The 132,770-nt window shown below is 55.5% G+C and overlaps 15 protein-coding genes across 23 annotated transcripts in view; 6 read left to right on the top strand and 9 right to left on the bottom strand.

Moving 5' to 3' along the window:
- EDC3 (enhancer of mRNA decapping 3) overlaps positions 1-1,095 on the bottom strand; it is a 27,135-nt gene extending 26,040 nt beyond the window's left edge. The window contains exon 1 of the mRNA XM_042803824.1: positions 1,025-1,095. The gene's annotated coding sequence lies outside the window, so the exon portion shown is untranslated. The remainder of the gene's footprint in view (positions 1-1,024) is intronic.
- Positions 1,096-3,101: 2,006 nt separating this feature from the next.
- LOC104361553 (cytochrome P450 1A4) lies at positions 3,102-9,166 on the bottom strand. 2 transcript variants are annotated; one of them, XM_032990414.2, is made up of 7 exons: positions 9,118-9,166; positions 7,382-8,229; positions 7,027-7,153; positions 6,666-6,755; positions 6,454-6,577; positions 5,791-5,877; positions 3,102-4,533 (listed from the first exon to the last, which is right to left on the bottom strand). In XM_032990414.2, the coding sequence occupies exons 2-7, from the start codon at positions 8,225-8,227 to the stop codon at positions 4,227-4,229; spliced, it is 1,581 nt and encodes a 526-aa protein (XP_032846305.1). In that variant the 5' UTR covers positions 8,228-8,229; positions 9,118-9,166; the 3' UTR covers positions 3,102-4,226. The 2 variants fall into 2 exon arrangements, with proteins under 2 accessions (XP_032846305.1, XP_032846304.1); XM_032990413.2 differs by having other exon boundaries at positions 7,382-8,247; positions 9,118-9,142.
- A 4,307-nt stretch (positions 9,167-13,473) lies between these two features.
- On the top strand, positions 13,474-17,597 carry LOC104359438 (cytochrome P450 1A5). Of its 2 annotated transcripts, XM_042804108.1 has the most exons (8): positions 13,544-13,597; positions 14,220-15,086; positions 15,480-15,606; positions 16,171-16,260; positions 16,349-16,472; positions 16,864-16,950; positions 17,181-17,268; positions 17,359-17,525. In XM_042804108.1, exons 2-8 carry the CDS (start codon positions 14,241-14,243, stop codon positions 17,485-17,487), a joined length of 1,491 nt encoding a protein of 496 aa, XP_042660042.1. In that variant the 5' UTR covers positions 13,544-13,597; positions 14,220-14,240; the 3' UTR covers positions 17,488-17,525. The 2 variants fall into 2 exon arrangements, with proteins under 2 accessions (XP_042660041.1, XP_042660042.1); XM_042804107.1 differs by having other exon boundaries at positions 13,474-13,597; positions 17,181-17,597.
- An 8,343-nt stretch (positions 17,598-25,940) lies between these two features.
- LOC116961040 (tetra-peptide repeat homeobox protein 1-like) lies at positions 25,941-27,105 on the bottom strand (the record flags this gene model as incomplete). The annotated part of the gene is made up of 1 exon (XM_042804123.1): positions 25,941-27,105. A coding segment is annotated over one exon (954 nt), but the record flags the coding sequence as incomplete, so codon positions are not given.
- Positions 27,106-27,567: 462 nt separating this feature from the next.
- On the top strand, positions 27,568-38,626 carry CSK (C-terminal Src kinase). Its single transcript, XM_042804190.1, has 13 exons — positions 27,568-27,693; positions 33,646-33,723; positions 34,109-34,222; positions 34,876-34,988; positions 35,701-35,920; positions 36,376-36,469; positions 36,557-36,622; positions 36,763-36,862; positions 37,023-37,113; positions 37,369-37,442; positions 37,538-37,733; positions 37,973-38,059; positions 38,162-38,626. Exons 2-13 carry the CDS (start codon positions 33,709-33,711, stop codon positions 38,342-38,344), a joined length of 1,353 nt encoding a protein of 450 aa, XP_042660124.1. The 5' UTR covers positions 27,568-27,693; positions 33,646-33,708; the 3' UTR covers positions 38,345-38,626.
- A 2,633-nt stretch (positions 38,627-41,259) lies between these two features.
- LOC116961007 lies at positions 41,260-46,822 on the bottom strand. Of its 4 annotated transcripts, XM_032990152.2 has the most exons (3): positions 44,483-46,822; positions 43,546-43,622; positions 41,260-42,872 (listed from the first exon to the last, which is right to left on the bottom strand). In XM_032990152.2, exon 3 carries the CDS (start codon positions 42,571-42,573, stop codon positions 41,671-41,673), a length of 903 nt encoding a protein of 300 aa, XP_032846043.2. In that variant the 5' UTR covers positions 42,574-42,872; positions 43,546-43,622; positions 44,483-46,822; the 3' UTR covers positions 41,260-41,670. The 4 variants fall into 4 exon arrangements, with proteins under 4 accessions (XP_032846043.2, XP_032846044.2, XP_032846042.2 ...); XM_032990153.2 differs by having other exon boundaries at positions 41,260-43,622; positions 43,865-46,822; XM_032990151.2 differs by having other exon boundaries at positions 41,260-43,622.
- Positions 46,823-46,960: 138 nt separating this feature from the next.
- Positions 46,961-50,601, top strand: CPLX3 (complexin 3). Its single transcript, XM_032990495.2, has 3 exons — positions 46,961-47,594; positions 47,929-48,016; positions 49,390-50,601. Exons 1-3 carry the CDS (start codon positions 47,434-47,436, stop codon positions 49,612-49,614), a joined length of 474 nt encoding a protein of 157 aa, XP_032846386.1. The 5' UTR covers positions 46,961-47,433; the 3' UTR covers positions 49,615-50,601.
- Positions 50,602-54,424: 3,823 nt separating this feature from the next.
- ULK3 (unc-51 like kinase 3) lies at positions 54,425-58,935 on the bottom strand. Its single transcript, XM_042804157.1, has 16 exons — positions 58,785-58,935; positions 58,394-58,534; positions 58,088-58,208; positions 57,891-57,995; positions 57,636-57,779; positions 57,440-57,522; positions 57,192-57,347; positions 57,014-57,119; positions 56,826-56,866; positions 56,587-56,689; positions 56,439-56,503; positions 56,241-56,319; positions 56,112-56,152; positions 55,983-56,030; positions 55,842-55,896; positions 54,425-55,558 (listed from the first exon to the last, which is right to left on the bottom strand). The coding sequence occupies exons 1-16, from the start codon at positions 58,884-58,886 to the stop codon at positions 55,542-55,544; spliced, it is 1,407 nt and encodes a 468-aa protein (XP_042660091.1). The 5' UTR covers positions 58,887-58,935; the 3' UTR covers positions 54,425-55,541.
- A 1,245-nt stretch (positions 58,936-60,180) lies between these two features.
- Positions 60,181-73,006, bottom strand: SCAMP2 (secretory carrier membrane protein 2). The gene is made up of 9 exons (XM_042804164.1): positions 72,851-73,006; positions 67,611-67,691; positions 66,849-66,938; positions 65,727-65,844; positions 64,852-64,980; positions 64,166-64,325; positions 63,549-63,650; positions 61,682-61,799; positions 60,181-60,605 (listed from the first exon to the last, which is right to left on the bottom strand). Exons 1-9 carry the CDS (start codon positions 72,905-72,907, stop codon positions 60,459-60,461), a joined length of 1,002 nt encoding a protein of 333 aa, XP_042660098.1. The 5' UTR covers positions 72,908-73,006; the 3' UTR covers positions 60,181-60,458.
- Positions 73,007-73,128: 122 nt separating this feature from the next.
- On the top strand, positions 73,129-77,043 carry MPI (mannose phosphate isomerase). The gene is made up of 8 exons (XM_042804288.1): positions 73,129-73,534; positions 73,836-73,963; positions 74,279-74,479; positions 74,564-74,705; positions 74,916-75,098; positions 75,223-75,396; positions 75,567-75,775; positions 76,245-77,043. The coding sequence occupies exons 1-8, from the start codon at positions 73,519-73,521 to the stop codon at positions 76,461-76,463; spliced, it is 1,272 nt and encodes a 423-aa protein (XP_042660222.1). The 5' UTR covers positions 73,129-73,518; the 3' UTR covers positions 76,464-77,043.
- A 1,431-nt stretch (positions 77,044-78,474) lies between these two features.
- On the bottom strand, positions 78,475-82,536 carry FAM219B (family with sequence similarity 219 member B). Its single transcript, XM_042804289.1, has 6 exons — positions 82,435-82,536; positions 80,459-80,561; positions 80,044-80,134; positions 79,561-79,638; positions 79,234-79,282; positions 78,475-78,678 (listed from the first exon to the last, which is right to left on the bottom strand). Exons 1-6 carry the CDS (start codon positions 82,534-82,536, stop codon positions 78,520-78,522), a joined length of 582 nt encoding a protein of 193 aa, XP_042660223.1. The 3' UTR covers positions 78,475-78,519.
- A 619-nt stretch (positions 82,537-83,155) lies between these two features.
- On the bottom strand, positions 83,156-91,304 carry LOC104355835 (cytochrome c oxidase subunit 5A, mitochondrial). The gene is made up of 5 exons (XM_042804337.1): positions 91,165-91,304; positions 87,374-87,490; positions 86,160-86,281; positions 84,650-84,772; positions 83,156-83,318 (listed from the first exon to the last, which is right to left on the bottom strand). The coding sequence occupies exons 1-4, from the start codon at positions 91,247-91,249 to the stop codon at positions 84,659-84,661; spliced, it is 438 nt and encodes a 145-aa protein (XP_042660271.1). The 5' UTR covers positions 91,250-91,304; the 3' UTR covers positions 83,156-83,318; positions 84,650-84,658.
- A 1,925-nt stretch (positions 91,305-93,229) lies between these two features.
- On the bottom strand, positions 93,230-95,281 carry RPP25 (ribonuclease P and MRP subunit p25). The gene has a single exon (XM_032990332.2). It carries the CDS (start codon positions 94,883-94,885, stop codon positions 94,238-94,240), a length of 648 nt encoding a protein of 215 aa, XP_032846223.2. The 5' UTR covers positions 94,886-95,281; the 3' UTR covers positions 93,230-94,237.
- A 6,339-nt stretch (positions 95,282-101,620) lies between these two features.
- SCAMP5 (secretory carrier membrane protein 5) lies at positions 101,621-109,980 on the top strand. The gene is made up of 7 exons (XM_042804187.1): positions 101,621-101,725; positions 103,520-103,596; positions 103,893-104,021; positions 106,161-106,317; positions 107,088-107,189; positions 107,412-107,529; positions 107,650-109,980. The coding sequence occupies exons 2-7, from the start codon at positions 103,590-103,592 to the stop codon at positions 107,842-107,844; spliced, it is 708 nt and encodes a 235-aa protein (XP_042660121.1). The 5' UTR covers positions 101,621-101,725; positions 103,520-103,589; the 3' UTR covers positions 107,845-109,980.
- A 1,063-nt stretch (positions 109,981-111,043) lies between these two features.
- On the top strand, positions 111,044-132,416 carry PPCDC (phosphopantothenoylcysteine decarboxylase). 4 transcript variants are annotated; one of them, XM_032990231.2, is made up of 6 exons: positions 111,044-111,139; positions 112,737-112,903; positions 119,000-119,095; positions 121,470-121,598; positions 123,645-123,813; positions 128,605-132,416. In XM_032990231.2, the coding sequence occupies exons 2-6, from the start codon at positions 112,751-112,753 to the stop codon at positions 128,688-128,690; spliced, it is 633 nt and encodes a 210-aa protein (XP_032846122.1). In that variant the 5' UTR covers positions 111,044-111,139; positions 112,737-112,750; the 3' UTR covers positions 128,691-132,416. The 4 variants fall into 4 exon arrangements, with proteins under 4 accessions (XP_032846122.1, XP_032846121.1, XP_032846124.2 ...); XM_032990230.2 differs by having other exon boundaries at positions 111,044-111,170; XM_032990233.2 differs by lacking the exon at positions 111,044-111,139 and adding an exon at positions 111,187-111,807.
- Positions 132,417-132,770: the final 354 nt, after the last annotated feature.

Raw genomic sequence — 132,770 nt, 5'->3', positions numbered from 1 at the left:
AGTACCTGCAGTAAAACTAAAATTTCATTCCCTTTCCTGCTTTTTGTATCTCCTTTTGAAAACAAGGGAAAGAGTTCAGTACACATCACCACCTCACAAGGATCCTTTTCAAAAATAAGAGACTCCTTTCACCAAGATAAAAAAATAATCTGTGTTTGCATACAAACATAAACAAGGGAAATTCCTCTTCTCAAAGGATCTCATTCTATTACTTTGTATGCAAATCTTCTGGAAGAGAATGAACTACACATGCAGCAAATTATTTACTTTATCACATGTGAGGAACAGAAGCACATTTATTTGTTTACATACATCCGGAAAATCAAACCTCCTGTCTAATATTTTGTCCCACATCCCAGGTTTTTGTCATAAAACTCATCTACTTTACATTCCTTCACATCTCTTATTTCAAACGTGTGTTACGGACGTGCCTGACCCTCTTGCAAGTTTTAAAAGGAAGCCAAGTCGCAAAGCTTACTCAAACGCGCAGGCAACGCTTTCGTAAACGATTTGTAAGCAACAACTTGGCATGTGAGGAGTCAATAGCTCTGCACACTGGGCTCTGCTGTTGGAGAAGAAAGATGCCGCTGTGGACGTTCTCCCTGGCTGAAAAGCGAGTTGGCCCTGAGGTGGCTTCGCTCACTGAGGAGGAGAACAGCCGCGGAGCCCTCCCGCCCTGCAGCCGAGAGACGAGCCGGTGCGGGGTACCTGCCCGCCCGGGCCGGCCCGGGGCGGACTGCCTCCTGCCTGAGCCCCACGGGAAGGCAGAGGCCGGCCCGCAGCTCCACGCAGCCCCCAACCCGCGCTGCTGAGGCGGGGGGGGGGGGAGGCGCTGGGCCTAGCGCCACAGGCCCGAGCCTCCCCACGGCCGCCGCGGGCGGGCCTAGGGCCTCACGGGAGGGCCCAGTCTCCCCCCGGCCCGCTCCCCCCGCACCCCCCGGGGCGCGAGGAGACGGGAGGAGGGGTGGGGGTGCCGGCAGGAGGGGTTGGGAGACGCGGAACACCCCCCCCCCCCCCATCTCACCTGCGCCCGCCGCTCGCTCCCCGCCGCCTCCCCGCCGCTTCGCTCACTTCCTGCCCCGCGCCCCGCCTGGGAGCGGCGCTCAAGCCACCGGCGGGCGACCATAGAGAGGAGCGGGGGAGATGGCGCTCTATGGGGCGCATGCGCGGTAGCGCGGAGGGGGAGAGGGGTGTGGAGGGGGGGGTGAGCGGGAGGTGGAGCATGCGCGTTGGGAACCCGCCGCGGGCTGTGCAGCGCCGAGCGCCGCCGTGCGCATGCGCAGGGCAGGCGGCGTGGCGGGGCTGTCCCCGCAGCCGTCCCACCCCAAATCCCCGAGCCCTTCGCGGTGTAACGGGCGCGCCCCGCCATCACAAACCCGCCGTCTCTATCCAACCCCCGTGGCCACCGCGACGTGTCTGTCCCAACGCCACCATGTCCACCACCCCTCTGCCATGCGTCCTCCCTCACCTCCGCGGCCTCCGTCACGTCCCCACCGCACCTCCATCACCTCTGTCACCGCTCCACCGCCGCCGTCACGCGTCCTCGGTCACCAACCCATCACCTCCATGCCACCCTCGTCGCCTCCACCACATCTGTATGGCTGCTGCCACATGTTCTTCGTCACGTCTCCATCACCGCTGCCAAATGTTCTCCATCCCCTCTGTCACGCCTCCATCACACCTCCATCATCATCACCGTCACACCTCCATCATCACCGTCACACCTCCATCATCATCACCGTCACACCTCCATCATCATCACCGTCACACCTCCACATTCTCTGTCACACCTCCATCACACCTCAACCGCCTCCACCACACCTCTATCACGTCCCTCTGACTCGCCGGCAGACTCACGGACACATTCCTGCCCTAATTTCTCCTCGGCTCCATGAAAATCAGCTTTTCCCCACTCCAGAGCTGGAGGCTGTTTTGCTCATTACTTGGAGGAAGGAGCGGGTGGGGTGCTGGATCCGTGCGCTGGCTGACCTTCCCGAGCTAAGCGGCAGGCTGTGCCGGGGATGTTAATTAAAAACAAAAACATTATGATAGCAGTCGGTAACAATAACAACAATAACACGAAGGTGAGCGAGGTCACGGTGGGAGGAAGGCTCCTCTCCTTAAGAGCAGCCTTTCCACAGCACAGCCACAAAATTAGAAATAACTCCATGGTACAATGGGTGGCACTATTTAAAAAGCCGCTGAGTTATCCAGCTGTCTTTTATGTCCCGGTGATGGATGGAGTGAAATATTAACCTTTCTGCACTTATTTTGATTTTTATACCTATGTGGGGCGAGAGTAGCTCATGCCATAGAGCATCCCAGAGCAGGGATTTGGGGAGAAGCACACTTTTCAGCAAAAGAATGAATTTTGCCAAGATTCCTGATATTATATCCCCATTCGAGGGCTTGGCTAAACATTTGCGCCTCATGAAAATGTGCCTGTAGGACAAGAGTGGTTTCCTACCCCACCAAGCTGGAAGCCCTGGCACAGACCCCAAGTTTCCATATAATCCCTTATTATCTGCATGGCAATTTAATGTATACTGCCCTCTTCTTTTTTAAGGGAAGCTAGGCAAAGCCTCAGAAATAATTTCACTTTGAGGCGGGGAAGCATGGAGCAGGCAATGGCCTGAACCATCCCTCCATGGATTGCCTCCCTGAGAGTTGTGAAAAGCGATTTTCAAGCTATTGTTTCTTTTTTTTTTTTTTTTTTAGGGGTAGAAGGGCTAGTCCTGATTTTCAGTTAAATCCTGAACTGAGCCAGAGCTTGGCATCACCTCTCTGCAAATCCCACTTGAGGCTTTAGCTTCTTTATATACACAGGGAGAGCACCACTGCCAGCACTCAGGAGGACTAAAAACTCCCTCTAATGCCACTGGTGTCACAGCCCTGATAGTAAAGGGACAGCTAGCTCATGTCCCCATAGGAAAAATCCTGATCCAACATATCCAAGTCAGATTTTTAAAGATGATAGAGAGGTGTGGGGTATCATCTCCCCCCACCCCCAAAAAATAGAATCTTTTCCCAGTGTAATAAGACCAGCAAGAAACTTAAGAAACTTTCATATATGTATTTATTGGGTTAGAAATAGTGTGCAATTTATATCCCAGCATATGGATCTGTTCCACACAGGTACAAACAAGCAGGAATCGCTGCTCCATTTGCCATGAGAATTCACCTTCACGCTGGCTAAAGCAGACTGCAACATAAGGCAGTGCATTTCCTGCAGTCCTCAAACCCTTGCCCCTTTTACTAGTCTGAATATAGAAATCTATTGCTTGCTAAGGAAAACCCCCAAACTAGTTAAAAAGCAGCAAATACATAATCTGAAAGCCAGAAGTGTTCTACTGCGCCTCTTGCTGCTTCTTGTCCCTTATTCTCAGTCCTTTGATTTTTCAAGGAGACTTCTTGTTAGGAGTTTAGCCAATACCTTATTTTGTGAACAGCACTACTTGTGGACCTATTTTTTAAAATGTACTTTTTTTTTTTTTTTCCTAGTAGGCTGTCACCAAGGTTTGGTAGAAACACTCAGGGATTCATTTCATAAATTTACATTCAGGGAATTTGGCTGTGCGAGGGTGTACCCAGAACGGGTCCACTGGAGATGGCTGCTGGCACAGGGGTACGTCTGGCCCCTGCATCACCTCGAGAGCCCTTCAGAAGGCAGCTGGAGCAGTGGGGAGAGCCCGTTCCCATCGGCACAAGGAGCTGAAGGCTTTGCAAGCAGCTCTGCCAAACAAGCTGGAAAGAGTTCCACCCCATGGGAAAAGGCTGGCCAGGTTTCTCAGGGAGGAACCCGCAGGTTTATTCCTATTTGGTGAAGGGAGGGAGTTGCCCGGGGCAGCTCCGGCTCTGCCTGTGGCTCCGGGGAGGGCAAGGACACCCCTACCAACGTCCCACACCGCTTCTCCCAGCCCAAAGCATCCTCCTCCCCACCGCAGGGCTGCGGCTCCCCTGGACCTCCCCAAGAGGGATGAGCGGGCTGGACCTCTGGTGAGTTTTTCTACAGGCAAGGGCGATGGAGCTGGCTAGGGGGGCTGCGGGGAGCCCGACAAAGCTGGCTTTGTTCCTCCCCCCTCGCGTTTACATGAGATGAACAAGCCTCCAGTGAAACAACACAGCAAGGGGCTGTGCTAGCTTCTAGAAAGCATCAGCAAAAGCAGGCTGAGTGTCTGACTCCAAGGGCTGGCTTTCTTCTGCAAAGTGATGCTTCCTCCTGCAGCTTATGGAGAGCTCCTCATGGGGAAACGCTTCTTAATCTGGAAGCACTCGCATTTCTTGTATTTCATTGTCAGTCCGTACTGAGGAGTGATGTCCACCTCCTCCCCAGGGCAGAGGCTGAACTCCAGCTGCTGCAGCATGATGGCCAAGAAGAGGAAGACCTCCCACCGGCCAATGGACTCCCCGATGCATCGCCTCTTCCCCAAGCCAAAAGCCATCACTTTGTCGCTCTCTGTCCTGCTTATTTCGGTCCCCGTGGCATTGAGGAACCGCTCGGGGTTGAAGGCTGAGGGGTCCTTCCAAAGCTTCCTGGAGCAGAATAGAGACACACTTGAGGAAACCATTTTCACCCATTGTGATGGGGACAGCAATCAAAAAAAAAAAAAACAAAAAAACAAAAAAACAAACCTCCTTGCAGAGAAACATTGCAATGCTTTCTTATGTCACCATCCAAAAACTTTGGCAACCTCTATTGCTGATCTAAAATGCCAGCTACGTGTCAGACCCCATCAGCTCAGTCTATTGAAACCTCTGTTTCAAACTCAGATGGTGTTTGCCTGTGCAGATACAGGAGATGGATTTAATTCAGCATGAAACAGCTAGAGATCCTGCAGTTTCAGCCAAAAGGAGAGCACAGAAATGGGTCAGCAGCTCTTCAAAAAAGAAAAGATGGAGACCTGAGGATCTTCCCAACCTTGAATCCTCCCAGCAAAACTTCCCAACCTGTCCCAGTTCAGCTGCTGGGAGGTAGCAGGTGGGGTTTTCCCAGTGTCTTAGCTGAGAATTTCTGCTTGGGTATGGGGAATCCTCTCTGGCCCTGAAGACAGTGTTCCCATTGCAATGCTCACCAGATTGTGCAGGAGCAGAAGGAATATTTTAATATTTCTGTGCTGCTGGGCTATTTGGATACAATTGTTTTGAGCTTCTGATCCAAAATATCTGATCTGGGGACCACTTTCTGTATGAAGCCTTAGTCAGACTATTACCCCCCACACCCAGGAGGGTCTCTACTGGAGACCAGTGGAGGGATAAGATGGGGCTTTGGTTTCCAGATCCCCTTTCATTCACCAAAGCTGATTATCAACGATAACGCCACAAGCCTATTGAGTTTAGTGAGAATCATGTCAGGACATTTTTCTCCCCGAAAAAGGGAACCGGGCAGTTCACATGCAGAGGCGTCAACCCAGATCACAAGAGCTGCTTGGCAGGAGGATCCACCGATTCGTGGATATTCAGCAGCCCAAGCTGCCAACCCTCGTATCACATATGTGGAAAGGCCAGTGCATTGAGGACATCACCACGTTACTGCACATAAATTGGGTAAGCCCTGGTGTTGGGGAGCTGCTGAACTGGTGACCAAGTCAACACAGAACACCTCCAGGCCCAGGAGATATCAAGTCTGGGCTCAGCATCAAACCCACACAGTTTTTGGTCCAACCTGCCTTTTCCTGCCTTCACGACCCACTTGGCTTTTGGAATGTTGCTCTAAAGGCTCAGAGCCATCTTAATGCCAAGCAAAGCCACCCCATCCCAGCCAGATAAGCATGGGGGATTTGGTATACTCACTCATCATGATTCACTTGCCACTGGTTGATAAACACGCAGGTGTTCTTGGGAATGTAATACCCATTCAACGCTGTCGCTTTTGTTGTACTGAAAGAAATATGGGCGGAAGGGAAGAGCAGTTAAGAAGAGACCCTCAGCTTCATGGCAAAACAAAGCTTGGCAAGTCCTCGGGGTGTTTAATTTCCAATGCTTTATTTGTACTCTTAGGACTGGCTAGGAAATACCCCAGTTTGTATCTGGGAGACTAAATAGTCTTGTTTAACAGTTTTCCTCAAGCAGAAAGATTCCAGTTTCAGGAAGCTGGATGAGTTGTGACGTGGTTTCTTCCAAGGCAGGGGGAATATAAACCCAGGGGTGTTCACCATCCCTCCATTAGTAAAGGTTTTGGAGCAAAACTACCCTCAAAGCAAAGGAATCAGTCCCAGGAGAGCAGCAAGCTGGAAGCTGACGGCAGCGAGAGTGGCAGATGCAGCCACAGGCACCAGCACTATCGGTGAGCGTGAAAGCCATGGGCAACTTTAACACAAGTAACTCAGGCTGTGCACTGGAATATTTCCCCATAGCAGGGATCGATTCCCAGGCAATTATCTGCCTAAATGGCACCTCCCAGAAAACCATTCCAAAAAAAACCCCAAATAATGTGTCAGCCTCTCCAGCCCGTACCTGTGCGGGATGGTGAAGGGCAGGAAGGAGGAGTGCCTGAACATCTCCAGGATAAAGGCTTCTGTGTAGGGCAGCGTGCCCCGGTCCGACAGCCTCGGTCTCCTCTCCCGGCCGATGGTCTGGTCTGTGGGAGGTTGAGAGGAGGGAGCAGGTTGGGGTCAGCTCTGGCCAGAGAGGTTTTGGCCCCCGAGGAAGCAGGTTCTTAGACTCACCTAGTTCTTCCTGGATCTTCTTCTGGACGTTGGGGTACAAGGCGACATACATGAGGCTCCAGGATAAGGCAGTTGCCACAGTGTCAAAGCCTGGATGGACATACAAAAAGGCATTTACTTACCAAAAGAGGATACACGCGTGGGTATTTACATATCTCATCACTCCAGATGTTTGCCTTGGAGCAGTTCCCCCATCAGCTCTTGCTGAAAAGCCATCTTCTCTGGTCGCTGCTCAGGATGGCACCCAAGAGCCCAGAAGCAGCTCCAAACACCCAAGCGTAGCCAGAGTCTCACCCCAACTGCTCCAGCTCCCCCACCCAGCCTCCCAGCAGCAAGGCTTTACCCTCAGAAATGTTCTCACCTGCCCCAAAAAGGTCATTGACGATGCTGATGATCTTCTCATTGGAGAGAGAGACACGGGCATCCTCCCCCACACCATTCTCCTGGCAGTGCTCGATCAGCGAGTCTGTGACATCCCGGATGTGCTCCTGGGGAAGAGCGGGAGGGTCAGGGACTTCATGGACACCCAGGGCTATGGAAACCTCCCCCAGCCAGTGCCAGATCCTGGGGGGATTAAACACAGATCCAAGAGCTCCAAGGAGCTCTCCTGGGCAGAGGTGGGCTATAAAGGGAGTACCCTCTTCCCCCTGTTCTCTGACAGATAGCATCTCTGGCAGTTGTAGGCATCTCTTCTCTACCCACATCCAAGCTCTTACCTTATCAAAGCTAGTGTAATGCTCCTGGACAATTTTTTGCACAAAGAAGTTGAAGCGCCTGTTGATGTCCTTAAAGAGCTGCATGGTGCGGCTGGGGAGATACTGGAGCACGGGGATGAAGTCAGCGGGGTTGCCAGAAGCAGCCACGTCACCAAATTCATTGCTGAGGTTCACCAAGCTGAGCAGCTCTTGGTCGTTGTGGTCGTAACGCTTGCCAAAGCAGATGGCACAGATGACGTTGGCCACAGAGACCACCAGGTACCGGTAAGGGTCAAAGCTCTTCTCCCCCTCCATCAGCTGGAGGAACTTGGTGACCAGGTAGTCAGCCTCCTTGGAGACGTGCTCCTCCAGGAGGCAGGTGGAGGAGGAGGTGGGGCTGGGGGCGATGGAGAAGGTCTTCAGGGCGTTCTGGGCCAGCTTTCTGCGGGCTTTCCACACCTCCCCTGAGTCGGGGCTGAAGGCCAGGCTCTGCCCATTCGAAATGTATTGGAAGCTGTGGAGGTCGGGGCGCCCCATGAAGTCTTCTCCTTGCTTCACCAGGGCTTGCTTGATGGTGTCCAACCCGCTCAGCACCAGGACGGGCCGGGTGCCGATCCTGACCTCCATCACGTCCCCATACTTCTGGCTCAGCCTGGTCAGGGCCAGGTGCGTGTCCTTCCTCAGCTCCAGCACGTTGCCGAGGATGGGGTAGCCTCTGGGTCCTGGGGGGCTCTTCAGCCCCTGGGGCACGTGCTGCTGAAGGGACTGGATGAGCAGGAAAACCAGGCAGAAGACGACAGCCATGAGGAGGATCTCGGTGGCCGAGGCAACGCCTTGGCTTCCCACCAGCGACATCACAGCCTTCATCACTGCCAGAGTGCAGAAACCTTAGTAATAAACCAGAGGGGCTTTATGAAGGGGGGGAAGGTCCGTGGAGCACCTCTAGTTGAGGCACTCTTAGTAGCAACCTCACAGGATTGCGGGCAGGAAAGCTGGGCTTAACTTGGGATCCAGAGCTGCATTGTTTTTTTGCACTTTAGGAAACTGCTTGCACTTAAATCATTTTTTGCTAGCCAGCAGTGGAAGGAATAGGTCCTACAGTTTTTTCTTGGTATGCCAGGGAAGAGGTGCTCTCTTAACTACAGGACCTCTCTCTTCTATTGCAAAGAGTTTTCCAGAGTGCTTGACTACAGGAGAGCTGAATCCTCCTGATCTGAGTCATCTGGTTGCTCGTGCTAAGCCTCTGCTTGCCAGAAAACTGAATAGAGCATTGCCACAAATCTTCCTAAAGATCGATGGCCATGAAAGGTAACTGTAGCTGTAGCATGGGGCCAACAGGCTGTGGACACCCTGCTCCCAGCTCCGCCAGAAATCCCTCAGAAAACCCCAAGCCAGGGGTAGGAAGAGGCTGGGTTTGAAATCCCACCTCCCCTTGGGTTTGTCAGGGTGCTGCAAACACTCGGGTGTCCCATGGGGTGAGAAGGTTGGGGGGCGGATGAGAGCCTTGCACCCCAGTGGGCGCAGCCCAGCTGGGACTCCCTCTGAGGGTTACCTCCAGGACACCCCAGAAATCCCCTTCTCACAGCTCCGGGAAGGACGCTACAGGAGATTTGGGGAGCCAGTGAGGGGGAACACCCTGCGGCAGGGCACCCCCCGGTTTTCTATCCCTCTGGGGGGAGCTGGAAGTGCCCCCCGCACCTCTCCATCCTCGGGGCAGAGAGCCGTGCCCGGCAGCGGGCAGCCCCGCGGGTACTCACCTCCGGAGCCGAGCGGCTGGGGGCCCGATCCTCCCGGCAGGTACCCCGCTCGCCCTTCGCTTCTGCTTTATATGCATCGCCGCTCGCCCTGATTGGCCCGGCAACCTCCCGTCACGTGACCGAAGCCTAATCAAAGCTGACGTGCGTCCAAACTCCTCAATAACTAACCCGGACACCCCCCCCCCCCCACGCACCCCCCCCACACACACACACACACCGCCCACCCCCCCCACACACACACACCCCACCCCCCACACACACACCCCCCACACCCCCCCACACACACACACCCTTCCCCGCAGTGGCAGGAGAGGGGTCGCGCAGCCCCACCCCACGCGTGGGGTGTGGGTGCCCCGCTCCCCTGCGTGTCCCCGGTGGGGAAGCTGCAAGGCGGCGGGCGGGGTTGCGGGGGGGGGTGTGTGTGTCCCGACGGGTCGGGCGGGGGGTGCCAGTGCCACCCGTGGGTTCCAAACTGTGGGATGGGGGGGTGGAGGGGGGGGGGGGCATCGCGTGCGAAGCGGGCGGGATGTTTGGGCAACCCGCGCCGCCCCGGTCACTCCAGTCACGCTACCGGCAGGATCTTAAAGGCGCCGGTCCCGGGGCTCCGGTTCCCTCCCCGACCCCCCCCGGGGAGCGCCCCGGCCCCGCTGCTTCCCCCCCCCCCCCCCCCCGCAGCCCTCGCTGCGGGCAGCCGGCTCCATCCAGCCCCGCGGCCGCTGTTGCCCGTAGCCCCGGGATATTCCCGGTGTCCGGAGCCACGGGGCGAGCGGGAGCGTGGGAAAAACAGCCCCGGTGTGCGCGGTACCGGGTAAGAAGGCGGGGGGGGGGAATTCACTCCCCCCAACGCGGCTCCGCGAACACGCAGGGGTTGAGCGTAGACCACCCTCCCCACCGCGGTGCTTTAGCGATCCGACCCCTCGGCGGGGGGGTCGCCGGTCCCTCTGCCGGTGCTCCCCGGTAAAGCAGAGAGACAGGGGAGCCCGGGGGGTTCAGCGGCCCCGTGTCCCCCCCCGCCCCACGTTGCGGGGGCCGCTCGGTTGACCTGGATCGAGTTTCCGTGGGGAAGGGGGCGGCGGGGCAGCCCCGGGGGGTCACGGCCCTCGCTGCCCCGGCCCGGTTAAAGATTGTCCAGGTTTGCGTGAGAAGCGGCCGTGCCCTCTGTCACCTCCTGTCCCCCGGGGACAGAGCAGCCCGGGGGTCGAGATGGCGCGGGGATGGGGCAGACGGGGCAAACGGAGATGGGGGGCACGTCGCGGGGCGGAGGGGGGGGGATGCTCGGGCGTCCAGAGGGGGTCTCAGGCACAGTTCGCAGCTCCAGCCCCCGCCCACATCCCCGATCCCCGTGGGGTGACAAGCCAGGACCTGCCCTTCAAGGAGGACAAGGGCGATCAGCCCGCTCCCCGCCCCCCCCCCCATAAATCTCACCCCCTCCACCCGCATCCCGGTCCTCAGCCCGGCCACAGCGGGGATGGGAGAGGGGCCGGGGGGGTCCCGCCCCGCCGGGGGGGGTCCCAGAGGTGGCACTGGGGACATCGCGTGCGAAGGGGCTCCGGACAGACCCGGGAGGGTTGTCCCGGTCACTCGCAGTCACGCTATGGGTGGGTGGGGGGGGAAATGGCTTTTAAAGGACCAGGGCGGTGGCCCCACGTCCAGGAGCCTGGCCCGGGGTCAGGGCGGCGCCGGAGCAGCTCAGGATCGCGCCCCCCCACCCCCCCCCCACCCCGGGCTGGCTCGGGTCGGGGGGGCTCCCCAGCACCGGGTACAGCGTCGGGGGTAACAGGGCTGCAACTGCTGTGCCACGGGATGCTGCCATCACCTGCGAGGGGACAACAGCCCCCCTCCCGCTGCTTGTGTCCCTCTCAGTAGGACACAGAGGTCCCCGCACTGTCCAGTCCACGAGGAGTGGGGCTGAGGGGTGGTTTTCCACCCTGCAAAGAGGGAAGGGGGGGGTGGGGGTTGTGTGTGGGGGGGTGTCTCATTCGTGCCACCGTGAATGTCCTCTTTGGGGTCCAAGGGACGCTGACCCGTGCCTCCGGCTGTCCGTTCCCAGGGGACCCGTGCAGATGTCCCCCGTGCCGTCTTTCCCCACGGCTCAGGAAAGGGGCTGCTCGGGACACACGGACCACGCAGGACACGTTGATGTGTCCGTAAACCCCAGGCAGGGATGCCTCCACGGACTCTCGCACGCACCGTGGCACCTCGGTAAAACTCACAGGCACCCCCGCCCACGCCTCCCGGTAAACCCACGTCCCTCACGTTCGCCCCATCTATAGGTACACCCATACAGCCGTGCCGCTGCACGTACAGACCCCGCAGACACATCGCACAGACGGAGGCGACGCGCGCCCCGTGCTCTCCTGTGGGTGCACGCGCGCGTATTTTAACACGCTCTCGTGGGCGCAAAAACACGCTGGATGTTTCTTTGCGCGTGCACAAAGAGCTCGCTTGCCCGCCGCCGCGCAGCAGAGTCGTGTTCCTCGCGGGTGCTCGCCCCCACACGTGCTCCGCCACATGTTGCTCACGCATGTCCTCGCCACACGCATGCTGGCACGGCCGTACACACTAAAAAAAAACCCCCACGGGCACGCAGCCGGGAGGGAAGCAAGGTGCATCGGCGAGTGCTGGCGGGAGTGTGCGAGCCCTGCCAAGGGCAGGGGTCCTGTGGGGCTCGCTGGCCGCCCCCCCCAGCCAGCCCCGGGCAGCCGAGGGCTCAGCAAGGGGCGGTGGCCGGGGTGGGTGCCCGGCACTGGGTGTCAGTGTATTTGGGGCGTGAGGCTGCCTGGCACGCAAGGCGGCAGCTCTTAACGCTGTTCTCATCGGGAGGCACCCTGCCCTCACAAGGCTTGGCAGCGAGCACGGAGGAGGCTGGGGAAAAAGGTGGGGGGGGGGGGGGGTAGAAGAGGGGCAGGTGGGTCCTGGGGACCCCCTCTGGGGTTCCTGATGTGGCGCCAGGACCCAGATTCTCCAGCGCTCTGGGATATGATGGATCAGGAGAGGCTGGTGGGGGTTGCCCCGCAGTGCAAGGCCACCAAGGTCTGAAATGCTGCCTGGGGGGGGGGGGGTGAGTGCGATCAGTCTGCCCCTCCACCCCCCCAAACCCATGCAATAGAGATGGGTAGATCCGTGGGGATGGGAGACGCCGGCTGGATCCAGCCTGCAAGGCAGTGCCCTGCTCCTGTGAAACCCCAGCCTGCCTCCCCCAAGGTGCTCCCGAGAGTCTTCCTCGCTGGGAGGCATTGTCTGGTGAAGCCAGGGCTGGTAGGTCTGCGAGGTGTCTGGCAATTATCTGAATGAATATTAGCAGCCAGGGTTTTGTAACTGTTCTTGCCAAATGTTAATGAACGGCGTCATTGCTATTAATGAGCCTGATTAGACCAGATGTTGAAAGCCTTTATTAAATATTAGCTCAGCTCTTACCTGGGCCAAATTCCCACTGTAGTTTTCAAAGACTAAATGAAACTTAGGGCTAAGCCCCAAAGCTCTGGTTCATTCCTGCTCCTCCAGCTCATCCCAGCTGCATTTCCCAAAGCCCTGAATTTTGCCCCAGCTCAAGCAGCAGCCCCAGTTGTTCCCGCATCTCCTGCTGGGTGGCACGTTATGTTTTCAGAGGGATGAATGGCCCCAGCCTTGCCCCGCACTGCCCCTTTCACCTCTCCTAATCTCTCTGGCTCACCTCCTCCCCTCTGCCCCGCCACTCCTCTCCCTCGCTGCCTGTTTGCCACGGAGGAGCCGGGGGAAGCGAGCCAGCCGCCTTCTCACGCGAACCTCGGCAATCGTTAACCTGAGTTTGGCTCTGCTGCTGGGCCAGAAGGTCCTGCCACCACCAGTCCCGGGGCGTGGGGACCTGCTGGATGATTCCCCACGGGGATGGAGAGGGCTGTGGCTGCAGATGCCTTGCTGCAAACACATCCCCTCGCTGCTGGAAGCACCTCCAGAGAGGCCATGGAGGTGAACAGCCCTCTCTGTGTGCTGGGAGCAGTCTGGTCAGCACAGAAAAGGTCTTGGGGGTAAAGGCTGGCACCCACATCCCACGGGACAGCAGTGCTGAGGGAGTGTGCTCTATCCTCCCCAGGGCAGGGCTTATGGACCCCCTTCTGCCTCCCCATCCTGGACTCTAGGGCAGGCATGTGCCCTGGAGAGGAGGAGAAGTCACCATTCATCCCCCAGAGCCCGTTGGAGCTGAGGAAATATCTTGCCTGGCTTCTTGGGCTGACTCCAGCCAGGCTCAGCCCCGTTTGTTAATGGATAGCTATTCCCCAAGGCTTTTGTGCTGTGACCCCCCAGAGATAAGCACCCAGCCATGCGGCAAGGGGAGCGCATATAAAGCCACTGCCCTACGGGTGACAGGAGAAGAAGATCCAGGTGGCAGGAGAGGATCCCCACCGCTCCTCGGGGCAGGCAGCTGCCAGAAACCCTCTGCCTATCTTTGCTGGGAGCCGCGGGCAGTAAAACCAGCCCTGTGCAGAGCAAGGACCTGCAGGTAGGAGACAACGTGCGCGCGCGTGTGTGTTTTTGATCAGGGATATAAGACCAGGGAAGTTGTGCTTGGGTCTGAAGGAGAAATTTGTGTGCCAGGCTCTCCCTTCCCTTCCCACCCAGCGAGCCGTGCGTTCCTGCAGGACAGCCCCACGGCATCCCCGCTCCCCGTGGCCCCGCGCACCGGTGGCCACCCAGCAGATCCAGCCTCCTGGCTAGAGATCCTCACAGAGTTGGTGGACATGGGGCCGGCTTCCTTGAGGAGTTGCTGTTCCTCTCCTCCTGCCTCCCTGCGCTTTTTTGAGCTGCGGTTTTCTGTGCCTTGTTGCAAACAGACTGTCTCCCCTGGGCAGAAGCTGTGACTGCGCCAGCGGGTGCTGGGGTCTTCCCACAGGGGAAGGGGTGCCATTACAGGCTCTGGAGGGCTGAGGTCCCCCTGAAGCGATGGCTGGGTTTAGAGTCTTTACAAGTCTCCAGCTTTTACCTCTTGAAAACCCCCAAGTTCTGCACGGGCAGCTCCATCACCCTGAACTCACTTGGTGCCTTTCTCAGCATCAGGAAACCCCGCAGGACTGAACCTCTTGCTAATCCTGGCTCTTTGCCACACTTCTGGTTAACTCCTTTAGGGTTTCTACACGCCGGCAGTGATGAAGGCTGTGATGTCACTGGTGGGAAGCCAAGGCGTTGCCTTGGCCACCGAGATCCTCCTCATGGCTGTCGTCTTCTGCCTGGTTTTCCTGCTCATCCAGTCCCTCCAGCAGCACGTGCCCCAGGGGCTGAAGAGCCCCCCAGGACCCAGAGGCTACCCCATCCTCGGCAACGTGCTGGAGCTGAGGAAGGACACGCACCTGGCCCTGACCAGGCTGAGCCAGAAGTACGGGGACGTGATGGAGGTCAGGATCGGCACCCGGCCCGTCCTGGTGCTGAGCGGGTTGGACACCATCAAGCAAGCCCTGGTGAAGCAAGGAGAAGACTTCATGGGGCGCCCCGACCTCCACAGCTTCCGCCATGTGACGGATGGGCAGAGCCTGGCCTTCAGCCCCGACTCAGGGGAGGTGTGGAAAGCCCGCAGAAAGCTGGCCCAGAACGCCCTGAAGACCTTCTCCATCGCCCCCAGCCCCACCTCCTCCTCCACCTGCCTCCTGGAGGAGCACGTCTCCAAGGAGGCTGACTACCTGGTCACCAAGTTCCTCCAGCTGATGGAGGGGGAGAAGAGCTTTGACCCTTACCGGTACCTGGTGGTCTCTGTGGCCAACGTCATCTGTGCCATCTGCTTTGGCAAGCGTTACGACCACAACGACCAAGAGCTGCTCAATATAGTGAATGTAAGTGAACAGTTTGGTGACGTGGCTGCTTCTGGCAACCCCGCTGACTTCATCCCCGTGCTCCAGTATCTCCCCAGCCGCGCCATGAGTTTGTTTAAAGATTTCAACAAGCGGTTCGTCCATTTCCTACAGAAGATTGTCAAAGAGCACTACAAGACCTATGACGAGGTAAGAGCTTGCAGGAGCCTCACCTGCACCAGAGATGCGTCCCCACTCTCTGCCTCTCTCTATTAGGGAGTCGTTTTTCCTCTTGCAGCCAAGCATCAACGGACATCTACGTTCTTGCAGCTATTGTTGCATAGGGCAAGTCCAGCAAGTCTCTCCCATGTGCAGTCCAGTACTGCAGTCCTCCTTCTCCTCCACGGCCCTGTGTGATAGGGCCAGTTTGTTGGCTGAACATCTTATCTGTTCCACAGGTTCCCTGGAGAACCATCTCCTTGGAAAATGAAAGCATAGGTTGCAAAAGCAGTGGGGAGCACGGGGGCTGAAAGATGATGATTTCCAGAGCTTGTATGACCCTGGCTGGTTCTGCTGCCATGACTTGTCTTCTCTTCCTCTCAGAACAACATCCGAGACATCACTGACTCCCTCATTGAGCAGTGCCTGCATAAAAATGTGGAAGCAAATACTGCCACGAAGGTCCCTAAGGAGAAGATCGTCAACCTTGTGGTCGACCTCTTTGGAGCAGGTATCTTTTCCCACCAGACCCTCAGCTACTTCAGATTTTCTCGTGCTCCTTGTGCTATAACTCACTCTCTCTGACCCATCTTTGTCCAACACCAGGCAACCAGCTGGGGCCTAAGCACTTGTTCTCCTGCTCACTGGCCTTCCTGGACCTTCCAGGGGCACCCCTAGAGACTAGCATGGGACATTAGCTCTGGAAAGAGGCTTCAGGGAAAAGCAAAGGGCACGGTTTATAGCTCAGTCAAGCTTCACAAGCCAGGGTGGCTTTTCCAGGTTGAGGGAGATGTCTGCTGACTGATTTATCTTTGAGTTACTCTGTGGAAACTCCCCTGATTCCAGAGAAGTTATACAAACCTGACATAACCCAAGGGTGAATCAGGATGATTGAGAGTGGAATATTTTAGCAAAGTTTCCTCTGACAGGATAGAAACCCAAGTCTGACTGCGTGCCCAGTATGTCCTCTGCCTTCTTAGCCATCCAAGACAGCTCCATCTGATGGTTAGGTGGCAAACCAAAGCACATACCCTGTGTGTACAGACCTCATCTACATGTTTTCCTCTTTGACCAGGCTTTGACACTGTGACAACTGCCTTATCCTGGAGCCTCATGTATCTTGTGACGTACCCCAACATCCAGAAGAAGATCCAGGAAGAACTAGGTGAGTCTAAGAACCTGCTTCCTCGGGGGCCAAAACCTCTCTGGCCAGAGCTGACCCCAACCTGCTCCCTCCTCTCAACCTCCCACAGACCAGACCATCGGCCGGGAGAGGAGACCGAGGCTGTCGGACCGGGGCACGCTGCCCTACACAGAAGCCTTTATCCTGGAGATGTTCAGGCACTCCTCCTTCATGCCCTTCACCATCCCGCACAGGCAAGTGCTGAGGTTGCAAAGGAGGTGGAGGGACGAGGTGGACTTGCAGCCACACCAGGAGCGGTGTGGTGAGAGGCAGGGAGATTATTACTGATTTGTAGAATGCTTCACGGGTTGCAAATTGTGGACACGGGTAGCTCACAGCTCTCGTGCAGGGCAATGAAGGAGCTCCCAAAGAGCAATTCTTGCCTTCTTCTGACTTCACTGAAGATACTCCACCCAGCTCAGGTAGGGGTTGCCCAATCCAGCTCACGGACAGTGCAACTGCCCCTCATAAAGCCATCTCTTTGGGCCTCATCCTTATTTCAGCAGCATCAGGAGCAAACAGCCCCCTGAGGATGCAGAAGAACTTTTTTGCTTCCCAAACTCTTAGAGTCTTTTCTCCCTCCAGCACAACCAGGGACACAGTGCTGAATGGCTACTACATCCCAAAGGACCGCTGCGTGTTTGTCAATCAGTGGGAAGTGAACCATGACGAGTAAGTACCTTCTGAGGCAGAAAGGCTCCTACAGTGACGTACAGGACCCTTCCCACACGGTTACCTTCCTGGGCAGAAGTGGGGTCAACCTGCTTTAAGAGAAAAAAGGGAGCAGCTGGGGTATCTCCTAAATTCAGGGATATTCTTACTGACAGCTCCCACCTTCTAGTGTCTCCCCTACACCCGTGTCCAGGAGATACCACCTCAGCACTTGACGTTTTCCCTTTCAGGAAACTTTGGAAGGATCCCCTGACCTTCAACCCAGAGCGTTTCCTCAGTGCTGAAGGGACCGAAGTGAACAAAGTGGCTGGGGAGAAGGTGCTGATTTTTGGCCTGGGGAAAAGGAAGTGCATTGGGGAACCCATCGCCAGGTGGCAGGTCTTCCTTTTCCTGTCCACCTTGCTCCAGCAGCTGGAGTTCAGCATCTGCGATGGCAAGACAGCAGACATGACGCCGCTCTACGGACTGACCCTGAAGCACAAAAGATGCGAGCACTTCCAGGTCAAGCAGCGCTTCCCCGCGAAGAGCATAAACTGAGCAGTGGGCTTATCCATTGCCCAGACATCACCAGGGGCAAAGACCTGGGTGTCCTGGTAGCAAAGCTGGGTCTGGTACAGCTTTACGGGATGATGTAATAAACTGAAACCATTGAAACTCCTGTCTTACCTTGTTTGCTTTGTAGCATTTTTCATTTCCCAGCATTTCTAGTCTCGGATATTCCGTCAAATGTTTGATATTCCGTCACATCCAGTCTTAGTACCACAAAGCACATTCATGGGGTGCGTGAGCTGTGTTTTGCTGGAGGGAAAGGGAATGTACCCAAAACCGGACTGGCTGAATACCATTTGGGCTGTGTTCTTTTAGAGTTGCCCTTTGACAGCTGAAGGAGAGCCAACCCATGGCGTAATCCCACAGGCTCCATCGAAGTTTAAGATCTGAGCTGAACTGACACCCAAAGCCTGGGTGGAGAGGAGGAGGATGTTACTGAGGTCTAGGCAGCATCACTATTTCTGGACTAATCAGGACAAACTTTCACCGGTTGAAATTTACCTTCACTGTAGTTGCGTCTGAAGGGAAAAAAACCTTGGAAAAAGGCTCATTCTTCTCCAAGTCCTCTAAGGACAGCCAGTTCCCTTGCTTCTACACTATGTTTTTAATTGCCTAGCTGACTTGTCATGTCACTCTAAGATCCCATTCAGGAGAGGTTTATCTTAGTCCATAGAGGAGCTCAAAGCACTTCAGTGCCTCCTTGAGAATCCATCAGACAACCTTGCACCAGGGGTTCTGCTGCTGCTCACGTTACTTTCTTCAGAAAAATAAGAGGGATCCTTCAAATTAACTGGGTTGGAGCAAAGCCTCTCTGGAGGGACCGGTGTGTCGGAAGACTTCAGCCACCTTAAGCCTCATTCACCATAGTCACCGCTGGTCCTGAAGGACATGAGAAAGGACACCTTTACCCCTTGCTATTGAGAAAGTCAGGCCGCCGGCATTCTGGACTGGAGCAAGGCTGTTTTCACAACAGGGCAGAGAAGGAGAACAGGACTTCCTCCAACTCAAACCCAAGAGTTTACATTGGCTGCCAGTCAACCCATGCCAGTAGAGCTAGATGCCTCCTTTTCTTCAACTTGCACGCAAATCCATCTCAGCCAACCCAGTACCTGGCAAGCAATGATACAGGAACAAATATAACCACCTGGTGCAACACGCACTGCTCTTGAATCTGTTCCCATGGGTGGCATCTGCTCAGCCATAGTCCCAGACCCTGACCAATGAGAGAGAGCTCCTTTCAGGTCCGAATACCAATCACTCATCATGCATTGCACAAAATCTTCCAAGAAGAAACAGAAATAAGAGAGCGTGTTGGGGAAGAAAACGGGGAAGATGATTGCCCAAGACTTCAGGGAGATTCCAGCTAGAGCAGGGAGGTGTTCAGACCCGCTAAATGAGCCTGAATGAAAAAGAGTAACTCTTTTTTCTCTCTGTGTCCAGGTCACCAACTTGTGGTGAAACACTGAGACAATCCAGCCCCAGATGCACTTGAATTCATTGAACCAGCCTGACCAGCTTCACTCTGGGTCACATGGGCTTTGTCTTCACTGTTTAATGTTGTAATCCCAATACTTCAGGAAAAGAAAGGGTGAGGGCTGGGAGCTCCAAACCATGGTTTGAGCTGCAGGCTATCAGAGGCCTCAGGGGAAAAGTGGAAGGATGGTTTAGGACAAGCCATGAGATCCATCAGCCAAATAACATCTCCACTACCTATGACAAAGGCCATAGGCCAAGGCAATAGAGTCATGAGCCATCTTTCCACAAGGGACATCCAAAAACTGGCATTCATCTTCTGCAGGGGAAGGTGGGATCGTCCTGGAGGGGGCTCCGGGTCCCTCAGTGCCTAACCTGGCGATTCAGAAGAGCGCCAGGATCGCCGGGGACTCAGCAGCAGCGTATCACGCCATCCCCCTGGGGTGGAGAGGCTCTCATGGCCTTGGCCCGGTGACTCCAGCTGCAGTAGGAACATGCGATGCTGATGCCGGTGTAGGACCAGAGGCTCCGTTTGCTGGAGCCATTGCGTGACTCTCGTGCCCTGAAGGCTGGCTGTATTTGCTGATAAGACCCACAATAAGCAAGTAAAGATATAAAGAAAGAACAGTGGGTATTTATTTTTTTTTTTCCCCTTTGGAGATGAGTGTTTTACAGCCCCAGGGCAGATAAGCAGATTAATATTAACATTACTGAGGTGAAACAGTCCTTTGCTGGTGGAAGGTCTCCCTGAGATACCTTTATCAAGGGCTGACTGCCTCCCCTGGGGATACTGCTGCCAGTCTGCATCAGGTAGAGCCTGGAGACCAGAGACCTGGGAGAAAAAGTCACCCCAGTGCCAGGATGAAGAAGGGGAAGGGATGAGGCTCAGGGTGAGAGAAATGGGCAGGCAGTTATCCTTCCCTACGCCACCTTTCTCTTCATGGTGTTGGAGGCAAACCTCCCCACTTTATAAAGCCCCATCTTCATTTGGCACCTCTCCCTCCCCTCGATGCCAATGGAGACATCTCATGCAGATGTGGGAGACCCTTCCGGGCAGCTTGGGCGGGCAGGAGGACCCCCCCAAGACCTTGGTCTGATGTCCCTGCACGCCCACATCTGCTTGGACATGCTGGCCCATCCAACAGCCTGGTGACCCCAGGTGAGGTCCCAGTTTTCTTGCTGGGGGATGCTGCAGTCAAAGTGTCCCTTCAACCCCAGCCACCCCGTTCCCAAGCCCAGGCATCCTGCCTGCTCCTGGACAATACGGTTGGAAGATCAAAGCTGAGCAGGCTCCTTCGCCAGATGTTCTCCCTGCCAGGTGTCTTGGCAGCCCCCAGCACACGGGGAGGAGGGCAGCGAGCACGGGCTGAGCAGCAGACAAGGTAGCCTGGCTCTGCACTGCTCTTTGCTCTGGAGCGGAGCTGCACCCCCACATTCCCCCCACCCAGGGACACTCTGTGAGGAAGGGATGGGGGCACCCTGCTCCCTTCAGGGGTGCAGCATTTGAGCTTTTCACCGCTTCCTCTTCTCCACTTCCTCCTGATAAACAAATCCATTGATCCTCATCATGGAAGCCCCAATTGCTCACAGTAGGTAAGAGACTCCAGCTCCCCTATCTTTATTTTCCCCTAATGATCTTCCTCAATTAAGCCCTCCGATTACTCCCCAGCATGGTCTGCAAGAGCTGTGATTTTCTTACTGGAACTGGGCGGTGATAAGCCAGGGGAGCTTTTATCACACCATGGCCAATTGCTTTTATTGTTGGTTCTAAAATGAGTCAGCAGACTAGCCCTGGCAGCTGGGCTCCAGCTCCAATTCCAAAGGCAGGGACACTCCCAGCTCCCTCATTCCCACAGGGAAAGGTCCAGGCAGCCACATACCTTCTCCCTGGAGCCGAGACACCTGCCTGATGCCAACATTCAGAGTAGTGGCATCTCCTCACCAGGAAAGCCTGTACCTAGCCCCAAAACAGGCTAGAGGAACCAGTTGTGGCTCTTCCGCCCGGATGGAAGAAAGACAGGAGTTGCTCCAACATTTAATGACCCTCCTCATGAAAAACGCGTTCTGTATTTCTAACTTTTTTCCTTTGGCTGTTTCTTTATTCTCCAGTGAGATCTGTTATCAGGAATCGTCTCCCCATGGGGATTGACTCTTGAGTGTCTCCCTTTTGCTGCTCGTCCCCAACAGTGGTGACAGTTCCCTTGACATCAAAAACCTCATCCCTGATGCCCTAGAGTTTAAAATAAAGCTCTGAACCATAGCTTAAACTCTATTTCAGAGCCACACATGCTTTCCTTCTGCCAGTGGTTTTGGGGACACTTCCCTCTGAGCTGGTAGCAGCCAATCCTCTAAGCTTGGTGGGCTTTGCCCCAGCATCCTGCTTGCCCCACTGCACCGGCAGGCCTGGGAAGCTCCTTCGCGTGGAGGAGGAAACCCCCAAACACCGTCTTTCTCTTTGCAGTTCCACTCTGGGGACAGAGTCGGACTCTCTCATACCTTGAAGCCCAGAAGCAGAGGCTTCTCAGCAGAGATAATGACTGGTTGCTGCCTTTTGGAGGAAAAAATCTCGGCTTAGCCTCCAAGTCTGAGCAGCTACTGGGGTGCTGGAGCTGGTGGGACCTTCTCCTGGTGAAGCTGCCTTCTGCAGTGGGTTGGAGAAGATGCTGTTCCTCTGCTCAACCCAGGCTGGACCTGTGGATGGAGGAGAGCTTGAGCCAACAGAGCTGGACACATTAAACCTGGTGTGTGGCTCTGCCTCAATGCTGAGGGCTCCCAAATCAGCAGGAACCCTTCTTCCTCCTCCCAACCCTCACCTCCCTCTTCCCTCTGGAAAGGAGACAGTGTTTGGGCTGATTGATTGCCCTGTGTCATTAGAGGTACAAGGTACCTGTTAATGAGAGAACATGAAAGCGGGTGAGGATGGAGTTTGTCCCCGGATTAAGAAGGGAAAGGCAGAAGTGCAGAGATAACCGCTCCCTGCACGCAAAGCGCTGCTGAAGAAAACCCCCAGTCCCCCAGGAATGGCCTCAAACCCAGCTGCCCCCCCACCCCACCCCGCCATAGGCATGGGCATGATTTTCCATGGAGGGAAGGAAAAGACGGGAGAGATGGGGAGCAGTCCTGGAGACACTTCCCCAGGGGCCACCAGGTCCCACGAACATGGTCAGCGTGAGCCAAAGGCCTCCGGGATTTTGGATGCTCCTCAAACCCGGCCTCGGCAGCAGGATGCGGGCTGGGCAGCCGGGATGCATTCGGGGCTGGCAATCACCTGTACGTCCCCAAAGCTGGCACTGGATCTGCCGGTGGCACGGTAGCAGTGGCTACTGCAGAGCAAGGGTAGATCTGGGGGGGTTATATAGGTAGGTGGGCTCTCATCTCCCCCCCCCCATAGACCTCCCACTAGTTGGCCCCATAACAAGGGGTCCCAGTTGACCACTCTGCTCTCGTGCCCCTAAAATCAGCTCCCTGAACCCCATCGGGGTGGGTAAAGCAGGGCTGGTCCCCTCCCCAGGAGGGGGACACAGGCAGAGGGGGGAATCCAGCCTGATCCCACACTGGAGGTGAAAAAGCACCCGCCGAGCTGCAGCATCCCCAACCTGCTCCCCTTCTGCTTTAATTAAAACCATCCTGGAGAAAAGAGCTCCCCAGGAGAGCCTTTGAAATGAGGCTGCTCTCTGCAACAGAGGGGTTTGGGGGCCGGCATGGGAGGGAGAAGCTCCCCCAGAGCCAGGGCCAACTGCCAGCGCTGCAGGTGGGACGGGATCCTAATTCACTTTGGTGCTTCCGAAGCATTTTTGTTCCCTCTGGCTGGGGTTTGGGACGTGAACGCCCTCCCGTGGCACCTCCAGCTCCACGAGTGCCTTTTGCTGCTGAGCACGAGCAAACGAGGGGTTTTACGCCTGCTGGGAGTTTTTGGGGGAAGACACATTTTGGGGAGGGGAATCTTTAGGGCACTGACCCCCCCCTGCAGAGCATCCCGCATCCCCCATCGCCCCTGTAGCTCTGGGAGCCGCAAAACCAGCCAAACCTGGTTCCCTTCGGGGTTTTGGCAGCCCGAAGGTGAATTCTCCAGGTTCCAATGAGCTGGGAGCTTTCACGCCGGCTTTCCTCTGATGTTCCCAGCCACTGCCTGCAGATTCTCCTCTGTCTCATACATCCGAGGCAGCAACCCTCCCCTTTCCCTGCCCACCACTTCTCATCCAGCTTGCGCCGCCTGAATCCCTCGGAGGCACCAAACCTGCCGCCCAACAGGGACTAAACCAGCCAGGGGATGCAGAGAAGAGGCAGATCGACAGGATGGGCGGATGCTCACGCTTTGCTCCCTTAAGCAAAGGAATATTGCCTGCTCGGGATTTTATTCTCAGCTCCTCTTTTGTTGCTTTTCTGTTTTGTTTTGGTTTTTTTTTGTTGTTGTTTTTTTTTTTTTTCCCTTTTATTTTCCCTTTTCCTGCTGATTCCCACCAGCTGAAGGGCCCCCTCTCCTGGTGCAAGGCAAGGAGATGGCTGCTGAAGTCTCATTCCCGATGTATCAGATCCATCCTTCCCATTACCCACCCACAAGCCAAGACCCTTCCCAGGAGAAATCCCAGCTGGGACGTTGAAGTGAGGAATCCTCCTCTCCGGGCCTCCTGCGTGGGCCACCATCACCTGTGTCACCCTTCCAGCCAGCCCTGGGGATGCTGGTTGTCCCCAAGATGGGTTGTTTCAGGGATGGACCTTCAGAGGGGAGAAAAACAACCCTGAGAGCAGCTCTGAGCATTCATGGCTGTGCAGTTGCCGGGGTATTTCCCTCTTCCTAGGTCTGATGGACTGAGAAAACCTGAGACCAGGCATAATTCCCCACCAAGACAGGTTCATGCCTGGTCTTTTCATCCAAGAGCTGAGACCCACCAGCCCCATGCTGCTCCCCAGCCCCGGGGAGGGGGGGACTCCCGGATCCAGTGGCACTGTGAATAAGGATATTTCTGGACTTCTAGCTACTGTCGCGCAAAAAATCCACTTGAAATTCCCACCTGCTGATGGAAACACCCGGAGGGAGAAATCCTGAGCTCCCCCTCTTTCTCCTCGGTCTCTAGTCCCTGTGGCTGTGTCACCCTCGGGTGCAGCCCACCCGGGTGGGGGTCTGCACAGCCGGGGGGGGGGGGGGGCAGCCAGCGGGGCTGTGCCGCAGTCCTGGCGGGTGAGATCTGGCAGGGAGAGAGCAGGCAGGAGCAGGCAGCGCTGGCCCTGAGCCGCAGGCAGCTGGGAGGGTGGGACGACTGCATCTTCACCCCACCAAGAAAACAGCCGTGTTGGGTGCTGGGTGTGCAACGCAGGGGGGGGGGGGTGCCGTACACACGCACACGCCGTGCACGCGTGCTTGCACGCCTGCCCGTGCTTGTGAGCGCCCAGGGGTGCGTTGGTGCGCGTGCAAGCCGCGGGTGGGTGCACTGATGTGAGCGTGCGTGGGGTTGGGCTTGCATCTGTGGGTGCATTTCTGGTGCAGACAGGTGCCCGAGCTGGTTTCATTTCCTGCCAGGACCGCTCAGCGCGGGGGGCTGTGGGCGGGGGGGAACCCCGTTCCCCACCTCCCCGATGCCACGTCAACCCTCCAGGCACCGGGGGGGGGAGGGGGGGAAGCTTGGGGCTGCGAAGGCCCCGGGGGTGCCCACCTCCACCAGCGGGTCCCAGGCTCTTTCCCAGGGGCTGTAGGAGCAAGGATGTGCTCCCCCAAAACGAGCTGGGCTTTGCAACCCGCTGCCTCGGCCGCTGGGATCTCCCCGGCTCCGTCCCCTGACTTCTCCTGCGGTCTCTCCCTCTCTGACATCTCCATCACCTCTTCCCCATCCCCTCAGCCCAGGGAGAGCACCCTCCCCTCCCAGCCGCGCAGGGCCAGGTCTCAAGGATTGGGGTTTGAGCCCCCGTCCCTTATTTAGCAGGAGGAGGGGAGTGAGGGGGAAGGATTCCTGCCCCCTCCCTTCCCAACAACCTTGGGGTTATCGCGCTCAACGCAAGGAAGTCGGCCGCGATCTCTTCCCACGCAAGGCCACCCTTCAGCGGAGCCGCTGGCACCGTCCCCCGTGGCTGGGATGGTTTTTGGTCACTCGTGCCTTAGTGTGTGTGTGTGTGTTTGGGGGGGGGGGGATGCTGAAGCACAGGGAGAAGCGAGGGGTAGCCAAAAAATGGAAGGGGGCCCGGGCTTCCTGCTTTGCTGTGCATGGCGGCGGCAGCGGCGGGGCAGGAAGTGACAGCCACCTCGGTGCTGGCGAGACACGGTCGCGCCTCGGCGTTCCCACGGGCCTCTCGGCGGAAAGATGGACGGGGGGGTGTGGGTGTCTCTGGTCCCGGGTGGACCCTCCGCCTGGGCAGCACCGCCCTGCGCCCCAGCACCCACGTCCCCCGGGGGGGGAACGGGTGGGCTGGGGATGGAGGTGGTACCCGACCGTGCCGAGGGACAGCGCGGTGGCGGCCGGCGGCACCTCGGGCTGCCCAAGCGCCCTTTCCCCTCTCCCACCCCTCTTTCCAGTCCCCCCCGGGACAGGCCCCGCGCCGAGGGCGCGTCGGCAGGTTGGGGGCCCCGCCGTCCCCACCATCCCCCCCCGGAGACACCCAGACGCTGCAGTTGGCCAGGGAGGGAGGTGGCGGGGGGGGTGCCCAGCCCGGGGGTCCCCCTGCTCCCAGCGCAGCTTGCTGCAGCCGGACCCCACCGCCCTCACCCCCGATCACCATCACCATCATCATCATTACTGTTATAATTAGTATTATTAATGTTGCCATTGTAAATATTATAGAAGCATACAATGGTTTGTGTTGGAAGGGACCTTAAAGATCATCTAGATATGATATGATATACAAGATATAATATGGTATGATATAAAAATAATAGAATAGCACCATATTGTTATATACATTACATATTCTATCAATTTATAAATTATTTAATTCTATTATATTCTATATCATTATTATATATTTTACTATATATTTTTGTATTTATTATGCTACATTATATTATGCTACATTGTTACACTATGTTTTTTTATGCTTAATTATCTTATGTTGTATTGCATTACGTTACGTTGTATTATGCCGTATTTTGTTATATATGATTATTTTGTTATTTGAGCATTTTATTATTAGTTGTTGTTGCCGCCTTACTATTTATTAGTAGTTTAGTGTTATCTCAGTATTATGTCAGTACTATTTTGTGCCCGTGCGAGCACCCGCTGAGCAGGTCCCCCCAGCCCATGCAGGAACTGGGGGGCTGACATGGGACCTGGGCTGCGGGTGGGCAGCACGGCTCGGTGTGGTGCGGGTGTGGGTCCCAGTGTCGGGGCCGGGCTGGGGCAGTGCCGGTGTGGGTGTGGGTCCCTGTGTGGGTCCCAGTCCCAGTGAGGGTCCCAGTGTGGGTGCAGGTCCCAGTGCAGGTCCCGGTGAGGGTCCCAGTGTGGGTGCGGGTCCCTCTGTGGGTCCTGGTCCCATTGCGGGTCCCGCTGTGGGTCCCAGTCCCGGTCCAGGGCCTGGTGTGGGTCCCTGTGAGGGTCCTGGCCCTGGTGCGGGTGCTGGTGTGGGTCCCCGTGCGGGTATGGGTCCCGGTGTGGGTCCTGGTGTGGGTGCGAGTCCCAGACCCGGTGTGGGTCTCGGTGTGGGTGCGGGTCCCAGTCCTGGTGTGGGTCCCTGTGCGGGTCCCAGTCCCAGTGAGGGTCCCAGTGTGGGTGTGGGTCCCAGTGCAGGTCCCGGTGAGGGTCCCAGTGTGGGTGTGGGTCCCTGTGAGGGTCCTGGCCCTGGTGCGGGTGCCGGTGTGGGTGCCTGTGCGGGTGTGGGTCCCAGTCCCGGTCCTGGTATGGGTCCCGGTGTGGGTGCGAGTCCCAGAGCCGGTGTGGGTCTCAGTGTGGGTGCGGGTCCCAGTGCGTGTCTCGGTCCCAGTGCGCATCCCGGTGCGGATCCCGGTGCGGGTCCCTGTGAGGGTGTGTGTCCCGGTCCCGGTGCGGGTCCCAGTCCGGGTGCGGGTCCCAGTGCGTGTCCCGGTCCCGGTGCGGATCCCAGTGTGGATCCCGGTGCGGGTCCCGGTGCGGGTCCCGGTCCCGGTGCGGATCCCAGTGTGGATCCCAGTGCGGGTCCCGGTGCGGGTCCCGGTCCCGGTGCGGGTCCCGGTGCGGATCCCAGTGTGGATCCCAGTGCGGGTCCCGGTGCGGGTCCCGGTGCGGGTCCCGGTCCCGGTCCCGGTGCGGGTCCCGGTGCGGGTCCCGGTCCCGGTCCCGGTGCGGGTGCGGGTCCCGGTGGCGGTGGCGGTGCCCGGCAGGTGGCGGCCCCGCGCCGTGCCCCGCCGCTCCGCTCCGCGCCGGCGCAGGCGCGCTGCTCGGGGCGCTCCGATTCCGGGCGCCGCTTCCTTCGCACCAGGCCCCGCCGCCCCGGGGGCACCCCCGCGCCCCTCGCCCGGCCCCAGGTGGGCGGCGGACGGGCCGCTCCCCCCCCCCCCCCCCCCAACTCCCCGCCTCGCACCCCCCCCTTAACCAACCCGTCCCCCCCCCCCGCCCCCCCCTCCGCCCCCCCCCAGCCCCGCCGCGCCCGCTCCCCGCCGCACCGGGCTCGGCCCCGCCGGGCGGCGGCGGCGGCGGCTCCGGCTTCCTCCGCCCCTTCCGCCCCCCCCGCGCCCCCCCCGCCGGCCCAGCCGAGCCCGGAGGCCCCGGCAGCGCCGCATGGAGCACCCGGCGGAGGGCTGAGCCCCCTGCCCGGAGGGAGGTGAGTGCCGCTGCCCGGCCCCGCACCGCCCCGGGGGGACCCCCCCCCCCCCGGGGAAAGGGAAAGGGGAGGGGGAGGGGGGCGGTGGTGTTTGGGATGTGGGCGGCGGGAAGACATCGGGAGGTCCTCGCCCACCCCAACCCCCCACCCCCACGCTGCATCCCACCCCCCCCACCCCCCCCCGCCACGCCGTGTTGTGGGGGGAGCGGGGCCGGGGGCGCGGCGGCAGCGGGAGCGCAGACAATGGGGCCTGCGGGGCGGGCCGGGGGATGGGGGGGGGGCGCGGGAAGGGGGGGGGTACAGCCGCCTCCGTCCCGGTTGACCCGGTGGGTGACCCCCTCGCAGGCCGCTCCTGCTCCCGCTCGGCGACTGTCCCCAGGGACCCCATCATCCCCCCCCCCCCCAGCCGGGGGGCCGCATCCTTCCAGCTCCGGGGATGGAGGGACCCCAGCGGCATCCCCCTTCTCTTTGGGAGCTGGGGGGGGGGGGGGGGGGGCTGTCGCCTCACCCCCAAACCCGCTACCCGGCGAGGGGGGGCTGCCACCTCTCCCTCCCGCTCCATCCCCGTGCGATACAAAGGCCGGGGTCGGTTTGGTACCGGGAGGCCGAGCCCCGAGCTGCTGGCGGGGTTTTTGAGAGCGGTAGGGGCGGAAGGAGGGAGCGTGGTCCGGGCTTCAGAAGGGGCTGGGAGCAATTTTTTTTTTTTTTTTTTTGGCGATTTTTTTTTTTTTTTTTTTTTTTTTTTTTTTGGTCAATAAGGCGGTGACGGGTTATTTATAGCCGCGGCTGTTGCTTGTAGGTTTATTGAGAGCGAAAGGGGCTGTGCCATCGTGCAGAAAAAAAAAAAAAAAAAAAAAAAAGTAAAAAAAATTTAAAACCGAAGGTGTGAGGGCCGAGGAATGGGAGGAGGGGGATGGCTGCCTTCTTCCTGGGACAGAGGGGATCTTGCCCCTCCACGCTCCCACAGGGTTTATTCCCACTGGACCCATGCAGGAGCCCATCCCGATCCTGACAAAGCAGAGAGAGGTCCGTGGGAGCGCAGTGGAGGGATGCGGGAGGTTTCGGGAGCACCCCTGGGAGAAGGGGGTCCCCGTCCCTCTTTTGAGCAGCAGCGGGATGGTAGTGATGGAGCAAAGCCTCACGATGGGGAGCGGCACCGGGGTAACCCCCCTGGGATGCTCTCCCTGTACACCCAAGGAGTTCTGGGGTGTGCTTCGCCCTGTGACCGTTGCCTCCCCACCGTCTTTTTGGTTTTGGGTGGGTGTTTGCAAAAATGAAACCTTTCAACTGCATCCTGGCGTGCCCCAAGCCCGCGCTGGGGCAGCTTCACCGGCAGCCGCTCCTCTCTGTACCACGTGCCCGTCCCCGGGGACACCCTGGCACTCTCCGGGACCTGGGAAGGAGATGTTGGCGCGATTTGTGGGGTAACGAGGCCAGAAAATTGCCCTGATGAGTTTTTTTGTAGGAAAGAGGAGGACCAGGAAAACCACTCCGCGATGGGGAGGCCGGGAGCAGCATCTCTCTGGGCCTCCACCTGCCTCTGACTATCCCCCAGGCACCTTCTGCGGTCTGAACAGCAACATCTTCTCTTTTTCTTTTTAGAAGAAGGAAATAAAAAAAAAAAAAGGCAAAAAAAAAAAAAGAAGGATGACCCCCCCTTTTCCCCCGGTGGGGCAGCCAGGGGAGCAGCAGTGAAACCCTCCCTGTGAGTGCAGCCAGCTCGCTGATGAGATAAAGGAGGAACGTTTTTCTTTCGATTATAGTAATCGTAGGTGTTACTTGTAATAACAGGTGATAAGATCTTTTGGAGAGAGTGAGGATGTTGTCTGGTTTTGGGTTGGTTTTTTTTTTTTTTGAAGTTTAAAGAAACTCGGGTTGTTGAGCATTGGGAGATGTTTCGGCGAGCATGAGATGGATGAGGGGAGCGGGGTGGATGCGGATGGTGCCCACGTCGTGCCTATTCCCAACGGGAATGAAGCTTTCCTCCCGTCTACAACTAAACTTTATTTCAAATAGAGTCGTCCACAGCTGGTGCTGGGTAGGGCCTGCTCCCTGTTTCCCTCCGGCTAATTAGGTTTGAAATGGAAATGCGGCGTCTTTTCCCCAACCCATCTCATGGTGCTGATGCTCTTCGCGTGGTATTTGGTCTGGGGGGTCCCAAATTCCCCCCGGGCACTGGCCCCAGCCTGCCTGTGGGTTTGGCACAGCACTATTTTGACTGGTGATTAATGAGAGGAAAGGTTTCCCCAGCTCGTTTCCCTGGTGCCCTTTGGATTATCAGGGTGGCAAAGGTATTTGCCGTTCCTGCCCTGCCTGCCTTCCCCGGCTCTTGGCTGCCAAGCCGGGCTCCCCGGAGGGAAATCCAGGAGCAGGGCTGGGAAGGGGCACAGTGGGGATGAGCATGAACCTCGGCCCTTCTTGGGGTGCAGCATCAAGCTGAGGTTCCCCGCTGGGGTGCTTGGGCAGAGCGGCTTGAAGGATGCTCGGCCGGAGGGTGGGGAAGAAAGGGAGGTGGTTTTCGCCCGAGAAAAGTTTGGTGGGTTCACCTGCGCGCCCTGGCTGCTTCCCCGAGCCCCTCTTTGGGGATGGGGAGGTTCCAGGGGAGCGCAACCCTCGCCTGGCAGGGCTGAAAAAACCCCAAACCTGGCACTCGGCTCTGCTGGATCGCTTGGGCTGCTCCCTGGCTACTTTTAAAAATTATTATTTATTTTCTTCAAGCTGCCTTCTGCTGCTACGCCTCCTCCTCGGGGAAGCGCCTCTGCTTTGAGGGACAAGGGTCGGTGCCGGTGTTTCCCCGGGAGCTCGCCGGCGGGGAAGGCAGGGGATGCTGCCTTTAGGCTCCACGCCCGCCGGCGTCACGGCATCCTTCTCCCGGCCCCGCATCCCGCAGGGATAAGCCGGGATGGCGGAAGCGAACGCGGGCACGAGGTTGGGGCCGGCCTGGGTGACGGCGGGTGACGCGCTCGGCAGGAACCGCTGGCTGTCACATGAGGCCACCGCAGGCAGCGGTGCCTTCGGGGGGCCGGTTGGCAGCGGCCCCCGAGCCCGGTGCTCTCGGGGGGGGGGCGTGTGGTTTCCTCCTCTTCGGAAAGCCTCGGCTTTGAGGCAGAAATTAGGTAACGATTCAAAAAACAACAAAAAAAAATTCAGGCTGCTGCTTAAAAGTCGCCCTCGGAAGGAAGGAGGGCTGCGCTGAAATGTAGAAGGGAGCATCAGGGGCTCTGCAAAGAGCAGTTCCCGGGGCTGTTAAAACTGATAAGCAAATTTCTTGTGCTATATTTATAACAATGCCACCGTCTGATGTCACGGCTGCCCACGGTTCAGGGAGGTAAAAATGCTGGGACTGGCGGGAGCGTGTTCCTCTTGACCGGGGTTTGCTGGGACGGTTTCTTCTTTAAAAAAGAAAAAAAAAAAAATACTCTTCATAAAGGCTTGAAAGCCCGAAGGCAGGCTATAAATTTTGTATCCTTTCTGCATTTATATTTTATAAATGGTGACACTCGTGAGCTGAAAGCCCAAACAGCCGGCCTTCGGGATCGGAAGGATCCGGCTCTCGGGCGGGGTGGAAAATGGCTTTTCCAACCTCCAGGTGGGCCGCGGTGCTGGGACGGGCCCGCGGGCATCCCTTCCAGGTGATGCTCCCCGGCACCCGGTGGGCAAAGCTCGGCCGGGATTTTCCAGCTGGCGTCACATCTCGGACGAAACCACCATCCTGCTGCTTTTTCTCCTTATTTTAAAATAGCGAGGTCGGAGCGCCCGGCTGGTGGGAAGTGCTGACTCAGCACGCTGGGGACGAGCTGTTCCTTGAGCAACACCCGGGGCTGGCTTCTGCTCGGCGTCCCCACGGGGTGCTGGATGGGGAACAGGAGGGCTGTAAACCTCGGCAGTGGGAAATTCCCTCAGCAGGGATGCAGGGGCACCTCCTTTAAAACCAGTTTCTTCCAGACTGTAGCCGGATCCCTCTACGGGGAGATGGAGGGATGTAGTTTGCTCCCTGTTTTTCCTGGGCTGTGTTTCGGACTGGCAGTAACCGGACCCTTTGCTGAAATTTTTGCTCCACACCAGGTGTAAATTCAGAATTTAATCAAAAATCAGCTTGGAAATGAAAAGAGAGTTTGAGCTGGGGCCGTTTCGGGGCGGGGGGGGGGGCTGCATTCCCAGCTGATGCTCTCTGGTCCAGCGTCACCCAGCGCTGCCCTCCCTTGGGTCCTGGCCACCACCGTGGCAGTGTCCCCGGCCTCATGGACGCCATCAAGTTGGGTTTGGGTGCCACCTCGAGAGGCTTTTCTTCATCAACAGCCCCGGTGCTGGCTGGGAAGAAAACCAGCCTGACACATGGGGCCCAGAGGCTGCGGCGATGGGCGTCACTGGAAACCCCAACGCTCAACTTCGGGTCGCCAAACCCTGTCCTTAGGGTGAGTGTCTGAGCCTCAATTTCTCCTCTCTGATGGCAAAAATAAAGCGACTTGTGATGTGTCCCTGCTCTGGGGGGAAGGTGAGTGAGGTGGTGGCAGCGTGGCCCCCTTTCCGGGGGGGTCCAGGCATGGCTGCGGTGGAAACGGGGCCGCGTTCTCACCCGCTCTCTTCCTCCCCAAGGTTCTGCCCCTTATCTTCTTCCTCCTCCCGTCTCTGCCGGCCTTGCCCCCTCGTTTCAGTTCCTCCTTCCCAAAATATTACGAGCTGCTGACAGCAGGGCTGGGAGCGGTGGCTGCTGATGGCCCCGAATCGATGCGCTGAGTTAATAAATACCCGGGTGGGTTTTGGGGCGCGCGGGCAGGGATGCCCTGCCTCCATCCCACTCCGTGCCCCCAGCCCGGCGCGACCCCAGCGCCCTGGCCCAAGAAAGCCTGGTTTGGTGCCGGGGCCGGTGACTTCATCTCTTTCCCGGGGGTCGAAGCGGCGAGAATAAAGCCGGGTTTGTTCCCCTCCCACGCGTCGGGGCAGGATGCGACCCAGCCCGGGGCCTCGGGGTGCTTCCGGGGGGGGTGGGGGTGTAAGAAGCACAGCACCCCCGGTCAGTGCATCCCCCTGGGATTTAGGAGCTGGCGGGAGCTCCTCTGTCCCAGGGTCGCGATGGGTTTTGTCCTGCAGGGAAAAGATTTAATTTTATTTCTTTTGGATCCCGGGCCTGGGAAGCTCCCAGGGCGGGATGTTTCCAGGCACCGTGGGAGAGCGGGGCTCTGGCTGCGTGGCCCCCGGTGCTGCCGGGGAGGGGACCAAGATGCTCGCTGAGGCGTGAGCGTGGGGTTCGGGGGAGTTTCTCCTCGCTGGCTGGATCCCCTCACTGCCCCGTGCCTCAGTTTCCCCCTCAGTGCCGCGGGGACCATGAACCGCCTTGCCGGCAGCCCCTGGAGGTGGGAGGAGGAGGCTTTGCAGGATGAGGCTGGGGGTGGGGGGGGGTGGATTTTCCAAGGTTTGAAGCTTCTCACAACTGGCCACCGCGGTGCAGTAACCACCCCGGGCTGGGGAACGGGCTTCAGCTGCTCCCAGAGATCATCTCTGCTCCCTTCCCCGCCCTGGGGAACCGCGTCCCGCTGCACCGTGCTGGGTTTTTTGTTTTTTTTTTTTTTGTTTTTTTTTTGCCTTGGATTGTCGATGCAGATGCTGCGGTGGCCACGCAGCATGTAAAACCTCTGCTCTTAAGAAGCTGTATCCGTGCAAATGCCTTCTAATCCGGGTGAGCAGCTCCGCGCCGGTCCGGTCCCCGGGTGGAGGAAGGGGGCGGGGGGGGGGTGGGTGCTGAGCGGACCCAGAGCTCCCAGTTTCACACCGGTTTGGGGACATTTTGGAAGCAGCGCCTCAGGCAGGACCGGTTTCCTTCTTGGTGTGGTAGAAGAGATGCTCGAGTGGTCCGAGGAGCATCCTCTGCTGGGGGGGGGCTGCTCCCCGTGCATCGTCCTTACACAGCCCTCCCCGCCGTGCCCGGTTCTCAGTTGTCCTTTCCCCCTCCAGGTCTCATGGTACCGAGTGACGCGTCCCCCCTGTGAGATTCGCACCCCCCAACCTCCTGAGAAGATGTCAGGGATGCAGGTAAGCACCGGGCGGGGAGGAAGGGGCAGGGATGGAGCGGGGTCTCCAGCCGTTCAGGGCTGCCCCCAGGGCTCAGGAGGGACATGGGGACACTTGTCCCCCTCCTTCGGTGCCCCTGCAGAAGCCCAGCACCACCGGACCTGCAGATTTGTGTGTGTGTGTGTGTGTGTGTCCTTCTCCATCCCCATCCCAGCCAAAAAACACCACCTGAGCTTCCCGGGCTGCCCCAAATCCCACAGACTGCTTCTGCTTTAAGTGGGGTTTGCATCAGAGGGACGGGAGCCGTGTGTGCCCGTGGGGGGTGGTGTCCCTGTGGGTCGAGGGGGGCTGGGGGTGGGAGATGTCCCCAGCCGAGCTCTGACACTGTCCCCCTCTCCCCGGCCAGGCCGTTTGGCCATCTGGTACAGAATGTATCGCCAAGTACAACTTCCACGGTACCGCCGAGCAGGACCTGCCCTTCAGCAAAGGAGACGTCCTTACCATTGTCGCTGTCACCAAGGTAAGGCCATCGCCTCCCCACAGCACCCCCCCGCACCCCCCACACCCCCCCCCCCAGCTGCTGCTGCCACCCCCCACGCCGGGATTTCCACGGGATGCCGGGAGCATCCCTGCCTCCCGTGCGACGGGGTTTTGCCATGCCGCTGGGATCCCCTGGTCCCGCTGGAAGTCCTGCGGAGCCAGCAGGGCAGGAATCGGGCCACGCGTTTGGTTAATTAATTCATGGCCTCGTTAGTTAAGGTTTCTCCGAAATGTAAGCCTCTCGAGTGCCTGCCGGGAGGCGGAGGAGGGAGGGGAGAGGCTCAGAATCGGGGAGCGATGCTGTGGTTGGCGCCGGGAGAGAAAAAGAGTGGGGCTGTGGGTCGGGGGGCTTGGGGACGCCCGGCAGCCTGGGAGGTGGACCACCGTGAGCCCTGCAGGGCCACCAGCATCGGGGTTTGCTGGCCCCAGCACCGACCCCGACCTCCATGGCTGTCCCCTGCCCACCCCGTGCTGCCTGCAGCCAGGCAGGGGCTGCCGGGGTTGCTTGGGGCAGCTGCCTGGGAAAGGGCAGGGGCGGGGGGGCATCGCTGACACCCCCGTGGGCTCCTTGGGTGGGATGCCGCCGACTCCAGGGGCTGTGGGCTCATCGTGACATTGCTGCTGTCCCCGCAGGATCCCAATTGGTACAAGGCGAAGAACAAGGTGGGCCGGGAGGGCATCATCCCCGCTAACTACGTACAGAAGCGGGAAGGAGTGAAAGCTGGGATCAAGCTCAGCCTCATGCCGTGAGTATCCGCTGGGGACTCTGCCACGGCAAATTTGGGAGGAGCTGGCTTGGTCTGGAGCATCCCCACCGTGTCAAGACCAGGTTGACTTCATGTCCCGTGTCCCAACAGAAGAGGGGTGGAAAGGCAGAAGGGGCAGGGGTGTTGATTTGCGACCCGCTACTGCTGGGGAAAGCTCTGAGCAGCTTTGGAGCTGCCTGCGGAGCTGGGAAGGCGATGGGTGGTTGGATCGCACGTCAAAATGGGTCTTTTACCCAAAGTTTTGGTCGTCAAGGGTGCTGGGAGACAGGAGCGGGGTTGCAACGGGGTCTGTACGGGAGGGATAGGAGATAGACAGGCGGGCGGGTGGGTGGACGGATGGGTGGGTGGGTGGGTGGTTGGGTGGATGGATGGATGGATGGATGGATGGTTGGTTTTGATGTCCCTACCGCATCCCAGAGCCACCAGTGACCCCCAGTCTGGAGGAGCCAGGGCTGCTGTGGGGAGAAAGCCCCCCAGGGCGTGCAGAGGGGCTGAGTCCCAGGTTGGGGAGCAGGACACCCTGGAAGGAGCTCTGTCACGGGCTGGATGGGGACAGCAAGCTGGCCCCACGCAGACGGGGATGAAGGCTGCTCCACGTCCCCATCTTCCCTCCCCCCCCCAAACACGGCCTTACGGGGGTCCGGCCGGCGCGTCCCCGGTCCTTGACCTGCCCTGCGTGCCCCGTTTGCAGGTGGTTTCACGGGAAGATCACGCGGGAGCAGGCGGAGAGGCTGCTGTACCCCCCCGAGACGGGGCTTTTCCTGGTGCGGGAGAGCACCAACTACCCCGGGGACTACACCCTGTGCGTCAGCTGCGAGGGGAAGGTGGAGCACTACCGCATCATCTACTCCTCCAGCAAGCTGAGCATCGACGAGGAGGTCTACTTCGAAAACCTCATGCAGCTGGTGGAGGTGAGGAACTGCCACTGCTCCTGTCCCCTTCTGCCAGCCTGGGGACTTGAGGTTGGTGGCAGCGGGGGGCGGGGGGGGACGACACACCCCTACGGGTCAAAGCTTGTGGGGCTGCAGGTCTGAGCCCAGAGGATGGTGGGCTGACCCCGTGGGTTGGGTTGGGGCTGCTGGGGACAGACCCCCAGGGGTAATGAGGGGGGATGGGGGGCAGGACAAAGCGGGTGGCTGGATGGACAGGGCAGGATGCGCAGGGACCGGAGGGACCAGGGGGAGGGATGGGGACACCCCCGGCGCCGCCCCCCCAGCACCCACTGGGCCCATCCGTGGCCTCGTGCTGCCACCTGGTGGGATCCCAGAGCCCGGCACCGCCTCGGCGGGGACCCCCCACCCCAGGGTGTCACCCCCCACCGCGGCAGGCCTGCCTCTCACCCCTGTCTCCGTCCCCCCCCCCCCAGCATTACACCACGGACGCAGACGGGCTCTGCACCCGCCTCATCAAACCGAAGGTGATGGAGGGGACGGTGGCAGCGCAGGACGAGTTCTCCCGCAGTGAGTGGCCGTGCCCCTTCCTCAGCTCCTGGGGAGCACCCCCTTCCCCCCCCAGCACCCCCTCACTCTCCCTTGTCCCCCACGCAGGCGGCTGGGCCCTCAACATGAAGGACCTCAAGTTGCTGCAGATCATTGGCAAAGGGGAATTTGGAGGTGAGCCCCGTGTCCCCAACACCGCGGTGGCCCTAAGTGGGGGGGGGGGGGGGGGGCAGGGGGGTGAGCTCCTCTGCCACCCACCCCGGGGTGATGGTGGGACCCCAGTGCCTCCCGTGCCCATCTCTCCTGGCCCGCAGATGTGATGCTGGGGGATTATCGGGGGAACAAAGTCGCCGTGAAGTGCATTAAAAACGACGCCACAGCGCAAGCCTTTCTGGCGGAGGCATCCGTGATGACGTGAGTGTTACTGGAGGTGGGGGGGGACACAACGAAAGGGAGGGGGCACCTCTGTCCCTACGAGCAGAGGCGGGTGGTCCTCGACGCCCTGCAGGGACTGTGGGAGCCCCCCCACCCCTTCTCCCCAAAACCCTGCCCTGAGCCCTCCTGCACCGCGCAGGCAGCTCCGACACAGCAACCTGGTCCAGCTCCTGGGTGTAATCGTGGAGGAGAAGAGCGGCCTTTACATCGTCACTGAGTACATGGCCAAGGTGAGACCACCCCCACCCCGGACACCTGCCCTCCAGCTCTGTCCCTTTTCCCCCCCCCAGCCTCAAGCACCCCCCCAGGGCTTCACCCCAGCAGGCCCAGCTTGGGTGAGCTCTCCCTGGGGCCACCGTGGTGTTTGGGGGTGGCATCGCTGGCTCCGAGAGGGAGGGACGTCTTCCCCGGGTCCTGCCCCACGTGGGAGGGGGCGGTGGGTGGGATGCTGGCCCTGGTCTCACCGTCTCTCTCCATCCCTCCAGGGCAGCCTAGTAGACTACCTGCGGTCGCGCGGTCGGTCGGTCCTCGGTGCAGACTGCCTGCTGAAGTTCTCTTTGTAAGTACAGCCGGGCCGGCCGCCCTGACCTGCACCCACCGGCGTTTTGGGGTCACCTCGCTAAGCCCCCCCCTTCTCCCTCCCGCCCCAACCAGAGATGTCTGTGAAGCCATGGAGTACCTGGAAGCCAACAACTTTGTCCACCGGGACCTGGCGGCGAGGAACGTCCTGGTCTCGGAGGACAACATCGCGAAGGTCAGCGATTTTGGGCTGACCAAGGAAGCCTCCTCCACGCAGGACACGGGGAAGCTGCCGGTGAAGTGGACGGCACCAGAAGCACTTAGAGAAAAGGTGGGTGAGCAGAGTGGGGGGGGGGGTTCCGGGCTGCGGGGACATGCTGGAGGCTGCAGCCACATCCCGGGCTGCCCTAACTTTTCCACGCAGAGACGGTGCTTGAGCCCCAGGTCCTGCTGCCTGACCCCCCCCCCCCCCCCCAAAAAAAAACAGCTGCCCTGAGGGGGTGGGGAAGGTCTGCTGCCCCCCCATCCCTGCCTGAGCCCGCTCACGAGGCTTCTCTCCCCTCCCTGCAGAAATTCTCCACCAAGTCGGATGTGTGGAGCTTCGGGATCCTCCTCTGGGAAATCTACTCCTTCGGGCGAGTGCCTTATCCGAGAATCGTAAGTGAGGACAACCCCCCCTCCCCTCAGGGCTGGTTTTGGGGGGGAGAGGGGAGGAACCCAGGCCCCCCCCGTCCTGAAACCCATCCCCTGTACCCCCAGCCCCTGAAGGACGTGGTACCCCGCGTGGAGAAGGGCTATAAGATGGATGCTCCCGACGGCTGCCCCGCCGTCGTCTACGAGGTGATGAAGAAGTGCTGGACCCTGGACCCCGGCCACCGGCCGTCCTTCCACCAGCTCCGCGAACAGCTAGTGCATATCAAAGAGAAGGAGCTCTACCTGTGAGGGGGGGGCTCACCCACCCCGGCAGCCGGAGGGGACCCACGCTGGGGCGGGGCGGGGGGGACCCTCAGGGTGTGGGCAGCCCCCCCTGCCCAGCCCTGGCACCGGGAGCGGCTGGGAGGGAGCCCTGGGGGTGTTTCTCCCCACCCCTAATTCTCCCGGTTGCTTCCAAACTTCCAAATCAGTCTTTTTTTTTTTTTTTTTTTTTTTTTTTTCAGGTTTGGGGATCTTTTTTTTTGGTCTCCGAGGCTCTTTGTTTTGGCGTTTTGGGTGGTTTTATTTTTGTTGTTGTTCTTTTCTCAGTTTTGGGGGGTTTTTTTTGTTGTTTTGGTTTTATTTTTGGTTGTTTTTTATTATTTCAAGCAGGTCCCAGCTATGCACTGGGCATTTTACTAAAGTACGAATCTTATTTTTTAATGTAATTAAAAGAAGAAAAAAAAAAAAAAAAAGAAAAAAAAGAGAGAGAAGAAGGTTAATAAAAGAAGAATAATAATAAAATAAATAAGCCAATGAAACGGACACACGAAAAGGAAACCCCAACGACAGAAGTGATGGTTAAAGGGGAGACGCTGGACTCGCCGCCCGGTCGGGAGAGCGCGGCCGCGTCCCCGCGAGACGCTTTTTTTTGGGTTGTTTTGCTTTAAACTCGTTGCAACGTTTGCATGCTGTCTCCAGAGGCCTTTTTTTCCAGTCCTGTCCAGTGCTTTATTCTCATGTAATGCTACCGACTGTGAGATTAAAACTGTAATAAAAAAAAACCATTCCATACGGACGCGGCACATCCCGCCTCACCGCCCCTCTGTCTCTGCTCCCATGGGATGCAGTCCTGGGGCGGGGGGAGAACAGAGTGCCCTGGGGGTCCTGGGATTGCCTGGCAGGGTAACAAGGTGGGGACGGTCCCCCAAACTCCGCCCGGGGTCCCCACATACCTGGGATGAGCAGCCTGGGCATCACTTGGCTCCACCCTGCCCATGAGAACTGGTGAGGTTGTGACAGTGATGAAGCTGCCAAATGCTGGCAAAGCTTCCCTTTAAGCCAGGCTTTATCCTCCACCTTTGAAGATGCTTGGTCCGGCCGGGGGAAGGTCTGGAGATGCATTTTGGGGCTGATCCGTGGATCTTTGGACCTTCTTCTCTACCCTGCTTGACTCGGCCAAGGAGCTAAAGATGGGACCCGTCCCCCCCCCCTCCCTGGCCATGTCCCAGACCCCCAACCCCTAAGGACTTGTCCCCGCAGCGTCCCTGCTCTCTCGAAGGGTGTCGGGTGGAGGTGGCATCCAGCGCACAGCGCTCAGCAGGTTTAAAATAGTTCCCTTCATCCCTGAAGAATTATTCAGCGTTAAACGGTGAGCAGGGCATTGGCTTTACTGGCTGCCTGGGTCACAAGCTGGAGTCGGGAGCTCTTGCTCTGGTTTGGGCCAGGATTGGGACCGAGATTCCTCTTGGGGGGGGGGGGGGAGTTTGAAGGAAAAAGCTGGGGGGATCTGAGACAGAGCCCTTTGCTGTGGAGGGGAGGTGGCTGTAGCTACAGAAGCTGAGTGCTCCCGACCCCCTTCTCCTGAGACCTCGGGGTGGCTGGGGGGGACAGGACAGGGATGTGATGGGGCTTCATCCTCTGTAGGATTTCATTTCCCCTGGACTAACCCCTCCGCCTCCTCTTGTCTGCATCCCCCCCTCCCCATTCCTCCTAGCGCTCCAGCAGGCCCTAGCCATATAAGCAGCTTTACTTTTCGGGCTTACAAAGATTAAAGTCGTTTACAGGCAAAGCCTGCAAGAAACGTGGCTTTTGAAACGGCGAGAAACACCCAGCACCCCCATATGATGGTAGCCAACAGAGAGCAGGGAGGGGGTTTGGTCTGGTCCCTTGTTGCATCCCCTTGCCCTGGGTTACTGCTGGCCGATGGGCCCCTGCCAGCCATCAAAAAAGGGAGAGAAAACCTAACCCAAAACCCATTTAGACCTTTGGTTTCCCTCTAAATGTCACCGCGCTGCCGACCTCTGGGACTGTGCCCGGTCCCATGGGCAGGAGAGGGGCTTTGGGGGCTGTTGGGTGCCATACAGACACCCTCAGCATCCTCCGGGGTGGAGTTGGAGGATGCTGAGAGAAGACTGCTGTAAGAAATCCCATTCTTCATGGCGAAGAAGGGACCTTAATGCTGCCAAGCCCCTCCTGCCACCAGCATCCGTGCCTCAGTTTCCCCCATGCAGGGCTGTTTGTTTGCTCCTGCCTCCTGTCTCTGGGGGTGGGGGGGTGTGTGCGTGTCCCACTGCTTTGGGCTGCTGCCCAGTGAGGCACAGCCAAGGACAGCCTGTATCCCACTAGGTGATTTCCCCCCAGGAATTTGGGGGGTCGTTTCCATCAGCTGTGAACCCATCAGCAGCGTGGGCAGAGGGGACAGGCTGCCGGCTCCCGTGTGACACCCAGGGGCTACTGTGGCTAACGGGTGCCGGCTCACAACATCTCCTCCTCCTCCTCCTCCTCCTCCTCCTCCTCCTCCTCCTCCTCCTCCTCCTCCTCCTCCTCCTCCTCCTCCTCCCATCGTCGATGGGGAGATTGGCACTGGGCCCGGTTGTGTCAGCTCCCGTCCTGCCTCAAGTCCTCAGCGTGAATCGTCAGCGGCCAGAGCAGGCAGGGAGCTACTCCCAGCTCCGGGGTGCAAGGGCACAAAGGGACCTCGCCTCTCCCTAGGCCTTTGCCACTTGGCACGCAAGGAGGACAGAGACACAGGGTTTAAAAAGCTCCTGAAATTTCAGCCCCTGCCCTGCTGCCCTCCGCTCCCTGCGGATACCCTCTCCCTTCTCCATCAGGGCTCTTGCTGCTTCGGCTCTCCCCTGAGCGCCTTCCCCGTGTCCCAGCCCCTGCCTGCCTTCTCCCCCTTACCCCGAGAGCCCCAGAGATGCGGCGAGCCTTCCTCTCCCTAAACAAACAAACAACAACAACAACAACATCAAAACAACCACCCCAGACTCACTGCAAAAGAAACCAGAGCGCCCATCTGTTCGCAGCGCAATTCCAGCTGCAGCAATCGCTCGCTGCTTCCCATTTCCCAGGGTTGCAAACCGTCCATCCCAAGAGGAGGGGGCGTAACAGTCTCCAGGCAGGCTCCCTCCCAAGCTGCCCACTGCTTAATCCCCTCAGGGCTGCTTGGAGCAAATTACCAGTGCTAATTACGGCCCCGACGAGGCTCCTTCTGCTCCATCCTTGCTGTGCGGGATTCCAAACCGCTGGCAGACCTCGCCGGCATCTGTGCACTGCCTGCACCTCCTCCCCCTCCGCCGCTGACTTTATCACCAGGACTATTTTTAGCGTGGTGTACAAAGCCATTCCCGTCACCGTTCGGTGTCGTTCACCTCTCCAGCTCCTCTCTCTGGCTTTTCCTTCTGAGCACTCCAGGAAATGAAGGCAAGGCTGGAAAGATCCCCCGTGGGAAAACTGTGCGTGTGCGTGACCGTGTGTGTGTTTCGGCTGGCGTGTGCCTTTGCTCCGGGCTTGCTTTCCACCACCAGCAGCGAAGCAGCACATGGTCTCCCCATGTGCCTGTTTACTTGCTCTGTGTGACTGTCCGTGTACATTTGTGTCACTGCTTGGGTGCAGATTTTGCCGTGGGAGCACCCTCCCCTCCGCCTCCAACCCCAAACTCTTCTTCCTCGTCCCCCAACAGCATCTCTCCTCCCAGCGCGTGTGCTGGCAGGGATTACAACCACCCTGATCTGTGCTGGGACCCGCTCCCCTGCCTGGTTACCCTCCTCTTCTGCTAACGCGCCCAGGGCACCCCCAAGCCCCCCCATCCCTTGGGACACAGGCTGTATGTCCCCTGCACACAGCCCCGGCAGGACCCTTCCCACCCCAAACAACTCGAATTCCTCTGCTCTGAAATTCTGAGCCTGGGCAGCCCCGTGCCCACTCAGACGCCGTGACGAGACCAGAGGGTCCAGAGGGAGTTGAGGGGGCATCTCAGCAGCACCCCCACTCCTGGCTTCCCTTCCCAGGTACCACCCGGGGTCTCCCAGGGGATGCTCTGCCAGGCCACCCCAGGGCGAGGAGGAGGACGGCCAGCCAGGCGTGCTGGGTTTCTCAGGGTACCTGGCTGTCGCACCTCCTCCTGCCCAGAAACAAATGGGGAGGGACTGATCCTTTCCACGGGCTGGCATTAAACCTCCCTGGGCAGCAAGGGCTCTAACGGTCTTCAGCTTGTGGGGATCTGAACAGAAAAATTTGTAGTGGGTGTACATCTGTGTGGATATACACGTGTGTATGCCCACAGCAGAGATTTAAGGGAGACATATCACCCAGAACAGTATAGGGTATTCATTAGCAAAATAATACTAGCAATATACAATTTTTAAATGTTATATATTGGGAAAGAGAAGAGATGGGCACAACCCTGTAAAGGACCTTGCCACTTCTTCCTTCGTGCCCCCTCTCACGCTCAGCCCATGTTGTCACAAGCAGCGGCAGCGACATCCCCGCTGAGGGCAGCTCCGCAGGCACACGGATGCACGAGAGCCCGGGATACAATTAAACACAAGTTCTTTCAAAAAACAAAAATTCATTACATGACGCAACATTTGACCTATACCCTATGTGCTATATAGCTCTCCCTGAGTATAATTAAGTCTTAATCTCAAATAAGAACAGTAATAATCCTCCCCGCTTTGGGACTTCTTCATCCTTAGGTGATGATGACAGATTTTCAGAACTTAAAGGCTTGGTCCTATAGGAATAGGAAGGCTTTACATTGAAATGGCCTCCCCAGGTCACAAAAAGGCAGCTTTGATTTCATTTCCATACAAAGCTGGCAGCTGCCTTGCATTTCATCTTCCTTGGCCGAGGCAAACGCCAGACGCACGTAGCTTTATTTAATTACATTCAAGTAACATGAAAGGAAGTAATTTTATTTGATAATTTACAACACCCTTATGCTAAACTTTCTTTATTCCCTATATTAATGACACGGTGGCACTTTTATCCCAGTGAGTGCTAGGCAGAACTGCCCTTTGAAGGGATGTTATGCCCAAGACCTCAGGATATTTTCTCCTGAACTGTTGGCAGCTGAAGCTTGCGGTGGTCCATAACAGCGCCGGGACCCTCCAGCCAGGCTGTGGCCCCTGAGGTCCCTCTGCATTGCCCCCCCCATCCCAGTGCTTCAGCACCTCAGCATTTTCTTAATAACTTCTTAATAGCTGTCACAGAGTAATAGTTACCTTCTTACAGCTAAGTAGTTTACACGGAGAAGCTGATTGCGCCGGTGAGGATACACAGCATACTTTCATCATCTGCTCTATGGAAAAAAAAAAAAAGACACTTCAGCAGAGATTAATTAGTACTGAGGTTTAATCAGTGTCTGCTCTATCGCTTTTTTGCTGGAAAAGACCACAAAGAAAAGGGGAAAGTGTCCCCCACCCTCCTCAAGGCTAGAGTGACCCCACCGCTGGCTTCAGCTCCCCGCCCAGGGGGTGCTGAGCATCCAGGCCCGTTCCAGATGGATGTCACCTCCACGGGGTGGATGTCACCATGCCTTACCCCTGCTCCCGGAGCAGGCAGCTCCCCGGCTGCGTGGCAGTGAAGGGCAGAGCCGGGTCCCCCTGTCTCCAACCCGCTGGGGCATCCCCGTCCGCAGGTGGGAATAGCAAAGGTGACTCTGCTCCTCCACGCCCGGGGCCAGAAGAAGTGTGCAAGAAGAGCAGAAGAAGCAGAAGGTCCCCAGCACAAGAAGTGACAATCAACCGTCAAGTGCAAGCCTGACTTCTCCCAGCAGAGAGGCTGCCTGCTTTGTTTAGAAACACCTTCTCATTTCCTCCCCCGCCGTGTCTCCAGCACACACACACACACACACACACACACGTCTTTCCAGGATTAGCTCACCTACTTAGGGCCTTCAAAGGTTTAAACCTCTGTGTTCCCCCGGATTTCAGGCTGACAAGGATCGGATCGCTGCCCTTTGGCGGCTGTTGCATTGCAACTCAAGGTCACAGGCCCTTCCCCTCCCCTGTACAATCTACGGGATAACTCCAAGAACCAGCCACTCCAGGAAATCCTAGCCAATTCTGGTCCCCTCCAGAGGGTTTCTGGAGCATCAGGTGAAACCCGGGTTGAGGGGAGAGCTTCCAGCTGTGGCTTTGGAGCCAGTTCTCCCCTTACCTGGAAAGAAGAGCTGAAATGATCCTTTTCACCATGGCAGAGGAAACCGAACTGCTTGCATCCTATTCAAATCAGGTGTCAATGCTGAGAGAAGATCTTCTTAACTTCCACCAGCTTGTCTGAGACTGGCTGCTACTGGGGGACATTTCATCTCCCTCCCGTCTAATCCACAGAGATGTGTGATATAGCATAAGCTAATATAATAGGTCAAGCAAGGATTTACATCTCATTACTGCAGGTTAGAGTCCTGGGAGGAAGGATGAGTCACTCTTACTTGAATATATTTCAGGGATAAGGAACAGCTGAGCTGCCCAAAGAAAAGCAAATGGGAAATCAACCACCTCGAAGCATCACCACGAGCTCCATCCTTACAAAACCAGTTCCCCAAGCACCCTGGGCTGCGAGAGGCTGCAAAGGTCAACCTCATGGTCCCCCTCCGTGGGGCACGTCCGTGGTGGGCGAGCATCCCTGCCACGAGTGGCTGAGTCCCAGCCGCTGCCGGTAATTGCGTGCTAATTTTCACCTAACTGCTTTGGCCAAGCATTTCTGCTCATCAGGAGCTGTTTCCTCTTAGTTTCTGAGACAAGGAGGCTACGTGGTAGCTGACCCATCTAACCCAGCTGGAAAAAATTGGTCCTGACTTCAAGTCTCTTACTGTTAGTGAATGCTTAGATAGAAATCCGGCCTGAGCGAAGCTCCTGGGACCAGCCATGTCAAAAGTCTGCTCTGAACCAACCCAAGGCTCAAACCTGCCCGGCATCCAGGGGCAAAGCGGCTCCAGGACACAAGCAGGGATGTTTTTCCTTCTCTCTGTCCCTCTTTTCATCTGGTCCTTGTCTGACTGACAGCCAGAACTTGAACACGCTGTTGGCAACGGGAGTGCAGAGTGCCTGGGGCTCTCAGACTATTTCTAAGCAGGTTGTGAAAGCTCACTGTGGGTTAAAATGCATTTTTCCATGGGCTGTCAGTGGGAAAAGGCTTAGGGGGTCTGCGGGTCAGTGGGAAAAATGAAAATCATTGCTTCAAACGGTTGGTAGGGCTCATGAGGAGCCAGCTCAGCACTGACTCAGGGCGAGCAGCAGCCACAGTGGCATCTGAGTGGGGGGGAGGTGGTGTGGGTGACGCTGGAGTTGTGCTGAACGGTGCCTCGGCTGGGTGTGGAAAGGTGGTTGGCACTTTCAGATGAACCCAGGGGAACTGCTGGCGTCATTCAGGGGGCTCTGCTCTGCCGGGATTTAGCCATAGCCCTGGAGATCCTTCGCTGGGACAAATCCCCTTTTGTCACTTCCAAAAGTGGGCTCCGATCCCTAAGAGCAGCGGTCACTGCCTAACTGCTGACTGGATTATTATCCAAGTAAAATAGATGATTTCTTTTTAAATTTTCCTCTTAAGACAAATTTTTGCTTGGTGTTACCTTGGGCAAGGGGGGAAGGGAAAAGAGTGGCCAGTCCCCCCTCCCTTTATCACTTTACTCTATTGCTTCATGGCTGTACCATCATTTTAATCTGCAGAGATTGTCTTTAAATTTCGGAAATTAAATTATTTCCCCCAAGCCAGGATTGGGGTTTGGATCCACGTTCATTTTTCCTGGGTGGAAAAGAAAAAAGGGAGAAATACATGTTAAAGCCAGGCTGGCCATCTGGAAGGGAGGTGCGTTTCTGATGCCATTAATGGCTCATTCCCCAAGGCCCGCGACACGGCTGCAGTCACGGGAAATGGCAGGAGTGGGAGTGGGGAGGCAGGAGGGCTGGAGGGAATTCTGCAACGAAATCAACGCCTGCTCCGTCCTCGGCCTCCTGATGTAGGTGTCCGGTGAACGCGTGGGTCCCTGGGCCGGCGCTGGGACGTCAGCGAGGCGGCGCTTGTGGGAGCTGGTAGCAGCTTTAATATTAATTAATATAATTAATACCACTAGGAAAGAGGGGAACATGCTTTTGGGCACGCCAGCTTTTAGATCTACAAGCAAACAACAGTTGTGCCTCGTGTAGGGTACATATGGCTTGTACAGAGTGCTAAATCCTGTTTTTATCTCCAGCCAGACCCAAGGGACGGGGAATAGGCGGTGGGGGGGGGGGGGAAGCTGTTGCTGTGGGTTTGCTCCAGCGCAGCCCCTCGGTGGGCTAAACCAGCCAGGCTGTTTATCATCGCTAGCTGTCCCCGAAGAGGAGGAGATGAAGGCGCGGTGGCCGGGGAGGGGGCAGGCGGGGCTCACGGTGGTCCCCGCCGCGGCTTCATCCATCCCCGGGGCCGGTAGTGGGGGGCTGCCGCCGGGACCCGCAACAGGCGGGGCTGAGGGATCCGGGGGGGTCCGGGGTGGGATGGGAAGGGGGGGGGGGGTGTGCGGGATTCTCCGAGCCCCCCCGGGGTGGGATGGGGGGGCGGCGGCTCCGCCTCTCGGGGGCCGGGCGGGGGCCGGGCGGGGGCCGGGCGGGGGGAGGCGGGGGGCGGTGCCGCCGGGCTCCGCGCACACACCGGAGCTGTCCGTGTCCCGGTGCTGCAGCTCCCGCCGCTCCGCTCCGCTCCGCTCCCCGGCCGGCCCGGCCCCGCCATGGGCGGCGAGGCGGCGGGGTCCCGCTGACCGCCGGCAGCCCGGCCCCCCCCCCCCCCCCCCCCCCCCGGGACCCGGGCTCCGCTGAGCCCGGTTGCTCCGTCACCCGGTGCTCCGGGAACTCGGCTCCGCTGACCCCAGCTCCTCCGTAACCCGGTGCTCCGGCACCCCGGGAACCGCCCCCCCCCCCCCAGCACCCCAGCTTCCCGGGAACCCCCCTACTCCCAGCACCCCGTATCGCCTCCCCAGCGCTCCAGCTCACCCCGTTCCCCCCCTAACTCAGCATCCCCCCTCCCCTCGGCACCCCAGAACCCCAGCTCCCCGTTAACCCCAGTTCTCCCAGCGTCCCTGCTCCACGGTAGCTTGGCACCCCGGCTCCCCAGCGCCCCCGGGGACCGCGACCATGGCGTTCATGGTGAAGAGCATGGTGGGGGGACAGCTGAAAAACCTGACGGGGGGCCTGGGCGGCGAGGAGAAGAGCGAGAGCGAGAAGTCTCCGGCCGAGGCGCAGGGCATGACCCGTGAGGAGTACGAGGAATATCAGCGGCAGCTGGTGGAGGAGAAGTAAGTGCAACCGGCACCGGGGACCGGGGCGGGCGGACCCCCGGGGTCCCTCTGCAGCCCCCCCGTCCCACGCATGGGAGGCTGCGGGGGGAGACAGCGCTGGGAGCAGCAGGGCCATGAGGGAGTTTAATGAGCCCCCCTAATCCCTTAATCCGCTTCCTCGCCTGAGAGATGGGATTGTTTTCTCCTTTCAGGCTGCGCCGGGGAGAGGAAAAACTGGGGAGTTGGGACTTTGGGGGGTTACCCGGGTTGGGGGGGGGAGGTGGGGGGAGAGATGCTCAAACGCAGGGACTGGGGGCTGCAGCTGCTGGTAACTGCCCTGGGTGGTTCGCAGGATGGAGAGAGATGCCCAGTTTGCCCAGCGCAAGGCGGAGAGGGCCACGTTCCGGTCCCACTTTCGAGACAAGTACAGGCTCCCCAAGGTACGGCCGTGCCGGGCGTGGGGGGTAACACAGCCCCAGCGCAGCCCGCATGGGGGGCTTGGTGGATGGGCCACGGGGGGACAGACAACAGCCCTGCTCTGCGGGGAGGGGAAGGGGCACCGGACCCTCTTGCTTGGGTGGAGTTTGGGGCTACAAAGTCCATGTGCAAATCAGTTCCCCTAAAAAGCATCCTTCCACCCAAATCTTGGCCCCTTCCTGTCACTCCCCCCCCCCCCCCCCCGAGCACCACAAGCCACCAGCCCCAAACAGCGGGACCCCCACCACACAACCTCTGCCTTGCTTGATCCCGCTCTTCCTCTCTTTTGCCCCCTAAATCCAGCTGGATGAGGGAAAGCCGCCTTCACCCCGGACTCTCAGCCCCGTAGCTGAGAGCGGAGCTGGAGTTACCCAGCTGGATTAGCCAGCTCCTCTCCCCAGATTATTTGGCAAACATTCCCTACCTAAAGTCCTATTTTGGAATTTCCGCCTGATGAATTATTCACTAGAAACAATTTAATCAAGGGATAATTCAGCCATTCTTGGAATTGCCACAAGCTCTTCTCTCCCCAAACCCACCCTTCATTCAGCAAGAGTCTCTCAGTGGTGAATACTCTAAATTGGAGCCAGGCTAATATTAGTTCAGGAAGGTCAGCTAAGCCAAGTGATATTGTTCAGCTTGTTTGATATTGTTCAGCCAGCCTGGATGCACACCCCACTACTTCTCACACCCCTTCTATTGCCAGGAAACAAACAGCTGGAGAATTTATTTTTCCTCTGCCAAAAGCGAGAAAAGGCAGAAAAAGAAGAGAGAGATATTTTTTCTTTTTTCTCCAGGCAAAACAGGGATTTGTTCAGATCTGGTCCCCCGATCCTTTTGCTGCTTTCTCATGCTTGAGATGTCCCTTCTAATCTTTCGACAAGTTTCTTCTGCTCATCACTGATCCCGCTTGGCAGCCGGGCTGCCTTTTGCAAAGTCTCCCCGTGGCTCTCCAGCGCAGAGCTGACCCCGATCTCCAGTGGGCGCAGTCGTTAAGCATATGTGTAGCTTAATTGGGTGCCTAAACCTCCCCAACCCCTCCAACGCGAGCTGAAAGCAATTTATACTGATGCTGGCACACTCAGGATCTCATCTCGGCTCTTGCCGTGTCTGTTGGTGTGTGCCCAGGCTCTGCTGAGCCGTGTCCCCTCTGGGTCAGCATCCTGCCCCCAGCACGAGCATGATGCTGAGCCCCAGGGACCAACCCACACAGGCCTTAAAATGGGAAAACAGCCCAAAGCCTGTGCAGACACTGCTGTGAACCTTGCATGTGCCTTTAGTGCCTCCAGAAGCCCCTTTTCCCACCCTGCTTGACTTTCCCCGGGGCCCCTTTCAGAACGAAACGGATGACAACCAGATCCAGCTGGTGGGAGGCGATGTGGAGCTGCCCAAAGAGCTGGCCAAGATGATCGAGCAGGACAACGAGGAGGAGGAAGAGAAGAACTCGGTGATCGGCCAGCTCAGCAACATCCAGAACCTGGACCTTGACTCCTTGAAAGACAAAGCTTCGGCCACACTAGAGGACCTGAAGCAATCGGCTGAGAAATGCGCCGTGATGTGACCCGGCTGAGCCCCCCTCTCCCCGTCAACGTGACGGTTGGGGAGAAGGGAGGGGATGAAGCGAAGGGTCTGGCGGTGGCTGTTGCCTGCAGCGGGGACCCCACTGATGTTGTCACCCTTGCCTTGTGTGAGTCGGGTCCTCTTCCGAGCCGTGAAGCCTCAAGTCCCTGACCCAGATGTCCCTGCTGTGTGGTTTTTGTTTTGTTCTCCGGTCTGAGATTACAGCAAAAAGCCAGCATGTCCCCTCCAATACCCCAACGCCTCCTCCTCTGCCCGTGGGTGTCTTTAGCGAGAGCTGGGGAGGGGGGTGGTTTGTAGGGAGGGAAATCCCTGAGCGATCTGAGAGCGCAGCTGAACCACGTCAGCATGGGAAGGCAAAGGCTTTCCAAGCAGAGCGGTGCCCGTACACTGTGTCTCTGCCTACACATTTCAACCGAGCCCCCCCAGAAGTGACAGGGAGGCCCCAGTTTTCTTGGCAAGGATGAGGCACAATGTGAAATGCCCCCCTCCCCGCCCCCAGCCTGCATCCCCTACCCATCACACGAGAAAAACCATCCCGTCCATGCAAGAAATACCAACCACTTTTCCCTTGAGGGTCCCCGCAAAGGATCCAGCTGGGAAGGAGCCCCTTTAGCCCAGCAGGAAGGGGGGTGTTGAGGACCAGAGGAATAAAGCCTGAATTAATTCCAGAGAGGAATAAACCCCGAATTAATTCCAGAGAGGACTAACCCCCCTCCTCGGTGCTCATTTGAACCTGCAGCAGCCCTTCCCCAGAGCGGCAGCGGCACACCCTCCTTCTCCCAGGGTGGGACCCACTCGTGTCCTTGTTCTTCCCAGGAGAAGAACAAATTGATAAGGGAAAACCTCCTCCTCTGTCGTGCTGTAGTTGTGCGCTGTGCTCAGCTGAGTGTCTCTCCACCTCCTGTACCGTCCCCGTGCCATGGTACTGTTATAACCAGTGGAATAAATACCAGGAGATGTCTATGCATTTATTTCTCTCCTCAAGCAGTACTTTCCTGATAAAGATTTTGAGGTGCCCCAAGGCACGAGGGGTGTAGGGAGATCAAGTGCATCCCCTTTACAGGGCAGGGGGGAGTCGTGATGGGAGCTCAAGGGAGAAATATCTCGCAGCATCATCCGGAAGAAAGCATCATGCCTGGTTGTGGTCGGGTGTTTTGCCATGTTTCAAACCAAAAGGATGCTACGAGCTGCTCTTTGTCAGCAGCCGGCTTTAAAAGCAAACAAAACCCCCAGATTTCACAGATTTTTGGCTATTTTAGTAAAAAGCCTCAGAGCACTCACCAGCTCCCCGCCTCAGTCTCATGGGCACTGCGGGGTGTCCGCGGCGCTGCTCCGAGCAAGGACATGTCTCTGCAGGGACGAGACCGTGATAAGTACAGGTGTGACTCCGAGCCGGAGCAGCTCCAGCCTGCTGGCATCCCGGTGGGTGGTGGGCTCACACAGCCAGGCTTTCTGGAAAAACTTGGCACGGGCTGGGAATTTACTGCTCCAAATCCCAACGGAGCAGATTAACTGCAATTTGCATTTGCAGGGTAGTTGGGTCATCCAGGAAAAAGCAGGGGAGAGTGCTGGGAGACTGGTATTATTATTAATAGTAGTAATATGAGTATTATTATTATTGTTATTATTATTATTACAGCAAGGATGCTGGATCAGGCCATGTGTGGGGCTGCTGGGCAGGAGATTGCTTCCTGCCCCCAGCCCCCTGGTAACACAGTGCTGGGGCCAGGTAACCCTGAGAAACTCCTGACACCCTCCGAAGCCAGAGGTTGTCTCACCTTTTAGAGGAAATCAGCCACCACTTTTGTTGGCAGGACAGACAGACAAGGGCAGCTCAGCCTCCTGGCTGCAGCGCAGGCGTGATGCTCTGCCCATGGGGACAGACAGCGTCCCACGGGGACAGACAGCGTCCCACGGGGACACACACACAGCATCCCCTGGGGACAGACAGCGTCCTCTGGGGACAGACAGCGTCCTCTGGGGACAGGCAGCGTCCCACGGGGACACACGCACAGCATCCCCTGGGGACACACATCATGGCAACCCTCCAGCCCCGCAGGGACTCACCAGCAGCTCCGGGGACGTCCGCCCCAGGCAGAGCCCTAACACAGCCCCACACGGTGCTGGAGGCCAGCGAGAAAGGAGAGGGAAGGTGGGCAGAAGCAGCTTTAGCTCTGAAAGGAGATCATACCTGTCGAGGCTCAGCCCAAGCTCATCTAATCCCCCACCAGGAAAGGGCTAGCAGAGGGCAGGCACCGACCACGCCAAGCCCTCCGGCCGGGCTTGGCTTTTAAATCCCCGGCTGATGGCAAGGCCTGATCAATAAAACATCCCGCAGGTGAGCGGGATCCCGGCCGGAGCAGAGAGAGGGATGTGGGGCTGGGGGATGCAGCCCTCCGGTTCACCCCCACCCATAACCACTGTAACCCCACCAGGACACAGCCTGGACCTTCCCCCCTTCCCCCCCCCCCCTTTATTTTGCCCCCCGTTCCCCTCTCCCCCCGCCGCGGACCTTCGGCTCTGCTCCGCGCTCGCTCCCGGCCCACGTGCCGCCACGCAAAGGCCGCGTGAAGCTCGGCGGGTTTATTTTAGGAGGCACCGTGACCCCCAGGCATGTGAAAAGCAAGCAGCACGCGCTCTCCCCGCTCGGCTCCGCGACGTGTTAAGCCTCGGCGAAGCGTCGTGAGCTCCGAGGAATGGAGCCCTGCTCCTGTCGCTGGCCCGGTGCCCGTACCGGGGAGGAGAGTTTGGGATATGGGGAGCAGGGGCAGGCACCCCTCCTCCTGCCTGTTCCCTGCCCCTCGAGAGATGCAGCCCGTGTGCCAGCGTTCCCCACTGCCGGCTCCCCGAGCATCCCTGCAGCCGAGCATCCCGGCTGCCTGCACGCCATACGACTGCTCCGGGCATCAACACACGGGCTAAAAAAAAACCTTCAAGCAAAGAATTAGCGTGGATTAAAGCAGAAAATCTATTTTTTTCTCTCTTCTGCACTACAAACCCCTATATAATTCCCTCACCTACGGGGCCAGGTTTGGGGTGGGTTTATCCAAGCAAGTCCTTGCTGGTTGCTGGAGGATGTCTGCTGGCAGCAAAGCGTATAAATAAATGCCCTGTGGGCGGGCACAGCTCCTACCCTCCTGCACCAGAGCAACCCCCCAGCATACGGCCGCAGGATCAGGCCTCCTTTCTGCTGGTGAGCGCAGGATGACGCGAGTGGTTTCCCCAATTGACAAAGCATCAGACGAGCAACCGTTCAAGCACCGAAACAAACGAACCGTCATCAAAGGAGGGGGGATCTCCGCCAAGTGCTTTTGTTTTTATTTTGCGGGCGATTAAATCTCCTTGCGGGAAGGGATGGCCCCATCCATCCCACTGCGGCATCGCTGGTCCAGATAGTGGGTTTAATCCGGATTAAAGAGCCTGGGGGAGAGCCCAGGGTTGGCTCCACACGCTGGCCCAGCTTCCCCCCCACCCTCTTTCTTTAAAGCCCATTAAATGAACTCCCATCACCGAGGAGCCCACGGGCTGGGACAAGGAGGGTGATAATCCCATCTGCCATCCCTGTGTCCCTCTCTGGGTGACAAGCCGGACCCAAGAGCCTCCCGGTGAGCGGTGCTCGGGAGGCACCAGGCTGGAGGAGCCCTTGGCAGGGAGGCAGGACCGCTTCGGCCCGCGTCCCCGCCGGGCTTTGCCATCACGCCGATGGGAGAAGCCAGCTCTCGCTCCTCCCCGCTGCAGCCGAAGCCGTGCCAAGTGACAGAGGCCACGGCCGGAGGCGGCCCCGCGTTGCCGGGATGGGGACTGCTCGCTCCGTGCCTCCTTCCCTCCCTCCCTGCGAGCTCCGATGCAGAAAAGGCTCGCAAGCCACCCCGCCACGAAGCGGGGGCACCCCGAGCTCCACCACCCCAGGGCAGGGATGTGGCCGAAGCCTCTCCCCGTATCAAAAGGCTTCGGATTCGGCCGCGTCTTCGGCAGAGCGTAAAGACAGATGCGATTATCCGCGCCGGCTGCCGCAGCCAGCCAGTTCAGCTATCCCCCGCAGCTCCACGCTAGCCACGGGCCGCGGGAGGGCAGGGGGTCTGAAAGCTCTTTAAAGCCTCAGGGTATAATCTCTGCTCAGAAAAATAGTAACAATGATATAAAAGACAAAAAAAAATGCCTTGCCACATCTGCCCGGGAAGCTCTCCAACAGCTGGGGCATGGAGCAGCCGGCAAAGGACTAAAGGCTGGGGCTACAGGCCGGGGGGGGGAAAGATGGGGGAGAAACCACATTATGGGGCAGCATCTGGGGCAAAGGTGGTCTCAGGAGGAGCTTTGTTGGGGTCACAGCTCAGACCATTCCTGGGGTCCCCCCAAAATCACCCCAGCATTTGCTCTTACCCCCCCCCCCACCTCTCTGCCCAGCCCAGCCGTTCCTCACCCGCCATACAAATCTGTTGGAGAAAATGTGATTTTACGTAATCTTTTATGTTGTTCTGCTTGATGTTTTACATGCACGCACACACACCAAAAAAAAAAAAAAAAAAAAAAAGAGATCTGAAGCAAAAACAAGGTCAAACCTTGCTTTGGCTGCCTCATGTCCCCAGGGAGGACAGGGAGGTAGGGCACTCCCAGCCAGCACTGGCAGGAGGAAAGGGGATTCCCAGGTCTGGTTTTGGGCAGGGGGACGGGGACGAGGGGTCCCCAGCCCTTCTTGACAGCTCCAGGCATCCCAAGCTGGCTCTCGGTCCTGGGCTTGGCTGGAGACCCCTCTTGGGTCTTAAAGCACAAACCCAAGACGGGAGGAGGAGTTGAAGAAACCAAAATAAGTGTTTACTAAAGAGAACAAATTACATTCCCTTGAAATACAGTAGATATTGAGAAAATCCCTTGCTTTGCAGGACAGACGGACCTCACCACCCTGGATATGTGACTTCTGCAGGGCTGGGGCAGGGGGCTCCCGGGAATATAATTTGGATATTCAGGTTGTCAGAGCCCTGAGAAACAGAGCAGGCAGGAGGTCGAGGCTCTGCCTTCGGGGAGGTATCGCCGTTTGCAGCTGCGTGACTCTGTCCCTGCAGGCGGCTGGTTTCAGCTCATCTGTTTTACGCGAGGACTCTCCGCGCGGAGGAGCATGCCCAGTCCCTTAGCCCCCCGCTGAGCACTGGGAACACCTCATGACACAGATGACGAACGCAGCCAGTACCTGCCAGGCTCCAGTGCAGGCAGTTTTTAGGAAGCAAAAGCCTCGACCCCGACGCTCCAGCAGCGAGAGGGAGGTACGGCCGGGCTGGGAGAGTGCAATCGGGTGCTCGAGGCCGGACGAGCAGCAGTGGGCGCAGAGAGGTAGTTGCTGGGTGAGAAAGGCACAGCGGAGGGCAGGCGCCGGCAGCGTCCCCGACCCCCTCCTGCCTGCTGCCGTCACCAACAGCCTGGAGCTACCGGGGCTGGGGGGGGTCTGTGGGTCTGGGCTGTGCATATGGTCAGGGCTCCCCTAGAAAAATTCGGGAAGTGGAAGAAACATCCAGCCGAAAAGGGAAGAGACGTATGTGACTGGCAGCGGGGGGTGTGTGTGTGTGTTATTCTGCTGGAGCCCAGTGCTGGGATAAAAATACCCAGCCCGTCACAGCCAGCGGAGGGAATTAGAGTGGAATAACCTGCCCACCGCCGTCAGGGAATGCTGCGGCAGCAGACGGTCGAGGCAGGGCTGGGAGGGGGCTCTGCCTGCCGGGAAATGAGTCGACGCCAGCGCCTGGGGAGAGGGGCAGATGGTCCTGTGGACCCCCCCACCCTCCACCTCCGGGGGTGGGAGCCCCCCCCCACCCCGAGGTGGTCGGGACGAAAGCCTCGTCGTCTTTCCTCCGCCCCGCCAACGGCATCGCTGTGCACGGGGCGGTGGGCAGCATCCCGCCGGCCGGCTCCTGGGCGTCACTGCAAGGTACAGGCTGTGCCGGGGGGACACAAAGGACACTCACTCAGCTGCACACACCGTCGTCGCCCGGCCCGGGGTGGTGGGCACCCGTAGAGATGACCCCACGCCAGGGGTGGGGAGAGGAGGGTGTGCAGGGTCGGGATTACCCACAGGTGGGGAAATCCCCGTGGCTGCGGCACCCGTGGGGATCCCTCCCCGCCGCAGGACCGCAGCCACGATGGGGGACACTTCCCCAAGGCCCTTTTCACCAAACCCCCCTTCGGATGGGACACGAAGGGATGGAGATGGGGACTCACTGCTCCGGACGGGCTCTGCCAGCGCCTCCTTGCCCATGGACTGCGCCTCCCGCATCTGCCAGGGGAGAGGATCGTTTTCCAGCCCGCAGACTCTCTCCCCGACATGCTCCAGGGCCCCCCCACCCCCCAAAGCAGCCGTACCTTCATCTGATCTTTCAGGTACTCAGCACGGGCCATCAGAGTCTGGATCTGGCAGGGAGAGAGACAGAGGAAAGTCCCTTCAGAGCCACGCCAAGGGGGACATGCTGCCGGCCCACGGCTGGCCCTCACCTCGGCGTGGAGCAGCTCCCGTCGCCTCCCCGCGGGCTCCGCTGCGGAGAGAAGAGGGATCGACCCATCGGATCGGCCACGGCCGGACCCCTCCCTGCCCCACAGCACCCACCCACGGCCACAACCCACCGGCCAGGAGGAGCAGCAGCTCGCCCAGGCTCTGCTGGTAGAGCTCCAGGGTGTCACCGTCATCTTTGCCCTCCTCCTCCTGCAAGAGACCCCGGTGGGGCCGGGCTGCAGCCGGGGGGGCTATGCCGGCTCCCTCCCCACCCGGGTTTGCTCTTTCCTCCTCCACTCAAGGGGACCCCCCCCAAATCCACGGCTCACCTTAGCGATGGCAGCAGAAGCCACTTCCAGCGCAGCGCAGAGGCGAGGCTTGTCCTTGGCCATCTCTGCAACGGGGAGCACCCGTCAGCCCAAAACCTCACTTCCCGCCCTGATGCTGGGGTGGGGATATCCCCCCCCAAAACATTACCTTTAAGGAGCTCTCTGGCCGGGTTCCCTTGCTGCAGGAGGTTCTTGCTGCTGGAGGTGACCAATGCCTTCAGCTCCTCTGCTCGGGAGATGTACTGCCCCACCTGCCCACAGCAGAGGGGGGGGGGGGGGCGCGGTGAGGGGACCCCCAGCACAGGGGACGGAGGATGAGGGACATCTTGCCAAGCTAAGCCATGGGGATGCAGTTCCCCACCACCTCCCCAGGGATTTTTGGCTCACCTTGGCCCGGATGGCTTCTTTCCGGCGAGCATCGCTTTCATCTGGTGAGGGGGGGAGAGTAATCGAATGCTGGGGGGGGGGGTGGGCTGCAAACTGGCCTCCCCTGGGGGTCCACCCCCCACCCCCACCCCCTCACAAATGCACCCACCACCACCCGGAACCCACGCAGCCCCCTGGGGTGGACTCACAGTGTAGAGCTGGCACAAAATACTCCAGGGCTTTGCAGTAGAGGGAGAGGGCAGCGGAGGCATCCCCCTCCTGATCCTTCTTCACCGCCTCCACCACCAAGTCGGTCTGGGGAAGATGGGGGGGGGAGGCTCAGGGCTCGGCCCCCTTGCATCCCCCAGGGAGCAGCCCCCCACTCACCGCCTTGCAGAGGCTCTCGGGGCCGGGGACGTGCTCCATATCCACGAAGCGGTGGGCAAAGAAGCGCTCGAAGGAGATGCGTTTCACAGGGTCCCTCTCCAGGAGCTGTCCTAAGAGATCCCGGCACTCCGGGGAGAGCAGGGGCCGGCTGGGCAGCTGGGGAGGGAAGGGGGCTGAGACCCCCGGCTCTGCCGCCACGGGAGTGGGCTGTGGGAACCCCGCCACCCCCCGGCTCCATCCCGTGTTACCTCGACAGCCCGGTCGCTGCGGATCTTCTCCTCCAGCTCGGCGAAGGAGCGGGAGGCAAAGGGCGGCCTCCCGAAAAGTGCTTCTGTGGGGTGGCGGGGGGGGGGAAAGGGAGTGGTGGGGGGAGATGGAGAGGGGGAAACCGGCTCCGAGCCGAGCCCCGGGGTGAGGGGGGGGGGTATAAAAGCAAAAGCCCACCGTAAAGGATGACGCCCACCGACCACAGGTCCACCCGGGCGTCGTACTGCTGGCGGCACACCATCTCGGGGGCCATGTAGAGCGGGGAGCCCCGCAGGACGTGCTTCTCGTCCCACGGCGACATGTACTGCGCAAACCCGAAATCTGGAGGGGGGTGGGGGGGGTGGAGAGGGCGAGGAGAGCTTGTGGGGGGTGAGGAGAAGGAATTACAGCCCCCCCCTCCGCCCCAGCCCCTCCCTGGGGGCCTGCCCTGACCTGCCAGCTTCAGCTGGGGGTTCTCCGGGGCGCTCAGGAGGATGTTCTGCGGCTTGAGGTCCAGGTGGGAGATGTTGCGGTCGTGGAGGAACTTCAGAGCGCAGGCTGGGCGGGCAGATGGGCATGTGGTGGGGGGACAGAGACACAACCCTGTCCTCCCCACCCAACCCCCCCACCCCCTGGAAGGGTGCCCTTACCGAGCTGCTGCAGGAAGATGCGGGCCACCTTCTCGGGGAGGATCCTGCGCATCCGGATGAAGCGGGAAAGGTCCCCCCCGGCGCAGAACTCCATGATCAGGTAGATGTGGTCGCTGTCCCACTGCGAGGCAAGAAGACCCCCCCTCACGCCACCCCGGCCAGTCCCACTGGGTATCCCACCCACGCAGGACTGGTTTGCCCAGTTGCTGGCGTGGAGCCCCGTGGATACACCCATAGGGAGCCAGGATGGACCCACGGGGGCTGGCTCAGTGTCGTCCCCCCCCCCGGGAAGCCCCCAGCCCCAACCTGGAAGTCCTTGAGCTCCACGATGTGGGGGTGGCGGATGGTTTTCAGGATCTCGATCTCCGTCAGCAGGTTCTCCACCGACGCGCGGTTGAGGCTCCTCTTGTTCACGCACTTGATGGCCACCACCTCACGCGTGTCCCCCTGCCAAGGGGAGCCAAGCGTGGAGCAACCCCCCCCTCCCCACCACCTCCACCCCAAGAACCACCCTGGGGGGCCCTTCCCCAGCCTGGCAGGGGGGTCCCGGGTGGGGAAGGGAAGGGGGCAAAGGGGTGACAGGTCCCACTGAGGGGCTGTAGGGATGATACCCCGCCATGGAGGGATGGGAAAAAGCGGGGGGGGACGGACACACACGCCACGGGAGAGGGACACCCCGCAGCAGGCCCGGCCCTACCTTCCTGTAGGCCTTGTAAACGGTGGCGTAGGTGCCGGCGCCCAGCCGCTCGGTGAGGATGAATTCATCGAGGCGCGGCGGGGCCCAGCCGCTACCGGCCATGGCCGCCCCGCCCCGCCCCGCTTCCGCCTTCCCGGCGCGCCACGGCCCTGGCCACGCCCCCAACCCCGCGTGGCCACGCCCTCGATCCGCCCCCAACCCCGCGTGGCCACGCCCCCGATCCGCCCCCAGCCCCGCGTGGCCACGCCCCCGATCCGCCCCAACCCCGCGTGGCCACGCCCCCGATCCGCCCCCAACCCCGCGTGGCCACGCCCCCGACCCGCCCCCAACCCCGCGCGGCCACGCCCCCGACCCGCTTCTAGCCACGCCCCCCCGACATCAGGGGGATTTTGTTTTGAGCATATTTACACTTTATTATTAATTTTTTTCCCTTTTTTTTTTTTTTTTTTTTACATGAAAAGATGAGACACAGGTTAAAAATTAATACAGGAGGAAAGGGGTATGTGTGTAAAAAGGGGCGATTTCTGGCCGAGCAGGCTCCCCCCCGCACCCGCTCCCTGCCAGCCGAGGATGGGGACACAAAATGCAACCCCCTGCCTGGGCAGGAGGGGACAGAAAGGGGCAACACAAAGTCTGTCAGCAACCTGGAGAGCAGGGGGGAGGCGAGGAAAATGCTCCCCCCACTGGTCCTTGCCCCCACGGGCACGCCAAGCCCCGCGCCGCATCGGCAGCCCAAGCGGCAACCCAGCTCCGGGAACAGCTTTCGAAGCTAAACACACATCAAAGCAGTTCTTTCCCAGCTGAAAAAAAAATATTATGTGGGAGGAGGAAGGCGGGGAGGAGCTGTCCCCGGAGAAAAATCCATTCATGCTCTCACCAGGCAGGCTCTCACGGTTAGTTGGGGAGAGACAGGGTAGTGTTTGAGCTCAAATAAAAATCCCTATTTCCCTCCTGCCCCTGGTTTAAGGCCATGGAGACAGTCAGCCCCTGCTGATCCCTTCTCCCTCTCTCTGTGCCCGGGAGCCCTGAGGGTCGTCATCTGCAGAATCCCCGTGGAAGCAAATGGGGGGACAAGGAAAAAGACGTTACCCCTTCTCTCTAATCCCCCCTGCTCCCAGGCTTTCCTTTGTGCCACGTTATCCCGACTCTCAGGCAGCCGAGCAGTTAGGAGGTCAAAATGCAGCATTGTGTAAGTGTAATAAACCAAAAGTACAGTTTTTGCTCTTAAAATTAATAACAAACTACATGCAAGTTACAAACCCCCCCTCCCCCAAAACAGCAGATAAATTCTTCATAGCAAACGCCAATAGAAGAGAGAATAAAATCAAAACCTGCTTCCCCTCGTCTTCCAGCTACAGACAGGGCGAGAAACTGAGAGACAGAAACACTCAGTACGTCCTGGATAGAGAAATATATTTGCTTCAGAGAATGTCTCCCCTATCTCCCCACACCCTAAAACAAGACAGGGAAAACTAATTGTCATAAACGTAGGCCAGCTGAAGCTAAAAAAAAACCAAAACAAAACAGAGCTCTTCTCATCTGGAGTCGGCATCACAGAGCTAACATGGTACCCCTGAAAAGTGCATCTTTAGGACAAAAAAAATAAAATTAAAAAAAAAAAAAAATGTTGGGGTGATGATGGCAGAGGAAGCAAGGGGGAGGCCCCGGGAAGGGCTAGTTTCCCCGGAAAGCACTCTGTGCAGCTGAGGAGGCCGCCCCAGCGGCTGCGTTCTGGAAGCTCCGGTTGGTGAGGATGCCTTGGGAAAACTCTTCCTGGGCCCTTTGGAAACTGGCTCCTGTGCGCCGATACAGGGAATGCACCTGGGAAACAGGAGAGGATTGGGGGGGGTGGGGGGGGAGGAAAATCAGCATGTAATTGTGGGCTTGCTGCACACACCTTGCTTTTCCTCAGCCCCACCACTAACCAGCTCTCCTGGCAGCTAGAGGGGATGGGCTGGAGCCCTTGCCTCCACCTCACCTGCATGTGATGCTGCAGATTTCACGAGACCCACCTCTGTTGTGAAATGTGGAGCTCGCAGCAAAATGGTGGGTATCAAACCAAAAACTCCCCTCCCCACACTGTGATGGTATGGACACTTAACCCCTGCATTTACAGACACTTGCAGGGCAGGACCTGAAGGTGCCTGCAACTACAAGCACGAGGTGTTTCCTTCAAGATACAATTTAGGAGAAAAGGAGGAGGAAGCAATAGGAACAGGACCAGTTCAGCCTGTCCTTGCCTTCCCCAAAGCTACATTCCTGCTGGTAATTGCAGAAATGCAACTCTCGTGTGGCCGATCAGGAGGAGGAAGCGGGGCTTGCGTTTGGGAGCCAGCGGGAAGGCACTCCTTTGGATCCCACCAGGCTTTGAAAAGTCCCACAACACTGCGGTAGCAGGGACTGTAAAGCCCTGGATACCCGAACAAAGCAACGGCCGCCTCCGCTCAGCCACCTCTAGACAAGCTAAGGGGAATCTTTAGACTCAAGCTAAAGGGAGGTGCAAGAAATTTGATGTCTGTGTTTGACGAGGGTGACCTCGCTGGCCATCTTCCCTGGCCAGCGGCCAATGCAGCAAGCCTTACCACACCCTCTTTTATTCTAATGTGCCTGGTTAATGGTGTGCCTTACTGAAGCATCTGCACCTCTGGTTCCCTCCCTGAAGGCTACTTTCCCACCTGCAGGTCCCCTCAGTGTTCAAGCGACTTGGCATCGACGCAGGGAGCGCTAGTGAAAACACTTCCATCAAAAGCTCTTGACAGTGCCCTGATTACATCTTCAAAAGCAAGCTAATCCCCAGACAGATGAGAGGGGGTGGCAACCCCAGGATACCCGGGGAGCAGCCCGACCTGTGGATCAGCCAGGCAGCCGAGCCCTCGCCTTGCCTCCGAGGGACTCACCTGCTTCAGGAGGAAGAGCGAGAGAACCGCGCAGAGGGTGAAGAATCCTGCCACCACCATCATGATAACCGCCACGGCCAGGTTCCCGTGCACCTCAGACAGCGCCGCAATCCATCCGCTGCAAGAGAGGGGTGAGCGGGCTGAGCACGGGGAGCCTTCAATTCACAGGATGAGATGGAGCAGGGGGAGAAGAGGCACCGACGGTTGCACAGGAGCCTTTGGGGAAGGCTACAGGGAGGTGCAAAACCGAACGTATCGGCTGTGGAAGCAGGGACCCGGAGCTCACCCAGGCGCTCGTTTTGGTGCCAGAGTTTCCATCATCATTTTTAGAAGCGATCCACCTCTACCCAAGAGAATCGGGCTCACCTCACCCACGCTGCAGCCCCGGCCCCTGGGCCACCCCCCTTAAGCAGCAAAAATCAATACCCTTGGCACCATCATAGATCAAGTCACTCCCACGGGCACCTTCTCAAAATTCCGCCAAGTAATGTAAAGATAGGCTGGCACTTCTAAATAGGAAGAGCTCAGCTGGCGGATCTGGAGCCTAGACCTGCATGTCACTGCGACAGCTCTGCGTGGCCAGGGATGTAAGTGTTGGGAGGTGGTGGAAAAAGGAAGGGATGAAGGTAGAGCTACGGAAAGGAGGAAACTGGCAGCTGTTGAAGGGGCAGGCAGGACGCCAGGAATTATCAGTGCTTGGCTGTGGGTAAAAATACCAAGACGGCTCACCCAAAACACCCTCCTGGGTGCTGGAGAAAAGAATCTTTCCAACTGCTAAACCAAGCAAGCTGTGTGCGACCAGGAGAGAGGGAATCAAGTGAGCCAAACCATCCCATTTGATGGGCTGCACAACTTCTTCCTCATTACGAGAAAGCGGAAAGGCACACCATGCACTACAGCCAAAAATAAACGCGCTGTCTGGCTTGAGGAAACACAGCCGAAAGCTTAACGCACACTCTCCAAAGTCAGACTAAAAACGGAGTGCCCCCTCCCAGTCCCCCATGACTAAGGCAGCACCAGCTAGCAGGGGAGGGAGCACAAGGACAGCTTTGCCCATGAGCCATTCTGCAGGCAGCGGGCAAAAATAGACAGCAGTTTCAAAGCGCTCATCACCTGAAGACTCCCCCTCAGGAGAAAAACCACTAGCTGTTAACCTTTCCACTGCTCACAGTTAACTCCGGAATCCAATCTGCGGCCAACGCAGCAAAGCGAAAAGAAAGCCTGTGCTTTCACTGCAGGGGCAACTGCTGATGAGAGGCCTGTTGGACTCACTCCAGAAGCCCAGGATCATCCTTCTGTGCAATGGCATGAAGAAACGGCAAGGGTAAAACCCTCTCTGCTTATTTTTTTGAAGCACAGCCCAACGACGGTGCACTCGAGAGAAATTCAGAAGGAGTTAAGGGACTGAATCAGGCTGCTAGCAGCAGTATCGAGTTAAGCCACACGCAGCCTCTGGGTCAGAGATCCCTCATGCCCACGCCACAGCCTCTATCGGGGAAGGCTCCCTTTTAACACGAGGCAGATTCGGTCAACGCTGGAGGCTCAGCATCAAAAGGGGATAAGTATTATGTGTATTAAGTGAGGGGGAAGGCAGCAGAGAAGGCGTGGAAGATTTCACATAGTGCTTTCAGCGCTGGCAGCAGCAGCCAAGGTACCTGCCTTTGCTGGGACTAGGATGGGGAGAGGGGAGGAGAGAGGCAGCCCAGCTGGGACCTGCCAAAGCTATGTATCATCAGAGAGGAAAACCACAGGAGAAAGAACAGACAGCTGTCAGCAGCGGACCCCAAAGCTCCTGACAGTCACAGCCCTGGTGAGAAAAAGCATCCATGCAGGGCTGTGACATGGCAGCCCGTGGAAGCAAGCTTACCTGTCTCCCCAGCCAGGAATGCCAACAGCCTGGATGATGTAGATTGCTATCTGGCAGAAGAAGATGAAAAAGAAGACGAAGAAGCTGAAGGAGCTGTCAGACCTGCAGGAGAGACAGCAGGAGTGAAACCCAGGAACATGACCCTTGCACAGACTCCCTCCTCTAGGAGGAGGGAAACAATTTCAGTGAACTCCTTTCTCCAGGGGAAAGCTGCTGCTCAGGGCAGGTGATTTCAGGAGGAACTTATGCAGCAACACAACTTGCATGTCCACTGTGTATTGCAAAACCACCACTCTGCCCAGCAGCAGGTGGGCTGAAAGCAGCTTCTTTAATGCATGCAGCATGCTCAACGCATTAACGTGCCAAACAGTTTCTCAGAAATTAATAACAAAGTAGGACCCTGTGATTGGCTAGGCTTGGATTTCAAGATGAGAAAGGACCACCATAATCCAGTTCCATCAGATATTTCTAATATGTTTAGGAACAACAGGGTTTGATCTATTTAACGATGCAAAGTGCTGGAAAAATCCTGCAGGCAACATACTATTGTAACAGATAAAGCCAAAGCTCCACCCGCTAAAAGATATATCCCCGTTACAGAAGAAAATACTACTTGCCTGAAAGCCTTGTAAATTGGTCGGTACCAACAGAGAAAGGCACAAGGGGTGAATATAATAAACCACAGGATCGAGAGACCAAAGTCTACTCCTCTTTCTGGCTGGACTGTGAACCATGCCAGGCAAGCAAGCAGGTTTAGGAGCAGGGTAATCGAATGCACTGTTTAGGATGGGAGAGAAAGGGAAAAAACATCAGTAAGATCTTGATAAACTCAGAAGCATCCCTAATCTCCCACTGAACACATGGAGGTCTGCAGAAATTAAGGAGAGTTTGGGCCATCTAATTCCCTTGCCTCCCCTGAAAGGAAAACAGAGCTTAACCCAAGAACCTCATCTGATCCTGCTGCTTACAACCCAACCTTACATCTCTTCAGACCCCCAAAATTGACAAATATGGTCAAGGCTGTTTTGGATCCAGTCTCTGAACTGTGCTACCTGCTGTCATTCAGAGTCTCAGGAGAGTTGTTCAGGTCTCCATTAAACAATAATCAAAACTCTGTCATGAACGAGCTATTCCCAAAGCATAAACTTGGAGTCCTTTACATTTGCCTTCATAAAAAGAGGGAAGGAGACATTATTTCACCCTTGCAGACAACACCTAGAGAATTTACTGTTGGTCAAAACTCAGCATTTGATACAGAATCTTCTTAGAAACAATTTTTATTGAAGTTCAAGCCATTACTTACACATCCACAAGTAATACATCATCTTGCATATCCGCTGGTAGTCAGCTGGGATGTCTGCAGAAAAATCCTGATAAAAACACGGTTTGATCGGACACTTCTTGGGAAGAGGCGGCCAATTGTTTTGCCTCACTGTGGAAAGGAGAAAGGAGCAGTTCTTCACTTGCCCTTCTCTCATTGAAAGACTAATTTGCACAACATAATTGGCAAGTATCCGTTTGTATATATGGACATTAAAACCTTGGAAGAGGCTAGGTCTTGGTAAGTAACTAGGTTTGAGCAGGCAGCACAGCGGGGAGGTGTTAACTCTGCTGGCAGCAGCGAGGCAGACCAGCCTAGTTTGAGGGCTTTCGTACGTGGGAGGCAGAATTCCCCTGCAACAGCCAAAGGGCCATCACAACTCGGCACAAGTCCAGATTCAGCCATTTAAAACCACCATTAGGGGAAATTATTGTTTTGCTGTGGTTAAGAGAGCCTTGAGACTGAAACTAAAAGCTCTATTGCTCTGAGTGAAAAGCCTTAACATGGCAGCATCACACAACAGCTCGGACACGGATCCAAAATTGGTGTCTGAAGAACTCAGCGTGGTCAAACGCAGATGCTGAGAGCACGCTCAAGGGCAGAGACCCACCAGAGCTGGTCTCCAGCATCTCATCTCTGAGTTCATTTCCCATCTTGTGAGTTACAGGATGACAGGTACAGTCCCAAGAGGGTTGCCACAGCTGTGAAGGACTAGAGGAAAGACACGTGGCTTCTAAAAAAGCTGCACACACTTGGACAGGCTGAGCCTTCATCAGATCCTGACAAACCAAGCAACCCAGGCTGCCCTGGGCATCACGCTCGTTGCGGGCAGGGCATTGCAGGAAGCAGTTACTCACGATTAAAGCCGGCTGCGTTATTCTGCAATTCCCTTTCCTTCTTCTCCAGCTCAGCTGCCTTCCTCTCTAATTCTGCCTGCTGCTGAAGAAGCCCAGCCTGTGCTGCCGCAGCCACAGCCTAAAGCAGGGAGAAAAACAAACCAAAAAAAAAAAAAAAAAAAAGGTAAGTCCTTCCCTAACGGAGGCAGCGGCAATACCACCAGCAAACACACCAGATGCCAAACTAGAAAAGAAGCAAAGACAATTCAATAGCAAGGGTCGAGGACAATCTGAAAGCTGAACACCCGTGGCTGACTGAAACATCTTGAGGCTTTCTGCCTTACCTGCTGGAGGATGAAATCAAGATCAATGCAGAGCTCCACACAGATGTTCCTCCCTTATCCCATGGGAGGACGGGACTGGAAGAGCCCTCAGGAGGCTATCCAGTCTGTCACACATCCCTGCGCCCTTCCCTTTCAGCAAAGCTATGCTTTTCTTGCGGCTTCTTCTACCTCCCAGTCCACCTTGTGGCTCTAAGCATCTTGCAACAGAACGGTGAGCAGGACAATTCCCTTCCCAGCTAGGAGAGGAGGCTCAAAGGAAAGGCAAGACAGCTGTCTACCACATCTCTTAAACACCTCTTTGACCTGTTTGCTATTCTGAGAACTGCTCCTTCTCCTAGCAGCCTCGGCTTCTCTGCTCTTTGGATGAGGTGATCCTGGCAGTTGGGTATTTGCCAGCCAGTCTAAGCAGTGGCTGGAATGTACAGCTAGACTGCATTTACACTCCTGGAACTGACTGCACCTGACCAGTCACCAGAACTAAGCTAAAAGCATTAGCAGGATACATTTCAGTGTTTGCAGAGGGAAGCCAGAGCAAACAGGATACAAGACAAAGTGAGCTCTGCCACCAGAGGGACAGGGAAAAAGGCACAAAGAACCGAGTGTCTGCATCCCTTCAAGAGACCTGCTTCACGAGGCAGGTACAAATGCAAGTTTAAAAGACCACCTGCATCTCCCCACGCCCAACCCCAGCGAATCCCGTTCCCTTCCTATTCCGACATGCCTCCCGAGGCCCACGGGAGCTCCTTCATGCTCTCCAGCCCAGCTTTTGGGAAGGAACCAGTGCAGGGGGCTGCCATACCTGGGGAGTGGGCTCCACGGATGTCTGCAGAACAGCAGGCTGTGAGGGGCCGGAGGGCTGCGTGGCTGGCGTCGTCTGTGCTGCATTTGTCTACATATAAATCACAAGCAACAAGGCAAAACCATTACATATTGCTTCATTTAGCAAAAGACAGTTAAAATTTTAGCACTGCTAAACCAGAAAGCACCAGCAGGAAGCAACTCTGTGTTTCCCAAAGCTTGCTAGTTCCTTAATGCACTGGGGGAGCAGCACCTGAGGATTACAGCTATTAGGCAAAGAAGTAACAAAAAGGGATTTTGATCAGTTGTTTAAACCACAAATACTGCTTTACCCCGGTTTCCTGTTCTCCTTTTCCCATCTCCCACGCAGCAGCAGCCCGGAAAGAAGAATGAAGTTCTCGCAGCGATCCATCAGTGGTATCACCACAGCAGTGCAGCTCCCAACCCAGAGACCAGATAAATATTGATGTGTCCTGCCACAAAACATCTTCCCCTTCACACTTCATGTAGCTTTACAACGAGCCAGCAGAGAGTTTGAGAGAAGCTGTTCCATGCGAGTGGAGAGCTCCAGCTGGGAGTTTATTAGTGCTCCAGTGCAGGAGCAGTTACTTGCAGCTTGCCACGCACACAGTGAACTACTGCCCATGGGGAAATCAACTGTGAAAGCCTCACACTTTTTCTTTTAAGCTGCGCTTGCCAAGGGACCTTCTACGCTGCTAAAACCACCACCAGGATACCTAATGGAAAGACACACGGCACGTACCAGCTGGGAGTTCTCAGAAAAGGGGTTGAATTCATCCAAGCCACTTTGGCTAGTGTTTGTGAGCTGTGTCACCGAGGGGTCCTGAAAAGAGAGAGAGCAAAGACAAATCAGCATTGGACACGGGTCATCATCAGCTTACGTGTTATCCACGCCGCCTGCCTCCCATCTACTTGTTAACTGGGAACAGGATGGGGAAAAACGCACCCACACCACAGGCAGATGGCCTTGGCTGGCAATAAATTTAAATAACCAAGGAGATGACTATCAGCAAGGCAAGATTTGTGGGCAGAAGTAACCTCCTGTTCAGTCAAGAGGTGTATTTGAAAAACCACAACAAGCTTTTAGCACAGGAGCCCTTTCTGCACATTACTACCACTTACCTACAGCGAGTTACTCCTAATTTCCAGAGACCCAAAGCGGGACACTGATTCCTTCACCCACAATCAGAATATTGCTGGAGACCCAGGGCCACCTCCCAAACCTCACTTGCACCACAAAGCCAACGAGGATTCACAAAAGCACAGCAGAGCCTGGCAAAATGAGCTTCCAGGTTCAGCTAGTTCTGGCTGATAGGTGTCAGCTGCCACCCAGGGCATTTGGACCAGCAAGCTAAAACACCAGTCGTCGCTCTGAAAAGGCAAAATGCTCAGGAAAGTTGAGCTGGAGGTGTGACACCAATTACTTTTGGAGGTTTTCATTCTGCCAGCATAACAGCTGCGTCTACCTATACTCACAGCATCTCCTACTTGTCTCCAACAAATAGTCTGATTGTTTAAAAAAGGCTCTCAGCACCCCTGCCAAAAATGCCTTTCTTCCCTCACCTGCAATGCACTTAGCTACATTTATTTCTTCTTTTATACACACTACTTTCCATAAAAGATGCCTATTTAATCGCCAGCCTTGGACCTCTGAAGTGTTTCTCTCCCCAGTTATTAGAGAAACAAGGTACTTCTTGAACTCGGAAATCCTAATGTGAGAACAGCCTCGCTACCTGATAGCTGGGTGTGGGTGAGAAAATAAATTGGCCTTTTATCCCTCCCTCCCTCAGCAACTCATGTCTCAAGATCAGTCATTTTAAATTTTGTGGTTAATGGGGTGAGAAGCAATTGAGGCTGCGACAGGGTAAGAGCGAGCAATAGAGGTGTGCAGGGCTGACCGAGTCCATGCGCTGCAAAAAAGTCATTTGGCTTGTCTGAAACCCACTGGAGCCATTCCCCGGGGTTTTAGCGCAGCCTTCTGCTGAGCAAGAGGCATGCAGAACAGTTAATGAGTAACTTCACACATCTCCTCGATAGCAGGCACTCCCTACGCAACAGGTTGCACTAGTTTATGAATCACCCTGGGCTGAGGGATCTCAGACAAAGAGATTTTGGATGCTGCCTGATGAAGTACAACTCCCTGGCCAGGCAGGGCTGTAAAAAAAAGGAAAAAAAAAAAAAAAAAAACAAAAACGGGGAGCACCAGCAGAACCGCCACGCTGGAAGTAAGGCTGCAAGAACTGAAGGCACAGGTTTTATGTCACTACTTACTCCTCCGGAGGCTTTAGCTTCACTGGTTTTGCAGACGCATGGGCTGTCGACACAGGCTTACAAGTCAGTTGATGTACGAGAGCTACTGCATGCTAGCACGATACCCTTTAATCCAGAGCAGGCGAGGTCCCAGCCTGACTTAAGTCCAGCAGAAGATGACCACACAAGGAAGAGAAGTTCCCTTAAAGGCATGGGAAAAGGAAAGCAAAGGCTGCGTAACCACTTTAAGAGCCTGAACGGTCAGGCTGGGAGGAAAGCGCTCAGAAATAAGAAGGAACACCACGGCTAACCAGACATTTCTTTCTTCCCATCGCTCAACTCCATTCAAAAAGCAAGTCCCTGAATCAAGCGGAGGGGTCAGCAGCACAGCACTGCTATGGAAAGGGAAGGCTGCCAGTGGCCCGAGCAGGGCAAGGAGAGCAGCACCACTTTCACTGCTTCCAGCTGCAGACCAGTTTGATTTCACTGGGAGATGACCTGTCATCATATTGTGTAGCTTAAAAAAAAAAAAAAAAAAATTACTTAATTAGGGGGTACAGCAAAGGCAAGACAGCTCAGCTTAACTCGCTTGCTATTGTGCAAGTGTGTTGAAAATAGATATACAAAGAGCAGGGAATTTGCAACAAAGCTGAAGTGTGTTTGAACATGTGCCTCTGTGCCTTGGATAGGGCAGGAAGGAAAACAGCAGCTGTGAAACAGAGGCACCAGCTTCCGCAAGCCTGGACTACACGGCGTGAAGGATGAGTAAGCACAAGAAACGCAGAGATGAACGAGAAGTTACCCACAAAATTCACGTTTCACAGTTATTTTCTGCAAGCTACAAAACAAAAGGCAGTCAACTCTCCTGAAACAAGCACTGGCCCGATCCTTTATGCTGTGAAACATGAAAATAGGGACTTCATTCAGCCACTGAACCACTTGAAGCCACGTTACTTGCCTGTCCCTCCTCCCTCCGAGGAAGTAACGGCGCTCTCCCCTGCCCCAAAGGTCCCACGGTACCTTTCCTTTTGGAGGGTTTAGTTGTTAGGACCCCCAGTTAAACTCTAGCAATCCTTTGCAACTTCTCTCTTGCTTCGGAGCGAAGGAGAAGCCTGCGCACCTGATGGCTCTCTTACTTCTCCAGCTATTCTGCTTGATTTAATAAGTACATCCAGGAACAAACTTCACGCTCACAAATCAATTATTAGATCGATCTGCAGAATGCCAACAAGCAGATCCCCGTTTGTTGCCCTTCCTACCATCACTTCCTCAAGCAGCAGGAATGCGTGATGTCATTTCTCATGACTTCAAATTCCCCAGTGCACAATAATTTCGCATTTCAACCAAACTGCACCGATGTGAAGATTAAAGCTATTTCCAAACGCAGCGTTTAATGCAAATACAAAGTTGTCGTTGCACTGTGCCAGCTGATAGAGCTGCTGAAAGATTTTGATACAACAGGTTTGTGCAAGAAATTATCTTCTTCCATTTGTTTCTGTTCCCACAGGTTAAAGAAACAAAAGAAAACAGATGTCTCTCTAGATGAGATCAAGGCAAGAGAACTCAAATGAGGGTCACCTAGAACTTAACATGGTAGTCTAAATACCACAGTATTTGCCCCAAGTATCACCAGTCCTGCAGTCAGCCACCAGCGTGGGACCTCAGAGCACTGCCACTGCCTAGAAGATGCATTGAGAGAAACCTCAAGGATTCTATTATCGATACCTCTAAAGAGGATGCAAAGTTTCCAGCCTTGTCTGAAGTTTGCGTCAAAGTTTTGGAGGCAGCTGCCACTTATAGCAGGTTACTGAATAAACAAAGGCAGTTAATCATCTCTCATTAACCAGTTACAATAAGTAACAGAGTCAGAGATATTTTTAACAGGACCAAACCAGCTTATTTTATACCAAGCTTATGGAACGTCATGAACAAAGTCCCCTTAAAAGGCAAAGATCCCCAGTTATGTCAGGATTCGCAGAGTACGAAGCTCTACACTGGGATCCACAACAAGGAAAGACAACCCTGGTGCTCTGCCCAAGAGATATTCATCAGCGTGACAACGCTGGGAGAGTGAAGACGCTTCTAGTCTTTCAGCAAGATCTCCAGTGAGTGTGGAAGGGGATGTCGGCGCTTCCCGGGTGGGCAAACCATCCCCCCAGCCCCGCACAGCACCGAGCCAGCGCGTGGACCCAAACCCCAGCAGGGAATGGGCTCGTTTCATCAGATTTACTAGACTGGGGCAGCACTGTCCCACATTGTGAGATGCCACTTTCAAATCGGAGAGACAGGGCTCCAAGATTCTGGGCAGCAGCAGTTGGAGATTCCTCGCGTCCAGCTGTTGATGTCTGGGGGAATTTTTCTTTAAAAAAAAAAAAAGGGACAAAGGTGAACACAAAACCTCACACTCTCAAAAGGAGGATGTAAAATCTGCCACAAAGACCAGCTGTAGCCGCAAAGAGCCATGAGACTACCGCGGGGGCATCTGTGGCACGACGTACATTTGTCCTCATTAAAAAGTAAGTCTGACATCAGAGTTACCTGATGGAAATTGCGTCCCATCCTTTTTGTTTAAACAGTGAGTAAAGTGCGAGCACGGCCCTGTTCAGTCTGATACCAAGACAGCTTTGATGTGCGTAAAGCAGCAGAATATTTACTTCCTTCAGTGCTGAAGCAATAAATCTCTACACGAACAGCAACTGTACGTGTGAGCTATGCTACATTGAAGGAATATTACAGGAACACGGTCATCCAAACCCTTTCCGCTCCTGAGACACACGAGAGCATGCTAAAACAAAGGTGAGGGGGGAAAGGATTTTTTTTTTTTTCCTCCCTATTTCACTTTGATTCCTCAAAACACTAAGCCCGATCAACAAACACTTTCATGTTGGCTTGGCCACAAAATCAGAGGCCAGGAAATCACCCTTTCCTGCAGATTATGACCCAGCCAAACAGCGAAGGTAAGGCAGCGTCCGCAGCCGCTCGCCGATGAAAATCAAAGCCCAGACACCCGCTGCCACGCGAATCGGATCCCCGAGGGTGCTCCCGACCAACTCCCCACATAAACCACCCCCTGTTTCAGAGCACAGAGATTGATCCCGTAGGGGACAAACCCCGTGAAAGCCTCCAAGAGCCTCAAAGGCTTTGCCTCCCCAAAACCACAGCCGAAGGATGCCCTTTGCCTTGGGGGGGGGGGGGGGGGGGGCTTTTAAGAGCACGTTAAGACCGACCCTAGAGAGAGGCAGCAGCCGGGCGGACCACCGCGCAGCCCAGCCCTGAGGGGCCCCTCACAGAATTATTTCTAATATCTCCCCAGCTCAGGCATCCGCTGGTGTTTCGGTACCCTCGGGGGTAGGGGCAGAGCGCTGGCGCTGAACCCCCCCCCTCCCCAAAGCCTGGAGAGGTGGGGGACGACTTGGGGAGGGGGCTCGAAGCCCAGGGGGATGTGAGAGCTCTTCTGGAGGGGAGACCCCCGCTCTGTTCCGGGGGGAGACGGGGGCTCCGGGGAAGGCGGGCCCCGGCTGGGTCACACCGCTCCGGGATGACCCCCGTGGGGCTGGGGAGGGGGACCCACGGACACGGGGTGTGGGGGGGGTGGAGTGGGGGGGATAAGCCCGCCCCCTCGCCCCGATTGGCCGCGGCGGGGAGAAGCGGCGCCGCTATTGGCCCGCGACCGCTTCAGTCAGCGCCACGTCCCGGCGGCGAGCAGCGGCCCGCCCCGGCCCCCGCGCCCACCTGGAAGGGGTTGATGTCCACCGGGTCGGCGAACGGGTTGGTGTCGAAGCCCGACATGGGCGCGGTCCCCGCTGCTCCGCTCCGCTCCGCTCCGTCCCGTTCCCCTCCCGCCGCCGCGCCAGGCACTTCCGGGGCAGCCGTGGCGCCTGCGCCGCCACCCACGTGACCCGCCACGCCCACCGCGCAGGCGCTTTGGACAGCGGTTAACCCTATAGGCGGGGCCGCGCGCTATAGGGGCGTGGGGGGGGGGTTCGGGCACACACACACACACGTATACTCGTATAGAGGGACCTATGGGGCGGGCAAAGGCGGGGCAGGCTCTGCAAGGGGCGTTCCTATAGCGCCCACAGCCCCTCCCCTATAGCTCAGCCCCTATAGGAGAGCCCCTATAGCGCCCCCCCCCCCCCCCAAATCCTCCTATAAACCCCGCAGAGGTTCCTGGGGAGCAGGCGCCGCCGGGCGGGCAACCCCCACCCCGCGCGCTCCCCCCTCTGGCCGCTCTCTAGGGCGCTATAGGGTGCGCATAGGGCGCTATAGGGTGCGCATAGGGCGCTATAGGGTGCGCATAGGGCGCTGCCCCGCCCAGCCCCGGCCGGGGGAGGCGGTGCCGGTGCCGGTGCCGCCGCGGGACTACGGCTCCCGGCCTGCCCTGCCGTGCCGGCCCAGCCATGGCGGAGATCCGCGGTGAGCAGGGCCCGGGGGATTGGTGGTGGTGGGGGGGTGACAGGCCACCCCCCCTGGGGGGACCCCGGGCCCGCAGGCTGTCCCCAGTGGGGTGGGATCCCCGCCCCGTGGGGATGGGGACCCTCGGGTGGGCAGGTCACCCCCCTGCCAAAGCTGTCGCTTCCCAACCTGCCCTGGCCCCCAGCCACCCCACACCTGAGGGCGTAGGGCTGCCTGCCGCACCACCGGGGTGCCCGGGTGAGTTTGGGGGGGTTATTTCTGCCCCTCTTCTCCCCCATAATGTCTGGCTTCCCTCCCGCAGTGTTCCCCCTCTCCTGTGCCGTGCAGAGCTACGCCTGGGGGAAGGTGGGGCTGGAGAGCGAGGTGGCCAAACTGGTGGCCAGCAGCGACCCCCTGGTCCAGATCCAGCCCAGCCAGCCCTACGCAGAGGTGAGAGCCCGGCCATGCGTCCGTCCCGTCTGTGCATCCATCCCAACCAGCTACAGCTCTCGCCGTCCCGGGTCCAGCCGGCTCAGGGAGGGATGCGGGTGCCCTGCCTGTCCCCGGTCCCCTATAGCCCCGGGGGGCTGCGGGGCTGCCCAGGGCGGGAGGAGAGGAGAAGCCCGGCATGACTCAGCCCCCGAAGGAGCTGCCTTGGCCCGAATCGATTGCCTCCGGGGCCAAGCAGCCTCGAGAAAAGCCCAAGTCATCCCCGTTGGCTGCCCGGCTCAGGGGTCCGCCTGTCTGTCTGTCTGTCTCCCGCAGCTCTGGATGGGCACGCACCCCCGGGGTGACGCCATCATCCTGGATAACCGCATCCCCCAAAAGACCCTGGGCCAGTGGATCGCCGACAACCCCGCCTGCCTGGGGGCGAAGGTGAAGGACGCCTTCCAGGGTCACCTGCCCTTCCTCTTCAAGGTGTTGTCGGTCAACACTGCCCTCTCCATCCAGGCGCACCCCAACAAGGTAGGGAGAGCCCCAGGGGGGGCAGCCCCGGCCGGACCCCCTGTCCCTGGGGACGTCACCCAGCTCCTCTGCCTCCCTCTCCAGGAGCTGGCGGCGAAGCTGCACGCCCAATTCCCCGAGCACTACCCTGATGCCAACCACAAGCCCGAAATGGCCATCGCTCTCACCCCCTTCGAGGGCTTGTGCGGCTTTCGGCCGGTGGAGGAGATCGTCGCCTTCCTCCAGAGTAAGGACAGCGAGGGAGGGAGGGAGGGAGGGAGGGAGGGAGGGAGGGAGGGAGGGAGCGAGGTCAGACCCCCGTGCCACCTTCCCTCCCCTGCGCTGGGTTCGGCGTGGGGACGGTGGCTGGGCTGCCTCAAGGTGGGGTGGGGGGGGTGCGGGGTCCCCCCCGTGGTGGCAGCCACTGGGGGTGACTGGGACTTGGCCACCCCGGCAGACGTCCCCGAGCTGCGGGCGCTGATCGGGGAGGTGGCGGCGGAGCAGCTGGAGCGCAGCGGGAGCGACGACCCCCGCGGCGTCTCGGCCGCCCTCCGCGTCTGCTTCACCCGCCTGATGAAGAGCGAGAAGAAGTTCTTCGTCGACCAGCTGAACATGCTGGTGAAGAGGATCTCCCAGGAAGGTGGGTCGTCTCTGCTCGCCGTGGCCCCCCAGAATGGTTGGGGGGGGCTGTGTTTAGGGGAGGGGACAGGGCGCCCCTGCCCCAGCTCCCTCCCCAGCGTTGCGCCTGGTCTCTGCCCACGCAGCGGCAGAAGGGAAGGACACGTCGGGGAGCAACGGGGACCTGCTGCTGCGGCTGCACTCCCAGTACCCGGGAGACATCGGCTGCTTCACCATTTATTTCCTCAACCTGGTGAGGCTGGAGCCAGGGGAAGCCATGTTCCTGGGAGCCAACGAGCCCCACGCCTACCTGCATGGAGGTGAGCACTGTGCTGGGCTTTCCTAACCCAGGACCCCGCAAGGACTGTCCCCCCAGGGTGGCCACGGTCAGCTGCACAACCTTGGACACCCCCCCCCCACACACCTCCCAGTGCCCCAGGACATGTGGGAGGGCTGGGGGGGGGCTGACAGTGCTGCCCCATCCCCGCAGACTGCGTGGAGTGCATGGCGTGCTCGGATAACACGGTACGCGCTGGGCTCACCCCCAAATTCATCGACGTCCTCACCTTGTGCGAGATGCTCAACTACACGCCGGCACCCAGCAGCTCCAAGATCTTCCCGGCGGCGCAGAGCCAGCTCGACCCCAGCATCTACCTCTACGACCCGCCTGTGCCAGACTTTGCCATCATGAGGATAGAGGTGAGCGGCGGCAGGTCCGCTTTGGGGACACGGAGTCGGGGGGACACCAGCTTCCTCCCGTCTCGGCTGTGCCCTCAGGAGGACATCTCGGTGTTGGCTGGGGTTTTCTTGGCGTGGGTTTGCTCGCCCTTGTAGCCGGTGCCCCAGCGAGGATGGAGGGGTGTTTGGGGATGCTTGTGTCACCCCCAGGCAGCACTGCTGGCTTTTCTCCCTTGCCTGTTCCCCCTGCCTAGAGCTCACTCACCTCCTCCAGCAGATCCGGGCAGAGGGAGGACCAGGAGGAGGTCTCGTGGGGGCAGCTTGAGTGTCCTCAGTTAAGCCAAGGTCCCTGGGTTTGGGTTGCTGGAAGCACAGGGTGGCCTGGGCACAGCAAAGGCTGCAGCAGGGTGGGAATGGGGATGACCCCCTTCCACCTCTCCAAAGAGAAGAAAAGCTGGGGGAGGCTCAAGCTGTGGTGATTGCATTGCAGATCCCCCCCTCCATCAAGCTGTACCTCGTCTCCGCCGTGGACTCTGCCAGCATCTTGCTGGTGATCCAAGGGATGGCCGTGGGCACCTCCACAGCCGCAGCCTCGGAAATGACTCTGCGTCGTGGCTCTGTGCTCTTCATCTCCGCTAACGAGAGTATCTCCCTCCACCTCTCCTCGCCGGATGGGATGCTGCTCTTCCGAGCCTGCTGCCTGCTCTGAGCAGGACCCAGGACGCTTCCCTGCCATCACTCCACATTTGAGTAGATAGAAACTGGCCTGGGCAAAGTCATCTCGCTTGGAAGTTTCCCTGCCATCTATTAAACCCCAAAAACCAGCCCACACCCAATGTATAGAAAGAGCAATTCCACAAATCGACTCCCTGGATGTGGCACAGAGCAGAGCAGGCAGAGGAAGAGCATCTCCTCTCGCAGCTTGTTAGCCACGTCCCTGTAGCATCATCCCCCCTGGCTGCTGCCAGTACCATATGGCAACTCCTGTTATTATTTTTTTTTCCCCCTTCCTTCTCACCGAGAAGCAGCAGGGAAGCCTGAGGTCTGCACCTCAGGTCTCGAGCATCTCTGCCCGGCTCCTAGGAGCTGCTGCTCCCTCCTGTGAATGTGATCCTGAGGCTTTCTGCTGCTCCTGGGAGCCTGGCGGGCTCTTCCCGAGCCTGGCTGCTGGCAGGCAGTCCTCTGAGCCGTGTCACCCCTTTCCCAGCTGTAAAGGGGGGGCTGCCTGGGGTGGGTGACGGAGCTGAAGGGCTTCCAGTGCTGTGAATAAAGTGATGACTTTGTCCTCAGCGTGGTGTAGGGAGCAGAAGGAGGATGGGGAGAAGCTCTGGTGTTTGCAGGGCACGAGGAGTGGAGGAGGCTGGGGGCAGCTCCGGCATCCCCCCCCCCAGCACCGGCTGCGACCTTCCCCACATCGCCCCGTGGCAGCATCAGCCCGGGTGACACGGCAGCTCCAAACAGGACACCGGGGTAAAATGCGATCAGGGAAACCAAATCGCTCTGAAATTGCACTGGGGTCAGGAGCCCTCCCGAGCAGGGCTGCTGGGGGGAGCAGGGCTCAGCCCCCTGCCACAGCACCAACACACCCTCTGAGTAACGAGATTCAGTTTATTGAGTGCTCCCTTTAACAATACAAAAAAAAAAAAAAAAAAACAAACAAAACAAAACACACCACCCCAAAACAACAGTTCAGGGCTCTAGACATAAATATTTAAATAAGGTTTCTTTATAAGGAGCGGATTGTCCTTTATGTAGTAGAGCAGGACCATGATTTAAGGCAGCTTTTACGGTTCACAGCAGGTAGACTTCCCCCCAGCCACCCCAAATCTGCACCCAAAAGGAGCTGTGCAGAGCTGGCACAGGGGGTCTGGGCTGCCCCTCGCCTGCACCAAAGCAGCTTTGGGGAGAACTGGAACAAGCCATGAGCTCCCGACCCAGAACGGGTCCCTTGAGCGGCAGAAAGCAGGGAGGTCCCAGCCCCAGCAGCAGCTGCTGGTGGATATGACAAATGCAGACACTTAAAGCTCAGCAGCCTGCCCCAATCCGCTCCATTGGGTTCCCCCCATCTTGCCCACTGGAGCTGCAATCTTTGGTGCAGATCAGCCCAGGCTTTGGGAGGAGGGAACCCGGCAGCAATTAATTGCAAGCAGCATGAGATAGGTAAATGAAGCAGCTCTCTGCCAGCCTGTGCTGACCCCAGCCTCGCTGGCTTGGCCTCAGCCAGCCAGGGAGGAGGGGTGATTAAAGCAAAAATAAATAAAAAAGGGGTCTCGGGGCTTGCCAGCCCGGTCCCACACCACGGCAGTCCGACCCCACCGTCAACCACCTCTTCATTAGGGAGGGCTGGGAAAGGCAACCCGTGTCCAGGGCCAGGTCCTAATCCTTGACGTGGCCAATTAAAGGAGGAAAAGAGGAGGTCAGGCAAACCCAAGAGCATTTGCTGCTGCACCTCCCAATTCCCTCCCTTTACATCCCCACGGAGGTGTCCGGGCTCTGCCCCTCCTCCCTCCCCACCCCAGCCAGGCGACAGGTCCCATCCGGGCCACTTAAACGTCACCTTGCCACCTCTCCCTGATATTGCTGAGTGTAAGGAAAAGTCCTTTGGAGTTGGTTGGTTGGTGCTGCTCACCACGAGCGGCATCGCAGCGTCATTCAGTCCTTGTGTCACCATCCCAGTGTGGGACACGGACACCAACAGCCATCCCACAGGACAAAGAAAGTGCTGGGTTTTGACCTGTTTTTGCACGGCCCCGGCCAAGCAGCGTCTACTGGATCACACAGGAGAGATTTTCTCCGAAACAACAGGGGCAAGAAGAGGAGGTGATGGGTTTTGGGGGGATGAGATCCAGATCTTCATCGTCAGGGACCTCGTCAAGGTGGTACCCGTCCTGCAGCAGCTGCCGACTCAGGTCCTGGTTCACCTGCTGGTGGGGGCACAAAGGAGGCAGAGCTGGTTAAAATTAGTCCCACTTTAGATAAAATTTATGTCCCAGGGCTTGCAAAGGGTAGGCCTGTGAGCAAGAAGGGCATCGTGTCCTCCCTCCAACGGCTTTGCATGGTGAGAAGCAGCACAGCCAGAGCGGAGAAGATGAAGGCAAAAGTCCATGGAGCTTTTCCTGGGCTGCAGCACCCCAACACACACCCCGTGCATCCCAAAACACCCCGTAGGCTGCGACACCCTTGGATGATGGAGCTCTTCAGCTGCCCTGCTGCAGGGTCTGGGGGTAGCCAACGCTTCAAGTACAAAAGGTGAAGCAGTGACAGCCAGCTGGGGCCTGCAAAAGGGGCCTTTATGCGTGGCTTAAATGTATCAGGCCGCAGAGGCAGCAGTTTGCAAAGCAGAGCTCTGCAGGAGGGACACACACATACACACCCCATAGGGTGATGCTTCGTCCCAGCCCCTATACAGACCCCGAGGTGTAACAGGGCCAAGGGGACCCGCGGGGACCGCGCCGTCAGGGTCAAACCTCTGGACTTGCCTCAGCTGAGGAATATCCTGAGGAACATCTGGATCCCAGCTCCCCGTCACTAAGAGAAGAAGGAAAAAGTCACAGCCAGCTGAGAAGCGGTGTGTTTGCTCGGGATGCAGACAAGGGAATCTCGGGGAGGGGAAAAGGGGAGCCGGCAGTGTAACCCCAAGGGATCTGTTAAATCTGGGACAACGGGAGCGTTTGGCTGCTAAGAGGTGCCCAGTGCAGTTGAGGGATGCTCTACAAGTAACAATGAAAATCAATCCCCCCAAAAGCCAGCTCTGAGCCTGCAACACTCCCCACCCCAAAATCCTGGGATATTCATCCGGTCCCCACCTGTCCGAATCGAGGGAGACCAGGTTTTCATCCGCCGTCTGGCTGAGCGCTGTGTAGCCCTTGTTAAACTTCACCGACCTGCCGGAAAGCAGAGGAGCAAGCCCGTGACATGGATTTTGATGTGAAAATGCAGCCACAGAACTGGCCGGGGCAGGAATCCCCGTCCTGAACGTCCCTTCCCACCCAGGCATCATCCAGAGCCACCACCAGCTAAGAATGAACTCCACCTAACCTCTAGGCAACCCGATTAAATCCTTAACACCAAACCACCCCAAACCAAAGAGAAGCAGCAGCGTGGCCCTTCTCAGAGCAACTCCTAACTTTTGCAGGAAAAGCGCTATCTTTTATTACATTGGATGCTTGCGGGCCACAACAGAACCAGCAGATTAAGGTCCCAGGCTCAGTTTTTAAATCCTCCGAGTTCCCCACTCACCCCAAGGCATGTGAAAATACATCTCGGGGAAAAGAAAAACGAGATCAGACCTTTTAGCCGCCGGCTTCAGCTGGTGTGGCGCGGGTCCCCCCAGCAGCCCCTGCCTTCGCAGCGCTGCCTTCGCCATCTCGCGCTGCCTCTCTGAAAGCCAAGCACAGGGGCAGAGCTAGAAATACCCAACCACTCCTCCAGGGTCTTTTCTGGGGAGGGGCTGGGGAGGGGGAGGCACTGCAGGTCAGTCCTAAGGAGAGCATGGGGGCGCTGCAGTGCTTTCCATAGGCAGCATCTATGGGGTTTTATGTTGTTGTTTTTTTTTTTTTTTTTTTTTAATGCAAGGTTTTTTTATTATTATTTTATCCCACCAAGGGATAAAAAGGCTTTTGGTCACTCCCGCCCTGGGCATGAGGCACGGGTGCCTCCCCAAATCCTGGGAGAGTCCCTGGGACGACACTGAGCATCACTTACGGAGCTTGGTGTGAATGGAGGGAGGCTTGCTCATGATGTACGGTCCCCTTTTCTCCACCGCATCTGTCGCCTTGTTCAGCCTCTTGGTTTCAGCCCAAATCAGCTAAAAAAAGGGAAAGAACATTCAGTAGCATCTCTTTGTGGGGATGAAGTAAACTGGAGTCATCTCAGAGCATCTGGCCATTCTTGGGATTCAACATCAGCGGGGAAATCTGCCACCACGTCGGCTGGGGAGAGCTGGGAGGGGACGGCTCCTCCTCCCCAGCCCTGTGCTGCGGCCGAAGGAGAGAGGTAAAAGGAAACAGCAGATCTATTAGCAGCTGAAAGGATTATTTGGGAATGGTGAGGCTAAATTAAAAGTGCACGTGGTGACCAGCAGTTTCTTTGCAAGGTTAACTCCAATAATACGTGGGACAAGATGCGAGGGAGGAGATTTAACTGGCAGGTTCGTCAAATAAAATATAAGGCTTTATTTTAATTTCTGCACAGGTTTTGAACCCTTCAAGCTTCTCCCCATGCAATAATAAAACTACATAATTAAACCACAAATAGTGTCATATAATCAGGTTGGAGGGTCAGGGCTTTAAGGAAAAGCCTTCCCTGTCTGTAAGGCTTTTATGGTCAAGGAGAGCTAGCACTACTAAATGACAGCGGGCAGAAAAAATGTTCTACAAATATTAATGAAGAAAACAGAGGAAAAATCAGAAAACGGGCAGGGAGAGTCAGTGCAGGAGGGATGGGGAATTAGAAGATGCAGTTAATGAAGAATCAACACAGAGGACCTGGGGTGGTGATCAGAGAGCATGAGCAGGATTAGCCTCAGTGCTTAAACCAGAATTAGCAGGGCAGAGCCTTACAGCGGGAACGACTCTGTGTGCAGGGAGCTGGGGCTGCCCGCGCCAGCGGGATTAACCGGGCAGGCAGCAAACTTCTGCCTGCACCCCTCTATCCCTCTGTACGTGCTACATCCCCCCCATACAGCCCCCCTGCACATGCCCCACTTCTGCACCGCCCCTACCCTACACCGTGCCTCCGCGTGTGTACCCCCGCACAGCCAAATGCTCTACCCCTACATCGCTCCTTTGTGCATATGCCCCAGCCCTAGGCAGCCCCCCACACATACCCCAGCCCTATATCACCTATACACATCCCCCATACTGCCCCCCACACATACCCCAGCCCTATATCACCTATACACATCCCCTATACTGCCACTCACACACACCCCAGCCCTATATCACCTATACACATCCCCTATACTGCCACTCACACACACCCCAGCCCTATACCATCTATACACATAGCCCATATTGACCCCCACACATACCCCAGCCCAATACCACCTATACATATACTCCATACTGCCCCCCACACATACCCCAGCCCTATATTACCTATACATATAGCCCATACAGCCCCCCACACATACCCCAGCCCTATATCACCTATGCACACACCCCATACCACCCCACGCACATACCCCCAGCCCTATACCCACGATACACGTACTCTATACCGCCCCCACGCACATACCCCAGCCCAATACCGCCTATACACATACCCCATACTGCCCCCCCACATACCCCAGCCCTATACTACCTATACACATACCCCATACTGCCCCCCCCACATACCCCAGCGCTATACTACCTATGCACACACCCCATACCACCCCACGCACATACCCCAGCCCTATACCCACGATACACGTACTCTATACCACCCCCACGCACATACCCCAGCCCTATACCGCCTATACACATACCCCATACTGCCACCCCCATATCCCAGCCCTATACCACCTATACACATACCCCATACCACCCCCATGCACATACCCCAGCCCTATACCCACGATGCACACACCCCCACACTGTCCCCTATGGATGTACCGCGGGCCTATACCCTCCATGCACGCACCCCCGCCCCGTATCCCCCACGCAAACACCCCGTAGCGCCCCCGGCCCCGCACGCACCCCCGGTGCCCGCCGCCCGCCGGGTCTGCTCGCAGCGGGACCGGCACCGGCACCGGGACCGGTACCGGCCTCGGCCCCGGCTCCGCCGCCGCCCGTCGCCATGGCCGCCCGCCGCCCCGCCCCCGCGCCATACGCCAATGGCAGCGCTCGGCGGCGGGGCGCAGCCAATGGGAGGCGGGCAGGTGGTGCGCCCCTCCGCCGCGCATGCGCAGCGAGACAGCGCGACGTCCGACCCCGCCCGCCTCCTGCTGTGCAGCATGGAACCCTGTCCCTGCTCCAATTTCCTGAAAATTTTTCCTTTTTCCCCCCCACTTGTTTTGCCAAAACACCCCCTTGTGCTGGAACCGAGGTGGCAAACAGGCTCTCCAGAGCAGCCTCTCTCCTGGAAGATGCCCAGCCCTGCCAACAGCAGCCTCCCACCCACCTCAGCTGCTTCGTTACACCCCAACTTCGTCACAGGGAGATGAGTCCTCAGAGGGCAGAGAGTTTTGAAGTCCTCCTCCTCCTCCTCCTCCCCCAAAGCTGTGTGCACAGGAAGGGCACCATGCCCTCCAGACAGGTCCTTACCTTTCCCTTCCCGAAGGTGGGGCTAGCAGCCACAGACACACACTTTGCCAAGCAAATTTATCAGCTCTCGCACCTATGGGAGAGCACCTTTACAGTTTATTTTTGCTTTTATGGGGAAAAGGAAGAAACAATCACACAAGCCACTGCTACCACATCAGTCAAACCAGTTTTTCCTTTATTAGGTCCAACTTCACATCACATATATTGTGACTCAATAAAGGAAGAAGCTCTTTCAAATAAGCTCATATTTTAACATTTGTGTCTTCAGGCGACTGTGTACAATCAGGTAGCATCAGTAAAATGCTTGAGTAATGCACCTGGAACAGAACAGAAAAGCCATTAAAGAAGCAACCCAGTATCTCCACAGAGTTTCCACAGGGTCTCAAATGATTTATTTCCACTGCTCCCTTTTACGCTCAAAGCCCAGTTTAATCATACTTGGCCCCCAAATGCAGTTACTGTGTTCCCAGCACAGCTGTCTCAGCACCCCCTTGCACCAAAACATCGTATCCCGGAGCAAGGAGAAGGGCAGGGCCTTAAAGATCCAGAATTAAGTACTATTTGCAGCCTGACACCCGATAACTCTATTCTAAGTACAGTATTTTAAAAAAAGAGTATGACACTGGCCATCTCCTGAAGAAACTGAGTTAACAGCCTGCCCTTACATAACTTCACTTCCAATACGATTTTTATTTAGGGCTTAATTTTAGTCTGGGATTAGAGCACATTAGGTCTTGCCTATACTTAACAACAGATCCTCATTAATCAGAGAAGCCGCTGTTCAGTAACAACACCTTCGTATGTTGCAGCTGATGCAAGAGGCTGGTATTTAAGACGGAGATCTAAATGTCACTGTTATCGTTGTTTTCAAGTTTAGAAAGTACTCAGAAGTTCAGCTCAAAGAAGCCAGCGTAACATGTGGCTTTGAGACTCAAGGCCACTGCAATCAGGATGAAATACTACGTGCACTGCTCCTGAAATTATCTGTTGAGGCTAAAGGATATTTTGTGCACAGATTGGTTAAGCTCTGGCTGTGCTACAGCTGATCTGTTTATTCTGTAAGCAAGGGGCCCTCCAAAGTAGTGTTTAATTACAGAATAAGATGCTATTTTAAGCGTAACACGAAGAAACTTCAGTGTTGTTGGGTGACTACCATCAGTGGGGCCCATTTTCTAGTTTAAGCTAGTAATTAGTGTCTCTCAGTTTTTTAAATTGGCTAGACTGTGACAGTAAAGTGAAAATTTGTGCATTTCCAGTGAAAACAATCCTGCCATTCGCTAAAAATGTTTCTGGGGGACAAGCTGATGAGAAGCAAAGGTCGGGATGCTGACAGCAAAGTGCTGCAATACCCATTGTCTTGGCAACTGCTATCTAGAAATTTCTGGGAGGTTGGGTATGGTTGCCAACCACCCTTATCCCTTCTCAACTAAACGCACTGTTCTTCTTCTAAGCCTTCTTTGAAAAGGGTTAGTACCTTTTCAAGGAGACCTGTAGTTATAGAGGTATTTGGAGAATCACATTACAAGCTGGAACTTCACAGCATTTCACAGACCCGTGAAGGCAAGGAAGAGGACTCTGTCTTTGCCAGGAGTGTTTTAGGGTAGAGGAGTCCCATGCCAAGAGTCTCAGAAGCAATGGCAGCCCTTACCGATAAGGTTTATGCTTTGTCCAGGCCCAGTTCCTCTGGAGTGGAGATTCCCAGTTCACTCAAAGTTGGTCTAAGTTCCTGGATAACGTAAGGATAGATTTCCTTGTGAGGTCCTGCCTTGTCCTAAATGAAAAGGGATGATGTTATTTCAACAGCAAGCTCTTGTCGAGGTCCACCGCACACCGCTCAGGTTTGCAATCAGATATATGTCTGCAGAAGGGTCCGTGGTCTGATCCACCTACTGCTCACGAGGATAAGTCCTGCAGGACAGGAGAGCACGGCCCAGCTCTGCCTGGGCATCGAGTAAAAAAGGCTCATGTACAGCTATACTGGAAAGTCTTCCCACCAATCAACCGTGGCTGCAAAGCACCCCAGAATGCTCAACTCCCCTTTACGGATTTGCAGATTATTCCTAACACTTGACACCCTTCCCTCACTTAACATCAGGCTGATGTGACCCGTGACGTGTGTGTGTCACTACCCAAAACTAAAGGCCAAGCTACGCTCCTTCAACAAGGGATGCTTTGCAAACCAGCCCAAAGACCACTTAGACCTTAGGAAACGCAATGAAAATATTTTTCTTGTTTTACTGCTTGGATATAAAAGTCAGCTTTTGGGCAGACCTGGGAGAAAATTTAACTTGCTTGGAAATCAGGGGAAAAACATCAGCCCCTGAGTAATCTTTAGGTGGAGCTCCAGGAAGAGCATATACTTGTCCCCAAGTTCTAATAAAGTGAGTTGTCCTCGAGATGGTGGGGAAAAAAAAAAAAAAAAAAAAAAAAAAGAGATAAGGAAAACATACAAAGACTCTTCAATTGGTCTTATATCTCTAAAACCCCTGAAAGTTTCAGCTCTACAGAAGAATGAAAAAAGCAGAAATGGCAAATTGAGAAGCAACTAACTGTGGAGTAAATTTTGAAGCAAGTGTATTTGACTGCTAGCAGCAAAGACCTCCAGGTCAGTCCTCACTCGTGGCAAAAAACAGTTGGAAGAGCACTGCTGCTGGCTTCTACGACTAGAACAGAACTCCTGCCTCCATCCCCACCCACTTAACACTGTGTTAAGTGAAGACTGGACTCAGGTTTCAAGGTGTGCTGGTTTATGTTTTTTCAAGGCTATGCAGCTTCCTGAGTTACTCTTCCAGCCGGCTCAGTATTCAGTCCTTTAAGAAGCCAATAAGCTGCCTCCACTTGAGATATTTCTAGTAATGCTTCCTTAAAAAAAAGGGAAGAAAATTCCTTGAAGACTTTCCCACCAGAGTCAGCATCAGGAAAGAAAAATAGGAACGTAAGAATGTTATACTTGAAGCTGTGCTGTTCAGACCTCGTACCTCAAAACAATTATTTCAAGCCACCGAGCATGTGGCTCATAATGAAGCTATTGGTTCTGGCAGCAGGAAATAGCGGTTTCCCTTTGCACCACTAGCAGTAAGCCAAGAAAAACCCTTCCACTGCTGGGTTCTCAGCAATGCCAGCACAGCAGTTACACCTTAGGCAGCCATTCCACTCACCTTTACAACTTCTAAGATGCGGACAGCACTGGCAAAGTCATTTAACCGTCTGCATGCCCTCAGAGCTGCATCGATGATTTTTGGTTCCGGAACCAGGTCATAACCCACAAGCGTGTTTATACCTGTGAATATAAGGAAACACCAAGAGGGACTTGGCATCAGCTCGTTGTGCTATCAAAAAGAAGCTGCCGAGCATTTTTTTGCTCCACACCTCACAAAAGAATTAAGTATTACCACACTACCAGTCGCCATTAGAAGCTGATTACAATTTTCACTGCTATTTTGAGGACACACACACAGCACCATGGGTTTTCTTTTACTCTTCTCCCTCTCACTGTTGCTTACTACTGTAAATGTTAAGATTTTACATGGACTTTACAAAATCCCAGTGGTACAGTTTCATCCATGCTCCCAAAAGTAGTCAGTGTCTGTACCACAGCACATCAGTCATGGAATCATTAAGAAATCCAAATTACTTAATTCCTACAGGTGTAATGGAACAAGAACTCCAGCTGCTGTCTACTCCTTTCCAAGAGAAGATCCCAATACCTAATTATCCAGGTGATGCTGGAATGATCCCTCTGGCTGTTACACAAACACATTTTTAAGCCCTAATTAGAGTAGTTTAATAGGAGGCTGGCAACTCCACAGCAAATAACAACTGCAGACAACTGAACAGCCTACAATAAGTTATGGCTAAGCCATTAAGTCAAAGTCCAAAGAAAAAAAATGTGTGTGGTTATACACTAAGCAACAGCTGAGTTCAAATACACTTTCCTTAATGCAAAACTTTTTCTCCCTCCCACCCAGGTGTTAAAACGTGTATTTTGGGGCACTAAAACTTACAAAGCCCGGACACCCACTGCCTTGTACCCCCACCCTCCCTCATTCTGCATGCTGTGGTTCCTCCCAACCCACCTATTTGGTTGGTGAGGTGCCATCACCTGCTGCAACAGGCTCAGTGCTGAGCAAACAGCAGCACACAAACCGCAGGCACACGTGGAGCAGCCAGATAACTCAGAACAAATAAGGCTCACATAGTGCCTTGCCCTGACTGGGTATTTACAGGATCGCTTCTCCTACACCAGCTCCCAGTTTTCTCTACTTCCACTCTCCAATAGCAAAGTAAAAATAAGTTGTTATTTCTGGTCACAAAACTATTACAAAGCAGTTATATTTACTCCGTGTTACTCTTCCCTTTTCACTCAACATACCTTTCCTGAGCTCCCAGGCATCAATATCTGGCTTGTTGAAATACGTCACCCAGCGAGCATCAAATTCTTCGTCTGATTCTTGTGACCCATGGGAGTAGCAGCGGGCATGCAGTACAGCTGAATGCAAAAAGAAAGGAAGAGATTTTGAGCAAAGAGAACATAACTGTACTTTATCCCTGACCAAGAGACCAAAAGCCATAAAAAAATATATTTCACTCATTACGGTCAGTCAGGATAAGCACTGGATGAATATAGCTCATTAAAAATCAGTTGTTTGTTTTGTGGCAAAGTGTATACTTTGTGTTCTGCATCAGACTTCCAAAGTGTACCCAGATCCTCTGGTCAGAGCGAGATTATTTAATGAGGGGGAAATGCAAGAGAAAAACAATTCTGTATAACCAGTCCTTAGGAGAAGTATTCAGAGATGCATGTTTCTGTACGATACAGGAATTTTCCCTCTTCCCAAAGCCAAACAAGCCAGAGAAACATAACCAACATGTACTTCATCAACTTCCAAAGTAGCACAGTCATTCTGTTCCCCATATTCAACCCTTCTCAAAAACACAGGACTTGCCCATGCAGTGAGTTTAGCTACGTGAATCTGGTTTTCAGTGTCATTCCTCCCAGAAATAAGCCCCTATACCCTTAGTCATACTGCTATCCACTTAAGATGAATATGCTGGTTAATTCCGGAGTAACTTCCTACTCCTGAAATTGCTCCATAACCAATTTTGTAATCCAGGAAAAGCAGATTTCCCAACCAACGGACTGACTTTGATCGATGACTCAACAGCAACAAGCTGCAGATCTTCTATTCTACCATGAGTTCAGAGCTGATGAAGGCTGGTTTTGAAGTGATTTTAGGAATCTGCACAAAATGACCTGAGCCCAACTATAAAGGCTCTCAAAAGAAAAGAGACAAGAGCCATTTTTTTCCAACAGACTACTGAAGGACAAAAAACCCACCACTGTCTCTGTGTCTATCCAAGATGAAACTCCTGGACCTAAAGGTTGTAATTGCATTAATATTTGATAATTAATAAAGCACTAAAGTGGACTGGTAGTCCAATGGACAAATAAGGCTGATGTGACTGTGAACTCATTTCTTCCCTCATCTCTATCACAAATTGCATTTTTTTTTTTTTTTTTTTTTTTGGGTCTTGTCTTTTTTTAACCCAGAAAGGCTGCAACAGTTTTCCAAAAGGAACCAAAACCTAGGGTACAGCCAGCTCCACCCGCATCAGAGCTGTACTGGGTCCTCTCTGCAAAGCCTGAGCACCCTGCAAGCTGCCTTGCCGCCAGAACACAAGCCTGCCTAGAGGCTGCTTCCTTTCCCCGCTGATAATTTCAGTCCACTAGTATTTGCAGAGAGGTCATACACCAGATATGACCTTGCAAGTTTGAAGCTCTGCTTCAGGGGAAGTCAGATATAGCTAGTCACTTTTTCTTTCTTAACCTAGCATGAACCACTCATACTCATGCTGACCAACAATGAAGTTTTATTTAAAAGAAGAAAGTCCCAAACTGGGTTGTGTTTTTGCATCGTGCACAGATATACTTTGAAGATCATAGTGAACAGCATACCGCAAAGCAGCTTCCTGGTTCTATGTACAATATACTGGAACAAACCACAATTTCAAGGAGTATCTTTAGTCTCATTAAATATCAGCCCAATCAGAATGCAATCCAGATTTTTAAGAAAATGTAACATGGTCCAACATTTCAGCTGCAGTTCTGGTCTGCAACATCTACCTAGTTATGTAGATAAATGAAAAGGAAAAGTAAAAGTAAATGACAGATCAAGCCAGAATGAAGGTGCTCTTTTGCTGTTCTGTGGGAAGACTCCCCATCCTCTCCCCAGCTCCAAAACAGACCTTTGGCCCTGCTTTCTCCAATAAATCACACGCACAGCTGAGCTCAGAGTAAGAGCACTCCTCTGTAAATGCTCCTGCATGCAGGCAGGGAGTGAGAGGATACTGCTGAAAAGCCCTCAGATGCTGCCTGTTTTGGGGAGAATGTTTTTTTTTCCCTAAACACAAAGCAAATACTACAAAGAAACAGCAAATCTCAGTTTGAGAAAAGCCTTGAAGTTCTCAAATGCCATCATTAAATCAAAAAAACTAAAGTCTTTTTTCACTGAGCCCTGAACAAAACCATTCCCTTTAGTCTTACACAAACAAACAACTTGGTTAGACTAAAAGGATCCTGAAGAAAAATAAAAAAGACCACAAGCACTTAAACTGTGGATGCATTTTTCAGTTGCTGCCACGTTTCTTCACCACCCTTTGTTTTCTATACTAACGCTTGCAACTAGAGACTGGAGACCAGACTCTCAGAGCCAGGCGGCAAAGCAGAAGCGCTGCAGGAGCTGGGTGCCTCTCAGCTTTTCAGCAGGGTCCATCAAGGTCACGGTCACACACACACACACAAAGCGTGTGAGACAGTCAAACCACGCCAACCCATCCGTGTGGGGATTCCCAACCAAAGGAAGAAGCAAAGGGCAAGTATGTTTGCAGAGACATGTTTTCAAGAGACCTCAACAAGCTTCGCAAGTCTGAGAAGCCTAAAATCACCTAATACTACACAAACGTGTGTAAAAGTGCTGGAATTTGTCAGCTTTCCCTCTTAATGAGCACAGAAGAAAAACATGCATCCAGAGGAGCAATAATTTACTGAAAAAGGCGAGGCTGGAAACAAGAAGCCCGGGGGTGCATGTGCATTACATACAGAAGATTTTGCAGCATTATATAACGTAAACCTAAACCGACGGGCGCACGAGGCGAACCCAACACGTTCGATTTGCCGAAACACAACCCCCTCTGAGGCCACCAGCAGAGGCGAATCGGGTCAGAAGTGTTAAGCGGGACGTTTGTAATACAAGACCTTGGAAAAGCAGAACATGGAGCCCGCTCGTTAGCCAGGGCGTGGAGAAGCGAGGGCCAGAGCTGCCAGGGTTCAGGAGGGGTACAAAAGCACTGTGAGAGAGGAATTTTAATGGATTTAAATGAAAAACAAACAAACAAACAAACAGGGGTTTAAGAAGTATCCAAGAAATCCCAGCATGCATACTGAACAACCAGCATCCATTACTTTTTTTTTTCAAATGCTGCAGTACACTCCCTAGAGCAACTGTTTAATGGACAGATGCTACAGGAGAGGCACGGAGGTGTCTGAGCATTCTACCCACGGTCGCTGTTTGTTAATTAGTTATTAATTGCGCTGCACAGGCACTGCCTTCTTTGCAGTCTCAGCGTTCTAGCTTTGGTTCCCCGGTCAGCCTTCAGACGCGTGGCTGCTTTTCTTCCTCTTCCTAACAGGTCTTGGGGCGTTAATAACGAAGGAGAAGGAGAGGTGGGCAGGCGCTGGAGCGGGGCCGGGGGGGGATCGGTGCCGCCGGGGCCGCAGCCCGGTTGCCCGGCGGCGGAGGTCACCGCCAACCTCCCTCAATGTCACCTTCACGGGAGGCCCGGGGAGAGCGCCGCCGCCGCCACCACAGCCCCGGAGGGGCCCGACCGCCCGCTGGAGGCGGCGGGGCCGGTAACGGCGGTGGGGGGGGGGGGGGGGGTGTGGTGTGGGGGTGCCACCGGGAGCGGGGCAGCGGCAGGGCCCGGCGGAGGCGGCGCGCACTAGGCCCGCAGGCGCGGCCTGCCCTCGAGTGAGGCCGGCGGGTCACTGCAAGGACACGGCCGGGCCCCGGGGCCGAGCAGAACCGGGGGGGGGGGGGGTGGGGGGGGGTGGGAATCGGGGCAGGGCGGCGGCGAACGGGAAGGACGCGGCCGCTCGCTGCTCACCTGCGGGGCCGGCGGGCCGGCGGGCGGCGGCGCGGAGGCCGGAGACGGCGCAGCGGCGGAGGAGCGCGGCGGCGGCGGGCAGCATGGCGGCGGGGGGGGAGGGAGGCGGCGGCGGCGGCACGGGGGGGGGCGCGCGCCGCGGGCTGCTGGCACCGGGTACGGCGGCGCGGCGGGGACACGCCGCGTGACGGCGGGAAGGGCCGCAAGGGGGCGGGGCGTGGCGCGCGCCCCGCCCCGCGAAGGGCGCTGCCGGCCGCCATTTTGTGGCGGGGACGGAGGGCGGGGGGTGTGGGGGGGGGGGGGGGGGGGGGGTGAGGGCCGTGGCTGTGTAACGCTTCTCCGCTTCTCCTCAAAAGCCGTCGCGGCGGCTGTGAGGGGGCGGATTGAGGGGTGGGGCGGTGCTTGTTCTGCCGCCGGTGGCCCCGGTAACCGAGCTGAGGCAAGCATGGCACCGGCGCGGCCCTTCCCGCTCCCGGCTCGCGATGGCTGTGGGCTGCCAACTCTGGCAAGGGGGGCTCGCCCTGAGCTCTTCCCGGTGAGGGGGAAATGGGGCGCAGCCTGCCCCTGGCCGCAGCATCCAGCAGCTCCCCAAGGCTTCCTGGAGCAGCCTCCGTCACATCTTGATCCCCACACCTGGGAGGCCTTGACGGCAGCGGGCTGCCCTCAGCCTCCATCACCCCATCCGGCAGGAGGGTAGGCCTGGCCCAGCCACCTGCTCACCTGCCGCGACACAGGCTGCTGCTGGACCCGTAAAGTCACCCCCAAAATCGTTTTTCACAGGCGCTTAGGGCTGTCCCTCGGTGGTGCAGCGCAAGATCGTCGCGATAATTTTGCTTGCCATGTCCCCTTAGAACCCTGTGGAGCCAGATGTCATCGTGCTATTTTAAATGCTTCATATCCTGGGTTAGTCTTTTTTTTTTTTTTCAACCATTTTTTCATGCAGGAAATCCTTGGTCCGCAGCCAGCAAAGCGAGAAGTGCAAAATCCCCAGGCTCCAGTTGCCTCCAAGGTTGGAAATTGAGCGCATATAAAATCAATTAAAAAGAATTTTGCACGTTAACAAAATAATGAAGCAAAATGAGTGATTTTATTTTTCTTTTTTTTCCCCTCGCCGGGAGCAATGTGGGACGGCAGCAGTGGGGCAGGATTGGAAAGGTGAAGGGCTGTAAGTTTTCGGCTGCGTGGCTGTGACAGTTTTAGGCTCTGATCAAAGTGTTTATGGAGGATTTTATTTATTAGCATGATTTTTAAGTACATTTTGGGGTAGGAGCCCATAGCTGGTGCTCTGGCTCGCATGTGGGGCAGAGGGTTGAGCCTCACCCAGAGAGAGGAGGCTGGGAAGAGCAATCACTGGGTGGGATACAGCCCAAAGCTTTCCCAGCCCCAAGCCCACAGAAAATAATCATAAAAAAATAACAACTGGAAATTACTGTTCAACTGCGCGGTGGCAGATAAGTGAAGTGAATCAATCCGTGGCAGGCCAGATAAGCGCAAGCCTCTGGCACGGAGGAGCAGCTGACTGCTGAGGGAGATAACAAGGTCATCGCCAAACAAAACAGACCCCTGCTTCCTCCTCCTCCTCCTCGCTCCCCTGGTCGCCTTTCATTCCTGCTCCCAGCCAAGCAAAGCGCTTGCCAAGCAAGCCCTTGACAAAAGAGGGGATGCATGCCATCCCCGGAGAGCGGGAGTGAGGTGGGGAGATAAAGCAGCTGCAGCCGGAGCGTCCCTCCCGGCTGGCTTTTGGGAAGGGCACGCTCTTTAATACCGATTTAATTCCTCCCGCGGTGCCCCCGGGGGCTGCCTGGGCTGGATGAAGGGGAGCCAGGTGGATCGGGGCTTGCTTGGCCCCCCGTAATGCATCCCCTGCCCTCCCCGCGGGCACGGGGGCTTTGCCAGGCTCTGCCGTGCCGGCGGGGGCCAGCCTGCTGCCGGGGCACGTAGGACGCCCTGATCCCATCCCACCAAGGATCTGGCAGGGATCCCCTTGTCCTGGGTCACAGCAGCCGCCCTCGCTGGTCAGCAGCCAACATGATCCCCCCCCCGCCCCCATTTTCCCGTAGACACATTTCAGCTATTTCTAAAGAGCTTTTATTTTCCATTCATAATTTCTCCCTTTACCCGCTGGAAGAAGCAGGGATTTTGCTCCCAAGAGCTTTCCCAGGGAGCCAGCCCGTGGTGAGGGCTCTGCAGCCAAGCTCACGACCCCAAAACCTCCCCGTCCCGCATCGGGCACCGCATCCAGCCGTAACAACAGCCCACCTAACGTTCCCACTGCCCCCAGCTCCCGACACCGGGGCTTCACCCCAGCTCCAGTCCCTACAAAAACCTCCGGGAGAGCAAAGACCTGAATATCTGATGGGGAAAGAAGAAGAAGGGTTGTTTTATTTTCTTCTGCTGTCCCGCAGGCAGGCAGCACAGCGCTTGGCTCCGCGGGCGCGGGGAAGGAGCGACCCGTCTGCTTGTTTGTGTGTTTTATTCGGGATGAATAACGGCGCTGCGGGGCGCTGAGCCTGGCATTAATAAATCTGACAGCTCCTCGCCGGGCGTAATTGCAGTGGTTTTGATAATGAAGGCATTACTCCGGCGGGCTTGGGGCAAAACCGTCTCTCCTGATGGCTGAGACATCGCAACGGGGAGCGATGATGGGCAGCCGACTTCCCCCGTCCGGGCACCCCTCGGTGAAAGGCGACGGGTGCTCTGGCTCCCTGGGCGTCACTGCAGAAATGTGGCGGGTGGTGGCATTGCCCCTGGGTGGCCGAATGCGGGGTCAGCAGCTCTTCTTCCCCCCACCCCCCCATATCCTCCCCTGCTTCAGTCCTTTAACCCTCACCCCAAACCTGGGGACAAGGTACCCCCCCGATGCAGGGGGGTCAGCTGGAGCAGCGGCAGAGCGCGGGGATGTGTTGGGGGGACCCCGGAGCAAGCATGACACAGGCTTCTCACTGCTTTTATCCCCAGCAAAGCAGCTAAAATACCCCCGGAGTTTCTCCAGCTTACGATCTCCTGCCTATGGAGGGGGATATTCCTGCCCACGAACCCGGCGTACGGCTGGTCGGGGCGGGAGGTGGTGGGGTCAGTGGTGGTGGTCCGGCTGGCGGTCAGCGGTCCCCAAGCCCCTCGGGCTGTCGGGTACCTGTACCTGGAGCTTCTTGGTCAGCAGCTCCTCGTGGGGAGGTGGCAGAGGCCGCTTCAGCCCCTTGGCGGAGGAGCCCGACGCATCTTCTGCATCGCCGAGCTGCGTCCCCAGCCCGTGCCGGGGCTCCGGGGGCTGGTAGCCCGTCTGGTTGGGATCCAGCGGGTCTCGGGAGAGCAGGATGCAGATGGAGGGGACATTCTTGTGGACGGTCAGGTTCTGCGCCGGGACGCCGGGCAGCGGCTCCTGGTTCTCCCAGACCTCCAGCAAGGTTTTGTAGCGTACCTTGGTGACCTGGTGAAGACCTCCCAGCTTCCGTTTCATGATCTCCACGCAGGTGATGGTCTTGGTGACCGCCCTGCCACAACCGCTGAAGACGATCTGCCGGCTGCCCTTCAGCTCCATCTGGGCCATGGCGAAGTTCATCAGGTTCCTGATCTTGCTGCCCTCCTTCACCTTCATCTCCACCACATCTGGGGGCAGGTCGGGGAAGGGCAGCGGGCTCTCCTCCTCCGACGTCCTCACCTTTCGGAAGTTCTCCATCCTGGACTGGGCGACAGGCTTGGCTCTCTCTCCTTCAGCAGCCATCCTTCACCCCCTCCCGGCGGATCCACTCGGGCTCCTAGCCCCCCAGGACCATGGCAGGGCTGACTGCGCTGCCCGCCAGCCCAGGCCACAGGAGGACCGACTTTAACCCTGCGTCCCTGGGACCAACAGCCCCTTCCCTTCTCCTCGCCCAGGGCTAGCTGCGGGGGGGCCGGGAGTGGGCTTGGTGGCTGTGCCAGAGGCTGTCCCCCGGGGGGACGGGGCTGCAGGATCCCCTGGGTGCCCCCCGTTGCTCCCGGTGGGGACAGCAGCCGGCTCCAGCTCTTGGTGATGCTTGGGCTCCTTTGCTCCCGCTGCAGCACTCGCTTCTGCTGCTCTTTGCTTCATTCTGGACTTCAGCAGCCCCCAGAGCTGTTCTGTGTAATTAGCAGATCCTCCCCCTCTCCCTCCCCTTCCTCCCCTCCTCCTCCTCCTCCCCTCGCTCAGCCTCCCATCCCAGCACCCAGCTCCTGCCTTCATCCCTGCCCAGCACCGAGAGCCAGGGAAGAAGGCGAAGGGGTGGGCAGGGAGCCCTGGTCCCCGGCCGGGAGCATGCAGGCAGGGAAGCAGCAGGCAGGGAAGGGAAGGTGAAAGGCAGAGGGAGCAGCTCACTCTTCCCTTCATGATGCTGCTGGAGTCCTGCCCCCTTAAAGAGAACCTGGTCCCTTCTCTCGGTGCTTGCTCCGCTCAAGGACGCCAACTGCTAACTGGGAATGTCAGCAGAGCGCGGGCAGCCGGCCTGCCTGCCTGCCCCTCCTGAACCCCCACCCTGGCAGCAGCCCCAGAGGGATGAGGAGTCCCAGCCACGCAGCGCCCAGGGATGGCACGGAGATGCAGGAGGTACTTGGGGAAAGCTGGCAGCCTGAGCTCAGTCCTTATTAGCCACCGGGGAAGCTACTTCAGCCCTGGGACCTGCAGGCAGGAGAAGTCCTGGCAGATGGCATCACGGCCGTGCCCGGCTGCCTGTCCGACCGGCTGTGGGGCTGAGGCATGCACCGAGCATGCCGGGGCTCTGCTCCCCCCTGATACCATGCAGCCTCAGCCCTGGCTCTCCCCACAGGAAAACCTCGCCTTCCCAAAAGCCCCGAGGAGCAGATGTCACGGCAGAGCTGGTTTTCACGGGTGATTTCTCACCCTACTCCTCCTTCCCCATCCCTCCCTCTCCCCGCTGCTCTCCCAGAGCCTGTCCCTTGCTCATCTCCATGTCCCCGAAATGGAGCTGCCCACCGTGGGGTCACCATCATATTTACTGCCTGAGCCCCTGAGCATCCCAGGAGATAACTCTTGCAGGCCAGAAAATCTCCCCTTTCTGCCCCAATCCCTTCCCCGGGCTGAGGCGATGTCCCTGCCCCAGGCTGGCCCTCTGCCTGCTCCTGTCACCTGCCCGTCCCCGGCACCCCCAGCCTCCCGCCCCGCTGGCTGGGGATCATTGCACAGTGGAAAGACATGCCGAGTATTGACTTGCAGTCAAATCTTATCGGCCTCTGGAGGCCCCTGGATTGTTTTCACTCCAAGCAGGGCTTGAAAAAAATACATAAATAAATCAATCGATCCGATGCCCACAGAGGTGAAGGCTGTGGCAAGGCAAGATGCAGCCATCCTTTCCTGGCTGGGGCAAACCCCCGCATCTCCGTGCCCCCCAGAACAGCTTTCTCGGTACCACTGCCCTAAATGGGGGGGTGGGTATGGGACACCCCCTGATCCAACCACCAGACTGGAGTCTGGGTGGGTCTGTGGGCGACGGGAGGACAGCACCAGGGTCTCACCCATGTGGGATGGGATGCTCCATCTAAGAGCAGTGCCCCGCTCTGCTGGAAAACCCACGGGGATGGAGAGCATCTTTTCCTGATCCAGCTAACACCCCATGAGATCCTTTTGGCGCAGAGAGGGAAACTGAGGCAGGGCACGCAACGCTCCCGGGCTCACCCCCAGCACCAGCGGCAGATTCAGGCTTTGAGCATCCCCCCAAGTCCCACCTGGCGCTCTGCAGTAGGAAGCACGCCTAGTCGCTGTGCTTCCACCATGAATCCCTCGCTCGTACGAGACGAAACAATGTCATTTTTCCCCCTTTCCGCTTGAGGATTATTTGTGGCATCCTTGCAGAAGGCATTTGGCTCCTTCCTCAGGCAGGGAGGGATGGTTTAAGCCTCTCAGGGAAATTGATGCCTTCAAAAGATGCTAAACCCCTAGGAATATAATCGGGAAGGATTTTAGCAACAATTTGAAGAGCATGTGCAGCCGAGGGAGCTGAGAAGTCCCTCGGAATTGTTATTCAGGTGTGCAAACAGCCGCCGGCAGCACGGGAGGGTTACGCGGGCACCAAGGGCCGACAGCGCCAGGGCTCCAGGCGAGCTGCGGCTGCTCGGCGCTGAGCCTGCAGCCGGATGAATCCCTGGTGCTGGGTGAACCCTCCAGCCCCTTCTTTCCTGGCCCAGGACCAGCTCCCGCCTCCCATGGCCCATTTTTCGTGGCGTTGCGGCGCCTTCGCCACCCGTCGGATGATGGAAGCGGCAGCAGCTTTTCCCCCCCCACTCTCCCCCCTTCACCCCCCGCCTCTAATTGCTGCTTAACGAACTCTGCTTATTGCAGCCTCTGAAATGGAGGCAGATGAGGTGCAATCTCGGCCAAGCCTCTCTGCATCCCTCAAACCCTGCGGAGGGTGCGCTCCCCCCAAGGCAAAGGCTGCCTTGCAGGGGAGCCGGGGGGGGGGGGTGGGGTGGGCATTAATGACAGGGTCTTGCTTTCCCTCTGCAGTGCTTAAAATGTAAATGCAATTCGTTATTAGCAACTCCATTGCTAATTACCATCTGAAGCCATTGTCAGCTTATTTGTTGGAGCACAACAGAGTGGATTGGTTTTTCCAAGTGAAGGAATAGCTGAAATGAGCTCAGCCGCAGCGAACAGCGGGGTGGGAGAGGGAGGAGAGCGGGGATGGGGCACAGACAACCCCAGCCATGGGGGGACTAGGCAAAAAAGCACTGGGAAAGAGGATGGGGAGTTGTTTAAAATGGAGAAGAGGCAAGCTGCAAAGGCAAAAGTGGAGAAAAAATAGGAATAAAGCAATAACACCCTGCGTATCATCTGTCTGTCCTCCTTGAACATCCACTCCGGTCACCCTGGGACCCAGGGACTGGTTTCTTCCTCCCTCTCCCCATTACAGTTTCTCTCTGAGCATCCCATGTCCCAGTGCCACGGGGTGCCAGCACCCCCCCGGGCTGGGGGTCCCATCCCAGGGGGCTTCCCCATCCCCGTGGGACCGTCTCGCCTGGCCCTGACCCCACAGGAGGTGTGGGCTTGGAAGGGCGGTTCGGCAGAGGAGCCAAGAGGAGGGCTGGCAGCGGCCGGGATGGAGAGGGCCGCAGGGGACAGCACACAGACAGGGTTGACAGCGGCCCCAACCAAGCCTGGGAAAGGGGGAAAAAAACCCAGAAACATATTCCTAACAGAGAGCAGGGCAGCTGGAGAGGAGCAGTAACCCGAGCCCCTGTCCTCCACCTGCCCTCTCCATATTTTCTTTCATCCAAGTTGGCCCTGCATGGGAGCGGGTCGGAAAGTCGAAGCATCCGATACAAGGAAAGTCTCGGTGCCGCCATCCATCTCTGCGTCACATCGGCCCGGCTCAGGTCTCAGGCTCTCATCACATTGCACGCGGCGGCAGGCTGATGTCCGAGCTGATTGCAGCCCTGGGGAGAGGAGAGGAGGGGGTGCACGTGGACCCCCACGGTGCTACAGCTGCAGGAATGCCCTGCCCCGATCCTAAACAGGAACCAGGAGCCACTGCACATCACCAGGATGTGACTCCAGGCTCCCTGGGGTGCAGGGGCTGTCCCAAATGCCAGAGGAACCCCAGGAGCATCCTAGAGTGGCACCAGCTCTCCACTAACTGAGCCAGCAAGAGAAACCCCTTGTCTCTACCGCAAAGAGAAAATGGCTGAGCTTGAGATAATCCTTATTTTGAGTGGGCAGGCAATAAAAAACAGAAAAAAATCTTTTTATGGGATAAGTCCCTTTGCAAAGCCCCAGCACAATAAGCAGGGGACACAGTAAGGGCTCTGAGAGTGTTAATAAACCCTAATGGCCCCACCTGGGACCCCCCCACCCCCATCCTGCCAGTGGCTCAGGAACTCTATTTAAGATCAGCTCAGGGATCTTAGTCCTAGTCTAAAGTATGTTGTGGCTGGTCTCTAGATCAGCTGCAGTTACCTTTGTGTCAGGTCTGGACTAGGCTGTAAACCACGAACTGACCTTGAATCTGATCTGCAGGTTGACTTCATGGTTTGGCTTTGAACCCGTCTGATTGCTGTGAACTTGCTGGCTGATCTGGACTCTTGGTTGAACCTGACCATCCTCCCCAGCCTGTCCCGCTCAGGTGGGGTGGGATGAGCACTGGGCAGTGAGATTCTTACCCTGGCCCTGTGTTATCCCCTTGGCTCCTCAGACATCCCCCGTGGGCAAAGGGAGCATGCATCCCTTTGATTTCTGAATATCTCTTCTTGTAAAGCCTGCAGGCAGATGGAAATGTTGTGATGCCGGGGGCAAGGAGCAGCTCTGCAGTTAGCCATCCCTGAAGTCTTAATGAATTGGGAAGGTGCTGGGGGACCTGAGGCAGGCAAAGAAGCGGGTAGGGAGCAAATCTAGATGAGCAAAAGCTCGAGAAATAAGGGGCATGAAGCAGTTCCCAATGTCCCGGCCCCAAGGGTGGGATCTCGCAGCTGAACCGTGGTGAAACGGGGACTGAGCTGAGTCTGCCAGGGAATCCTCCTCAGGGAGCGGGGCTGGGGCTTGCGGCCAGTCCCCGGGGTGCTCGATGCCCGCGGGGTGCACCGATGCCCGCCGGCAGAGCCAGCGCAGCTCTCCAGGTCTCAGAGCACCCCCGTGAGGTCTCACACGTGGGCGAGCGGCAGCGCTTGTCAAGAGTGGGGATCCGCAACCTTCTCCCCTTGCTGTTTGTGTGCCTCCCCTTGCTCTCCTGCCGTCGTGCAGGGGACGGAGCTGGATGCACGGGGGTCCCACTCTCTGCAGGGTACAACAGCTCAGGGGCCAAGACCCAGAAAGTGCTTGGAGGGGACAGCTGGGTCCTCAGATATGGGGTCATTTGTGGCAAGCTTATTTTCCTGCTTCCCTCTATTTTACCATCTGTGAAGTAGGTGTTTTCCCTGTTTCTGCCAGGTTTCCTTCCTGGCATCCCCACAGAGTGATGCTGTTTATCCGCCGAGGGTGTTTGGTGACCGGGACTCACTGCTGTGCAGAAGGATTTAGCTGCTTCCCTGCCCTGCTCTTCACACCTTCCCACGGTGGGACACTCTCCTTGCCGACAGTCCGTGCCCAATAAAGCACGATGGTGTGCTGGTGCTCGAGGTCGGAGGCTGAGAAGGGAGGATGATTTAGTTGTCAAATAAAGCCAGTTTCATGTCACTGCACTGACATCTTCACAAGCACCGAGGCAGGAGGTCCAAGAGGCCTGGACAGGGCTCCTTGCAATGACGCTGAGGACAAGCGACGCAGCCTACAGAATCCTCCTCATGTTGCTTGGGGTCCTCAGGCTGATTTGGGATTTCTGTCCCCTTTAGGAGCTTTCTGTCCCTGTCCTAGACCACCTGCGAGTCAATCCAGTCCCTTCCCCTGCCCTTTGCATCCCAACCTCAGCACCGCTGGCAGAAGCAATCGACATACACTTTGCCCTTCGTGCAAGCCATTAATTACTCCACAGAGCAGCGCGGGGTGTGAGGGAGGCCACCGTGGGAACCCAGGCAGGGTGATGGGGACGGTGGCCTCAGGCCTGCCTGGGACAGTGGAAAACTTCCTGCTCTTGGGAAAAGTGATGTGGGATTTCTGATGCCTCAGGGAGCAGCCCTGCATGGCTGAACTGGGAGATGGGGAAAATCAGCCGCAGGGCAGCTCCTCCAGCAGCCCTGGGAGTGGGACTGGTGGCGACCCAGAGGGAGAAATAACTCCTGTTGTACTGCCAGCATGCTCACTGCAGCGCCTGGGCTTTCTTAGGCTGTTTTCTCATTAAAATACGAACTTCCCTGACCTCACTTGCAGACGATGGCAAACAGCCTGTGCCCTGCGAGCACAACTCCTGTGTTTTTGGCAGGGTGCACGCCACAAAGCGTGTACATGTGTGAGCTGCGTGTGGGTGCGTTACCTGCTGCTGCAGCTCCGTGGTGCTTGGTTAAAGGATGGCTAAGGATGGCTTAAAAAGTAGTAGTTGTCCCAAAATGCTGGACAGCGTGACAGCTGTGACACAAAGCTGAGAGCAGGGCAGGGCGGGCAGACACTGGCGCTGAGGGACCCCGTCTTGGAGTGCAGCAGGCTGTGGACACGGGGTCCCCTAAATTTGGTCCTGCCGGTGGGACCTGCAGGCTCTCCTTAGCTTTTGGGGTACAGGCAAGCTGTTCTGACCCGGGCCAGGCTCTGTCCCCTAGGGCTTCTGCCCCACAGAGGGTCTCCTCCTACCCGTGTGGAGCTTACCATGCCCAACAGAGGGTCTGCCCGGCCCCGGGTAGGGATTACTTCACCCCTTCCCCGTGGAGACCCCACCACCCCATAGAACCCGTCCCACCCCATAGAGCATCCCCAACCCCGTGGGGCCCCGCCCCCTGCCCTCGGCCCCGCCCCCCCAAGGCCCCGCCCCTCCCCGCCGGCGGCAGCAGGACCCTGGACAGCGGCAGCGGCGGCTCTCGCGAGATCTCGGCGCGTCCCATAGGCCGGCCGGGCGGCGGCGGCGCAGTCTCGCGAGAGCGCGGCTGCTGCGGCAGGAGCAGCGCCAGGCGGGCGGGCGGCCGCCGCCACCCGCCGCGGGACGGGTCTGGTCACGCCACGCCACGCTACGCTACGCGGGTGAGTCCCGGGCCGTGGGGAGGGAGGGGGTGCTTGAGGGGGGAGCGGTGGGATGCTTCCCCTAGAGGGAACGATTGCCCTTTGCACCGACACCCCCCCTCCCCGCACCCCACTTGGGGTAGGGGGGCGGTGTGGTGCGGCGTGAATGTGCCCACGGGGCCGCCCGCACCCGCGTGGGTACTGTCCCTGCCGGGGCCCGAGCGTCGGGCAAGGTTTGTCCTCGGCTGGCCAGGCCGCTGCTGGGAAGGCAGCACCCGGCCGGGGTGTGAGTGGAGGGGGGGGGGGAGCGGTGCGTGGGGTACGCGGCCTGTCGCCCGTGGAAACCCACCAGCATCAATCCCTGCCGGGGCCGGGCCCCGCTTGCCCTCCCCGAGCATCGCACCGTGGGGCTGGCGTCCCAGTCACCCGGAGGCGATGTTGGGGTTCCTCCTCGGTGTTATCACCCGTGGGGTTCGTTGCAAAAGCTCCCCCCGCCCCCCCCGTTTTGCAAAGCCTTTTCCCCCCCCCAAATTCGCCCCTCTCCCCCGATTTTGCAAAAGCGGCCTCTCGTTTTCGCTAAGCTCTTGCAGCACCAGGGCAGGGGTCGGGTCGGGAGCGGGGGGCGGACAGGCTCGGTGCGTGTCCCCACTCCCCGTACACGTGCGTGGGGGGCCGCGTCGCGGAGCCGCTGCCTGGGGAAACGTCAGCCGCGCAGGCAGGCAGGCAGCTCGTATTTATAGCGCCGGGGGGATGGAGTCCTCCGTGGGCTGCCGTCGGATGTCGGGAGACAGCACGCCAGCGAGCCGTGGGGGGTTTGCTTTGCCTGGCCGGCGCCTTTGGCGCTGGGTGGGTGGGTGAGTGGGGGTGTGCGTGGGAGGGTTGCCCTGGCAGAGACCCCCATGACCGCTGGGACCCTGCGTCGGGAGAAACGTGTTCGCTTGTGCCGTGCCTCTGCCCGAGGTAGCCTCGGGGAGAGTAAAACCTGCGGGCAGAGCCTGGTGGAGCCGTGCTGGCAGGCGTGGGTACGCGGAGTTATACTGAAAACCTCGGCTCTTAATTTTTTTTGCTTTAATTTTGCTTAATTTTCGCTGCTGGGACAGGGCTGAGTGTGGCAGGGTCTGGGACTGGTCTGGGATGCTGAGCTCCCACCTGCAAGATACTGCACAAGGTGCCAAATGACATGAGTAATCATTAAGCCAGCACTCAAGTGACTCATTAGTGACAATCACCACTGATTTTTTTTTTTTTTTTTTTTTTTTCCCAGCTGATATTTTCAGCTGATTTCCCTGCTCCCTTTTTGTCCTGGTTTCTGGCTTGGGCTTGCAGAGATGGGAGTTGCAGTGCTGTCAGGAGACAGCCAGGTAGTTCCCTGTGCTGGAACTCTTTGCAAACAAACAAACAAACAAAAATTGGTTTGAGGCCAGGGAATGAACTTGAGGATTTCAGACTGCCCACAGCTGCCTCATCACTCGTGGGGCCGTGTCCCTTTCCCTGCCATCCAGCCTGGCCCCTTTCCCAGGGCTGGATGTAGGTTAAGCCCGCGCCCTGCCCCACATCGCTGGATCTTCTCTTAATCTTCTGCTTTTATGGGTGCATAAGCCTCGGCTGTAGGAGCTGGGATTTATCCTGCTGTCAGCCAGGTGCCAGGAGTAAGCCTGGATGTTTGAACAGTGTAGATTGTCTGTGTAAATAAAGCAAACTGCCTTCTTACAGTGCTGTCCTTGAGCTGTTTTGGAGCAGGGGGGGGGGGCGGGAAGGGGAAGGCTCTTCAGGGAGGTACCTGACCACTTCACTTTTTCTCTCCTTTTCCTCCAGCTTTAGTAAAGCTTCCAGGGTTTTTTTCCCTACTTCTCCTGTGGATCGGAGAGGTTGAGCGTGTGCCAGCATGGCAGGTACGGGGTGGGTCTCCGTCAGGGCTGCCCCTCGCCTCTGAAGTCCATCTGGGGCTTTACTGGCCATAATGTCACCTCATTAGTGCCCAGTGGGGGTGCGGGTGTCCACGCTTGCAGGATCCACGTGGCCACAGAGGGCTAAAATTGTCTTGATGCTTATGGGTGGGTGGTTAGTGATTAGGAGGGGAAATCCTTAATTCCTGCATGAAACTCATCAATTCTTGGGGCTGAACAAGACCCTCGATTGACGCGCAGCTCCGTGCAGTGCTCAACGCCGGTGAAACTTTTTATTGCAGAAAAAGTGAACAACTTCCCTCCCCTGCCGAGGTTCATCCCCTTGAAGCCATGTTTCTACCAGGACTTCGACGCGGAGATCCCACCGCAGCACCGTACCATGGCCAAGCGGCTTTACTACCTCTGGATGCGTGAGTCGCTGGGCGGGGAAGGGCTGGGGCGGGTTTGCCTTTGCCTCTCCAAAGGCTGCCCCGCTGGAAGTCACCAGCTGAAAGAGCAGAGCGAGGGCAGGGGAAGCCCTTCTGCCCCTCCAGACCTTGGCATCTCCTGTTAAAACCTGTTGGGGATGAGACGGGGGCCGCAGCACCTCATGGGCTTCTTCAAGCCTTCCAGCCTCTGGGACGGAGGTGTCGAGCTGGCTCGGTGTCCAGGGGACATCGATGACCTTGGCGTCCTGCTGAAGCCCGCTGCGAGGAGGAGACAGCTCAGCACCCGCGTGTCCTGCCCAAGGATTTACTCCCCTCTTCGTCTCGCTCGGCTGCTGGCTGCCTCACCACAGAGCTGCCAAGCCTCCGCTGGCTTTTTTTGGCAGCCGGGCTGGGGAAGGGCTTTGTCTGCCACCCTGAGCACCTCGTGAGACTTTTGGCAGCGGCCCGAGGCTGAGATGCCACTTGGACTGGAGGGCCAAGGTACCTGCTCCCCGAAACAGGGGAGCCCAGGGCTTCCCCCAAAGCCAGGTCTTGCCTGTTCCTCTTGCATGCCTCTGTGTGCCGTGCTGTGCTAACAGAGCTGTCACTGTCTTCTAACTCTCTGAACCAGCCTGGATCTCTGTTCCTTACCATCCCTGGGTGGGGAGAAGAGCTGGTGGAGGGATGGATTGCACCCCAACATACGTGGAAATGTTCCTGAAGATGATGCTAATTGCTGTGTGCAGCTCGGAGCAAGCTGGCACCATCAGGGTTTTGGTTTTTTGTTTGTTTTTTTTTTTTTTTTTTTAGAAGAACTTAAGTTCCTTAATCGGATGTTTTCTGTGAATTTTGGAAGCATCAGTGCTAGGGGGTGCCTTGTGCTTTGGAGCCAGGTTATGAGGAGCAGAGCTGGGACCGAAGAGGTTTCTGCTTTCAGCCCTGTGCCAGGCTGGCACCCCCGGGGCCGTGTCTTATTCCAGCTTTTGGGGGCTGCATCCCAGTGGGAAGGTGACCCTGGGGTAACTTCCCCCATCGTGTCAGGAGGGCGGTTAGCGTAGCTTTTCTATGAAGGGGGAGGAAAAAAAAAAAAAAGTTGTGCTTCCCTGGCAAAGCTGTCTTGAGGGGTGTTAAATCCCCTCCTCATCTCAATCTGGCTGTTCTTGCTCTGCTTAATTTAACAGAGCTTGATTCTTGCTCCAGCCTCTCCCACAGCACAAGCGCCAGCTCTCTGAGCCGGTCGTCTGTCTGCTGGTTTCTGTCTCTGGAGCTCCTCTCTGGATCATTTTCTCCCCAACTCCCCCGCAAACACCCAGCTAGACGCAAGCGCAGAGAGGCTGAAAGGTCCCCTTGGTGTCCTTGGGGGCTTTAGGGAGCAGCGAGCGCCCGGCCAGCCTGGCCAGCTGAGCTCCCTTTCTTGCCAGCTGCAGCTCTCTTGGGGGTTGCTGTGGGAGGGTTTTAATTCTCGTCAGAATAATGAATCATTCTCAAAAATCGGAGGCGTCAGAATGCAAATGAGCCTTCTCTGCTTTGTCCTGTGTCTGCTAAGCTGGGCTTCATAGTAATAGCCCTTGTATCGCTTAACCCCGAGCCAGGGTGGGAGAAGAAAACACAGCACCCCTCTGAACTGGCGAGGCGGGGGCCAGGAGTTCAGGACTTCAGCTCTCAGTGCAGGGGTTGTTAGCTCGGGGAATTCTTGCACAAGCTCCTTCAGCGAAACTGTAGCTGGAGGCAAGCGAAAAACCTTCACTTCGATTCCTCCGGTTTCCTTCTGTTGGTGGAAACGTGCCCCAGCTTGCTGGCAGCAGGATATGGCTCTTCCCCTTGTCCCCAGAGCGCCACGAGCGCTGGACCTGTTTAAGACATGACAACTCTGAGTGATACATTTTTTTTTTTTTTTTTTCCCCTCCTGCTCCTCAGCTGAGGTTAGACCCCTTTTGGCTAAGCCAGCCTGGGGATGCTCCCTGGACTCAGCCAGCTGAATTCAAGTTAAGGAAAATCCAGCTAGGGCAACGCATTGCTGGCCAAACCTGCTGGAGGTCAGCCCCGCGTGGGCATCCCTGGGGTCGGGGATATCTCTCGTATCACACCGACGTCCTCGCGTACGCGCTACTGTGCTCCCTCTGTGTGTGTGTGTGTTTGCAGTGAACAGCATCACCTTGGCGGTGAATCTCGTTGGCTGCCTCGCATGGCTGATTGGAGGCGGTGGAGCTGTTAATTTTGGACTGGCAATTCTCTGGCTCATTCTCTTTACGCCCTGCTCCTATGTCTGCTGGTTTAGACCTATTTACAAAGCTTTCAAGTAAGTGGTCACACCTGAGCCTGGCTTCTCCTGGTCTTTTTTTTTTTTTTGTTTTCCTTCCTAAATGGTTAGTGCTTAGCTTTGGGGCATTGCCTGAATATTTGGGGGAATTTCAGCTCTTTCTGTCCAGCCCTTTAGCTTTACTTCCTAACCTTCAAAGCAAGGGTGTTTGGCGTTTCCCGAGGGCCAAAACCCTAACCGTGAGATATAAAGACACCCGCTGTGTGCCTCTGCGTGGCGTCAGGGGGAGTGGTGAGGATGCAGTTGGGGTGCCAACTTTCCCTCCCCTCCTGCCCATCCTCGAGGCTTCTTTTGTATTCTTCCACGAGTCCTCGAGGTGCTTGTATTGATTACCCATGCTGCTGAGGTCGATCCCCAGTGCAGTATCCCCAGATCTAGAAAACTGGGGGTGTATTTATTCCCTCTGCAGGATGGCTGAGTCTGATGGTAGGGTGGTGTGAGCTGAGAGCCGTGTCCGAACACGGATACCCTCTCACCCGATGCACACAGCTGGCCGAGCCATGGGGAGGATCTGATGCCCCGTGGCTTCCCCAGGTGCCCCTTCACCACCTCCAGCCTCTCGCAGTTTCTCTTTTGCCTTTAGTTTTGCTCTGGTGCCTGCTGTCTGCAGGCAGCTCCGCTTCTCACCACCCTCTCACTAAACCACAGCTCCTTCTGCCCCGAAAGGGTCTGAGACGTGGGAGCATCTCCCTTCCCTTGCAGCGCAGCGGGGCTGGAGGCAGAGAGAGTGACCGAGCCTTCTCTTGCAGGACAGACAGTTCCTTCAGCTTCATGGCCTTCTTCTTCACCTTCATGGCCCAGCTGGTGATCAGCATTATCCAGGCGGTGGGAATCCCTGGCTGGGGTGTCTGGTAAGGAAGATGCTGCTCTCGTGTTGGGTGCAAGGCCGGTCACCGTTGTGCTGGTGCTGTGGCCTCTTGGTGTTTCGACATCCTCAGTGCTTCGGTAGCTTCTCTCCTTGGGGAAGATGCTTTGAGGAGCTGGGAGGGATGCTCAGCAGGCTGCGGTGTGCCGAGCCAGGCGGGAAAGCCCCAGGCTGCTGAACCAGACCGGTTGTTTTCATCTCCTTGCAGCGGCTGGATTGCAGCGATTTCCTTCTTCGGGACCAACGTGGGGTCGGCCGTGGTGATGCTGATCCCCACTGTCCTGTTCACGGGGATGGCAGTCTTCTCCTTCATCGCTCTCACTATGGTACGGGGGGAGAGGGGGGTGCCGCGTCGTGTCAGGGAGCCCTTGCCGCTACCCTGGAAGGCCAGCGTGAGCTGCAGTCTCTCAGCACCTCTGGATTTTTCTCTTTCCCACCTGCTACAGGTGCATAAGTTTTACCGGGGGAGCGGCGGGAGCTTCAGCAAAGCCCAGGAGGAGTGGACCACGGGCGCGTGGAAGAACCCCCACGTGCAGCAGGCAGCACAGAGCGCGGCGATGGGGGCGGCGCAGGGGGCCATGATGCACAACGAGACGCAGTACTCAGCCACCCCGAACTACACCTACTCCAACGAGATGTGAGCAGCAGGACACTGTCCTCAGGCGAAAGATCTGGGGGGGGAAAGGAGGAGGAGGAAGGCTGAGCCGAGTTTCTGCAGCTGTTTCAGAAAGTCGGAGTGTACCATAATGGTTCTTATTTTCCCGTTCTTTGTAATGAGATCATTTCGGATTTTTTCCTTTTTCTTTTTTTTTTTTTTTCCTCTCCCCACGCCCCCCCCCCCCCCGTTATTGTCTTCAGCTCTTCTTTTCTCCTTTATTTTTCATTTTGAAGAGGCCATGAGTTGACCTGCAGGGCTCTTTTTGTGCGTGGTAGTAAGTGTATGTTCACGTGTCTTCTTTTTCCCTGTGAAATAGTGTATGGTGGTGGTTTTTTAATTACTGTGGTGATAGGTGTACGTTAGAACTACATCAGCCAAAAGCCCACACCCCAGCCCACCCCCCCCAAAAAAGGGAAAGAAAAAAAATGGCAACCAGCCAACCAGCACCCATCTCCCCTTCCAGAATAAGCCCTGAACCACAGGTTTTCAACGTGTATGTTTTCTCTTTCAGTTGGTAGCGTCCAGCCACTTGCCACTGTCTCAGCAAGGACAAGCATTCCTGGGAATTCTCCCTTTTCTTTAGCTTTTTAACTAGCAGGTGGCTGGCTGATTTAGAATTTAAAAAATCAGGAGGGGAAAAAAAAAAAAAAAAAACAAAAAAAAAAACAAAAGCAAACAAACCACAAACCCCTCGATCTTGCTGTCGATATGCTGGAAGCCAAGAGATTCCTAATCTACACCCTGGCTCAGGATCTACAAGTTCTCTCTGTGTGTGGTGTTGTAAATGAGTAGTTTACATTTTGATGTGGAAGCGCAGAATTTGTGCGTGACTGTGGGCAGGAGCCCCGGCGCGCTGTGTGCGTGCGCGTGTGCGTGTGCTGGGGAGCGAGGACAGGTTTTCCCTGCGGGATACAGCCATCCCGTTCCAGATTCTGCATCCTGAGTCTGTTTCTTAAAGGCTTCTGTTTTGAAAAGCGGCTATAAAATTGGCAGAGCGTTTCTCAGAGGACCTATTCTTGGGCAAGGCTCCGGGTCAAATCTTGCCACCCCGTATGCAAGCACATACAACCAGTCTCACCAACCATGTAAATAGCAAGGCCAAGATTTGTCCCTGTTAGCTGTTGAGGCGTGCACTAATTTAAGGCTCTTTGGGAAACCTCCAGACTGGCAGGAAGGATTCCTGCTCACCTGTGCTTCTACCAAGCACAGTGGAACGTGGCCATGGATTTTCCTGGTGCAGAAATCCCTGCTCCTGTTGGCCCCGAATCCCTGCCCAGTTAGGGGAGGTAGGGCTTTAAATAATGATCTAGCACCTTAGTGAGAGGCAGCTGAGCTCAGACTAGCATCTCTTGAGCTGTGGCAGCTGGGGAAGGTGACCGGCAGACCCTGGAGAAGATCAGTTTGTAAATGGGAGCTGATGGACTCTGCAGGGCAGGAGTAGGGAAAGCTCCTTCTTAGAGATGCTTTTCAGACTCCAAACGCACTTTAAATACGCCAAATTTTCCCCCAAGTCCTAGAAAAGCAGCCCAAACAGAATCCGATCTGGCCCCTTGGCTCAAATATCTCCTACCTGCTGCAGGCAACGAGTTCAGCGTGCCACTGCTCATGCCAGCAGCTGGCCAGGGCTGTGCGAGTCCCCGGCCCCTTGCCTCTCACCTCCTGTCCCCTCTAGCTGTCCTGTCCGGTGATGCTTGTCTGTGACTCCTACCCACGAGAATCACCCCAAAGAGGAACTTCTCTTTGCCAGCGAAGCACACCAAGAATAGTTTCCTGTTTAAGGGTATCACTTCAGTCACTCTGCAGTAGGCAGTCGTTTCCTGACAAGACTAAAATGCAGCTAATGATAAAATGCCTGTCTGTGTGTGTATATATATATATGTATAAAACGTAAGGAGAAAAGTAATCCTTTGCTGAGCCTATTATGTACTTAATCAGGTTTAAATATTGTGCAATTCATTTATAGCTAGCCTAAAACTTACTATGCCAAATCACGTGCTCTGTCATCCATGTCTGAGAAGTGATGAATTAAGTGACTTCACCTTTTGCATTTACAATAAGATGCATAAATAACTGTAACAAGCTATTAACTAACAGACATTGCTTCAGCATCTAACCCTCCTCTCCGGTGTGTCTCCTGAATGCATGAGTGCTGAAACATGCCCCTGTGGCTCCAGCTTTCCTGCCCTGCCAGTGCAAGCTGGGCAGGACACCGTCTCCGCCCCCCCCTCTCTTTTTTTTTAATCTGTGACTGCTTTAGGTGGGGGGCTGACTCTGCTGTGAAACCTGCAGCCCCACAAGGTGGGAGAGCTGATGCTGGGTGTTTCTGTGGCGGGGCGAGGAAGCAGCTGCGGGCTAGAGCAGCCATGAAGTTTTATGGATGGCCTCTGCTGCTTCAGCAAGGTCCTGCTGTTGCTCTTCACGTCCCAGTTGGTGAGGCAGAGCTCTCTACCTCTTGCCCTTCTTGATGCTTATTTGCAGCTGACAACATCGGGGGGGATGCTCAAGGCGCGTCCCGGGGAGAGAGGGGGACCGCTGCCCCAGACCTGTCACGCTTCTGCTGCAGACAGTAAACCAGCAGCCCTCTAACCGGCTTTCCCCCTGCCAGCTCTGAGGCTGCCCTGAATCCCGCAGGAAAGGTTTCGCTCCTGTAACCCCTCCGGGGGCTCATCTGTCCCCGGGGGCTGCCCAGGAGCACCTCAGACACCCCCTTCTTCTCAACCCTGCTCCCCCCACACGCCTTGGTTGGTTGTTTTTTTTTCCCCTAGCAGTGATTTTTTTTTTTATTGCCCCTCCATACCTCTAAAGCCTCGCCATAAGCCAGACTCCTCCCTTAGATAGCTGCGTTGCCTGAAAGCACCCGCCTGCCCTGGCGGAGCTCCCCCGCGTGGGCTTTTGCTCCCCGGCGCTGCGGGAGTGGGTGTTACGGGTTACGGGGGTGCCAGGGGGAGCAAGCACACCCCCCCCCGCCCCGCCAGGGCTGGGAGCCCCGCTCGGGCTGCCTGGCAGGGCTGGAGGCCACAGAGGGCCGGGCACAGCACGACCGCCATGTCACTTCCTTCCCCCTCAGGGCCGGCCCCTCTCCTGCGCATGCGCGATCACCCCGCGCCAATCAGCGCCCGGCAGGGGCGGGGCCGTGCCCCAGCGTGCCCTTCGCCTTCCGGGGTCGCGGCCCTGTTGCCGGGCGACGGCGAACGGGGTGGGAGGCGGGGGGGACACACGACTCCCGTCGGTGCAAGGCCGCGTCCCGGGCCCCGCCGCCACCGAGGCTTCAGCTAAGGGTTTGCCGCTCTCTTGCCTGTGTCTCCACCGGTATATACACCTCGCTTGCATCCCGCATGGAAATCCCCAGGGTTCCTCGGTTCTCTGCCTCGGCGGCCTCTTGAAGCAGTTTTCAGCTAACGGCGGCGTTAAAAGGCTAATAAAACAAGCAGATAGGCCTGTAAACCGCTCGCTTTCTAATGGCTTCTTTGCTGCCTCCCTAGAGCTGTGTTTGGGCAGGAGGAGAGCGCTGTTTTATCGCTAATAGTGCTTTTTGAAAGCTGCCTATTAAAAAATTATGTCTTATTCCCCAGGCTTTCAGATGCGGGTGCTCCAGTGAATTAATTGTCATTTAGTCATCATAAGGGAAGTGGATGTTTTCCTTGCTGTGACAGCGACAACTTAATTTTAATTAGATACAGACAAACACGTAAAGTGTTGCAGTAGCGTCGGAATTGCCTCGCCAATGTGGGTGCTGGATTTTCTCACCTCTAATTACCCGTGCTAATCAGTGCCTAGAAGCTTATGCTGAAATTGTGCTCTTATCCTAGTGATTATTATATTTTTTTTTATGTATATAAAGTTGCTGAGAAACCCCAGGGGCCTGAGTTAAATGGGTTCATTCCAAGCAGAGCGTGGAAAAAGAAGACGTCGTTGCTGTTGCGCTGCAGCGTGTGGGTGCGAGGAGGTTGGTCAGGAAGGGTGTTCGTGTGCCTCGGGGCTGGGTGCCGGGGCCGGGCTCCCACCCGACTGCCGGGCAAGCGCCATCTGAATCGCCCTTCAAAGGATCCAGAACGGAACCGGCGGCTGAGTCGTCCCTGCGGGTCGCTCTGCCTCACCAGAACAGTCCCCGCCGGCGGGGCGGGGAAGGAGGGAGCGGGCAGGAGACCCGAATTAAAGCTGCTTGCTCAGCCCTCCCTCCCTCCCCACTTGGCCGTGTCGCCTGCGGATCGCTCCGCTCGGCGGGAGTGAGCGGATCGGGCTTTCCCGTCTCTCAGAAGCTGTTTCCACTCAGTAGGCTGGACTGTTCTACCTCTTATTCGCCGTTTTGGTTTCTTCCCCGTCTGCCAGGGAGTCATTTCCAGCGCTGCTGTAAATACGTAGTGATACAATAGGAAGGAAGATGATGATGCTTTTCTCAGGGCCCCAAAATTTTAATTATTAAAGTGTCTTCCTGCGTGTATTACTCACCAGAGAGTGTGAAGGGAAGCTGCCTCAGCTGCAGGTTGCGTGTCTTCTCAGCAGTCACTGTGAAAGGTAGTTACTGTAAATTCTGGATTGTGTTCAATGTGTGAGAGTGTCTCTTTGTTCTGGGGGCTGTGGGCTTTACCACAACACTCTCATGGCCTGCCTGTGAAGGATTTAGTGTTCTGCTTGCCAGCACCCGAGAGAAAATTGTAATTAAACAGGAGGAGTAGGCTACTGCTACGCTTAAAGGTCTGCTGATGCTTGAAAGCTTTGCAGATTGGGTTCAACCTCAGGCAGAATTACTCTGGGTCCTGCATAGGCCAGGCTGAGATCCCTGCCCTCAGGAATACGTCGGTGCTGGAGCCCTGCCGTGCTAGTCTCACTTGGGGGCACTGTTAGTCAAGTGTCTTGGTTTTTCTGTGCTTGCAGAGTTTGATTGGAGCATGGAGCCCTCATCCCCACCAGAACCAGGGTTTCCTGCAGAGAAGAGCTCATCTGTGCCACAGAAAAAACACCGGGTCCTGGTGGGAGTGACTGGAAGCGTGGCTGCCCTGAAGCTACCTCTCCTCATTGCTGAATTGTTGAAAATCACTGGGGTGAGTAAATCTATTGGTAGAGTATTAGAAAGGTGGTGATACTCTCTTTCTCTTTTTGAAGAGAGTTTCTGTTGAAATGTTCTTTCTGGCTTTGAGCCTTTTAGTTTGAAAATTTGTTGGGGGAGGATTCCTCTGGTCTTTAAAAATCGATTAATACTTTTTCCTGTCATTTCATACTTCTCTACACCTATGAGTTAGCTTTACATTCAGACTTAAAGAGCAGTAACTATTCCTGGATATTTCCATAGGCCGACATTTAGATTCTGGAATGTGAAAGTACTGTTGTTCAGGTCAGCTTGCTTAATTCTCTCAAAAATGATTGTATGGGTCCTGACTTTGGGATTTTTTTCTGGAGTATGTCCTTGGCGGTCAAATTATCAGATCTGGCTACAGACACAGGTGATGCTTTCTGGAACTTAAAACCTTTAATTAGGATATTGCAGTTTTCCATAGGGTGAGAGGAGTGTGCAAAGATGGACACTGCTGTCTGACCAACAGAAGGAAACCAGATCTTGTAAAAACAGAAATAGAAAATATAAGCTGCTATATGTGTCTGTGCATTTCTTTTTTTACTAGTTTGTTGTCTGGAGTTACAGAGGTGTCCAGCAGAGGCCACTAGTGACTAGAATCAAGGAGGGAAATGTGCTAACTTTTGCTGTAGAATAAAGTTAAACATAGAAAAACTTTAGCTTTTAAGAAACTGTTTTGTCAACAGATGGGGTAAATAACAAAAACACAGCCACCCAATCGAAAAGAGTAGGCTCATTTTACTGGCTGTCTCAAGGTAACACCAAAAAAAAAAAAAAGGTCATAGGTAAGAAACAAGGCAGTTAAGAAATAAGGCAATGCATCCAGTCATTACTATACCGGACAAGTCACAGTGATTATGAGAAAGATACATCACCAGTTGCCCTAATACATCACCGTCATCCAGACCCGCAGTCGCTGGGCAGCCCCGGTTGCAGTGAGGGTTTGAAGAGCTTTTCCTGGCAATTGGGAACTCCTACACGATGTGCCCATCCGTAGGTGAGGTCTCCCAAAGTCTCTGCAAGAGGGTCCAGCTTTTTATATTGCCAGACAAACAAGTTTACATAATTCTTCATGTGCGGGAACATCTGTTTTCATCCTCCTCTGGGATTCCTCCCCAAGCTTGGCCAGGGCTCAGGGAGAAACCACGGGAGTTTGTGTACTCGTCCTTGACAGCATCGTTCTAAACTAGGAAAAGTCAATATATTTTCACGTCGTTTTATCTAAGCTACCTGTCTCGCTAATGAGATATTCTATCCAAGCTACATATTTCGCTAATGATCGGACATATTTTGCTCATCATCGGATGCTGGTATTATATAACGCTTGGTTGTGAGGTTCATCTAGAGGGCAACTTTGGTTCAAGGCCCATTGTTCAGGCCTTAGCACTCCAGAAACGGAGCAAATGTTTCGGAGCAGTGAAATGAAAGAGTGGCAGGAGCGAGGGTGCACTTAAATATCCAGATATATTGGTTAGATTCCTTAATGAATATCCTTTTGGATTATTCGGGAGGCTTCAGTTTGTAGATACATTAACACAGAGTCAGAAGAGGTGCAATCCCTGAGTAGCTCAGACATATCTGGTTGATGCTGATATCCAAGCTGGAAAGGGTACTGAAGATGTGACGAGCTGTTGGGCACTGGTTCTGTCAGCTGGGCTGGTGTTGTGGGTTGCAAAGAGTGGCCTCAGTTAATTTATTACTTGACCTGAAACGATTAGTGAGGCCAGCAGTCCTAGCCTGAAGTAAGAGGGCAAAAGAAGAATGATAGCAAGGAAGGGGGGTGACCAGACCAGAGCCAGGGATATGCATCTTCTAATCCTCTGTCTCTTGGATTGGCTTCATTGTTGTCTCTTTTTCTTTGCTCTTTGTGCTTGGAACATTCTTCTTTGCAGGTGACAGGAAGAATGCAAATGATCTGCTGTAGGTATCTAGGTCAAACACGGTTCTTCTCTCTGAGCATTTGATTCATAATTAAAAACTGCAGACGCCTGGACCTAAATTCTCTGTGAAGGCCCACAGATTCTGTAACATCCGTTGCAGGCTTTGTGGCCACTGGTTTTAGGCTTCAGTTGCATAAAAACTGAAAGTGAAGTGTCAAGTCCAGGAGCTTCTGGTACTTTATTAACTAAAAATATTTATTTACTCATTTCTGATGTGATTTCAAGCCCTGATCTAAAGCTTGCTGAGTCAGTGTAGCTTTTCCATTGAGTTTGTTAAGTCCTGCACAAGCTTGTTGCATCAATTTCTTTACTGATGGATAAAAACTTTAAAAAGCCACCTGTGGAAGCAGAGCAGGAGCAGAGGAAGGTTTTGATACCAAAGGAGATGTGGTCAGAGGCTTGAAACTGGAGTAGTTTGTTAAAATTGATGTTTTGGCTAAAATGATCCTTGGTGAACAACTTGGCAGTGTGATTTTGCACTCATTAAACTTTAACAACTCCTTGAGGGTGATAATGGATATGACTCCATCTTACTGCCTTTTGTTTAACCTCTTTGAAGATCTAGGAAATTTAGATGGCATCAGCTTACGCCTTTCAGGTTATTACACCTGGTGTTGTGGGGAGACAGCACATCGTGTCTCGTCAGGACACTGTGGGTAACTCTCGTGGTTGTGCTACTCACACATGTTGTCTCAGACCGATTCCTACAAATTTTGAATGGCCTGGCAGGAACATGATGACCAAAATCATATTGGCAGGATATTGGTTAGTCATAAAGAAAGGCAACGACAGACTTTTCTGTGGGTGAAATGTATTGCTCTTGAAGCTACGGGATGCCATCTGGACTGCTAGGTTTAAATCACGTCGTGTCGTTTCATTGTGCTTCTGTCAGGTAGCCTCTGTGTCAGCTTGTAGGTGCCCTTTAACAGAGGAGGTACTCATTCTCTTCTGCAGCAGTTGTTACCAAATCTCAGTCTGCCTGTAAGGATTTTGCTGTCAAAACTGAGAAAGTTATGAAGAAAAAAAAAATCATAGACGCACCGTTACCCCAAGCAGAAATGGCTGTGATAGGAGAATCTTCTAGCAGAGACCAGCAATATTGTGTGAACAGAGGAGAGCGGTTTTGCAGCAAAGTTTATTCTGGAGAGCTGGCTTAAGTGGTCCAAGTAAAAGATCTCTAACTAGTCTAAACCATCTCCAGTGAAGGAGTTTCTGAGTGTGGCTAGACTGCCTTTACTGTTTAAGCAGACAGATATCCACAGGCAAGCAGAGGGTGTGCCAGGTAAATAGAAAGAAAAAACTATGTAGGCTAAAGTGATCCTGAGAACACTGATCTCTTTCCAACGCAGCTGGAGGGACTTGAAGGACTTGCTCAGAACAAGGGAACCAGGAGCCCACCGCAGCAGAAAACCTTAATTAGGGGAGAATATTTAACTAATAGAGCAACTTTCTTGGGGAACGGTGGAGTCGCCACCACTTGGAGTCCTTGAACACCCCTCTGGTATGCTCTAGCTTGTAGTGGGTTGCATGCAGTACTCGATAGCCAGCTATGCCCTATTCCTGGGCTTATGCTTTGAAGAAATGTGTATTTTTCCAAAGACTGGAGATGGTTATGGAACTATCTTTTAGAAAAAAGCAGAGTGTCTTTTGGGGATTTTTTTTTTTCCTGTGTCCTTTAGCCTTAGAGGGGTCTAGAAAATTTTGAATAATGATGCAATTGAAGTAGCAAGTGACAAACTATGCCATGTGGTAGATCAGGTTGTATCACCTAAAAATCCTTATACTGTTATGGCTAACTGTATAATAAAAATAGCACTAACAAACGTTACTGCTGAAAACTTAGTGCAGACCTGGCCTACTGGTACCGTTTCAGAGAGCAGACATGCCCCGTTAAACTGCACGTTGCTCTTTAAAATCACCACATACCTAGTATCCTGCAGACTGCGAGGTTAACACCTCACTGAAGCCCATAGCATAGCAGAGTTAGCACCTCTGTGGGTGTTGCTGCTTGGCTCCAAATAGCTTCCTGTCAGGTGAGGTTAATATGAAAACAATACAGTTGATTGCTGCGAATACCATTTTTACACTCAAAAGCTCTAGAAGTGCAGCTGTGATTCCAAGTTAGGGTCACTTGAAAAAGAGCAGATATTTAGAAGAGGCAAAGAACCAAACATATAGTACCAAATACTGGTGTTACGTGCAGCTATATTTTCCCATTACTTTTTCTTCAGGAAACAGGAAGAATTACCAAAGACCATGATATGCAAAGGCTGGGATTTTCCACTGCTCCCAGCTGTTATTCTAGTCATGTAGGGTGCAGATAATGAACACTGCTCCATTCCCAGTTGAACAGATAGTGCTGGGGAGATAGGTTAACATGTTTTGTCACTTCGACCGCTGCTGTTGCAGATAGCTTCTTGGAGGTTGGAGGTTTTCAGCCGTCTGTTTTAGCGCAGTCTGTTTTAGCAAGAGTGTGCAGACCGAGTGTCATCAGTTTTGTACCTCAGGCCACAGTTTTATAGCGGGAAGGAGTTGGTGAGGCTGGTTTTTCCCCGTCTCTGTTGCGCTAATAGAACCACGCAGTGGGTTGCAGTGTGAACTGCTTGAAGGATCAGACAGTGGTTGAAAGTGGCCAATAACACGGAAAAGAGTTATTTTTTACTGTGATTGGTGGCATCTTCCACATTACCAGTCTTTCTGGAGTGCTCCCTCCAGGTCTGTTGGCTGGTTTTAAGGTGCATTCTCGGGAGGAATTGCTGCTGGGAGTAGAGTTGCATGTCTTGCACAGGTGATCAGCGCGCGCAGAGCTGCTCCGACACTGGCTCTGCTTTGAGGCTGACCCCGGTGCGTGCAGAGCACCTCTGGGTCACTGCATGTGGCAGGCAGCTGTTTGCAACATTTGTCAGAGCTACAGCTTTGAGCAGGTCATGCAACATGTGGAAACCAGGGAAAAAAAAAAAAAAAAACCAAACAACAAACCTTTTCCACTTGTTCAGATTTCTGCAGGAGGAAATTAAAGGATCTCATGTTGTAGGGCACCTTAGCACCTCGTGGGTGTGCATGTCAAATAACCACCTAAGGGACATGATAGTGTTTCCCCAGTGTATACCATATAACTGCAGGTTTCGCTGGCTTTGAACAGGCAGGCACGTTCATCTAAGATTTTGGAGAGAACCTTTGTATGCTTTCACCCCATCTCTTTTTCCTCTGTGGAAGCCACTGCTTTACTGCTTTGGCTGCACTATGCTATGAACATACCTACACAGGGGTTTTCCTCTTTCCAACATCTTACTTTGATAGGAAGGATAGGTGGAAGGCACAACTCCGACTTGCTTCTGGTATTATTACCCCTGGCTGGAGCAAGCCTGAGTAACACAGTTTTAAAAAGTAGTGTCCAATAGTCTGTAGCTACCTCCTCACCTTTAGCACCAGGAGATCACTGAGAGAGAAAGAGGTGCACAGTGTGGTCCATTCAACCAAGAAATGGTACTCTTTCTTCCAAAGCCACTCTTTCTTGTGAAGCCTTGTGCAGCAGAAGTGGGCTTGCTTTGCACTGGTGGTGCTGAGCCCCAGCCAACCTACTTGTCCCTCAGCAGTTCTTTTGATCACTCAGCACTGTGCTTTCTCTTGGCACAGAGCTTCCTCTTGGCTCCGAGTGTGGGAAGTGTGATCCTGCAAAGTGCCCTGTAGGCATGTCACCCCTCGGCAGTCCTCTGTGCTGTGGTTAAGGGAATCCACTGAGGCAAGATGCTCTCCTACTCCTTTTGGCAGGCATATTTTGAGATTAAAGGGCACCTTTCACAGAACTCTGGTTTGCTGCTTCTTACTGTCTCTTTGAAGTTCTGTGCAGAGCTGCATCTCATTGTGACCTGCTCTGTCCTCTCTGCTGTCCCCGCTGTGAACTGGCCATGTGAACACGTTTGGCAGGTGGTGACTAATCACCTGCCTGTTTTAGGGTGGCATGAAATGAGTCTTTGGCTCCCGTGAATACCTGTGGTGGCCTGGCCTTTCGACCGTGAATAGGGGAAGGTCCTCTGAGAATCCACATAGCTTTCAAAATCTCTTCCTCTACCCAGGTTTACAGGATCGTCCGCAAGTCTAACCAGCGGTCTTCCTTTTCTGATTAGCTCGAGGTGAAGGTTGTCACTACGGAGAGAGCAAAGCATTTCTACAATGCCCAGGAGATTCCTGTGACGCTCTACAGCGATGAAGATGAGTGGCAGGTGAGTCGTTCTTCCTTTGGAGCCTGCAAGGGCTTCTGTTGTGTCCCTACTAGCCACAAGTTTTGTAATTCAAGTAGTTTTGTCATGCACTCGTGCCTTCTGCTTCCAGAAAGCCAGTGAGTGGGTCATGCTTCAGAAAAAAAGCAGAATCCCTGGGACATTCACTTCGTTGTTCAAGTGCTGAACAGCAAGTAGAAGTGTTCCTCTAAGTTTCTTTGCAAGAGACCACATTTACTCATTTTTTTAATCCTGGGCCAAGACTCGCTTCTTTGTTCTAGTAATGTATGCTTTGGAATGTGGCTTTCAAAGAACGTGGTTCCAACCATGCTGTAAATGAGGAAGAAAAGAAAAGCTGGCCTAACTGTACTGGAGGATTTTGTGCCACCCTCGGAGACTTGCAGCAGGCAGTGAGGGTAGAAGTGGTTTCTCGCCACCCTGGGCTCAGCCACTATCTGCAGCTCTGAGAGGAGTATCAGGAAATGTCAAGAAAGCCACTGCAGAGGTGCGGTGAGGGTGTTTGGTGCTTGTCATGAGTCATACTTGTCATGAAGGCAACAGCTTAATTCTCCTTAACACTACGTATTCTGAATTTACAGGCATCGCTGACATTCACAAAACTACCCACACTGCTTTAAAACTCAGCCTGGTGTCTGACTGGGTAACCTCGTGCTGGTATGGCCACCTTGGTGTCGCGGTGCAGAGGAAGGCCAGTCCCTGGAGGCGTCGTGCACCAGTGCGATAGGCGGGTGGAAGTTAGAGAGGTTCTGGTGGAAGGAGTGTTCATCTCAGAGGTGTCCGCGTTGTGCTCCTGCATGCACATAGAAGAGCCATTCCAGTGGGGGATAGCTCAGTTGTCAGGGTGTGAACAGCTCTAGACCCTGTCAAATGGCTTTTTGTCTTCAGTCTTGCTGACACGCTTTCAGAGTCCCTGAGTATGAAGAGGTTCATTTTATAAACATCAACATCTGTTTTTCTATACATCTTATCCCTACTTTGCAGTGCCGATCTGAGTACGAGGTGATGTACTCGTTACCAGTACTCTTGCCAAGGCACTCACACGTGAGCATCACTTTTACGTGGAGAGGCATGCTCTTGGCAATGGCCAGGAAGCTTTCTAGCTGGCCTGGGAGGTTGGTGGTAATCTGCTGGGTCCCAGGGTGCTACAGCTCGAGCAGTTATTTCAGAGGAACACTCGGTAGGGTGACAGAAGAGTTGCAGATCAGGATTTGATGTCTGCTGGCACACTGGAAAGCAGGAATAGAGCCCTTATAACATGCTGTTCTGACAGAAGGGTGGGAAATAAGCCTGCTCAGCATCTGTTTGTGAGATGTTTTACTCTGAAAATAAAACTACAATTTCCAGTGCTTCTATTAAAAATAGAAGTGAGTGGAGGAGCTGGGAAAGGTGTCAGGAAGCACCAGCTTTCCGGATGCTGTCTTTTTGTTGTGGTTTCCAGTGACTCAGAGAAGGAACAGTTTGTGGCCCTGATGCACCTCTTGCTGGCCTGTGGTTGTGTGTGTCCTCTGGGGATTAAGCACCTGATGCTGTTTGCTGCTTCTCTTGACACTTTCCCAGTTAACTGTGCTCTTAAGAAAAGGCCAGGACTCTCTTGAGCAACTTAGAGCTTTAGTGAAAATGGAAATATTCGCTTAAGAGCCAGGAGAGGAGGAAGGTGCCCAGTTGGCTAAACCTCATCTATCCTGGAGAAAGCCAACAGGACTGTTCCCTACTGTATTTACAAGGGTTTACTTTGCTGCTGTGAGTGTGTAGGGGAGTGCATCCTAATTGAAAGTGACTTGTGCAGTTAAGGGTCTACACCTCATTAAAAGCCAGCAGACAGCTTCACTTCAAAGAAATGTGAAGCTTATAAATGGCACGGGTTCCTCAGTAAATGTGACCCCTGGTTTGGTCCTTCCTGGCTTCATCTGGCTGATGGGGTGGAGCTCTTTTCTCTGCTCAAATATGCTCCGTGTTGAGGGAGCTCTTACGAACAATTCTGAAGCTGAGGGGTGACGTGAATGGGAAGTGGATGAGGAAAGCTCTTTCCTGTGAGTTGAAATCCGTGGTTGTTGGACGTGTGAATTGTCTTTGTGGGGAAAGGATACCCATTTGTAGAGCACCGAGCACATCGGTGCCGTCCGTTAAGTGTGCTTCTTAAACGTTGCTGCAACACTGGAGGAGGGGGGGAAATCAGAAAAGTGAGCGCTGTGGCTGCAGTCCTTGGCTCCTCACGCTGTTGGATCTTGCTTGGTGTGAGAGCAATTCTTTCCCCTTAAGTTTACATGGTGGTTACTAATGTGGGATTGTTAAAGTGTCCGTTGTCCACAGCGTTCATTGTGAGGGTTCAGTGGTCTGTGTCTTGTCTCATCCACAGCTGTGGAAGGGCCGTTCGGACCCCGTCCTGCACATCGAGCTCAGGCGGTGGGCTGACGTTATGTTGGTGGCACCTCTTGATGCAAACACACTGGCAAAGCTCGCGAATGGCATCTGTGACAACCTGCTGGTGAGTAACCGGAGCTCTGCCTGAGACTTCTCTCACCTCCCAGCGTTAGACTGTCTGACCTTTCTTTCATGGAAACTCTTGTGCTTCTGCGGCATCGAGAACAGTGAGATTTGCATGTTCTGCTCCCTCTTCATATGCTTCTCTCTCTCTTCCTCCGGTATGGTTCCCCTATTCCTTTTCAAACAGTTCTTCTTTCCGTCCCTGACCTTACATCCGTTTCCACGCCTTGGCTCTGTCAGTCTCTCCCATTCTTTCCCAGTCCCTGCTTTGTGCCTTTCCTGCTTTTTCTAGCAGGTGGGATTTCTCTCTTTCTGCCTCCACCCTCTCTCTGTCATGCATGTACACACACACGTGTGCACATACACACTTGCACTCACTTTTGAGTTCCTCTCTGCATTTTTTAAATGCGATCTGGAAAGACACCTGTGAGATCAGATAAAATTGTTTACTTCCTGCTACCTCGCCTCCTCCCTCACCTAACTGCATAGCAGAGAAATTCAAAAGTGCTCACACTTACCTTCCAGTTTCAGCTACAGGGGATATTGCTTGTTCAGGCTCGTTTTTCTGGTGTTAAAAGTGCTCTGGCTCAAAGGCTGCTCAGAAAGTGTATTAAAAGAGAGCATGCTTCTCTGTTGAGTGTTGGGGACCTTCAGCGGGGCTGAATGCTTTGTGTTGAAGCATTAGGTCTTCATTAGGAGAAGTCATAAGCATTAACCACCCAAAAGATCTGCCAGGAAGCTGCAGATCTGCAAATGTTGCTGTGGAGCATCACCCTGCAGTAATGCAAGGAGGCTAGAAATAGGAATGGTGTGTCAGATCTGGTCGGGGAGCCCTGCATGACCAACTTAGTTGTTCAGGTAAGAGGAAGTGCATATAAATGTACAAAATACACCCAGAGCAACAGCCCTCCTTTGTATGAATAGATCACCGGAGATCTGAGAGAAGCCAGAAGGAGCTGTGAGTGGGGCAAGCAACATCTTGTCCTTTTGGGTCCCCTGTGTACTGTAGATGTGGAGGTGGTAGCAGAGGGGAGATCTCAGGGAGGACGTTAGGGATGCGTGGCTTCAGAAACTCCTGGCAGTCTTTTCAGAGAGCCTGGTAGAGAGAAGAGGTAGCTCCAGCAAAGGAAACCGAGCGCTGGTTGGCAAGTTAGAACAGATTCTAGCAGACTTCCCTGTGCTGGGAAGGGTTCAAATCACAGGGCATAAAAAACGATGGGCAGGGTTCTTGTAAGTACTCTGTGATCTGAGCAGAGACCCCGCACCAGGGACTGTTGCTGCCTGGGAAGCTCCCTTGGTGTGATTTAAATGCTGCTACGCCTAGAGAAACCGATGGGCATTGCATTAAGAGCAACGAGCATTTATCTTTTAAAGGGGATGAGGTAATACCAGGTTATCTGGAAGTTCTGTATTACTAAGGAGTCAGCTATGATTTCCGGTAGCACACAGGAGCTGCTAGATGGTTTGTAATCTGCCAGCATCTTCTGCAACAGCCCAGATGTGTTCCTGTTATCCTCTGTTTGTATCCTGGAAGCAGCAGCGCTTCCCTTGTGAGGAGTTACGGATCCAGTTGGCATATCATTTTAAAAAGACTCACTTGCCAACTTTTTGCGTTTAGCTCTACAGCTGGCTTATCTGAAGTGTTGCCTGGGGATTTCTTTATAGCTGATACGATCTGTGGCCACCCCTCAGCTTCTCTTGGTCTCCCACACGGGCTGGCAGTCTGCACACATCGTGTTCCAGTGTGGTTTGCTCCAGTGATTGGGCTGCTTGCTTGGCCCCGAGCTGGAGTAGGATGGGATCTATCCTCTTTGTAGCCTCCCTCATCTTTGTTGCCCGTCAGAGATGAGATTTGCTGGAATGTCCTACAGATTAGTATCAGCCCTGTGCATCTGCCAGTGTGCTAGTTCAGCTGCACTGACAGATTGAGGCTTTTGGCCCTCTAATGACACCCAGGCTGGGAAAGCGCTTCTGTGCAGCGAAGTGATGAGAAGGAATGAGGAAAGACAGCCCGTCCCAGAGCTGAACCTCTTGGCTTCTCTTGCAGACTTGTGTCATCCGTGCTTGGGATCTGAGCAAACCTCTGCTCTTCTGCCCAGCTATGAACACGGCCATGTGGGAACACCCCATCACAGCTCAGCAGGTGGAGCAGCTGAAAGGCTTTGGCTACACAGAGATCCCCTGTGTGGTGAAGAAACTAGTGTGTGGAGATGAAGGTCAGTCCTTTTGCATGTCTTCTGACTCTTTTCCTGCACGAGTGCTGCTCTTACCATGAAGGGACGTGCATTCTTTTTCCGTGTGACCTTCAAGATGTTGAACTGCAGGGAGCAGGTGCTCACTGCCAGGGTTTATACAAACAAACTGAAGCTTTGCCCTGTGCTAGCTGATATCTATTATTCTTGTTCATTAATTTTTAAATAGTCTTAAGAGACCATCCAAGCCAGTCTTTCAAATGAGCCGTTAGATAGGCCTGATATTTAAAAGAAATACTCATTCAAGAAGAGAGCAGATCAAAGAGAAGGAAGGCTTTGCGGCGAGTCTTATCAGCCTGGGATTTGGGTGTCCTGACCTTGCCCTCTATTGTGACTGGGCTGTTTCCATCATGCCTCAGTTCTTCATCTCTAATATAGGGATAATATCTTATCCCTGAGAGCAGACAGTGAGAACGAGCGCTTTGCAGACGTGGCTGAGGGTGTAGCTGGACGTGCATTTAACATTTGTTGTTTGTTGCCTGGGTTACTTTTCAGCTTCCTAATCGCGCTTTGGTTTGGGGTTTTGACATCAGACTTATCTGTGCAGTGAAAGAGGGGGGTAGGGCAAGTCATCACGCTTAGTTTCAACAGACTTCACTTGCAGTGCTAAGAAATGCTACTAAAATGATCTCATTGGTATTTCAGGAGCTGCTTTAAATGGAGGTATTTTGACTTCTGGGAGTTTTTGAGAAGGGTTTTTATACAGGAAATTTGGATGAATGGATTAGCTTTTTTATCAACATTTTCTTAGGCAAATTGTCTGTAAAATGTCACCCAGTTCCAGCCCTAATAGCAAATTCGCGATTACCTGTGCAGTAGTATGCTCATAGTTCTGTTTAACAACCCCAACGCTAGCAAGATTTTAACCGCTTTGTCCGAGAGTTCAATGAACAGTCTGTAGCGAAGACAGGATGTTAAAATGTTCTTCATGGTTAAATTCTAGGGCTGGCTTAGCTTCTGAACTCTTAGGTAGGTGCAGTGCTTCTACAGAGTGTTTTTTTGGAGCTGAAGACTAAGAAATATTTACAGTTAGGTAAGTGTAGTCAAGTAACTCAAGCATCAATTGAAATATCCTGGACAATTATGCTTCCGCTGGGATTTTAGACCTGATTACATCAAATTTCTGACATACTTGTAATAACGTTAAGGGAAAACGCCCAAAAGAGGTCATTCTGCGCAGACGGTCTGGCAGAAGTGGAAAGACCATCTGGCATAGCTTCTTGGTCCTTTATTTTCTCCCTTCATCTTTTTCAGTCCATATCTAGGATCTCTGTTCCTGTCGCAAGCAGCTGAGTGCCTCCTGATGGGTCATGCGCTTCTTCTTGCAGGTTCATGCACCTGAGGCAGAGCCCTGCTGTTGTCGTCCCTGTTTCACAGATGGGGATCTGAGATGCACAAGGGCCGTGCGGGTTGACTCACCAGCACAAATGGATTAGGGGTTGGATGGCAAACATGATTTCCACCTCCTGCCACTCTGCCCTGCCCCTTTCCTGGGGGTTGCCGCCCTTGTGACCGGGGGGGTGTGAGCCACATGAGAAGCAACATGTGAATTGCTGTGGTTTGTAGCTCAGAATGGCAAAATAAACCAGCCCTGATCGGGAGTTACCTCACCCCACCATCAGTCATTCGGGAGCTGCCTCACACTCAGCTCAGCTGTCTCTACGGTGAGAAGAAAACTCCTGAAGGAGCTTGTAGGAGAGGTATGGTACGGACAGCTGGGGCACTAGTCGCTGCGCCTGACTCGACTCCGCTTGTGCTTGTGAGTCAATTCACAACAAGATTTTCCTGTTGGCAAACGCCAGGATTTTCCTGGCGGTATGTAGGAAAATTATGGCAAAGCAGTTGTCGTGGTTTAACCCCAGCCGGCAACTAAGCACCACACAGCTGCTCACTCACTCCCCCCCTCAGCGGGATTCAAGGAAAATTGGAAGGGTAAAAGTGGGAAAACTTGTGAGATAGAGACAGTTTAATAACTGAAGTTAAACAAAATAATAATAAATAGTAATGAAAAGGAAAACAACAAAGAGAGAGAAATAAACCCCAAGACAGACAAGCGATGCAAATGAAAACGTTTGCTCACCACCAAGTGACTGATGCCCGGCCAGTCCCAGAGCAGCAGCCACTCCGCCAACTTTCCCTCTAGTTTTACTGCTGAGCATGACACATATGGTCCAGGACATCCCTTTGGGCAGTTGGGGTCAGCTGTCCCGGCCGTGTCCCCTCCCAGCTCCTCGTGCCCCCCCAGCCTCCTTGCGGGTGGGGTGAGAAGCAGAAGAGGCCTTGACTCTGTAAGCACTGCTCAGCAAGAACTAAAACATCCCTGTATTATCATAACTGTTTTCAGCACAAATCCAAAACACAGCCCCATACTAGATCCTGTGAAGAAAATTAACTCTATCCCAGCCAAAACCAGCACAGCAGTAATGGATTCCAGGTCTCTGAAGACCCAAGACAGTCTCCAGCACTGACTTTTTCCTCTCTTCCCCTCTTTTTTCCAGGCCTTTCACTCCAAGGCCTTTTCTTCCGCACTAATTTTGGTTTTGCGGGTTTCATCCACGAAGGCGTTTGCCCAGCTCTCACCCAGGCAGCAGGTAGCAAAGCTCACACATCTGGTGCAGAAGAAAAGAGATTCGGTTTGCACCAGTTTTGTCTGTTGACGTTGTGGTTTTGCTGTAAAAGAGGTTTATCTTCATCTCGTGGCTGGTCTCACCTGAAATGGGCCAGATCCTGACTGCCACCGAGTTTCTGCATTACAAGCTTTACCTGATTAATTTTTCTTTCTTAGTAAACGGGTGTTTTTAGACATAGAGTCCAGCAAAAAGAGAGTTAAAATAACAATTAAATGGAGTCGACAGTTAAAATGCTTCCTTGATTGGATAGTTAAATGTAAGCTACCAGCTTTTGACCTTGATGATATCCATGTGCCGTGATATAAAGGGAGCTTTGAGAGGTGCTGTGCTACACATGGGCCTGCGGCAATTTGACTTTGCGAAAACATTTCCAAACTGCTAGTATCTTCATCAGCCTTGGCTGGATTTCTAGAGCCTGACATACTGGAAGATTCTACCTGTAGGCATGAGCCGTGCTGTAAGACAGGCTGCTAAGCAAGATTTTGCTCTGCTAAATGTAAAAATCCAGCTGTGAATTGCCGAAGATGTTGAGGAAGTGGGTGGTGGAGGACAAAGGCCTTGGAAATCTTCTTGAAGGGTGGGTGTAGCTCTGCCAAGCGGTGCAGAGGCAGGTAGGGAATTTCTCTTGCTTAGCAGGACCTGCCAGCTGCAGCTTTCCTCCTTGAGGTTAGAATGCCCCAAATCTGCCTGCAGCTTGCCCACAGGATGCTTCAGACTGCCTGAGATTTACAGGTTTGAAAAAGTCGTAGTGGAGAATGAGTCTTACTTTGCAGAGAAACCCAATTTTCTTGACCTTCCAAAAGTATCGTTCTTCATCACAAAGCCTCAGTTATATCCCATTACACTTCTGTCCCAGATGAGGCTCATGTGGCTCATCTGTAGTGGAAAACTGAGGGTCCGGGCAGATTCAGGCACCTCTCCCTGCTGGTTGGGACGGCTTTTCCCCTTCCCCTCTGTCTCTTGCCTGCTCTCAGGTTGTTTCTGTTCTTTGGAGGCTGCTGGTTTAGCTGTTCATCCGTGCACTCACTAACCCAGCTGTGGAAGCAGACCAGAAAAAAGGAGGAAAACAAAACCTCTCAGAATGAATTTCTGATGACCAGTAAGGCATGTGTTTCAAATTATTAGATCAATTAGCCAGCAGGACAAAAGATCAATACAGACTCCATTTTTTCAATCTTACAAAGGAAACAAGTGCTGGTGGGAGAAGTATCTTTCCTCAGCCCCAAGCAAATTACAGGAGTGAATGGACTGAGTGCTGAGTTCAGTACATGAGATTGGACAAGATGATTTAATGATCTCTGGCCTTAAAATTCTGAACCTAAGTTTAAAAAGTATTTCAGAGGGAAGCAACAGCACAGTGTAGATTAGATGTTCATCTGGCGACTAGCCAGTCCAAAAGGAAAAGCTTTTACAATTTGTTCTGTCCAGGACTCGGTCTTCTCCAAGAATTACTCCCAAGATTCAAGCTGGTGCAAATCCAGGACAGCTTTCTCTAATGTGGGTCTGACTGCAGAGTCATGGGAATGGTATGAATTCAGCAAGTCTGTTTTATAGGCAAAGGCCGTTTCAAAAAGATATTGAACACACACAATGTTTATGCTGGAGGAAGGAGGTGAAGTGGGGTGTTTTGCTACCCACAGACGATTTGGGGGCACTTTTGCACGCTTGTCCCCAGGGCGGTGTGAGGTAAGGTAGTAACTCCCTGTGCGATCAAGGGTTAGATGCAGACACCTCTGGAGATGATTCAGAACATGAGGTACTTATTAAGGTCATATGAGCTGCCTTCTGAGGTTTCCTGTCTCTCTCCATTGACTGAGGAGCTTGTGCTCCTCCTTAGACTTCGGAGTTACGAGCCAAACTAAGTTAGCATGAATACTCCTCTCGCTCTCCTCCCCTGATGGCATTCAACTGTGTCCCAAAGCCCCTGCAGAACGCGGTGGACTGAGCAGATCCTCTGGCCTCCACGGTTTCTTTCTGTTGGGCAAGTCATGAGGAAATATTTGGGGATACTTGGCGAGCTTTGCAGTGTGTGGAGAAGAGAGGTGGTGGGACAGGGGAAGCACGTGCCTCGTGCTGTCTCTGTGGGACCTGGGTTTCACCGTGTGGTTTTGCTCTCACGCTGCAGGTCGAGGTGCCATGGCAGAAGTGTGGACCATTGTGGAGAGCGTGAGAAGGATCCTTGAGGAACGGGACTTGCCAACGCAGAGCTGATGGTTTGGCATGTGAATTGTGTTTGTGTGCCTCCCTGATGGTTTGAAGATAAAACCAACAGGAAGCCGAGTCGAGATGGCATGCATACCTAGAGCAAGCTCTTCAACCGAAGGAGTGAAACGGTTGTCTTCCAGCTGGTGCCAAACTGAAATGTGGTACATCACTGCTGACTTGCAGAAACCAAAGCCAAGAACATGCTGCTTTAGTGTGGGAAAACTCTGCGGTATCTCGCAGAGAGGGAGCAACGTTCCGCTAGGCCGCTCAACCCCCAGTATTTCACATGCACTCCTCTCTGAGGAGGCCGCGGGAGGAACTGCCGACGTATTTCAGGTCCAGTGGTTCCCCCAGGAGCTGCTAGAGAGGAGAGTGCTGTGCAAGCCCTGGTGATGGGGATAATGCCAGCCCCTTCCAGCATGTCGGCATGGGCACATCCCTGCTCTCCAAAGCCTGGTCCGTAGCCGTGCTGGCTTTACCTTGCCAGCAGGAGTCACTGACCAAAAAGCATTTCCCCTCTGGGAACTCGATAAAAGAGAGCTTTCAATTCTGCCCCCGAAGAACTGCCTCTTGTAGCTGCTCTGGGGGGTGTTTGCACCTAACATTATTGCTAAATCATTGTCTCTGCCTGTGGTTTTTATCAGAGATGGGGAAAAAAAATGACTGAAAGAAGCTATCTAGTCCCCAAACTAGCCTTTGCCCTTTTGTATCTGTTGACTGGATAGGGATGAAGACGTCAACTGTGAACCAAAATGACACCTACCCCTCTGGGCGCTCCAGTCAGGAAATGAACACTGGGCCCTTGTGGAAAGCCAGGGTGGGTGTTGCCCAAGGGAGTGAAGACAAACTTTGTCTGTGATGATCCTTTTCGGCTTGAAAATTAACTGACTGGCATGAAAAAATTGGGAAATCCTGTGACCCCATGGGCCAGAGCAGCCAGGGCTCCCCCAGTCCAGCCTTTCCTTGGGAATGAGAGGGGAATGGGAGCAAACTGGGACTGTTGAACATGCCGCTGTAGCAGAGTGCTGCTGACCCAGAGAGTTTATTTTTAACTAGACCCAGTCAAATTTAAGGCCTTGGTACAGAATGTGCATCCTGCCTATGGGGGCAACCTTCAGACTGCTGTGCACGAGGGAAGGGGTTATCAGGGTATGTTTGCTTTCCTTATCTATTCCACACAAATAAAAACCTATGAACTTTCGCATTTTTGGCTCTTTCACTGACAGAGATCCGGGAATTCGGAGCTTCTGGGGACCAAGGCAGAAGGATCCTCGTGTGAGCAGAGCCTGTGGCTCACGCAAAGGACTGTACTGGTACTGTGGTCGTGAACTTTGCGTTTTGGTGGTGAAGTCTTTGTGGCGTGACCTGCATTGTTTGCTCATGTTCTCAGCATGGTGAAAGCTATCCACCCACCAGAGGAGCTTACATTAAGCTTACTGGAGGCAGCAGAAGAGATGCCTCTTGGTTTCCATGACGCTTCTAGTGAACGTTGTTTCTCCTGCTTACAGAGAAGTGTGTGTTCTGCCAGTTCCAACTGGTCTTTGGGGCTCTGCTGTGGATATCTTGTGCAGTTGGAATGGCTTATCTTTACTCCTAGTCCATGACAGAATGCAGAAAGTCCGACAGTAAGGCTCCTCATACTAGGTCAAAACACCATATGTCCTTGATAAGAGCGTTCATCTTTTACAAGTCTGGTTTGAGCTGCTCCAGAAACATTGATGGGTATCGTCTGGCTTCTCCGGGCCCCGGAGAGCGGGCAAGAAGGCGTGCGGCGTATGCTGCGGAGTGCGAGCTCTGGTAGTTCAGCAGAAAGCGGGTAACGTGGCATTTTTAGATCCAGAACTTACGCTTGATAGCACGCGGAGCAGACACCAGTCTTAGTGAGCTTATCTGTAAGGCAGAAGGAAACTGCCAAGACTACAGAATTGCTTCTCAGGCTTGTTGAGAGGCTTAAATGAAGGCCCGCGAAGAACTTACAGAACCCTGAATAAAGGAAGCGAATTCTTTGTCCTGCAAATTTATAGGGCAGCAATAGAAATGTGTAGCTGAGCAGAGCCTGAGGGAACAAAGGGAATACATCCCAGCGGCAGAAAAACCCACGAAGGAAAGTCCTCTGTAGAGGACGCTGCCCCGGTCTGTCTCGCCTCTGCTGCAGAAACTACTAATGGTGCCGCTAAGTGATCCTCTGCGTAACCGCCGCGATTTGTAATTGGAGGCAGGTCATGATGGTGTTACAGGTTGGGATAAACCCCCGCCGAAACCACCCTTCCTTCAGGGCAAATAGAAGAAACAGTTAAGTTCCTTTTGGGAGGCAGAGCGCTGAAGCAAGAGCAGCTTCCACCCCTGGCCGGGGCACGCGTCCCCACCCACGGCGAGGCAGGCGCCGGCAGCCCGCGGGCAGGAGCGCTGCGCCGGCTGCGGAAAAACCGGCAGAAAGAGGAGCGGGGGGGAAGCCCTGGCCGCTGTCACACAAGTCATTCGGCTTTCAGGAGGGGCCTTTGGGACACGGCCCTTGTAGGATGAGGCTCAGGGCGAGGAGCGAAGGAACCGATTCGCAGCCAGGGCTTTGTGCGAGCTCGCTGAAGAGGCGCCGCTGGCCTCGCCGCCGCCGAAGCGGGACGGCCGGGCTCCCCTTGGCCACCGAGGTCACCAAGAGGTGTCGAGCGCTGAATTCCTCAGGGCAGACAGGCCGACATCTCCAGGTTCGCAGGGGAGGCCCGAGATGCTGCCTGCCTGCTTTTTCTTTTCCTTCACCTTTTTGAGCCGCATGCTGATTTTTTCTTTCGCTTTCCTGTGAAACTCTGATGACCGAGGCAGCATCCCCGTGAAACCCGCTGCGTTGCAGTTTCATTCATGCTGCTTAAAACTGTTTCAGCCCTGGCTTGGGAGCAATAAACAGCTGGGACAAAAGCTCGGCTAAGGCAGCAGCCCTGCTTCTTTCCTGTGCTTAGACCCAGCCCTGCCTGGGCTCGGACGTGACTCTGAGCATCCGTTTCTCCAGCTGCTTCCCCCCTCATCCCAAATTTGATGCGGTCCCTTTGCCGCTTGGCTCCTTGGGGCACCGGAGGAGGATGGAGGTGCCGTGGTGCCGCTTTGCATCCGGATGGTCTGACTCCGAGCACGGTGCTTTGCTCAGGAGCTGGCTCCCCGGACGTCGAGCCCCTCCGGAGGTGCGTCATCCCCCGTGCCTGCCCCATCCCACGCCTTTGTCCCGCAGCAAGCGTGAAGCCACGTGAACATCTTCCAGGAAAAACTCAAATCGCAAAACAAACCAAACACCACCCCCCCCCTCCAAAAAAAAAAGTGATGAAACCTCCCCGCTTTCAGATTTCAAGCAGTCCTGTTCCCGCGACGCGCCTGCTCTCCAGAGCCTGCCTGCAGCGGCTCCGCGCGCCGGGGCTCCGGATTTGACACCTGCCTGCAGCGAGCTGGGCGGCGGGGTTCGCACCTCCGCGGCGAGCGGGGACGCCGCCTGCTTCGGATCTTCGAAAGCGCGGGGTGGCAGGAAGCTTTTTTTTTTTTTTTTTTTTTTTTTATTTTTATTCTCTCTTCCCCCAACCGCAGCGGGGCCGGGTGCTGGGAGAGGGCGATGGCTGCCAAGGGGTGACGGACTGGTGGTGGCAAGTGAGGACACGGGGATGCTCATACAGGTGGGCTTCCCCTGCTCTGGCAGAATTCGGAATGCCCAAATAAAGCCCTGAGAAGCGAATCTTCCTTCCGCAAGGTTTACAAGGTGATTGCCAGACTCGTTATTGATTGTATAGAGATTGCAAGATTTACGGCAGCGAGGGATTGCTGTTGGACCCTGGTGAGCTCGGCAGTGCCGCAGCCCCTCCCCAGCCTCAGCCTGGCGACTCGCAACCTCCCTTTGTGTGATGGGCAAGTGCTTTTCTAGTGGAAAAGGGAGATGCTTCCTAGGTCTCAGGTTCCAAACTGCTGCTGTTAGCAGAGGAGCTGCTGATCCACCGATTTGTAACCCACTGCGCTGTAGAAAGCTGGCTTTGGGTTTTATCCTGTCCGCCCCGAGCTCGCAGCGTGTCCGTTCAAGGTCACCCCATTATGCCCTGAGAGAGATGCAGGGCGAGC

The sequence above is a fragment of the Tyto alba genome, unplaced genomic scaffold, assembly GCF_018691265.1.
Source record: "Tyto alba isolate M040663 unplaced genomic scaffold, T.alba_DEE_v4.0 Super-Scaffold_41, whole genome shotgun sequence".
In the NCBI taxonomy this organism is placed as follows: Eukaryota; Metazoa; Chordata; class Aves; order Strigiformes; family Tytonidae; genus Tyto; species Tyto alba.
The sequence above is the reverse complement of the archived record's forward strand: the minus strand, read 5'-3'. Positions and strand labels throughout refer to the sequence as shown.

Coding starts and splice junctions, on each gene's coding strand:
- LOC104361553 (XM_032990414.2), bottom strand. CDS start 8,227: ATGAAGGCTGTGATGTCGCTGGTGGGAAGCCAAGGCGTTGCCTCGGCC. Junction 6,578..6,665: donor GAAGATCCAGGAAGAACTAG/GTGAGTCTAAGA, acceptor AACCTCCCACAG/ACCAGACCATCGGCCGGGAG. Junction 5,878..6,453: donor CCCTTCACCATCCCGCACAG/GTACGGGCTGGA, acceptor TATTTCTTTCAG/TACAACAAAAGCGACAGCGT.
- LOC104359438 (XM_042804107.1), top strand. CDS start 14,241: ATGAAGGCTGTGATGTCACTGGTGGGAAGCCAAGGCGTTGCCTTGGCC. Junction 16,261..16,348: donor GAAGATCCAGGAAGAACTAG/GTGAGTCTAAGA, acceptor AACCTCCCACAG/ACCAGACCATCGGCCGGGAG. Junction 16,473..16,863: donor CCCTTCACCATCCCGCACAG/GCAAGTGCTGAG, acceptor TTCTCCCTCCAG/CACAACCAGGGACACAGTGC.
- CSK (XM_042804190.1), top strand. Junction 35,921..36,375: donor ACCTCATGCAGCTGGTGGAG/GTGAGGAACTGC, acceptor CCCCCCCCCCAG/CATTACACCACGGACGCAGA. Junction 37,114..37,368: donor TCACTGAGTACATGGCCAAG/GTGAGACCACCC, acceptor CCATCCCTCCAG/GGCAGCCTAGTAGACTACCT.
- LOC116961007 (XM_032990153.2), bottom strand. CDS start 42,573: ATGTACACCCACTACAAATTTTTCTGTTCAGATCCCCACAAGCTGAAG.
- CPLX3 (XM_032990495.2), top strand. CDS start 47,434: ATGGCGTTCATGGTGAAGAGCATGGTGGGGGGACAGCTGAAAAACCTG. Junction 47,595..47,928: donor CGGCAGCTGGTGGAGGAGAA/GTAAGTGCAACC, acceptor GGTGGTTCGCAG/GATGGAGAGAGATGCCCAGT. Junction 48,017..49,389: donor ACAAGTACAGGCTCCCCAAG/GTACGGCCGTGC, acceptor GGCCCCTTTCAG/AACGAAACGGATGACAACCA.
- ULK3 (XM_042804157.1), bottom strand. CDS start 58,886: ATGGCCGGTAGCGGCTGGGCCCCGCCGCGCCTCGATGAATTCATCCTC. Junction 57,780..57,890: donor CCCCCAGCTGAAGCTGGCAG/GTCAGGGCAGGC, acceptor ACCCCCCTCCAG/ATTTCGGGTTTGCGCAGTAC. Junction 56,504..56,586: donor GGCCAGAGAGCTCCTTAAAG/GTAATGTTTTGG, acceptor TCCCCGTTGCAG/AGATGGCCAAGGACAAGCCT.
- SCAMP2 (XM_042804164.1), bottom strand. CDS start 72,907: ATGTCGGGCTTCGACACCAACCCGTTCGCCGACCCGGTGGACATCAAC. Junction 66,939..67,610: donor TTTCTGAGAACTCCCAGCTG/GTACGTGCCGTG, acceptor ATTTATATGTAG/ACAAATGCAGCACAGACGAC. Junction 60,606..61,681: donor CGCTCTTCCTCCTGAAGCAG/GTGAGTCCCTCG, acceptor CCTGTTTCCCAG/GTGCATTCCCTGTATCGGCG.
- MPI (XM_042804288.1), top strand. Junction 73,964..74,278: donor CCAGCCAGCCCTACGCAGAG/GTGAGAGCCCGG, acceptor TGTCTCCCGCAG/CTCTGGATGGGCACGCACCC. Junction 75,776..76,244: donor TTGCCATCATGAGGATAGAG/GTGAGCGGCGGC, acceptor ATTGCATTGCAG/ATCCCCCCCTCCATCAAGCT.
- FAM219B (XM_042804289.1), bottom strand. CDS start 82,536: ATGGCGACGGGCGGCGGCGGAGCCGGGGCCGAGGCCGGTACCGGTCCC. Junction 79,283..79,560: donor GTCTCCCTCGATTCGGACAG/GTGGGGACCGGA, acceptor TTCTTCTCTTAG/TGACGGGGAGCTGGGATCCA. Junction 78,679..79,233: donor CAGGATATTCCTCAGCTGAG/GCAAGTCCAGAG, acceptor TGCCCCCACCAG/CAGGTGAACCAGGACCTGAG.
- LOC104355835 (XM_042804337.1), bottom strand. CDS start 91,249: ATGCTGCCCGCCGCCGCCGCGCTCCTCCGCCGCTGCGCCGTCTCCGGC. Junction 87,491..91,164: donor CCGGCCCGCCGGCCCCGCAG/GTGAGCAGCGAG, acceptor TTTTGCATTCAG/CTGTACTGCATGCCCGCTGC. Junction 86,282..87,373: donor TGCCTGGGAGCTCAGGAAAG/GTATGTTGAGTG, acceptor TTATATTCACAG/GTATAAACACGCTTGTGGGT.
- RPP25 (XM_032990332.2), bottom strand. CDS start 94,885: ATGGCTGCTGAAGGAGAGAGAGCCAAGCCTGTCGCCCAGTCCAGGATG.
- SCAMP5 (XM_042804187.1), top strand. Junction 104,022..106,160: donor GCTTTACTACCTCTGGATGC/GTGAGTCGCTGG, acceptor GTGTGTTTGCAG/TGAACAGCATCACCTTGGCG. Junction 107,530..107,649: donor CCTTCATCGCTCTCACTATG/GTACGGGGGGAG, acceptor CACCTGCTACAG/GTGCATAAGTTTTACCGGGG.
- PPCDC (XM_032990233.2), top strand. CDS start 111,645: ATGCTGAAATTGTGCTCTTATCCTAGTGATTATTATATTTTTTTTTAT. Junction 121,599..123,644: donor GCATCTGTGACAACCTGCTG/GTGAGTAACCGG, acceptor CTTCTCTTGCAG/ACTTGTGTCATCCGTGCTTG. Junction 123,814..128,604: donor ACTAGTGTGTGGAGATGAAG/GTCAGTCCTTTT, acceptor CTCACGCTGCAG/GTCGAGGTGCCATGGCAGAA.